Source organism: Gasterosteus aculeatus, chromosome 7 (genome assembly GCF_964276395.1).
Source record: "Gasterosteus aculeatus chromosome 7, fGasAcu3.hap1.1, whole genome shotgun sequence".
NCBI lineage: Eukaryota > Metazoa > Chordata > Actinopteri > Perciformes > Gasterosteidae > Gasterosteus > Gasterosteus aculeatus.
The window spans coordinates 26,539,249-26,683,427 of NC_135694.1; the positions used below are offsets into that span (position 1 = coordinate 26,539,249).

Below are 144,179 nucleotides of genomic sequence, written 5' to 3' on the forward strand. Positions count from 1 at the left end.
CAGTTCATAGACAAAACAATTACGTGTTTTTCTACAAACAAACTCCATCGTCACTGTTCATCATAATGTAGTGTATTTGATTGTGAGTGCGACCACTAAAACCAGCACGAAGCTACACGCGAGACGGCAGCTTCACCGAATGAGTCAACGTGACTCCGCCCTGGACACAACACCTGGATCTGACTGTGAAAATTTCCCCGCAGTGACAAAAAAGGAAGAAAAGGAAACTGCGCCATCTCAGAAAATTATGACTATCTGCATAGTTTTTCCACAAAAAAAGGAACAGTTCCCAAGTGCAGAAAAATTACTGGGAAATGTCTCCTACGCACTTTCTGCATGATGTTTCACTTTGTTCCAAAAGCAGAGGCCCCCCCTGAATACCACAAACATAGGAGCAATAATCACCCTCAGCATCTGATTAGCAGGTACAGATATACATTAAAAATGATCTGATTCATGTCTTTCTACTAGAAAGGAAAACTAATGATTAAATCCCAAACACGTCTGAGCCCAAGCGACGCCACATCATTGAAAAACGCCCAGTTTCACAAATAAAACGTTTATTGAAAAAAACAAAAAAACACATTCACTTTGTATTAAAATAAACCTCTGCATGTTGTTGTGCCGTCCTAGTACCGTCAGCAGAAATGCACTGCTCTGCCTGGAGTTCCCGTCAAACCCATTTTGCAGATTTAAGAATTCATTGCTAAAACAAACACAGTATTGTACGCCCCTGTTTTTGCATTTTGTCTCAAACTGGCCCGCACATGTCCCAAGATTTCCCTCCTGGTTTGAGGGCGACTGCACTTCGGGCTGACTACGTGTCGTAAGAGCAACATCTTGAGGCCATTTTCAGCCGCTGAAATGAACAATCTGTTGTTTCTCCCAATTACAGATGTTGTAGGACTTCAAATGCAACTCTTAGCGATGTAAGTGATGCAGCGAGAACGAGGGCCAGGAGCAGTGGAACGACTCCGTGGCATCAACCGGAGCAAAAGGGAATTATAACATGGCTGCAAGACATGCAGATGCAGGCTTGAACACAAGATAAAGGAGGGAGGAGGGGGGGGGGGTAAATATGGGACTTTCTTCTCTTTTTTTTAACACAAAAAACCCGGAAGCTTCTTACCAGTTCAGTGCTGGATGACTGGAAGTCTGGACTGGAATGGGACCAGCGTCACCAAATCCATATCCGGTGAAAAGGCTGTGAACACTTGTGCTCATCCAGTACGATGACACGACTCGCCCATCCAAAAGATGTTAAATAACCGTTAAAATACCTTTCTTAATCAGTAGTTTCAGTTTTGTTTTGTGCGCTCCAGACTTCTTTTTCATAAATACGGAATAGAATAAACCGCAAAATTCACTTCACCAGTATTTTCAGTACATCATTTCACTCTGTATTTAAATACTCTTACAAAGAAGGCCCGCTGACGGTTACCTAACCTCAATTAAATTACTGTAACAAGATCACAAATTATTTTAAAAACAGGCCAAATCACTGGAACCTTTGTCAGCCATTGTCTCTTGTATTACAAATAATAAAGACATTTGCACTCTCCAAACAGCCTACACAAAGAAATCACAAACTAATTTCATCCTTGAAAATGTTTACAGAGAAACTTTAGCAATCTGTGCTCCCTGCTTCTACTTAATAAGCTAAATGGACAAAGAGAACCCTGATTTGATTACTGGAAAACATGGCAGCTGATGTTTTGGAGAAACGTGGTCTTCCCAGGACCACGGCTGCTTCTGTTAAAGAGTTCAAAGAGTGTTAAAGAATGAACAAAAAACCTTAAAGTCCTGCTGTTAACTGGGTTGGGACTGATATATTCACGTGTCATGGCGAGCGCCGCATTTCCCCAGAGTGTCTTTTTCGCCCCCCCCCCCAAAAACCCGCGCAGACATCGCGACGTAACCGCATCAGGAGCCTCCTTGGGCCGAGTCTCGTCTCACTGAGCGCCCGGTCTCCGCTCCGTCCCGGCCACGTCGTGCACGGAGACGCTGGCCTCCTGTTTCCTCTGCCTCTTGTGCCTCCAGAGCAGGACGGCGAGGACCAAGAACAGCAGGAAGCCCAGGCCTCCCCCGACGAGTCCGGCCTTCAGAGGCAGGCTGCTGTCCGTGGACCGGTACTCCAAACAGGCCCCCTGGCTGCGTCCGGCGTCGTTCACCGACGCCACGCAAACCTCCGCCAGGTCGTCCACGTCGCCCAAACGGCCGCTCCTGCGGTCCTGGGTGAACACCCGCCTCTCTTCGCCCCCTACGCTCACGACATAAGCTGTGACGTACGAGTGAGGCGCACACCACTGGGCAACCACGTCCGAGCCGTTGAAGGACAGTGATTTTAGTTTGGGAGGCTGCGGGACCTCGTTAAATAACGTGGAGCCCGGACACGTGCACCCGGTCGAGGAGGCTAGAAGGGCACAGGAGGTCTGGCTCTCGAGGCAGGTGTTGTAGTCACATCGCTTGGAGGTCTTTCCGTCTGGAGACGCTTTTTTCGTTGGTAAAGGTGTGACGGGCGTGTTGTCAGAGTAATCCTCTGTGCGAAACTCGTAGCTGTCAAAGTCAGACCCACGCGGCGTCTGAGGTCTCACGGGATTCTCCTCTGGAACTCGGGATGTCGCGGGCAGGGGAGAGTAACCTCTGATGAGAACCAGGCTAAGGATCACCAGGGGAAAAGCCAAATCCCTGCTGGCAGCCATTGAACTGTCGGGAGATTATAGAAAAATTCCATCAGTTGGCTGAAAAATGTATTTTTTATTTTTCATAGGAATGAAAAGCATCAGCCCCTTGGGTTTCCTCGGATGAATTGAGCCTGAATGAGTTATTTCTCCGCTGATGCTGTGTCCTTTAGAGATTATATGACTGCAGGGAATGGAACTAATGGCTTAAATGTGGCCTAAGTGTCTTGAAAACATAAACTGTTCTCTCAAAACTGCAGCACTTAGTTTTTACTCTTGAGTAAACAAATGGACCTGTGGAAACGTGGTATTTTGTGTTATGCCTGTCAGTGATTTATGGTCTTGTAAACAAAGAATGCAAAGAATAATCCCCATTTCTCTAGGTACTTCACTTTAATTCAGCATTCCAGGCGGTATTGCTCAACGAGTCCACATGCCTACACACCCAAGATTCAACAAAGCCCTCTCAGTGCGATCTAGTTACAGGAAAGCTGCCTGATTTCCACACTACTACACACAAAGACACACGAAAAATGCTCTATGCTGGGCATGCGTACGGAGATAAGACATGAGCCCCGTGCAACAATCTCCTAATGTAAATCTGTCTTAAACCAAAAGGAAAACCGAGCAGGAGCCACCGTTGAATACTAATTCACTCCCGGCTCTTTGTTTATTTTGACGCAGCCGCGTTGAGAAGGAAAACATCTGAGATATTAAGAGATGAGCTTACCTGTTGTTTGAGAAAGTTGGGTGTTTCTATGGTAAAAGTGAAGAGGCTCCTTCCTCCCGGTCCTTGTTCCACTTGCGGCGTCTCTCGCTCGCTCCACCTTTATATGCTCCCGGTCTCCCCAACAATCACCTCCTCCTTCTGCACCTCCCACTGTCTCCCCCCCCACCCTTACTCCTGACCCTTCTGCTCCCCTCCTCCTTGCTAAATGGTCTGGTACTGTGAATGACTGTATATATATGTGTGTGTGTGTGTGTGTGTCCTGTTAGAGGTATAACGGCAGTCTGCTATTAGTTACATCAGTGCTGCTAATTGTGTGGGGAAAGAATTCCAGTCACATTCCTCGGTGGTGTGCAGGTCTTTCAGAGCGTGTCCCGCTTGTTGATGAGCTCTTGTTGTCCTTTTTAGGGCGGAGTGAAACTGAAAAGGATTGTGAAAAGCTCTTTTCTTCGGAATTCATCATCAGTGACGGACGGCACCATTTCCCATTTCAGCCACGTAACCTCCCACCTAAATATAATGTCATATTAAATATGTGTTCATGGCCAAACCCTGGCAAAAGGGAAAGGACTTAAACTGTTGGGCATCTGTTTGCCCAAAGGCCAGAAATGGAGCTGGCTGGACGTGTGCTTGGAAGGATTTACAATCTGTGAAATTGCCATGCGGGTACTTTTCTTTAAAAAAAAACCCCCACCACAACTGGATTAAAATAGTAGGTGAAATAAGAAGTGGTGGTACCCAACTTGAGATAACGCCGACCTCTGAACAATAAAACTCGACTCAGCGCTTCCAGGAAAGAGATAAACTGAACAACATGTTTTGTTGAGGTGACATTAAAAGTTCATGTGGCAGCTGTGGCCATAAATCCAGCTGCATACTCACATCTGCGCTCTGGATTTGAGCTCATTCTGCAAAAAAAAAAAACAACCCAAAAACCCGAGACCACAGTTGGTTCGCGTTGTCCCGAAGCAGAAGAAATGGCTTCAGTCAGCGGCTGAGGAGCTCATTCAAAGTCTGCTTCACCGAGAACGTCCGTTCACATTTTACTCACTGCAGAATCCTGGTATTCTCAAATACGTCCTTTCTCTCTTTCGTATCATTCTGCTGGAACCTACATGGTGAGCAACAGGGATTAACTATTTTCCCCTCAGATATACGATTTAATCGTGTTAAAATACATCGTTGATGGATATTTTCTTTCCATCTCGCGGGAGCGTTCCTCTGTGGGTGAGAGAATCCAGCGCAACACAGTGTGGGTGTGCAAGCGTGGAGGACGTGTACATATTTACATGCAGGGATGTGGGTTTTCTGTGGGCTGCGGGTCGTGTTTACGTATTACCTCTGACTCTAATTTCCTGTTAATCCATGTTTACGGTGAGGAGAGCTAGTCTTATCCTTGTAAAACATTTCATCCACAACAGGCCCGTGACATGAACCACAACGGAAACTTACTAATGCGTTGACAGCAGCGGGGCTGGTGTGACGGGCAACATGAGTGAGTAGGAAAGCCGAGGTGAAGTCACCCACTACGGCATTTTTCTGTTGTGACTGGAAGTGACACAAACTCGAGCAGATGGTAACTGTTAGACGGTTTGTTACATAATCCCACAATGCACTGCTTCTCTTTGCTTAAGCTGGGTTTCTTTTCTTTTCCATCGGAAACAAGTGTGTGTGGATGCAATTATTTTTATAGATGAATAAAATATGTTTATGTTTTAGTAAGATCTGGAGTCTTCAAAGCCAACATGCAACATGTCTGTTAACCTCCAGCTTGACCTCCGTATCAGTCATATTAAACGAGTCTATAGTGCCTCCTAGAGCCCACGCGTGATAAGAGGCAGACGGCGTCTGTGTCTTTTCAGCTACACAACTGTGTGGGGGAGACAGCAATTAGTTCTCATGATGGATTGTCAATGAGCGGCTCATTTACAAAGCAAAGATAATTTATGATGCTTTTGGCCAGTTTCCCTGTGGGATAAACTCTAATCTGATCCGGCAGTCACCCAGAGGTCAATGATCGCAGGTGCTTTCAATTTTGAACCCCGGATGTATAATTTTAGATCAAAAAGTGCAAAACCTCAAATTTTCTCAGTGATTTTCTGCCATGAGAAGATGATCATATAAATGATATGGATGGCACAAGATAGATTATTATTTTACTGATCTATTCAGACCTATTTTTATTTATAATAATATTTGTTTTTAGGTTTATTGGAAAATAGTTATGAACTTTTATCTCTCTAGGCCGCTGCACAAAAAGTGATTCTCAACTTGTGAGACATGTGAGACAAATTGGAGAGGTTTTAGTTGAGGTTAAAGTTGGGCATTTGGCCCCAGTTATTATAATCATGGTGACTAGCAGTTATTAGATTTCATTTACATGTCACCAATGTTTTAATTCCATGTTTTTTGTTGTTTTGAAAGGCTTCTATAAATGATTCCATCAAAAGAAAACCATGAACCTGGTCCATGCGTACTTGAAGCTCTATGCCCACAGGCTAAGTGTAGCAGCATGATTCATCCACCAGAATGAGACATGAACCGTATTCATGGATGAGGACAGGCTCGTCGAGGCTGAAGGAACGCAGACCACAAATGCTCCTCCCTGTTGTGCAAATTACAACAGTTTCCTGCATCATTTAAAATGAGTAGCCATTTCCAGCATTCATCCGCATGAGCACTTTGATCACAGAACAGCAAAGATAAGATCTAATTTATGGTTACAGGGTGTTCAATGTTTTATTTTTGGTCTTCTTTGGCTGCTATTAGTGATATTGTAAGATTAGTTGCTTGGTCGAAATTCTGTTCATTTTGATAAAATTGTTGACAATAACAATTTTCCGGTGCTTCTCCATGTTATGCGGGTATGCAAGATGAATATGTTGCTAGATTTTTATCATCCATTGTGCATAATCAATAGATTCTGTTTATCCTTCTCATCCCCATGTACCTTTGAAGAAAAGTTATAACAATAAAAATGAAATAAACCCAAATGTTTTTCCTGCTGGAGACTATAATGTTGTTTACACACAAAAGACGTGATTGAAGCACGTCTACAGTGGGAGATCAGACTTAAAAGTGTGAATGTGAATCTTATTATTTATGTGACGGCTTAAAATAAAATAAACCTTTTAATATGCAAGATTGAATTGAAACAGAGATGTCTAGGTATACAACATTGTATTTACAGATAATGTGAAGAAGGCGCTCCAGCATATTTGCAATGCTTTAGAAATTCTAATCACCTCCAGTCAACGCCCGCGGACCATCGACGCGAGGACCTTCTATAGTGACGTCACAGCTGTGCGACAGGCCTCGGCATTCAGCGTTCTGCAGAGTTCTGGACCTAAGCGCGAAATGGGTGAGTCGCAGCTGGGGGCCATGCTATCAAAGTCTTTAAACATTAGTTTACTGACTTGAGAATCGCCGTTAAAGACCACCAGCACGGTTCACCCACAGAACCTCAGTGTTTGCAGAAGTACGTCTTTCAGCGACGCTCGTCGCTAGTTTGAGAGCTAGCGGGTGGGTGTTAGCTAACCGAGTCGGGCCCCAGCAACGAGTCGCGTCCACTGTTGATTTGTTTTTGTCAGTCACGGCCGTTTATTAACAGCGAATGAGGCCGGTGTGATTAGTGTCACCTGACGCGCATCGCTCGAATATTCCCCAGTAATATAATTTCTATTAATTCATGCAGTTTGTTAAAGCATTAAAACCAAGCCAAGCAAGTAAACGATAGCTAACTGAATTAAAGCTAGCTAGCAACCTTAGAATTATGACTTCCAGGCGGACAGGCTATGCTGGTAGCATGGATTCTTCTCCCTCAAATTCTGGAAATCGTAAACAAAGTATAATCAACATTCCCGACAGGACCGGGGTAGAGTCTTGTTATGATCGCAAAGCTGACAAGCCCGGATACGGAGCGTCGCAGGGCGGCGTGACCATAACGTCCCTGAAGTCTCGTCTCGCCCCGACCATTCAAACTGCCATGTCCGCTGCTGTCGATACTCTGCTCGGAGAGGTGGTGCTGGTGCTCAACGAGACTCAGCAGGAGTTGCTGCACAAGGAGCAGGAGAACGAGAGACTTAAAGTGCGCCTGGAAGTGTCAGAGAGGGAGCTGAAGACTTTGCAGGAGTGTCTGTGCAGTGCTCAGAAGCTCATAGACCAGCTGCAGATCTCCTACACCGGCCCCCAGTCCATCGGCCAGTCCGTCTTCGCCCCATCCCTGTCCTCCATCGCTTCGATGACTTCGGAATTGGAGCGGGACCACCAGAGCAGCCGGAACGTGAACGGGGCCGGCGGCGTTGACTTGGGCCTCAGCGGCTCCGTGGACGATTCGCTCCACGGGTTCGAGCCAAGAGATGACTACAAAATGTGCCAGCTTTCGATCCAACCCGACGGCTCTGTGACCAACCACGCTCTGGACTCCTTCGCTTCCAACGCGTCACACATGTGCTCCGATTCCGGCAGGCCAGGTAGATATTCAGACTGTACCGTGTGTGTTGTGCGCAACTGTGACTGTGCGTAATAGCATGTTATATGATCCAATAATGCTCTTTCTACTTGTGTTAAGATGAGAGGGAATCTCGGGCATCTGGGTTTGACATCAAAGAGGAGCAGGGACCCACTTCGGGCTCCGGTCAGCCCAGCAGGAAGGAGCCGGGGCTCCGTAATGACAACAGGGACGGGGACCTCGGCTACGGTCAAGTTGGAGGAGAGGGGGTCTCCCAGCGTTCCTTTACTCACTCTCTTCGTCACCAAAGACCTGCGCGAGAATGCGCCAGTGCCTTGCAGCAGGGAGGACTCGACGGACAGAAACAACTGTCCAGGACTGCCGGGGGCGGCAGAGTGGACAGCGTTTCCCCGGGCAGAGCCGACGACTCTGCGGGACCATCGGCCACTGACACAACGGGCGAGCCCTCGTTGGATCGGCCCCACCACTGCTTGGAGTGTGGAAAGACCTTCCGTCTGATCTCCAGCTTGAAGAAGCACATCCGCATCCACACGGGTGAGAAGCCTTACCCGTGCACAGTCTGCGGCCGGCGCTTCCGCGAGTCCGGCGCGCTTAAAACCCACCTGCGCATCCACACGGGCGAGAAGCCGTACTCTTGCTCCGAGTGCGGGAACCGCTTCCGCCACCTGGACGGTTTGCGCAAACACCGGCGCACGCACACCGGAGAGAAACCCTACGTGTGCGCCATCTGCGGGAAGCGCCTGAGCCGCCTGCAGCACCTCAAACACCACCAGCTCATCCACACGGGAGAGCGGCCGTGCTGCTGCCCGTTCTGCAACCGCAGCTTCAAGGAGCCCGCGGCGCTGCGGAAGCACATCCGCACGCACCGGGAGGAAGGTGGTCACATGGGGATCGCCGTGAGCGAGGACACGGACCCGGATGCCTTGGATGACATCAACAACCTCCACCCGGCAGCGCCGTCCCCTCAGATGAGGTTTGGCGACTGGGGCCCGGAGGAGGATGACAGCTCAGCTGTGGACTGCGTGTAGGACTCGATTCAGGGGAAACTGTTTGCTGGTGTTCTTGCGTTGAGACCTTCACCGGATGAAAACCATGGACTATGGTCATCTCTGTTCCTTAGGGTTAAAGTAAATACCCAATGCCATATGTAACGCCGGCCTTGGGGATTTATTTATATCTGGCATTTACAATGCATTACACACTTGGATGAAAAAAGAGATTTCAAATATTTGCTTCAACAGTATTATTTTCCGACAATCGAAAAGGAGCAGCAGGAGCAGACGGGTTGTTCTTGGCACGGGGGAGTTGCTGGTTTGCTAACTCTCAGCAATCACTCGAGAAATTGCTGAAAGAATTGGAAACGAGCAGTTGCTTCACTTTAAAAATACAAAGTGCCTCGAACAAAACCATCAGCTGAGTCTCTGCTGCTGTTCTAGATGGTTCCCACCTGCATTTTAATCCCAACAAACGTTACATCACAACTCTGATCATAAGTGTTTTATCTATTCTAGTTTCACACTTCGAAGATCGGATTTTCGCTATTGAATTATCTTCGGTTATTATTTACACACCCTGAGCTGCTCAAACAGGCTGTTTTTATTGAAATTGCAATCTGGCTCTTTGCATTTATTAAATTGCAGGAGGTGCATTTTTTTTTTTAAAGGAAAATATTTGCCAAGATACCATTTAACCTTTTAGTATTGTTGTGCTGCAGAGAGGTCCTGCCCTTTCACATCTAGTTTATGATTACGAGTTTGGGTATTTTTTACACTATTTATTTAATACTATGGTCAATGTACAAACTTTCATTAGAGTTAATTGTTTCCTCTACCATTGTATCAGACGGGCCCCCCGCCCCTTGAAGGACCATATATATTCGACAGTGCCAGATAACAACTGGAGTCCTTTTTTAAGGTTAACTTTCCTATTGAACAGAAAATGACCTTTTACTGTAATGCAGTCTTTAAATCCTATTAATCATCCAAGAGCTAAGACGACATCATATCCAGATTTTGATACGTTGCCCTTCCTTCTATTGTAACACCACACCGAAACCACCTGTAAACTTTAAATATACCACGTATCCGTTCTGAAGCCCTGCTCTGCGTCTTCTCTTTTGTAAAGTCTTCATCACTCACAGGATCTCGCTGTCCTCAGACCAGTTGAAATGATCCGCGTTCGCAGTGATCTGTGTATTCATTCATGGGCATCGTCTCATCAACAGTGTAAACTCCTCACTGTTTCTCCAGTCTTGGTTTTCATCCCTCTTTTATGGACCATATCTTAGCATTCCATGGTGGAGCTGCTGCCGTGGGTCTGGAAAGCGTTTCCTTTTTGTCCGGACCTGCGTTGAGGATTAAATGTTGAGCAGCTGCTCTCTAGCGACTGCTAGAGGACAGATTTTGGTGCTCGCATGTGCATTTTCGCTGGCGTCCATTGCCTCCCGGCTGTTTCTGTACATAGGAATGTAGTTTTAGCAATTTTATCCGGATGAATGAGGGTTTAACATTTTGTGGAAAAGTAAATGTGCAACAAAAGAAGAAGTACCGTGCTATGGAAACATCAGTATGCTAACAAGCAATGTAAATTAAATATAAACTCTAATTTCAAATCTTCCTGACTCGACTGATGCATTATGGTTAACATCAGGGCATTAATCCTCTCAGCCTCTTGGGATATTCTGTAGGTCTCTGATGTCGTTTGCCATGTATACTAATGTAAGGATCCTATGTACATACGAGTCATTTAAACCACACCAAAAATGTCAAATTAAACGGCACTAAAAATGTAAAATATCTGTTACTGTATACCCAGAATAAGATTTGCCATGCTAGTCCTGATCCTGTATAAATATATTTATTCTTTTTGGGGATTGCATACAGGGGCCTTTGCATGTAGGTTTAGAACGAAATGGAATTCTTTCTGCAAAAGTCAGTGTTAAAATGTGAAATTAATCCTTTTTTTTTATGCATCTATCTGATTTCAACACATATTCCCCAACATCACATATATTCTGTTACCTGCTGTAAATGTTACTATATTAAAGGGCCTTGTTTAGAATTCTTTATTTTCTCTGGCTGTTTATTTCATTCACGAGAGGTTCCTTTGGTCCATTTGCTCACAGCCAAGGCTACGAATAAATGCTCCTTTCCCCCCCAAATGCCCCCTTCCCACTGTTATTTTGACACATTGTGATCGTTGCGGTGCTACGTGCTGTAATGTTTTTCATGTGTCAGCGCAGCAGCGCCACGCGACCGACTTCGTGATTCAATGAAAAAACAACTTGCTGAAGCGTCCAAATGAGTCACAACAGCTACTTGAATGATGTCAGATGGAGAAAAGGCTCATTTTGAAGTTCTTCTCTCTGCTGTCATTCGCACTGCTGTTGTTTCACAGTTACTAGTTACTCTGGACGGAACTTTTAATGCCCTTTATTCGACACGTGCATCTTTGGTGATACCGTCGCAGTTTTAATCAAGTACAATTTGAACGTGAGAGTTTTGCTCGTAATGGAAATTGTGGCATTGATAGACTGTAATACATCTGTTTATTGCTCTTTGTCATGATTATCTGGTGCATTGAGTGAAAACTGATGGCTTCAGTTTTAAGAAGGGAAGTGATTATCTTGCATCTTATCCTGAGGGGGGGAGGGGGGGGGGTCGATGCCTGAGCGCCAATGTGTTTGCATTGTGTAAGTGTGTGTGTGTTTTTTGGCCGCCGATGATACAGTGATGGCGAGTACCAGAGGAAGAGCGAAATGTGAGAGCGGCCTGTGAGCTCTCTGCAGTCATTTCCTCAGCGACTGAAGGTAAACACTCACTTTGGAGCGGAAGTGACTCAACTCTTTCTCTCTCTTTGTCTCTCTGTCTCTTTCTCACTTTCACAGCGTTCCCATGTGTCCCAGAACACTGGCCGCCCACCAGGATCCCTAAAGCCGAGTGGTTTCATATTTTTAACGGTTCACTGCGGTTGATCGGCATGCTGACTTCTCCCAGACTTCAGGCGCAGGTCAAAACATGACTGGATTGACATGAGGTGTCAAAAAAAAAAATTTCAATTTGATTTCCCCTGAATTGAATTAGGTCTGACTATAAAAGTTAAGTTTTGCACAATTTTCCCTTGTTTTTTTGAACCAAGATTTTACTTTTAAAATTTGTACCACAAGGTTTTGGTATTTAAAAAAAAAAAGAAAGTCTCGTCAGGAAAAACACAGTCTTGGATCTGATTGGATTTGATTTCCCCAGGTTCCGAGTTTGCCATTTGCGATAGATAAACGGATCCATCTCCACATGTTAACACATCTGTGCAGATGTTACATACTTTTTGATTCCTGATTCCTGAAAGGAATAATGAAAAAGCACATGTCCACCTGGTTGCTTCTTTACAGGGGGAGTAAAACTGACCTCAGCGTGACCCCGATGGCTCAGAGCAGAAAGTGTCCACTCGTCTTGGAGACTATTTCTCCAACTTTCAGGACTTCAAATGACACCGATACTGGATGCTGGGTATCAACAACGACGCTGAAGGAAAGGAAAAGGGGAAGATGATGATATAAAAACAGCAATATGATGCAGAAAAAGGTAGTTTGAGTCTCCGAGTGACGCGCACAGCTGTGCAGCTTTGATTTGCAGAGTGGGGGGGGGGAAGAGAGGAGGGGGGAGAGGAGGCCGAGCAATAACCAACAAGGAAACCACTCTCCGCTTCGCTCCTGCGCCGCCCGGCTGGCCCCGGGCCAGCTTTTTTTCTCCGGAGAGGGTTGGTTCTCCTCCTCTCCTCCCTCCTTTCCAGACTCCCGCGCACGCACGCACGCACGCACTCTCGCTCGCGACGCTGCGCGAGCAACAGGCGAGAAGAAGGAAGCGCGACCCCCCCAGACGGAGCGACGGCGAGCTTTCCCCCTTCATTTCTCCCTCTCTCTCTTTCTGGGAAGCAACAAGTCCTTTACCGAAGGATGTTAAACGTGTCGCTTTTCCAGACGGATCACTCGTGTCGGGAAGTAACGCTTCTTTTTCCTTAAGGACAAAACGGGAGGAAGGACGCACTTTATTTCTTTTTTTCCCCCCCTTCTTTTTCTTACTCTGCCGTTTACGAGACGTCAAAAAAACATTTGCTCAGCTTTTACCAAAAAAGAAAACGCGCTTTAAAAATAAATAAAAATAAAAAAAAGCTGGAGCTTTCCTCTGAACCGGCCCCGGGTCCCTGAGGAGGGCAGCGAAGGATGCCACGATGCCCGTTCTGATCTCCCATCTGCTCGTCTTCTGGCTGAGCGTATTCGGGCTGGTGCGGTGCACGGAGCGCGCCCCCGCCGCGCGCGAGCGCTTCAAGGTGGTGATCGCGCCGCTCATCTGCAAGCGCATCTGCCTGAAGGGACGCTGCCGGGATACCTGCGAGCAGGGCAACAACACCACGCTGATCGCGGAGAACGGCCAGGCGGCCGACACGCTCATCGGACAGGGCTTCCGGGTCGGTGAGTGGAACAATGCTGTTTATTTATGAGGGGATATTAGAAGGCCGCCTGACCTGCTGGGTTTATGGTTGGGGGGGGGGGGGGGGACTTTACAAAACGAATCTGTAAATGTCATATTGTTACACTGTAAGATTATCAGTAGAACTCTAGCAGCGTTTGAGGCATCGTGCCCTCAATCGGTCTATTTCACACTAAAAGGGCCAATTACTTTCTCACAGCGAACTCCGTACAAATGCTCAAAGTGGGCCCAGTGTCAAATGGGCCAAATGTTAGTACAAGGCAGTGGTGGAAAAAAAGCATAAAAATCGACCGCTTGATTAAATAAACGTGTCAACTCATGCTCCATTACAGTGAAAAGTCTTGTGATGATTTTCTGACTTCAGTAAATAAATACAGCACTGTTAGACAGGCCGACATCAAAGAATACTCCTAATACAGATGGACCTCTTTCAGTATTTAACTGCTGATAAAGTCGGTGCTGCTTAGAATAACATCTTAATGGTACTTACATCTGTATTTTTATGTTCTTAATGAACTTTTTAATGACCTTACCATAGAGGGTAGTAGGGTAAGTATTATAATCAAATGGAGCACACATACGGAGTCATGAGTCGTCATTGAGTACAGCACACGACACACATAACTAATTCACTCTAATATCCTCTATTCCCTTGAAAAGGTTCCATCTTCTCCCTCCCTCTATTTGACACCAGCTGCTCACATCCACCACGACCTCATGTTGAGATAAGATTAAGAGGAGTATAAACTACAAATAAAGGGCTTATGTGAGCTGGGTTTGCCCCCCGCTGCATCCCTTGGAAAATGTTCCCCTTGTACGCTTTAATTATCGAGGCACGGCTCATTACAGAGCATGTAAATGTCCTCCTAACATCTGTACTCCAGTGTCTGGTTGCCACGAGTGGAGCCTTTCTGCGCTCCATCGGGTCATCTGGGATGGGATGCGGAGCCTCGTAGTCTGCGTCGGTGTCCAGCCCGGAACTGCTTTTCGCGTCCCTCGCTTGGTGTGGAAGTTAAGGTGCTTGATGAGATCCCGACGACGGTTGTTCGGCTCGGTTGTTCGGCTCTGTAGTCAAAAGGAGGAGCGTTAACTTTCTCCGTGACACACCTGTGGTATAGATGGAAAGTCTGATCTCTCTTGTAAAAAGGTTTCAATTATTATTCACTTCAATTTCACCATAAATTGTCTATAGCTGTAACCCAAGACTTAATTGAACTAATTCTAGATAACAGCTGCACCTCAGAGCCTACATGACGTGGTGAAACCGCTTCATCACATCGGCACCGGAACCGCCTTTCTTTTGTTTTTGAACTAAACATAATTATATGAAACAAACTTTATTGTCTTCCAAATTCTAGATATGGCCGGTGTTAGCCACCTGCTTTGGAGGCTCACGCGTGTTTGGCTTTTAAAGGAGAATCTACCATACACAGATGTGCAGGTCAGAGAGGTTGCAGTCGGTCGTACGGATGTGGCCTTTCCAGCTGTTTGCCTCAGAGAGCCCACGCGGAAGTAAGCGGGTTGGATTTAATGGAGGCCAAAGGAATCCTCCTTGTCGTGTCTCGACAACAGTCGGACACTGTTTGCCACCACCACCCACCGCCCTGTGCTCCACCTTGATTTCTTTTGTGGTGCGTCACGTTTTGCAGCCTCTGTGTCAAATATTTCAAGAGAGAGAGAGAGACGTTTTGGATTCCCTGGATACCTGATGATGCTTCTCATTCTGTGTGGATAGTGAGGCTCTGCACCTCCTGGGTTTCACAGGCAAAGTATCCCCAAAAAAGATCTGTGCGTGTTTGTTTGTTTTTTGGTTTATTTTTGCAGCAGCGGATAGCGGCTTCAGCCCGGAGAGGAGACGTGTGTTGTTCAGTGCGAGGGCTGGAATGTGGTGTGGACAAGTGGAAATGTCTCTCTCCCGTGTCAAAACGGCCACTGCTGAAGCAGCAAAAATATATGAAGACTTTTCCTTATCGGAGCTGTTGTGACGTCAGCACCGCGAGGCCCAATCGGAGGAAACTTTCCTAAAAAATGAATCAGTGAGTTGAATTGCAGGAGTACAGTCGGTGTGCTTTTCATAGCCGGTTATGTGATTGTCTGAATCGGGCCGGGATCCGGTGGACAATCAGGCTGTGGTTGAAGGAACGGTTTGGTTTCCGTGAAGATCTGGGATTCGGGCCAATAAATGACCCATTTGTACGGCCATCACATTGAAAGTTTACTAAAGGAGATCGAGTGACCCTGAGCCTTGTGAGGAAGAAACCGGGGCCCATCTGTGTGGAATTACAAACATCTGCTCCAAACACATGCAATTTAAATGTCAACGTTACCGCTTCCAAGGACTTTTTTTCTGATCAGCTGCCCCCCAAAACCCAAAGCATTCTATTCACAGGGATGTGAAACCGTGAGAAGCAGGCGAATCCCACATTGAATGTTTGAAATCGTGAGCCACGAATCTCTACAGATGGTAAATATCTTTCTGCAGGTCGGTCCAGCTCTTTGATCCAGACCAACTCCAGCTCCCCCGTAAGGTTTACCGCTGTGCTTTTGAGTAAAATATTTCCTTAACCTTTGCACTAGTGGCCATGAAACATATTCTACTGACACTCTCTCGCCCCCCTCAGGGTGAATTTTGATAACATTACTGCTGAAAACAACTGCTTCACAGCTGTGGGAGGCAGCCAAGGTGGTGCGTTAAGAGGCCATCAACACGTGCTGTGATCATCTGAATGACTCCAGGCACGTTAGGTACAGTCAGGGATGATCCAGTCTATTTAATATAGTGTACTCTACAGTGTCCCGTCCATTTCCCACATGTTTCTCTCAGATACACAATATTCTACTTATTCACATGAACAAGTCAACACTTAGTCAATGCATTTAATCTACTGCGGCGAAGGTGAAGTAGGCCAGAAATGCTCTGCTCGTACGTTTTTAGGGAATTCACGTTAATGCATCCATATTTCACTCTACACGTCCTAAAACGGATGAAAGCATGGAAAGTTGAAAGCCTCCCAGGCACGTTGGCAGGCAGAGAAAGGTTGGCGGTCACGATCGGCCTCATTCTTGGATTCCTCGTCGCGTCTCCCGTATGGAAGTCGTCTTCAGTCATTGTTATTGTTTGTGTCCGTGGAAAAGAGCGAGTGATGAATAACGAGCGCATCGTCGATCATAAAAACGAATCCCGTCCCTTTTTGGCGTCTCCATGGAGACAACCTATTTATCACAAGCTGTCTTTGCAACTATGTCCATGTGTTCGGATAACAAACTGCCCTCCGGCCCAACTTATCTTTTATTCTCAGCACGTGAAAGCTTTTTGTAGATCGCGAGGAGAGAGGAGCAGTAGAGAAGGTCACAGGGTGCTTTTCTCCCCCCACCTAGGAGACCGTGGAGACCTAGGAGGTGTTATTTTGTATGCATGTGCATCCATCTCACACGTCCCTCTACTTGTGAAAGGAAACAGGTCACAAAAAAACCCCAACCGTATTTGACCACATGCCTCGGTTGTGTGCTTTTAGTCCAAATTTCCCTTTCCCGTTGTTTGCACAGAGGCTTCCCATCCATCTGCCCCACTGACAGCGGCTGTCTGGGGGGACGGGGGAGTCCCGTCTCCCTGCTGCATCTCGGCAGCATCTCCTCTTCCAGACTTCCAGGCTACTTTTCATTCTCTTTTACTTCCTGGAACCGCTCAAAGCGCACGGCCTCCCCAACGCACGGGAAGGGGACTCGCCGTACCCCCCCTCCCCCCGACCCCCAAAATGGGCATCATGAGAAGTGGATACGGCTATTTCCGTATTTCCCACGTGCTTCTTAATTTAGACTGAAGTGACAGTAGTAGCGCTGTGCTTTGTTTGGGTTTTCTCTCGGAGTGGGTCAAAGGTCCATGGGAGCCCGAAAATAAAGACGACTCGGGACAAATACAGAAGGCGCAGGCGATTCTGCTTTCTGCTTATGCTTAGGATGTGAGTTTATTTTACCTTTCAAAGCCCTCTGCTCCTCCCCACTCGCTCCCCTTGCTCTCGTGGCAGACATCCGGAGAAGGCGGTCGGACACGAGCAACCGAAAAAACCTGCAGCGCTCCGTCTTTTTGCCACAGCTTGGACCGAAAGCAGAGGCGAAGCTGGCCACGGGGCTCTCGCGCTCGCCGCCTCTCAAACACAAATATTTGGGTGGGAGGATCGTGCACGTTCATGAGATACGAATGAACGCCGCTTCCTTTTGACTATGCGCCATTAGTGGGGGATATTTGTAAGCTGATCGTTACTTCTTTATAAAGGCGTGTAACATTTATGAATGTCAATTCTGTCACCTCTCTCCCTGTCTATTTATGAATGTTGGGGGATTAACACAAGAGGTTATTTAGGCTCTGCAGTTCTCATTAACCGCTGTTTCCCAAGCGGGACACTATCACTATGCAGACCGACTGTAAATTCTATAAAAAGCTTATGTGAATATGAAAATGTAATATGCTATATTTGTTAGTAGGTCAGAATAGTTTATCCTTCTGGTCATTTTCGTGAGAATAAACCAGTTGCTTTTCACGCGAGAGTCTGCGTGTGAAATCTTAAAAACCTGATTAAAACTGTCTGTAAAAGGCTTAAATCTGCATTCTCACCACAACCCTTATTCAGAGAGAAAATGAACGTGATCTGAGCTGGAGTTTCCTGTGAAATCTGACTCCCGTGTACCATCACCTCCTTAAAAAAAGTAGAAGAAAAAGCCAATTCCGCTGGTTTGGTTGAAAAAAACAAAAGGAGCATCGCAGAAAGTGAACTTCTGAAAACAAAGCGGCAATTGGATGTTTTTGTTTTTTGTATCCTCATAAGGGAACACTGTGCTTATTTGCCCGTGTGTGTGTGTGTGTGTGTGTGTGTGTTTGTGTGTGCCTGAGTGTATTTGGTGCCCAAGAGCAGTGTACCAAACCCAGCTCAAACAAACAGCCTTCTTTGCCATCTTTAACACTCTCCTCCCATTTGCTCAGCGAGGGGGGGGAAACGGAGCGGTTATTTAAAGCCGCCCGGAGGAATGCGAGCGCTGGGGACTTCACCCACATCACGCAGGACCCTGCAGCTGAAGCAATCAGCCAGGGCAAACGGAACAACGCGGCCTCTGCCGGCGCTGCCGCCCACGGGCATTACCTGCCGCGCGCCCCAGTTGCCGAATGCCGGGTGTCCCGCAGGGCAGGCACCTGACATAATCTCCGCAGAGCGCCGTCAGCACTCGTCTGCCCGCCTGCCCCTCCGGCCTCTGGAGCCCAGGCTGCCATTATATGACATCACCCCTATTCATGCCACCAACCCGTCTGACTCTCTGTTTCTCCGTGCACAAACATCTCCGCCGGAGGGGAGAGCGCTGGATTCGTGCCCACCCAAGAGCCACGGAAACAGCGCCGCGTATTTCGTTGACGTGTGAAAGTCACATTGTGCGAGGGCAGACTTTGATTGACATTCTGATAATTGCAGACCTTCTCTCTCTCTCTCTCCCGGATGACGGCTGCTTCCGTTTCCAGAAAAGCCCAAAAAGCCGTAGTTTCAGGCACCCTTTTTTCGGGTGGGGGGGAGTGCAATGGGTCCACACCGGGAAGGGGCGGCTCCATTGTTTGGACGCAGGCCGCTCCGATTTCCTGGCAGTTGTCGCAGGGCAGTGAGCTGTGCAGGCGGGGGGGGGAGGAGGAATGCTTACGCAGGTTTTAAGTTTGTTTCTGAAGGCTGTGATTATGTCATTTACTCCCAACGCCTCAGCTCGGCTGCAGGAGTCTGACCCCCGCCGCTCGTCGCTCCGTCCCGCCCCGTGTGCTATGTGGTCTCCCAGTGCCAGCCGATGGTGGGCGTATTTGGGGATGTGGTTTCCTGCTTTTTTAGTAGGTAGAGGGAAGCACGTCATTTGATGATAGCCGTTTTTTTTTTTTAAACAGTGGCCATCGTGTTTACCCCCTTTTTGTGTTGAGTCACGGCCCTCTCAGATCATTAAAGAGGCCTTTGGGTGGTAGCAATATACTATTTCAAGGACAACTCCTGGAAATGCTTTTGACAATGACATTTCATCAAAAGTGCGTGACGTAAAAGGCTCGCTCATATTGCCGAATCTATTTTTCGTCCACTTCACAGAGCGTTGTCGTCGTTCCCGGCTGTCTTTCCTCTCTTTCTTAACGGTTTCCCTTCAGCAGGTCGTTGTCTGTTTTTCCTCCCTTCTGGTGTTCGGGTGTTGTGGTACATTTGTTGTTTCGGTCCCCGTTGGTCTTTGGTATGCGGCTGTTCGGCTGCTCGTTGTTGCATTTTTCCAGGCTTGAAATTGACAGAGTGGTTGAAGCCTCACTGCTCTCACAGGCCGTGATGTCACACCATAGGAAGCCGCTTCCGGCAAACAATACAAAGAGAAACTTTTCAATGCAAAGTATCAAAAGATGATCCATTTTTGATTATTTCAATTGGTTTTGGAGTATTACACAAAAAAACTGATTTATTTCTGCATTTTACTTTTAGTTTGAACTGCAACATGAGATGTAGTTTGATGTGTTTCGTAGACATTACAGCACTAAGAAAAACTCCAGCTGTGAAAACCGGGCATCAGCGCATTTTGACATAAAAGCCTCTGAATCTAATTTTTGGATCTTCGTGAAAGTGACTCAGAGAGCGTCGGTGTCGGATTCTCGCCGACGGCTATTTTCGTTCCACCAGAATAGGAGCCTGTTCAAAGAAACGGACCGATCAGGCCTCTGGAACATCTGTGAGGGATGATGTCTGCAGTAGCTTTCACTGCAGTGAGCCGGGGAGCTTTGGGGCTGTGGTTTGCGGGGCTGTAATTTGTTGTTTTTGTGCTGGGAGGGTGCGGCTGCGGCTGGAAGGACGCCGTGGAGGGAGGTGGGCTGAAGATGCGTCATCTCCAGACAGACAGAAAGACAGACAGGAGTGAGTGGGTGGGTGGTCACAGGGCACCCAGAGGGCAACCTTTCCTCTCACTCACAAACACAGTACCTACCTGTGCCGTATAATCTCCCTTCTACCAGTTATTACCCGTTATTTGGTTAAAATGATGGTGGTGTCCCGGTCTGTCTTTATATGTCTTCGTGGACATACATGGTGGGATATGGCTTCTTGGTCTACTAGGCTCGCTTACTTAGCGGTTGAGGAATGCATGGTATGTTTTTCTTTAAAGGAAAAGTAGGGTCTAGGAATAGGAATGTTTATCGCTTTCCCAGATATCTGGAACGCAGTAAATGACAAAGATGTCTCCGCTCGGCGATGTCGTGCTGTGAGCAGCTCTGCCTTTCTCCTCACGGAGTGAGTCATGACGCGACGGAGGAGGACCCCTCGCCGGTACGTCGCACGAAACACTCCAACGAGACTCCCCTCTTTCTTCTGTCTTGTTTTTCACTAGAGTTGCGGTTTGAGTGCCGCAAAGGAAAACGATACGCTTCATGAGCGTCCTACAGGCCAACGTTCGATATTTCAATATGTCGGAGAGCCGTAAAGAGCAGAGTCAACATCGAATGTTCTCTCCGCGTATGGTGAAATGCGTTCAATGGCTGTACAGCGTGTCTTCATTTAAATGCTTTATCCTCAGTTATTGGATAACTACTTTGTGCTGATCTAAATTCCATACGAGGTGAGTCATCTTTGAACGGGTTCCTGGACTTCTCCTAACTTCCTACATTTTCTTCGACCAGAGGAAAATAAGGTTCAAGATGGCGTAACTCCCCATTATTCAGCCTGTTCTTGCCTCACAAGCATTCAGAACAAATAAAGCTCATGTGCATTTGATTTTTTTTTCTTTTTTTAATAGCACACCACCTCTTGTCTGAGGAATGTGCTGGAGCCGTGATGACAAAGGCGCGGCTCACAGCGTCTGGGACGCTCAGCTAACCGACGCAGAGAGCCGATGAGCGATTTCTGGATCATAAATCCTGCTAATGAACTTCGAGGCGCCGATTTAAAAGGGAAAGTCCGTTGGAAATTAAAATCCTTACTGTGATCTCAGCTTTCGTAGCGTTGTGCTGTTTTCAGCGTGCAATGTGGTGCAGCCACCCCCCCGAGACCGCAGCCGCTCTCCGGGAGACACGGCTGCCTCTGCTTATTAAGTCCCACGCGCGCAGGCGAGCACGCCCGTTCACGTGTCGGGTCTGCAGGGGACGTTAGCTGTGCATCGCCTCCGTAGCTGGAGTTTAAATGAAGTAAGCAGAGGTGAAGGAGAAGAGCCACCGTGTGTCGTTATACAAACGATACGGTCCTCCTGCAGCGCTGATGACAAACAGACACAAGACAGAATCCAATGATCAGAATGATCAAATCAAATTGTTTTACGTGGAGAACTTTGGTTTGATTGAAAGGCAGGTGATCTTTATTTGCTCTGCTGGTATAACCAGGAGTTTCTTATGACTCAGTTTGAGAAAATATTCAGGTTTTTTTTTCTCCAAATGTACGTTTTTCACACCATCGTGCCCCCTCATATGACCATAGTCAAATTTCACAACTTTTTTGAAAAATATTTTATGAATTCCTTCAAATGTTTGTTTTCGAACACGGAACCTTAGATGTTTTTTGACATGTTTGACACACATTACCCTGTGAGTTCCTGATCCCCGCCTCTGTTTTGCCCCCTTGGCCTTTGATTTTTGGATTTTTGACTCTTAAAGTCTTTTTGTTTTTGAAGTCTGCGTTTGAGTCCTGCCTTCCATTTGGTGGAATCGAACGTGAACCGTCGGCATGAGAGGCCACAGTGCTAACCACTACACCACTATGCTTTTTTATCACCACCGTGCACCCTCATATGACTATAGCAAGAATTTCACGACAATTTGCAACATATTTTGAAGAATTAAGAATTTCTTATGACTCCATTTTTTAAAATATTCAGATCCTAATTTTCAACCCCTGCATCTTTCCCAGTATCCTCTCGTTCTACATCCAGAACTGAGAAGAAACCAGAGCGCTGGAGTTTTTCTGCCATGCCTCAGGCCTTCCAGTTCTCTTCTGCATGTTGCTGCCTGCTCTCAGTCACAGCGGTGTAATGCGTCTATCACATGGTGTCAGGTAGTGGAACGCTGCTTCTGAAGTATCCCATCTTGCTTCAGATTTCAATTGTTGCCACCCTCGTCGGGGTGTTTCATTGAGGTCCCCTTCATTTTTCTGCCAGACTTACACTATGTGAGGATGTCCCCGCTGTGTTGAAAGTGATCTTGTCCCCCCAATTATGCCACAGCCCAGACTCCCTGGCAGTTCACATATAATTACTTCCATGTGTGCACGTTTGGCTCGGCAGCAGAAAGAGGCCTCTCGTCTCATCTAGTCACCTCTCCTCTTTTCTCCTCTCGTCTCCTCGCTTCATGCCCAATCTCGTCTCCTTTCCTCTCGACTCATCTCGTTGTCCATCTTCTTTTTTCCTCCCCTCAGGTCAATAGTTTTCATCCAGTCATTATATGTCATGTGACCAGGTCAGTCTGTGATTCATTATATTGAGGAAAAACAAAAGGAGTAAGCTATACATTCTTTGCTAATTTCACACCTGTTCATAAGATATTTGTGTCTTTAGTTGCTAAATTAAAATGGAAAGGAAAATAATACTTGATTCTTGTCAGAGTAGAGCTTTGGTATTTGTGATGAAACTACTTAGTGGTTATTTGCAGGACTATTTCTTCATGACAACAAGTCTCCTCATGCCTTCCAACTGTTTGATTCGTTATCTACATTGATTTATTATCTAAATTGACGCGGATTAACTGATGACGTGACTTTTGCAGTGGTGCAGCTAAGAATGTACGTTTCAGCTCTCTGTTTCAAAATCAATCTGCAATTTATTGAAGATAAAATGACGGTTTTAAGGTTATAATTCTGGTCTGCTTTGATGTCTTTTGCTTTTTGTAGAAAAATACACTCCTATGTACTTAAACATGCATTCAAAGTCAGGCATTTTTAATAGTGATATTAAGAGTCAGCCCGAGCATGCGTGAGGACTGCTGAGACGACCTGACCTTCCTGACTACACTTTCCCTGCCATTACGTCATCAGTGGTCATAGTAGGACTACTAATAGCATTGCTGAAGCATTCTCTCACATCTCTCTCTGGAGTTATCATTTCCTTGCAGTTTCCCCCACAGTCCTGCTCTTTCTCTCTTTCCTAAGATTGCTCTGAATTTAAAAAACAACTGGACTCAACGAGAACACGAAGGGAGGCCTAATAAAACGGCAATGAACGCTGCACGGGCCGTTAATCTCTCTCCGGCCAGGAGCTTTCCCATAGATTTCAAGAGCTTTCCCATATGTCCGATTGAGGCTGTTGAGCGGATCAATGACTTTACCTGCTTTCCTGCTCAGACGCCCCCGCCGCCGCTGACTGGCTGGAGGGGCCCGTTAGTCCGTTTACAGTGGTGCAGCTCTGGGTGTACATTTCACGTGGCCCCCCGATCACGCCACAAGCTCCTCTGTCCGTCAGCTGCAGTCTATTTGTGTGATTCAGCACTAAATCACCGGCTTCAGTCTGTAACCGGAAGTGAATGCATCCAAAAATGAGCAATCCCAGTCTGATGAGGCTGCTTTTTGGCTCCTTTTTGTTTTATTACTTACGTTGATCCCGTGACTCATCACGGGATGACCTGTCTGGCAATTTAAACTTCCCTTCCCTCCCCCTGTGTGTCCCCCCCCTCCTTGCAGTTGTGTGTCCCCTGACGTGCATGAACGGAGGAGTATGCAGCTCGAGGAAGCACTGCCTGTGCCCGCCGGGCTTCACCGGTCGCCTCTGCCAGTTTCCGCTCCACCAGACGCAGCAAGCTCAGGCGGCGCGAGGCAACAAGCAGCCCGTCTACCCGCTGTCTTTGAAGCCGGAAGGCCAGAAACTCGGGGAGCAGTTGAGCATCGGGCGCACTCAGCTGACGCAAACGCACTCTATTCTCACTCTACCCATGTCTCACTCGTCTGAAGGTATTCGTAACTCCCTACAATGGACGCCAGAACCGTTGCATCCATCCTTCGTTTTTGATTGACGCGGTTAAAAAAAAAAAAGGCATTTGTGATGTTTTTTGTCTCCTCTGATGTTTTTTTTTTCCTCTGCTGTCTATCTTCAGTACAGTTTAACGTACGTGTTCACCACACGCCGGACACCTCTGTAGTCATTCAACCCATGGACCAGTCAGATGTGAAGCCTCCATACAAGATGGGGCCACGCCTGCTACCCTCCAGGCTCAAACCCAAGGGGCGCTGCTTCCAGGAGACCACGCCCAAACAAGCCGTGAGTTTAGACCCTGAAAGCTGCTGCTCCGCCATTTGCACTGATAACGTTTCTCTGGCACCTCTCGCTTCAGTGCAACAGCACGCCGCTTCCCGTTCTGACCAATCAGGAGGATTGCTGCGGCAGTGTGGGGAATTCATGGGGACAAAACAAGTGTTATCAGTGCCCCAAACTACCAAGTGAGTTGAAGCGTGTTTCTCATCTTGCGTCATTTTCGGGCTGCTCTCATTTCCAGCATTGTATGTGCCATCCTCTAGTCGTTTTCTCAATTTTATTCAATCTACATCTTGTGTGTGTCCCAGGGAATAAATGTTTTTTTGAGCCAAAATATCTGAAGCATATCCCTCACTTTTCATGAAATGATGGCCCCGTATAAAAATATACCTCATACCTCTATAAAAAGATGTGTTTGGGTGTTTGTTAGTGGTGAGGTGAGGTAGGCAGTGTGTGTGAACGCCTGAGAAGGAGAAAACGGAGGAAATTACGGGAATTACGCACAGACAGTGAGGCAGAAAAAGAGAATGTGGAAAATCACCCTCTACTTAAGCGTGTTCCTATGGGCCTGCCCAGTGCAGGACTGTCATCACATTGCTGGAGATTGAATTTCAACAAAATCTTGGCTACTGATGTTTTTCCACTCTGCTATTATTCCGTGTCTCAGTTCTGCGTCAGACAATGCTGCCTTTGACAAAACCCGATACGGCGCGTCTGGTTAGTCTGTCGACCGCTGGATCGGTGCCCGGAGTTCTGTCTGCTTTGTTACGTTCAGAACCATTTATAATCTCCTCGTTTTTAAAATGTGTTTTATTTATTTTATTTTTTTATGAAGCGCCAGTTGCTAGTTTTATATACCTCATGAAAGACTTTTCTACTTCATGACAATAAACTGCAACTCATCAAAGACGTCATAAAAAAGTGTCGAAGAAAGGGAAAGAGAGAAGAAATTACAACCTCGGTAAAACTGGGCCCAAATGTTAAATGAGTAGTTGGGAAATGCGCTTCTTCTGGGCGCAGAGTTAGGAGAGAACATTGATACCACATTTCTATGTCAATGCTCTCACCTAACTCTCCAGCAAATGAATGTTATAATGTCAGGGGGGAAACACTGAGCCTCATGGCCAAAAATACCAACTGCCCGTTTAATCGGACTGCGTTTAATGAAGCTCGGTATAATGTAGGAGTTTTTTTTGACTCCTATATATAAATACACACGTTGAAAAAATAACCTTCACCCTTATTTTTAGTACCAGGTAGAGCCAGAACTATTTTTGAAGTGCAGTTACTGGGTCGAGCTTTTACAGTTTCATTTTCGGGTTTGTACAGTATCATCCAGCTGCAGCTGCGACTTCTCATTCCAGAACCACTATTTGATTTAGACTTTTCTCCCCGTTCCCTCTGTGCCTCGCTGTGTCTTCTGCTGCCTCAGATGCGTCGGTCAAGCACACCATCGTGGAAGACTACGGCTCCACCTGTCCACAAGGCTACAAAAGATACAACAGCACTCACTGCCAAGGTACCACAAGCAGAGAGCTCCGTTTGGGAGTTGTTCCATTCCTCTTGTACTTTTTATAGCTACAGTTCCCATGTATCACCTACTGAGCAGATATCATCTTTTACAGTACGATACCTTTTTTTCAATTTTACACGCCATTTCTTTTCGAACCTTAAAGATATCAACGAGTGCTCCATGCAGGGCGTCTGTCAGAACGGCGACTGTCTGAACACTCTGGGCAGCTTCAAATGCTCCTGCAAGGCGGGAATGGTTCTGGAAAGGAACCGGTGTGTCGGTGAGTTACAGGCCTCCGCTGGTTTTCCTCCCTTCTCTTCTTTTGACGAGTAACCGCTCCCCATCACGTTGTTTTTGCATGCTTTTCTTCTTTTGTATGACTCTTTGCAGAGTCTCCGGCTGAGCACGCTCATTGCTTCCTGATGGCGTCTGAGTCCAGGGGCTGCGAGCATGCGCTGCCCAGATACCTCACCCAGGACATGTGCTGCTGCACGGTGGGCAAAGCCTGGGGCCGCAACTGTGAACGATGTCCTCAGGTGGGCACAGGTGAGTGGAGGCAGCGAGGAGCCCTTACAGGCCCAGAGAAGGCCCTCGTTGTTATCAATAGATTAAATATTCTTCAAACTCAGGGTGTTCATGATGTGCGGCATGTTGTCTGTCAGTGCATCTGGATGTAAATAAACAATACGTTTATTTAGTGACTTTCCCCAGATAGATTAACTTATTATACTACTTGTGCTTTCTGTATTTTCACTGAATAACAAACGTCTCTATCACTCAAGATTCAGTTTGTCTACACTGTCATAAATTAGAATAAAACAGTGGAAGTAATTGGGCATCATACATTTTCCTGCCTACCTGGCGTATGATAGATATGGCCAGAGGCGTTATGGTCACTGCGACCCCGTACCTCAAGACATATGCTAATCACAAAAATGTCCCGTGGGACAATATGATGAAGTGAGTGAAAAATGAGACGCTAAAAAAAGTGAAGTAACAATAAAATGGTCTCCTCTCTCCATTCGGTGCTCAGCGGCTTTCAGTAAGATCTGTCCTGCTGGGAAAGGATACTTCCTCCATGAAACAAGAGAGACCCTGGCCTTCCCTCCCATCATCTTTCCCCGCAAGCCTGACGAAGAGGGTGAGTCCTGGAACAGAGTCGCACCACTCAGGAGTTCTTAAATAAGTGTATTTTTTCTACTTGTGCGTTCCCAGTTGTAAAACCTTGCCATCTCTTTTCCTTTCAGACCCAAAGTGGCCAGTAAGAAAACGTTGTTTCTGTTTTTATTGATCAATTAATTACATTTTTTGTAGATGTGAAATCAGATGTGTGAAATCTTTTCCCCCAGGAGAGGCCCCACGCGCCGCCGACTGCCGTGCCACGGCCTCCCACCAGCACCAGCAGTCCTCGTGTGCCAGGTAAACTCAACTCCAACGCCAGGATCCGACTCAGTAACTCTATAACAAGCAACATGTTGAAATAGCAGGAGCGAATGTATTCTCGACGAGAGGGAGGTTTCTGCAGAAACGGCTACTTGTAGAGAAATGTTTCCCGTTTGTGGTGAAGAGCTAAACATCAGGACTAAAGTTCAACATGTCATATTTCCTCAAAACGTTCTGTCCGCTTCATCTCTCTTCTGTTGGATCCACAGTCGTTAAACCCACCCCTCCAACAATCATCAGATTGACCCCAGGCAATGACCCCCTCGAAACACAGACTAAAGTCTTGCGTGAGTTCCTGCAAACCGACTCAAACATCTATTCTTCTTCAACCTTAAAGAGGGTTACTTTTCTTTTATGAGCGGGTTCACGTCTCATGCACCTCAACACCGGAGAACCCAGCTCTCCACATTCCCCAGTAGGAGGAGATATTGTGGTCACTCACAGATGACATGTTGACTTTCTCAATGTAATAACATGTATTTATAACGGCATGTAAAAGTTATTTACATCCTGAGGCAATCCTTGTTGATATGCATTTACATATATAGGTGTGTATATATATATATATATATATATATATATACACACACAGCGTCTAAGATCTTGTCAGATGCATGCTTTTTTAATGTTAAACTGACACTTTTGAACCCTTTGCATGTTGTTTGCATCCAACGGTGAAGCATGAATGTTCACACTGTGTTTCTTGGAAGCAGGCACCGACATAACTACATCTTGTGTGGTGCAATATATCAAAATGACGTCATTATTATTATACAAATGTAAATATTTTCTTAGATTGTGTATTTCGTTACTCTAGCTTTAAAGTCTGCATTACAGCAAGTTATATGATTTTCTGCACATACTAGGCTTTTCAAGCAGTTATATTGTTTGTCCTTTCCCACATTATCATTAGATCCATATTACTAATAATTGTTTAGGAAAAATGTCTTTGTCAATATCCTGTAATACCATCAACAGTGAACAATATCGAGGCTGCTTACATATATGTGACGCTTTTGTTTCCTTCTTGAAGCAAAGGCAGATGAATGCAGGCTGAGCAGGAACATTTGCGGTCACGGAGAGTGTGTGAACAGCCTGAGCGGCTACATCTGTCACTGTCACCCTGGCTACCACCTCAACCCGCAGAGGAACATCTGCGAGGGTAAGAGCGAGCGGTGGAGACACTGGCTCGAGGACGCAACAAGACGTTTCTCCTGAAGCTGCTTATGCACGGGGAATATTCCCCATCGCATACTGAGACCCGGTGCTCATCATACCTTCTGTATCTGTACTGTGGAGGTCAGAGAACAGTTAATTAATCGTTACTTGTGGTTCTGAGGAAATCTTTCAACCTAGGCTTAGAAAATATCAATTGGAAGTAAAACCTGTCACACAAACTGGAGGTGTGGACCTTGAAAGATGTGGACATGTACTCGTCAGGGTGGGGGCTAATGAAATGTGATATTGTGTTGCATCATGGGAAATGTTCTGTCCTGAGCAAGGCCTGTACTACGGACTACGACTTGCTTTGGATTTTATGGAATTGATTGTGAAAAGACACAGATTTTAGTTTAGTTTTTGTTTTTATTAAGTTAAATATGAAAGTAGAAAAAAAGGCCTTAAAAAGACATGCTCAGATATATTTAGCTGAAACGGTGAATTTAGCTTCCTAGACAACTTTTATTGTAATTGTTAAAATAATATCCATGTATCTAAAAATCCCTACAATATTGAGCCAAAGACATAATGAATAATTATTATGGTTCCACCTCAGCAATAGCCATCTCCACACATGTGAAGAACGCCTGGATGGAGTTTTATTCAAAATAATTACAAACCTCCATCTTGAATCAAGAGTGAGCACACTAAATTGAATAAGTAGTAATGTGCTTTTACATTTATGTTGACACTTACGGAAGAGACTATGCTGCTATGACAGCTGGTGCAAAACACGTTCCCTAATCACAGCAGTCTGTGATACTCAACACAGTTTTGATCGCTGTTCTTCTCTCCTGTTCAGATAATAATGAATGTGACTCTGATCCGTGCGGCCACGGCAGAGGCCAGTGCGTCAACATAGAAGGAGGTTACAAATGCATCTGTCGTCCGGGCTATAAACACACTGTGCAGTATGACAGAGTCAAGTGCCTAGGTAAGTGAGGTTAAAAGGATAGCTTGCTACATTGAGATCCTGCACTGGCTGAATTCTTCCTGTTTTTGCAGACGTGGATGAGTGCTCGAAGCCCGATATCTGCGGTGCCGGAGGACAGTGCGTGAACCTGCCTGGCTCTTATAAATGTGAATGTCACAGCGGCTTTAGGAGCAAGTCACACCGTCACCTGGCCTGCGAAGGTACGAAGACAGTGTTTATGGTGACAGAATGGAGACCAGCGCTCACAAAACACTTATTACGTGTGCGTCACTCTGACATCTTTGTGTCTGTGCGCCGAGTCTGTTGGTGACATTGTGTGACTTCTCTTCTTAATTATTCCAGACATAAATGAGTGTTTGAATCCCGAGACGTGTCCCAATGAGCAATGTGAGAACACGCCGGGCTCGTACGAGTGTGTTCCTTGCTTGCCTGGTCACGAGGCCCGCAGCAACACCTGCTACGGTCAGTGAAACCCGGGTGTACTGCAGCGTGTCACTATTTAGACACTGTCCAATGAAGGGTGTTTGTCCCTCCTCCTGCAAAATACTGATCCGTGTGAAAACGGCATCACAGTGACAAATGACCAGTTCCGCCCAGCTGCTGACACCCAAAGAAGCCAAATGAGCTCATTCGTAGGAGGCAGGATGATTCAGTCGGCTTATCAGTGTTGGGCCTGACTTGAGCCAATAGTGTGGTTTATCGGAGGGGAACTTCTTTGAAAACCCTCCGCCTTAAAGTGTGATGTCATGACACAAGGATTACACATCGCATTTTAACAAGTCCACTTAGACCAGTTTCCATTTAGAAACCAGACATAAATAACGAGTATTGCAATGTGGAATATATAATAGTACCACTATCGGCCAAATCATGGAAGATATAATAAATAACTTCAATGTTGTCAAATACTGTATATTAATTCCTTGTTAAACCATTCAGAACATGCCATTAATATGCGGTTCATTTCAGAAAAAGTAAAAAAACATTACTACATTGTATTTTATTGACCTTCTTTTTATGTCTCCAGACATCGATGAATGTCAGAAGCCGGACGTCTGTCCTAACGGGGTCTGTAACAACCTCCCTGGTAGTTACCGCTGCGAGTGCAACGAGGGCTTCCTCCCGTCTTCGGACAGCAAAAGTTGCAGCGGTGAGTAATTCCTGCCCGACCTTTTTTTTACGTGCCAGTGAGCCGTCTGATTCCCGAATGGTGTAATAATACATTGCTAACCACTAAGCTGTGTTTGGCACGCGTTTCCTTCTCCCGCACAGACGTCGACGAGTGTGAGGACGTCAGGCTGTGCGCTTATGGCCACTGCATCAACACAGAAGGCGCCTTCCAGTGCCAGTGCTACCCGGGGTACCAGCGCACGCAGGAAGGCAGCCACTGTGAAGGCACGACTTATCCAACAGACTCCACCGGCAATTCGCAATGTATCACTTGTTTCCCCGATAACGAGTCGCCACTGGACTCTATACTCCGCGTATAGTTTCGCTGAGGACGACCTGTTCCGTTAACCGCACGCTTCGCATTCCAAGAGTGTCGTTTTGTTTCCTTACCTCTAGATATCAACGAGTGCGAGAGGCCCTCCAACTGTCAGAGGGGCCGCTGCATCAACAGCATGGGCTCATACCGCTGTGACTGCCAGACGGGCTACACGCTGGTTGGAGGCAGGAGATGCGTAGGTCAGTCCCTTTAAGTCTTTATGATCAGAGCTTCTGAGAAGAAAACCGACCGCCGTCTGCCATGTTGCTCCCGACTATTAACGGACCTGTATGCAGGAGACGGTCAGCTAATTTGCAGCGTAACTCTTTCAGTTATTCAAAGTATCTTGCTACCCTTATCTGTAACTTATGGACCATCCCCTTTTTGTGTCCCTTAATTCATTAATTAATCAACGTGTTCTGGACACTTTATTTTTTTTTTTAAATGTCTGAAAAAATATACATTAACAAATGGGAAAAAATGGCGCATGATCAAATTGTTTGCCATTCGGATGGAATGTGGGATTTTTCCTTTCAGACATTGACGAATGTGACGCAGACAGAAATCTCTGCCAGCCCTTCGGCTCTTGTAAGAACAGACCGGGCTCGTATGTGTGTTCCTGCAATCACGGTTATGTCCTCTCGGAGGACAAACACAGCTGTGAGGGTAAGCCGGCTCTGATTCCTTCTGCTTTAGTGTATGCCCACATTTATCCCCCGAGCGTAAACCATCATCATTATAACCGACCATTCTGATCACCTGAAAGCAAAAGTTTAAACGAATGAAAACAGTGGTCAGCTCGGCCGGCCCAGTCGAGCTTCAGTCCCGGCACTGGATGCACACCAGTTTCCTGACGTGCACCACGTTCGCTCCTGCAGCAGTTCGAGTGCAGATGGACGAGAAGAAGGAATGCTACATGAACCTGGACGACACCGTGTTCTGCGACAGCGTGCTGGCCTCCAACGTCACCAAGCAGGAGTGCTGCTGCTCCATTGGAGTGGGATGGGGAGATCACTGTGAGATCTATCCCTGTCCTGTCTCCCAGTCAGGTACACTTACATTACAGTGGGCAAAGGTATAGTGATTCATTTGCGTAACCAAGCAACTCTCTGTTATGCTAAACTGTGTTGAGAACTAATCATAGTGGATCTACCAGGCAATAATGATTGTGGTTAGTTTAATGTTGAAAAGTGATTGAGATAATTCTGCATGAATCCGTCTTGTTCTGTATCTGCTGTGCATCTGGCTCTCCATTAAACCCCGCCTGGTTCTCTCCACCCAGCCGAGTTCCACTTCCTGTGTCCAAACGGGCAAGGCCTCTACTATGACGAAGGACTCCTGTACAGCCTGCCAGTCTACCATGGTACCAGGATATTCCTGCATTTACCCGGAAATTCTGTGTTAAAATAAGTATAAACCCCAGAGTTTTATAGTTTTGTACTCGTCCAAATAAGCTGTTGGTCAAAGTTATGTGCGTGAGAAGACTTTTCCTTCCTTGTCTGCAGATATCGACGAGTGTTCTTTGTTTGCTGATGAAATCTGCAAGAAGGGTCGCTGTGAGAACACGCAGCCGGGCTACGAGTGCTACTGCCAGCAGGGCTTCTACTACGACGGCAATCTTTTCGAGTGCATCGGTGAGCTCGTGGAAACACACCGAATGCCCTTGGATCCCGTTTCTAGATGCTTCATAACAAATGCACGTTGCGTGGTGTCCGTCAGATGTGAACGAATGCCACGACGAGTCTCTCTGCGCCAATGGCCGCTGCGTCAACACCGAAGGCTCCTTCTACTGCAACTGTAACCCGCCGTGGACTCCGGACTCCAACAGGAAGAAGTGTGTGATCCCAACAGTAGCAGGTGGGTAAAAAAAAAAGAAAAGAAAAAGTCTACCGATGACCTCGTCAGCGCGTTCCGAAATTCACCTGGTCACTGGAGAATTTAGCTCAGGCTTAGAGCGCAGCTCTCTGTTCCCCAGATGACAATGAATGCGAGGACCCGGCCAACTGTAAGAACGGCCACTGTGTGGACACCCCCGGGTCGTACTACTGCATCTGCTCTCTGCCCTGGACGCTGGCCACCGACCGCAACAGTTGTGTGACTCCCGAGGAGCAGGCCGGTGAGTGCAGACCGTGTGCAAGTGGAGGAGGGTTTGGGGCGGGGCGGGTGGGCCGGGCGGGGACCACCGACATCACAGAGGGACAAACGTGAAGGTTTTTACATGCAGCACAGCAGAGGCAGGGCAACGACGTTAAGAGGCATTGCAGAGCCAGCCTGAGCTGCACCATCCGAACCGCACAAAATGCTTCAAATAACCTCACGGAGGAATTAGGATTGCCACAAACGACCCGTCTCAGCTGGCCGTGCTTATTGTCGCGTTGCCAGTGGTTTTTGATGTCTTCATATGTGCTGAACATTTGTTCCGTTCACACTTGGAATGCGAGATGTGTTTGCATCCTCGCTGTTAGGAGAAACGGGTGGGCTCTGCGCCCCGTTCATGTTTTAAACCGAAGCCTTTTGTCGATGTGGAATTGGCGAAACGCAGTGTTAAGCTCGTTTCGTCGTAAGGAATTACATGCAACATTTGTGGTAAAATGGTAAACCGAAAGCAAAGCGGACATACAGGGTTTGGACACAATAACCGCACCCACTGTGAATTGTTATCCATACTCCATACAATGAATGCACAGCTTGAAATGTTTTTGTTGAGATTGTGTAGTTCCTTTTGATCTTTTGGAAGAAGTAAGAAATGTGCTGTTGACTTCAGAAAGGGAGTATTCATGGCAGGACGATTGTACCTCATTTTCATCATGCAGCACGCGTTTATTTACAGGCTGATAGCTGTCCAACGGGAAGATGTTCATAGTGTAACCAGTGTCTGTGGTGCCCTTTCCAGATGTGAATGAGTGCCAGGACCCCTCGTACTGTAAGAACGGGAGGTGTGAGAACACGCCCGGCTCCTTTCACTGCTTCTGCGACCCTCCCCTCACCTTCAGCGCGGCGCTGAAACAGTGCGTCTATGACGGTGGGTAGAATCCGCATCGGCTCACCTCGGCGGGACTAAACGGGTTTTGGCTTATCTCGTCATCTGCTCTTTGAAATTCCTCCCAACTCGCTTGGTGTTTCCCCTCTTTAACAGCTTCATAGACCGGTTCCCATTCTTTGGAGAGATTCCACTTTTCCGGCCTTCAAACATCTCGAATGTACACATTAATGCACACAATGTCAAAGCATTTTGATGGTTTGTTTATTTAGTTCATATTTTTTTGCATGTCCATTTTCTTCTTGTCTTTGCTGTTATAGATGATAATAATGTTATTCTGCTAGATTCAGCATGGGAAACCGCTCATGTAGTGGAAAAGGGTGTGAGCTCACTATTGATAATTTGACATGTGAAATATGTGATTGACAGTACCAAACGCTTCAACATCACAGATTACAATGATGTAGTCTATGAAAGTGTATTAGCTTTCATGAACGAGGGCCAGATATCAATTTATTCAAGGTTTAGTTAGGCTCGTATTTTCTCTGTTCATAACATAAGATATATGCTGCATAACATCGCTATATGAGAAAGTGGCGAATGTACAACATACAGATACTTGATGTATTACGCAGCAAACTGATTTCTGCACTTTGTCTCATGAATGCGTGGAGAGGCCCTTGACCACCGTGCTGAGCACGTGTAGAGAATACATGTACGTACATTTGGTGCAAATTGCCTATTTTTCAATGAAACGTGTTCAATGCGTTCCCATAATACATGTTTAGAATCATTGAGACAAACATCCATCATGAGAAGATTCTACTGACTTGCACACTTTTTTTCACTTGGAAAACCAAACATTAACCTGAGAGCTCAGAGTGGCTGAATGTGGTTTCCTGTACTTAACCTATTTACCATAACGGGGACCCGAGTACTAGTTTTTATTGTTTAAAATTCTTTTTAAATCCCAGATCGCACTGCAGCCCACAAGGATGTGTGTTTCCTGCGGGTTGACGAGGGCTTGATCTGCAGCGAGCCCCGGAACGGCATGACGGTGACCTACTCGGAGTGCTGCTGTCACTACGGCCGCGGCTGGGGGCCCGAGTGTAACACCTGTCCAGCTAGAAACTCAGGTGAGCAAAACAAAGAGCACGATGGCTTTCACTCCCGACTTCTACTCTCTTCATTTTAAGGTTACATCTTAAAAAAAAAAAATCCATTTCTGTATAAGAAATTGTTCTTGTTGTGTTCAGAGATGTTCAGCCGTCTGTGTCAGATGCATTGGGAGAGCGAGTCGGATGGGGAGCAGGATTTTCTGGCAGCTTTCGCCAACTACAACCCAGGTAAAACCACACCCTTTTCCTTTGTCGTTGAGCAGTCGAATGTCAGACGCACTCACGTATGGCGCCCTCCGCCCCGACCTGTTTGTGTCTACAACAGGTGACAGTTCAGAGGAGGATTCGGATGAGTGCAGCTGTGCAAATGGCCGCTGCGTCCGCTCCTATCTGGGGACCATGTGCGAATGTAATGCAGGCTTCAGGCTGGACCACTCGCGCACCCGCTGCATAGGTTTGCACTCGTTATTGCTACGAGATTATGCACTCTTTTTAACAGCCTTCACCCATTGCTGATGTGTTTCTTTTTTTTTTTGCAGACATTGATGAGTGCACGGAACCAGGAGCTCGTGTCAATCCGTGCAAGAACGCTCGCTGCGTGAACACCTCCGGCTCATACAAGTGCTTCTGCAAACACGGCTTTGTGGCGACGCGCAGGCCGAACACGTGTGTGCGACGCAGAACTCGGTAACCTCCTCGTGTCACTCTGTTTATCACCCTCGACGGTATGCAACACACACACACGCGCACGTGCGCGCAAGCGGCCCGCGTCTGTGTCACCGTGCGCACGTCGGACCGCGTGTAGGCAGTGAACCCAGAAACGATGGCGCCAGGAGCCAAACCTCATCGGTGGCTCGTATTAAATGTACAAAACATCTGCAATGTCCGCTGCGCTTTTATTTCGTTTTTCATTTAAGGAAATAATCAACACAGGCAAGGAATGTTTGTTTGTTTGTTAAACATATTTGTAATTATTGGTTTTTAAACTGTTTTTTGTAAATTGATTTTTTTTCCCTCCTGTTTTGATCTCCTATTTTTCAATTAGAACCTTCCATCGAAAGCAAAGTCTTGTTTCAATACAGTAAATATGTTACTAGTATTTCTTTTGTCTACTTCATGTAAGATGAACCTTCTGTAGGAATGCCATGAGAACTTTTACCCTTTACATTCCCATTTAAGTCCACATTCTTTTGTGCTCAATTCTAAATTGGACTCATCCGATTTTCAAAAAGTCCTGTTGATTTTGTGTCACTGTACAGTTTTTTTCCGATGGATGAACAACTCCTGTAAGAATCTCCCCTGTCCTCCCCCTCTTTATTTGTTGATGTAAAATATGAGAAACCTGAAGTTTTTCTGTAATTTTTGTAATTTGACATGTGCACCTAAGTGACTTTAAGCGGGAAAAAAAAGGTAATGCACTTAGCGAAGAATTTAGTGGGAATATTTCCTAAATGTAGCTTTTTACGGAAAACCACAAACATTCGACACATGTTGTCATGATTGCTGCATCAGAGTAAATTATGAAACCAAAGCCGCTGTTGAGAGGAGAAGAATTTTAATTAAACAAAGGTAAAAAATGTGTTTTTCTTGTGTGTCGAGTTCTTTTTGTGAACACATGAAAATAAAGCACAAAGACACATTTGGAGAAATAGTACATGGAAGTGGTGCGCGGGACTGCTGATGATTGAGCGTTTGCCAAGAAAGCAAATAAACCCAGCACATGTTGGGCTTTTCATGTTCTTCCATCATCTGTATTCTTTCTACTACAGGAGACCTTTTAACAATCCTTAACTGCATTAAGTAGTTGATATCATGCTGTCTTGGTAGGACTTTTGCTTTTCTCCTTCGCCTACATCCTACATGAGTTGGCGTGGTTATGATCCACTGAACAACGAAGGACACTGCGGAAAAATGTCCCACGTGCGCGCCCTCCATCCAAGACGTAATACGAGCCTCCAGACTCAGGAAACGTGTCTGCAGGCGCTTCACACACAACCTGTCACGGCTTCTTTCCTCCTTGAGGCACTACAGAAGAGTGTATCATTAATGCTTTGTTTCCCTCACTGGTCATTTCTATTTCTGTGTAAGTAAATTGTGAAAGAGGCAAAAAAAAAAAGGAATGCTGATTCTGATTCTAATGTAAGAATGTGTGGATGTGTAAATATCTGTTTAGCAACCTAAAAAAAAGAGAGCGGATCTCTCCTGAAACAACAATGGCCAACTTAAATATGACTATATCAGCATATAACGTACTTATTTTTCTTTTTTTATAACGACCAACTATACTACAAACTTTTTTGCTCAATACTCATACTTTGCTCAATATTCTCAAGCAATATGCTCTACCTATTGTATTACCCAGTGCAACATACTGTACGATTATTTTCAACTTGTTCTGACTTTTTCCTTTACTTTGACTTGAGACATATTCGACTTACGAGTTATTCATTTTCAGTTTTTCGACATGTCACCATGTCACTTATTTTTACGCAATATTTGTTTTAACCTTTTACTTGGCTTTTTCAATTCTCTGATAATTTGTATTCTTCACTTCAAAGAATGTTTCTTTTGACAAACTAGTTACTCCAGTAAAACATCTTATTTCATTTATCGCTCTGTGTGGCCCAGACCCAGCATACGTCTCTTCAGAGCCATTCATCACACTTTTAGTGGGATTCATTATTCATTGTTGATTTTACGGAAAGTCTCTCAAATCGGGCTGCGTGTCACTCAGTTAACCACCAGATGGCGCTGTATAATAAAAGGAAACGTGACTGCACGCGGTTTTTGATTCTTTCGTGTACAGTGGGGAGTTTTGCTTAGGAAATATTACCCCATGTGGAATATTTCGACCTTCAAAACGAACCGCTGGAAATGCGTGAATTTTCGAATATATATTTTTGGGAGGCAAAGTTATTCGATTTAGATTACATTTCAATTATTTGCGAACAGTTAACACGTGTGTTGGCATAATAAAAAAAAACTCAACTCAAACTCGCCAATTCGGTTATCAAACTTGAGCAGAAATAGAAAATACCAATCTTCCTAAATGCATTGGTTATGCTTTCACCATGACGGCGCGGGTGCAACCGCTTTACGCGAAGCCTCGAAAGGCAACATTAATTCAGCATCAACACGCCGGTCCCCCATCAAGACAACAGCCCCCTCTAGCGGTGACTCCTGCAGCCGGCACCGAGCATCGCCCCGGGGAGGAGACAGTGTTTTTGGAGGGGGGGCAGGAGGGGGAGGGGGTGTAGAGGGTTTGGGCGGTCTGCTGCTGCTGCTGCTGCTGCTGGGAAAACCTGCCGTCAGACATCCAGTTGGACTCCGGCGGTGCAACGTTGCTTTTTCCCGCAGCATCAGCATCCGCGACACCCGCAGCGCAGCTTCCAGCCTCACCTGCTCCTGCGTGCGCCTCCCCCCGCCTCCGCGACGAGGGACACTCGCTGCCGCAGCACAGAGGGGACGCACGGACGAGGGAGACCAGCTGTAAGTATCTGCCTTTTTTTTTACTGCTTTTTCTGGGGGGGGGGGGTTCATCATATATATATATATTTTTTGTGATCCGGGAAGGGATGAAATGACGATGCTTTTGGAGTTTGTCTTCCACTTTTGATTCATGGGTTAACACGACAGATATATATTTATTTCAAACACAATGAGCTTGCTCCATTTGATTAAACAAAACAATACGAATACTTGTTTGGTTGCACATATTCATGTGTAAGCTATTGTGCACTTTATTCTAATAATTGAACATTCTGTCACACCAGAATATTCTCCGTCAAATAGCTCAAGTCTGCAGGGTTTTCATTGACCTTAAAGGCTCTCCGGTAAAAACCAATCCTTCTCAACGCCTCCTCTATTTAGGAGCAGTCTACGGGGAAATACAGGGGAGACATTTAAGGGCAGTGAAAGATGGTGAAACTGGGGAGTAATCTTCAAGACAAGGGGGGCAAACCTGTGAGCGTGGAGGACGGCTTTCAGAATGTGCCCCTCATCACTCCACTGGACGTCGGCAGCCTCCAGAGCCAAGCACCTGACAAGGTGAGACCCTACACACACACACCCATATTTATATACACACTCATGCTCACACCCCTTTCATTCATTTACAAATGAAGTCATCTCCGCTGTCTCCCAGCTGTGTCCTTTGTTTCGCAGCGAGATTAGCAGATTTGGTGCCAGACACACTGTCGTTTATCATCTTGACATCCAATAGTAACTGCGCCGCGGCTCGTTAATCCAGTTACCATGGAGGCAGCGCGTTATAGAGGGCCTGCCTTGGTGTTTCTGTAAGGCTGTGACGGAGTACTGCGCTGATTGAACAGTACCTTCCACCGAATTAGACCACATAGAAGCTTTAGAATGTCTCACTTGTTCGAGAGTTGGTAAAGATTCCATTTCGGCTGCTGTGTGAATCCACAATTCTACCCTGAGCTCCTGATTCACTACTCGTTGTAGAGCTGCACGACGACATTATTCGTAACATAATCATTATACGAGTTGGTTGACTCACTTGATACGTATCAGAGGGGTCATTGATTTACAACTGAAGCCATTACATTCCCCCCAATGGGGCTTTGGAGTGTTAGGACAATCAATTCAGTTCTAAAAAGGAACTTTATATGTGATACAACCCACATCCAAACCTCTTTGCCACGTTGTATTTACGCTCACCATTAATCTTTGGTTGTACTCTGTTAGCGGTCAGCATTGAGCATGACCTGGTTCGGAAGCATCAAACATTACATTTATCACTGTAAGCCTTTGTGGCGCTGGTTGAATAGAGGCAGGCCGGCTAAGCTAACCAGGTCACATTGCAACAAATGTTTGTTTCTACACAAGAAAAACACAAAAAAACAATCCGCATATTATATTTGAATGGATTCCTGGGGCCTAATACAGCAAACCTAGTGGGCAGATGCCTTTTATTGCAGAGTTACCTGCTGCCTCGCCTTTCAAAGCACTACAATTTATTCATTTTGCTTTAATCTTATCAAGTGTTTTTTTTACCATGGAGAATTCTCGGAAACTCAAAAAAAAAAGAAAAAAGGGACCAGTAAATATTGTCTGCTGCAGATGCAGAACCACAGTGCGGCCTGAATCCCCCCCTCCCCCCCCCGTGTCCGCTGAGGGAGTCTCATCTCAGGCGTTTCACTCTCCTGTTAACTGACTTCTCATTCATCGCACACACACACGGCACATGTGTGTGTGTGTGTGTGTGTGTGTGTGTGTGTGCGCGCCACTCGGGCTATGTGAGCCTTTGTGTGACAAGTCGTTTCTGTCAGTTGGTAACATGACGTTCATAGAGCTGTCAGACATTTTACGCTGATTCAATCGGCCCCACCGGACTTGAGAACATCACGGCGTGCTGCTGTCGTGCTGCTGTCGTCCCGCGACGCACACACACACAACACACACACACACACACATCGCCGTGTCAAGTGTGTTTTACTGATCAAGCAGCACGACGGTGGGGAAAAAGCAGGTTGCAGGTTTTTCCGCTCCTGCGACAACGCCGTCGAGTAATTGTTGTTGACGTATGAAAGGAAAAGAGGTCAGAGAAGGAGGTCCGTTGATCGGTGAATTTTTCCACAGGCCCCGAGGGACACGTGGGGGGGCCCGAAGATTTGGGGGTTCGCTTGTTTGCTGCTGGAAACACTGCGCTGACATCAGAGTTTGCACGCCGCCCACTCGCTAATGGAAAAAAACAGGACTTGTGGATTTAATAAATCACATTGCCAATGCAGATGGGTCCGCTGGTTGTTTTTTTCTTTTTCCGTTGAACTGTGTGGGAGTTTGTCTTCGTGACAACTGATGCATTAAACGCAACAGAGGCCAGAGAACAATTATGGAATCTGTAATTACAGATTAGAGCGTGGGACGTGTCGGTGATGGCTATCACAGCTCGTTTAATGAGAGTTCTGCATTCTGCACGTGTACGATCACACTCTTCTGCGCTTTGACAATACCGTATGTGGCCTGTGCTGCTACAAAGTGTTTATTTTGTCAATTAGGGGATGTGGAAGGGAGTTGTCTACACAGCATCAACATATGTGTGGTGGAAATGGCAAATAATTTGTGGTATGGCCTTAACAATCAAGGGTAGATTGATGCTGACACATTTCACAGTTTTAAAATAGACCAGATGCTCATTAATTGCTGGCGGTCACCCGGTATAATTTCTGAATTTCAATGGCTTCAATTTTCACTGACAATATGATAAGCTATCAGCCCTCATATCGGCCTTGACTATTTGTTGGAAGGGCTCTGATCTGCACATCCAGTGGATAGAGATGAATATCAATTCTGTTTTCACTCTCTACCAACACTTGAGGGATATATACGGCTCTTTAGCTGATAAATATTCACAAACATGTCACCAACTGTGTCTGTCAGCTGCTGAGCAGCTTGTGCACGGTGTCTTCTTGCTTGCTCACAACAACGGCGCACCACATCTCAGCTGTGAATGAGCCCGAAACCTTTCAAAGTTGAGGAGCGCCGGACAAAAACAAAAACAATTCCGCGGTGCGTCGGTCAGATAATTAACCAGGAGCTGAAACCACCATAAAGACCGAGGCAGCTGCAGGTGATAATTGTCTCTGTGTGTTCTTCATTCCGTGTGACCCCCCTTCACGTTGCCTCACAGCTTTTACGCTGTAACACACAGTTTACGGTAATATTGACGGCGGTCTAGTAGGAAGCCATCCCCTTTGTGTGATTTCTATTTCTGAAACTAATCTCTTTAATCTCACTGAATCTAAGGCTGTTTTTCCCGCCCCCGCCCCGACCAGAAAGAGTTCATTGTTAATCAGCTTTTATCAGAGTCTAATCTGTGGCCTGTTTCATTGCCTCTGTCCTTTAAAGCCACGGCAAGATTTATTGGGTCATGTGACCTGTCTGGTTGTCTAGAGCGAGAGTTTGGTATTATAAATACCAAAACGACCCCAGCTGTTTCCACCCTGGTCCTGCCTGATGACAGCGTGACCCCCCACCCCCGACTACAGGGTTACCCACAAAATGTGCAGGGGCACACACGCCGGCCCATAGCAACGCTGCTCTGCCCTGCAGAGGCTGAGGCATTAGAGAGGTATTACATTTGACTCCATCCGGGCGGGGATGCGTCACAGCCACGGCCGGGTCACCAATATCTTGATTGGAATCCTGATTTGAAAAAAAAGAGACAACAAAACGAACAACAACCAGAGCAGGTCAGAGAGACCCTTATGAAATGTCAGTAAATACGCAAGATGACGTCATCAGACTGTGGCAAGCAGAAGTATTAGGAAATAACTTGAAGGACATATTTATTTGATACTTCTGCACCCTGTGGAAAAACATTTTTGGTGACAATTTTAACAGTAGATCATTGTATTTATGTGAAAAATGTTGCTTTTACGGACTAACCCTCCTAATTCTGCAGTAGTTCTCAGTGCTATTTGTCTTTTAGTATATTTCAGCTAATTGTTTTGGTATTAGTGTCACTTTCTGACAGCTGGCAGCTGCTGTAAGCAAAAGAAGCTCAGAGATCTCACTCTGCTAAAGGGAAATTATATGAATATTTGACTCCAAGTAATAAATATTTTGCTCTGCTGGATTTTGTGAATAAAAATAATGCATTAAAAGATGATACGGGGAATGTTGCGTTTACAGCTTGTATGTGCAGAAAGACATTGGAGGTCTATAACTGATCTGAAACAGAGACTCTGTCAGTCATTGCCATTTTAAAAGGTCACGTTCAATAGATACATGTCTGCATAATATATACAGGGCTAATTGGATATCTGTAAATATATTCTCAAAGGAAATGTGCTCGACTTACTTACCCGCCACTAATTAGAAGTCTCTCAGTTTTATTGACATTTTCAAGGTAAGTGAAAAGCCGTCTTCGGCTAACGTGTGAGGCACAAAATTGTAGGATGGACCAAGGTTTACATGACATTTTAGAGAAGAGGGGTAACAAACCGATGCTTGCTTAGGTACTTGTTAACAGTCGCATGGAGGGTTTTGGGGTTGAATAGCTGAAAAACAAAAAGGTTTCAAATCTTGGATTAATGAGGAACAATGGCTTGCAGCTGCATCCCTAAATGATGTAACGGTGCATTATACGTTCTCACTGCATAGTCAATGTCGCCCACCGATTTATGTCCTGCAGTTTGACTACAGTTTAGGTGCTGTTCTCTACATTGGTGGTCCAAGTACAATGAAACAGCGTATCATGGCAATAATTAGTTTAACTTTAAGACTGAGGGAGCATTATTGTAACTTGTAAGCATTTCACCTAATTCATGCAACAGATGTTGTAATTCTTTGGTGGTATAACACACAAGTTTTACCCTTTTCTTCCAGATCACATCAATATATTCTCAGGCGGAATTATGAATAAAAAATGAGCCGCTACCTCAGTGGATTAATAAGTGAGAACGTTGTAATTCATTTATTTTTTAATCACAACTGTTCATCTGGTGTGTTTTTTACCATCAGGCTCTGTTTAACAACTTGTAATCGTTTATGAATGAATAGAACTTGACGTCTGAAATAAAGATACAAAAAAAATAGTTTGCCAAGCACTATTTAAACACGTCTAACCCAGCTAGGTTCCCATCTGCTGCTGTGAGCGCAAACGAGGCAATGTTGATCGATGGCCACGCCGTTAGGTAATGTGAAATGAAGGAGTGAGAGGTACAGGTGGGGGGGGGGGGGGGGGGGGGTAATGAAGCGCTGCAGTGTTTGTACCTGGGGGCCCTGAGCATGTTGTTGTGAAATGAGTCCGAGAAAGAGAAAGTTGTGGCACAATTGCTCCGTAAGTTTCTGCCGTTACTGCACTGAATGCCACAGAGGTCCAGAGGCCCAGGGGGTCTCAATCAAATGCAACGTATTTAGTGCACCTGCTGCGGCCCTCAACTCCTAGATGAGGGCTTTCTTTAGCCGACTGGCGGCTTTGTTATTCAGACGGCGGAGGCAGTTTGTGAGCACAGCGGGTTCTGGCTTTTGTCTCAAAGCGAAGGAGAGCGGTTTAGAAGCTGCGCAAGGACGCCGAGACATTGCTCTCTTCCTCTTCCTCAACCTCTCCTCTTCCTTCTCCCTGGTTTACATTCTCTCCATCTGCCTTCATTGTCTTGTGCGCAATAACATGCAGTGAACGGCCAAAACAGGACGAACACTTTCTCTTTTTAGTAGGTGCAGGGTTTGGGTTAAAGGTGGTAAAAGGTATTCTTCTGTTAACCAAAGTGAACCACAGAAAGAACGATATGATACTAAAGTTTCTAACGATTAACAATTAGGACTTTTACAAGTCATGATGATGTGACGGTTAAACGCATATGTAATGTAATCTTAGACATGATTGACAGGCTGCCCCCTTTGCTCCTGACCGCGAGGATTCACGACTCCTTTGTAAACTCGCGAGAGGACTTCTTCTGTCATTTTGCTGAACTATTACTGTCTTAAAATAAGACACAACACCCGTAATGGGGGTCTAGAGGTTGACACCGTGCACGTGGAATCTTTTCTAAATTGATGGCGATATCCCGTTCACTTACCTCCCACACACCGCACGTGTGAATGTTGAAAATGTCGCCTCAGAGTTTCAGAGGTCCAGCCCGTCTCTCCTCCCCGTGTCCCTCTCATCCCTCTAAACGGGCTTGCTTGAGGCGGAGTTATACTGACATTATTGGGGCAGGGTTGCACTTCCCTGCATGGCTCCTTTTTTTTCCCATCTAGCCGCCAGCGGGGAGCTCAATGTTTCTCACTCTTTGTTTCTGGGCACCGGACTTCATTAACATATCGTAGCGCTTTAACTGATACCCGGAGCGGGTGTTTCCTGTTGGGTTGTTTTTGGCTGTGTTGGGGCCATTGGGTGTATAGTTTATGTTCTGGAGCTGACATTTTGAGTCCATGAAATTACAGCTATAATTTACTACTTTTACATTATTAAAACGATACTACACTTGTTATGTGTTCTTCTGCTATTCTATCCTTACTCCACTGGGCTTTGAGCTGTGCACCGATCTCAGCCAAAATGGAGTCCTCTAACGTTCCCCAGTGTTTATCAAATAAAACCACATCATTTCAACAATTTGAATGAAGAACGCGGTAAGATAGCCGCCGTACAGCTGGGGAGAAGAGGGCCTGTCACTGAGATGGAGGCACAGACCAACCGTTACTGGCTTAGCCTGTTTTTTTTTGCTGCGATCGGCCATCAGCCAGCAGCAGATTGAGCATAGGAACAGCCGTAGGTTCTCTGCTGGTCGGGCTTAGTTGACAGCTTGGCTCTCCTCCTTCTGTCTAATCTACTTTCGTGGGCATTCTGTGGCTGGGTGGGCGGATTTGGGCGGCGGATCGTCCCAAGGTCCGCTCGCCCAAATCCCCACGCTCGCTTCTCCGACGGCGATGACTCCACTCGACGAGCCGTACTCGTGGGCTGAAGGACAAATGCACGGCAATTACCAGCGACCAGAATATACATGGGCCGTGGTCGCCGCTCACATTTGTGCCCACTGCCATCAGACTGCATAACAACAGCGGAAACCAAAGTCTATCATTGTACTGACACCCCCCCTCCCCCCATCCCCCCCCCCCCCCCCCCCACACACACACACACAATAAAAGCAGAATTGTCTACTCTCCCTACTTTCTCCTGCATTGGATTTATTTGGACTTTGCAAATTGCACATAAATATATAAAATGTTGTATTTATCGTCTTAATCTCTCTCTGTACCTCCATTGGGGATCAATAAAACATATTTGCCAGGTTTTCCCCAAATATGAAAACACATATGTACAGCTGTGGCCCTCAGAGTACTCCGCGTATTTAACCTCTTTAACCCTCCTCCAGGTGGTGGTGAAAACCCGCACTGAGTACCAGACAGAGAAGAAGAGGCTGAAGGTTCCTAAGGTGGAGGAGTTCACCATCAGCTTCACTGACGGAGTGTCTGAGAGACTTAAGGTAAGAGGTTTGGTTGGACTCCAAATACTGACATTTCCCAAAATGAACTCTGCGTTACCAGGTTTAGAGAATAGACCTTCAAATAACTCACACAACAAACGGGAGACTTGGTAATGATGTGATCATCTCACCCGGGAAAGACAGCAGCACTCCCACACGAGTGGGATATAATACTTTTACCTCCAGTAGCGGTGCGCTGTTCTTCCTGGCAAAGAGCAGGACAGGTGACTTCAGCGGCGCGTGTGAATCACCGAGCTCGCAGTCCAAACACATCTCTATCACCCAGGCGCTGTCTGTTCTATTCTTCTGTCGTTAGGGGAGACCAAAGAGAATTCACGTTGTCATGGCAGCAAAGAAAACCTCCCTCCATGGCAACCCTGGCTGAGAAGCGAGAGTGTGTTCTAAGTGTAGGTGTGTGTTTGTGCGTGTGCATGTGTAAAAAGTGAGGAGTAACTCTGCTGAAAAGTCCTTCAAAGCGGAAGAGAACAGAATGAGATCTCAGGCACTGTGAAATTTGTCTGGATGAGACGCCGTGTTTACACACACACACACACACACACACACACACACACACACACACACACACACACACACACACACACACACACACACACACACACACACACACACGTACACATAGACACTGCAACACTAAAGCTGTGTCAAGGTTAAGTTCAACACGGCCCCACGCGGGGCTCTTTAGCCCTCTGAAGCGATGCAACAGGCTCTGTGGCGTTGGCACCACTGGAGGACGAGCACGTCAGGAATCCATCCGGTTGGTCCGTGAAGTCCTTCATTCCCTTTTTGACTTTATCCGTCCACACGGGTAAACTTTCCATGACGGCCGTGTCCTATGATACAGATGTGGCAATGCACAACAACGTCTTATCATGGGCCTGTTTATATTATTCTTGAGATATGGCATTAATAATGCATCGTATATGTATCGTGTTACTTTCTCATTGCTGGTCACTCACTGATATGTTGTATTATAATTCTCAGTGGTGTTATACATTACTTACTTTTTATGAAGCAGTATAATTATTACAAAGCATTACAATGTGCTTTAAGTGGCCATTGTTTGCTTTATGTAAAGTGAAAACAAAGAAACACATGCAAGAACATCACACAGAGTTTTGTGTATTTATTTGTACTGATAAGGAATGTAATTGAGTAATGTTTTATGCACAGAATCCCCAGATGAGAGGGTCTGTTTTTGATTAATAAAATAAAACGAATGCTAGCACAGTCGAGGTTTCTACACACTGATTGACATTGTTTCCCACACAAGCCTGTTACGTTCAGAGGTAAAGAAGGGATCTCTAACGACTGATTAATGTCATCATCTCTTGGTGTGTGTTGTCACATTGCAAAATGCTTGTACACCAGCGCACGTGAAACGTCTGCATTTGAAACAAATACAAAAGCGGTGATCACCGCTTGCTGTGAAAGACGGTAATGTTTTCCTATTTTGAAACGGAAGCCCTTGTGGTGTTGTTGTTGTTGTTGTTGTTGTGGTGATGTGGAGACTTGTGGATGTGGAACAATTCAGTACACAGTCTCTATCTCCCTGTTGCCATGCAGCAGTGCTGAGCCTAATTCTCGGAATTGTTGCTTATCGGAGTTCTCCAAAATGATGCAGCAGACTTATCGGTCCTCCCTGGCTCGCCACATTGCATCAGCTTTTGTTAAGTAAAAATGCGTTACAGCCCGTGTGATTTTGTGCGATGTCGGTTAGTTTTTGGGGCGCTCAACTGAACGGCTCGCTTTGCTTGACTGACGGAGCTGATTCTGCAGGCGCACAGAGCACATGTCCACACACACACACACACACACACACACACACACACACACACACACACACACACACACACACACACACACACACACACACACACACACACACACACACACACACACACACACACACACACACACACACACACACACAAAACGAATGCTGTGCAGTGCAAACATTTCTGGGTGAAAAGCTTGCACATCTCTTCTCTCTTCAAAGCTCTGCAGATTGTGTTGATGGATGAAGAGCTCAGAGTGTAAAATGCTCTCTAATCTGCCCTCCCTCACCGCCACTCTGCCTCCTTTCCTCCACATTCGCTCTCCTTCCCTGCTGCTGTTTTCTTACCTCTCCGCGGATATTTTGCTTGCTTCTCTGCGTTTCCCTTTAAAAAAAAATTGATTTTAAATACTTTATTTTTAAACTCAGCAGCTTTTTCAAAACGAAATACACTTCAGCCCTAGCTATTTCCCAAAGATTCTCCCATTTGGACTCTCCCTCCTGCCTCCCACTCTCATTCCGTCCCTCGTCTTCTGCCTTTTAGCCTCCCGCTTCCTCTCCTTCTTTCTTATTACTCCCAGAGGACCGGAGATACAAAGAATTCCCTGTAGGTGTTTTGTTCCATGAACACACCAAGAAGGGCATGTTTTTCCCCCCTTCGTTAATTAAATCATTTGATCTTCTAGTACTGACTTGCCAAATGTAGCATTATATAATGTATTATATGTTAAACTGTGATTTGGTCAATCCATAAAATCCAGATATGATCCTCCCCTGTTCTAAAATGGTTGTTGACTGATTTGCAGCTGCAAACAGGATTTGAAAGACGTAAAAAAACTCAATATTGGCTTGGATCCAAAAAGGAGGATGAAATTGAGGAGAGTGGAAAGGTGCGCCGTTGTGGCATCAGTGATCTTGATTTAAATTCAGCTCATGACCTCTGCTGCAAAATATGTACAGTCACTCTTGTCCATCTTTGCCTCTGTGCTCAACTGCAGAATTTCCGAAACAAAGAAAATGCCACAAAGAGCCTCCTTGAAAGTGAGGACTCGGCGGAGAGGAAAGGATTAGTCTGGTGCAACGATGCAGGCTTTCACAGATGCAGGTGTAGAGGTTGATGAAAGGGAGATTTAATTTGTGTTGCCCTGTGGTTTTCTGGCTCTCTTCCTATCCAGAAAACATGGTGCACTTAGCCAGCTCTTGTCCCACATACGCACTCTTCAATCCCACGTGCCGCACCCACTCCCGGGACTGACACTGCAACACAAACCTCACTACACACACACCCGCACGCACGCACACAAAGACACAATGCCCACATGACGGTGCTGCGACTGCCAAGCCGAAGCCGCGCTGTGCCAGCAGAAGTTAGCAGGCCTGTGCAGGTCGGGACGGGAGAGGCAGCCATCATCCAAAAACAATTATCCCTTTATTAGTTCCACTTTGCCTTCTGATAAAAGCTTTGCTGCAATCTAATTACTGTTGTGATTCAAAACTCTGCGCAATCGCCTTTTCAACGGATGGTTCCTTCTTGTTTTGCATGGACGACTAAAAGAATGCTCATAATAGAGCTTTTTAATAGCCAACGTCGGTTCTCAGTTAAACCCCCACGCTGATGCACACACACACAAACAGCTAAAGTTTGACCTCATGTCGTTCTGCGATCAAGAAAGTCACTAAACCCCTCCTCTTGAGGGGGACATATTCGAATTGACTGCTATGAAATATGTTACTATGACTATTTCATAGCAGTCAATCCCATAGTTTTTGAGACATTTCATGTTTTTTATATTTCTACTTTTATCTCTAAGATGCAAAATACAGACAAAATATACCGTTTTACCACATCTATTATACTGATATGTAATTGTGGACATTTAACACATGCAAAATAACTGAATATTCTTGTCTGCCATTTGGTGCCTCTAACCCCTTTCCTCTTTCCTTTGTAATCGGGTCATAACAAGCCAATTATCAGTGGCAGCACGCTAATGCTAATGCTAACAACTCTGGGAAGCACTTTGCAACATTTCAAACACACAAAGTTCCTGTTATAACCGTGCCAGCTTATATTGGCAGATATTCACGTACATCTTATTGTTCAAAACTGGCTGGTGATAAAATTGCCGTGGTTTGCGCACATCCTCTTGAAAGACACTGACTGGCATTGTTGAGTTATGAATTATTTGCAATGCTCAATTTAGGCCTCATCAGTGGAGAGCAGAAGGGAAGAGGATGCTGTTAAGCAGATTTAAAGGAGGCATCATTGTTATTTCCTGTCCGCCCTTTGACAAGGTATATTTTCAGGTCATGTGACACAGGGGCAAGGAGTGCTTTGGCAATAAAAAGTTGCCCACCCTGACCTAAATACAGAAACCATTAGGAATGTACGGATCGGTCACGTCTGACACATTCCTGATCCGCTTAACAAGGTCAGCGTCTGAATCGCTCCGGAATTTCCAGTCCGGATCAACACATTCTTATTTGAATCCAAACCGGGATCTTCCTCAACCCTAAACAAACCCTAACCAGCATCGACCGGACTCTAAAACAGTCCCGCTGATGCTGTTTTGTTTGTTAATTTTTGGGGACTTGTTGTTTTCTTTATTCACTTCCGTGATGTGTGGGATTGAAATGCAATCTCCTGTTCAGATATGATGCACCTTTGGCAGATGCGACTCAAAAAACGAGCCCCTGCAGCGTAGAGGAGCGCGTTTCATGGCCAGTCAACGTCTGCTCATTCGGCCCCCATTACGAACGGAGACATGAGCCAATGAGAGAGCCGGGCTCTGATGTTTCCATCTCGAAAATGATGAAGCGAAGAAAGAAAGCTCCCGGCCTTTGTGCTCCCTTTTACTCCGTCCTTCACTTTGCTGCTGTTGTTCTGACAAGCTGAGCCATGGGAGCAATTAGGAGGATAACTAGTGTGACCCTTCACTTGGGTTGTGTTGCTTCCTCTTACTTTGACACCTGCCTTTGAGATTAATCCACCATTAATCCATCGTATGTTACTCATGCTGCACTCGCAGTTAATCATCTTTCTATTCAGTTAATTATTGAATATAATTATTAATCAGCTTCCATAGGTTTCATATTTCATTTCACATTACTAAGGCGCATATTCATTTTTATTGAAATGTGTGTTGATTGACAACTTTCAACTGACTGTGAGATGTGTGATATAATATAATATAGGCTGTGCAGGCGGTTTAGAGTGTCGCACATCGACTGTTTTACCCCTCAACAGACAAAGCTTCTCTTCAATGAATCATATCTCTCCTCACAATCTTTCCATGTACTCTGGAGTATAGAAATCTTTATTTCTTATACTTCTTTTCAGAACACAAATCTCTGTTATGATCATGTGGTTCTAAAAAAATTCGAACTGCCACGTTAGATACATGAAAAGTGACAACTGGCACACAGGTCTCTATGTGATGAACATATGCAGGTACACAAAAAACACCCAGGAGACTGAATGCTGGGTGCACATTAGAGTAATGAACCTTGTCTTATGATGTAAACAACGTTTTACAGTGTGTCTTCACCCCGCGAATCAAATCCAGATGTGTCTCCTTACTGATAATATTGTTTTTGTGTCTGCGCTCATGCGTTGAAATTATTGGATGCTTTGGATTTATTCTATTATTGATAGTAATGTCTATTTCCTTAGTGCACATATTTATTGGTCTGAGGGTAATTATTAGATCATATTTTAACGAAAACCGAGCTTTGTCATGTCCCTGAAACGATTCTTTTAACAACTGTAATCCAGAAGGGAACATGTTTCGCTCTAAACATAATTGAGGGTGAAGTTCAGTTAAACGGAAAGACGTTTTATAGGTGACGGTGTTGGTCATTTTAAGGCCTCCTTCTATTTGGCGTCTATATTTAAGAGCACATTTTCCTCTAACCAATATGACGGCTTGCTCAGACAAAACCTTTGAAGCTTTGTCTCCAAGGAGACCTTGCTGTATTGGGATAAATTAGCATAATTAGCGTTTATCTACTGCTGAACATGCCGGGTTTCACTCTGCATGCTGTTGAGCTGTTGCATGTGTGCGTGTGAGAGAAAGACCTTTAATGTAACTGCAAACAGTGGAAAGACTCATACGCAATAACGCTGTCTACATACTGCGCATCTACATCTACATGTTTCTAAAAAAGCATTATTCCTGAGAAAAGGCCTCAAACTAAATATATTCATAATTTGAAGTTGATTATGATCCAATGACTTTCCCATGAAAACTAGGCCAAGCCACCAAACTGAAATTATCTTTTAGTGTGCTGAGTTTAAATCTCTGGTCTTCCAGCAACGCATCAGGGCAGTTGGGTCCTTTGTAATTATGTAAGAAATGTTCAGTCAAATGGACTGATATGGATTAGGTTTGAGATGGATGAATACTTTTAAATAATAAAAACTACAGTAAATAATAAGCTTATAATAATACATTTATTTATATAGCACCTTTAATAAACAGGGTTTACGAAGTGCTTTACAGAAAAAAACGCAGTTATACATAACGCCAATACGAGTAAAACGTTTCAGAACATACAGAAGGCAAAAGAGACCATGCAAAACACTTGAATGCAGTTTGTCGGATGCAGAGCCCTCATTTTACTTAAAGTCTTGAAGTGCAATGAGACAAACTGGTTCGGCTTAATAGGAAAGGTCCCCAACTTGTAATGTGCTTTTATGGAGGAGGCTACAAAGTGTCTTTAAATAATTCCCTTCTGGCTGTGCACAATCAGAGATGATATTTGTTTATACCTGATCGTGTTCATTTAATCTGTATGTATGGAGAGACGTCATAATCCTGCAATTCTGTGATCCAAGACTGGCGTATGCTTGTTCATACTTGCTATGAACAATGCAGCTAGTTAACCTCACCAGAGGCATCATCTGTGATGCCCCGCATCTTGAGGGCCAGACTGCTGCAGCTATCCTCTTCTCACCCCGGGTAGCCGGTCCTCGAGAGCCTCAATCCCTGTTCACGTCTCCTTGACGTCCCTCTTCTCCGTCTCAGATACTCCGTTCTGAGGCAGCTGGCCCCCCCAGAGGCCCCTGAGAGCTGTCTTTGTGCCGCTGACTAATAGGGAGAACTTTGCACCAAGGCGCTTGAGGAGCAAAGACCTCAGCAGTCACCCCTGCAAAAAAAAATCCTGGAAGAAAATCAATACAGCTTGAGAAAGATCTATTTCTCTTGAACTGTGGCAGTAGTATTTTTAGGTGTGTGTATTTGACATTTTCGGTTTTATACTGCTATTTCATTGCATTTCAAAGGGGATATATCATACTTTTTACATCAATAAGTTTATGTAAGAGCCACAGTTACTGTTTTTCCACACGGACTGCAAAAACCCAATTTTAAAAGCATGCTTTATTAGTCTTTCTATACTCCTATTATGCTACTTTTAATCAAAGAAACTGAATAAAAAGTTAAGAAATATCCTCTGGAACCCAAATAATGACTGCTATCTTGACCCAGACTGCTCCGGTTGCCACCTATTAAATGCCCTTATCCACAACCGACTCATTAATATTCCGTGCACCGTGACAGGGCGGCCGGGGGCTCCGTGTTTTGCTCAAGGACACACGGGGATCAAACGCATAGCCTCTCATTTATCGCTTGTAGACTTCCACCACTTTCCCTAACAGGTAGGCAGTTACCCGCTTCCTCAGTACCGTATTACGAAATTGCCTGGGAGAATATTTCATCTGCATTTTTATGCAGCTAGCCGATCCCCGACTTAAACGCTTAATCGTGTGATGGACAGGTGGGGGCTTAGTGTCTCCATTACACTTCAGCGGGCACATTTCCATCTAGCTGGTTGTTCCAGAGGGAATGAATGAAGAGTATTTTGAACTTTTTAAATTCATAGTCAGAACCGTCCTTTTCTGACTTCAGTTAGGATTATGTCTGCAACCGTTATTGGTGCTGTCCGAGGTTCACTCAGCCCTGTTTGTTGTGTCCGAACCAATACAATTTAATCTGTGCCACTGTTGTGTTGCTTTGTCCGTTGTTTTACCAGTGTTGACATTAAGCCACGTGAAAAAAGCCGTCTAGTGGTTCAGGTGTGACGGTGAGAATATCACCGCTTTCCAATTACCTTGGTGAGCACAATGCTTATGTCATAGACTGATGTGCCAAACCTTTAAGGGGCATTTCCCAACATTCGGGTGGACATTCGACTGGCTTCTGCGGCCATCTGACCAGTGACCTTTAAGCGTCTTGTTTTTCAATTTGTCCTTTTTAGAGGATGTTTTCTCTCCGCACCAGCTCCCCCTGTCACCTAGTTCATTAATTTCATTAATCAACAAACTTAGCCTAAAGGCATCCGAGGTTGTTACGGCCAAGATAAAATGTGTTTAATATTAGAACTTTGTCATTTTATATTCTTAGCTCTTTTTCTATGCATGTATCTTGACGTGTCGGCACAAGGCTTCACATATAGAGCAGAAGAAAACGTGCAGGGTATGGAGCTGCCTTTTGTGCCGCTATGAAAGGTGTCAGAGGGGAAGAGGGACGATCAATGAAAAATAGCAGTTTATGCTTCCATCAGCGATGCATCGATTGATGCATCAACCAACGTCCCACTGCGTCTGCTGCCCGCCGTGGCTCTGTCACCTATTCCCACGACGGGGAACGAGCACCTCCACCCGCCCCCTGGATCTCCATCGCTCATTCTGTCCGCCTTACGTTGTCTCTGTCATCTCCATCCTCATTTCTCGCTTTGCATTCTTTGTCACGCTGTTATCCGTTTTCATCAGCGTCATTTCTTCTTCCTCACTTGTGTCCCCCAACACCCAACACCCAACTTCCCGTCCTCTCGCTCAAGCACACACTTACATATTCTGCTGTTTTCCTCGAGCGAATATGAGAAGGTGTCTAGCCCCCCCCTCCCCACCCACCCCATATGGCCTGTCAAGTCCCCAGTAGGGAGAGTGTGGGCGGTGTGTTGCATTCTAACATAGCATGGTGTTAAAAAGAGGAAAGGAATCATATGGTGGAAGGTGGCAAAATTGGGTTTATAAAGAACATCCACGAAGAAAACTGACTTTGACTTTACAATATCTGTACAGATGTTCTACATGTAAAATAGGCGGTGTTGAAATATGTGAGTTAACACAAACAAATGTTTCATTTGGAGTGAGCGATGAGCAGAACAGTCCCGAGATACTAGCAGCTCACTCTGTAACGCAAAAATAAAGGACAGGAAAAATATGAGCTTGATGAATGCAGCATAATAAAGTCAATGGACAGAAAGAATTGTGCGCAACAATTTTGAGAACCACTTAAACGTAAACTTTTAAGATATATTTCTTACATTGTTAGAAATGTCTTTTTCTTTCATATACACGGATTAGGCCTCAAGAGCATTTTTATTTTTTGTGCTATTTTTCGGGGTGACACTTCAGGTTGTTTGTTCTATGAACTGGATGGAAATGGGATATGATTTCTCATGTCATCCATTATGAGGGACATTTTGTCTCTTTGACTCTTACTTTGTCTGTAGCATTATACAGTAATATGATTTTTCTTTATATACACAGGAGGCACGAGTGGAGAAGATAATTTTCTTTCAGTCCTGGGTGAATAATAGTAGCTGATTCACTGAGGACGCGGTCACCTGCAATGCTGTCAATCCAACCTTTTCTGATGGAGCCCATTCTTATTAAGGACAGACAAATTATACTAGCATGCTGTGCTTCTACCTGCAGCCAAGAAAAGCAAACATCCATAAACGCCCCTCTGTTATCTGCGTTTCACAGCAGACAACATGATGGTTGTGTTGGTGGTGATAGAGCACTAATGACACAACAGCTATTTTCTGTTGAATGTTCAACAGAAAATAGGATGCTGATGTGGGTGAGAGAAGCTGCCATAACACGAGATATTGTATACTTGAATTGACTAAAAAACATTATTTGATTCTGTTGGGCTCTACTGAATTGTGTTCTATTATATTGACATGTTTGTATATTTAGTTAGTTCTATTTATAGGCGTGTTGGAACATTATGTCGTCATAGAGGAATATTGCATCGGTACACGCTGGCAAATAAACGTATGGATCTACTTCCTGCACGGAGGGAGTCTTCGTCTGTGAGCTGTGGCGTTTCCCTGACAACCTCCTTAGGTCTACTGCGGGATTCAGCCGTATTATGAATAATGGAGAAAGGTCAGAATATATTTGATTTATACGCCACATGGCAGGGCTTCTGGAGTGATCAGTTCTATCACAAAGGGCGGAGTATGTTACATGTCATTCAGCCGACGCTTTTATCCAAAGCGACTTACATTGTATTCTAACCCATGTTTTTTCTTTTGTTTTAACCCTTAAAGGGGCACAGGGTTACATCCTCTAAATCTAAACCCTGTGCACACTGAGGATGAAAGTAGGAGCTCAATTATGTTACTTACAAGTTGTAGAAACTGCTCATGTATACGTCCTCAGCCAGAAACCCTGTGAATGGGCTCGGGCTCTTATTTACTGGCTTATTTATTCTAGTTTGAGGTTGTTTCACAGCGCTGTGATTATCCCAGAAGTCAGAACCGGTCGTTTTGTTACAAAAAAGACATCTAACTGCTATGACAAAATAGCCAGTATTAACTAACATCATCACTCAGCGGGTCCACAAGCGTCTCAGCTTTCCAGTCACAACAATTTTCTGACAGATCAAATATGTAACGGGACGATTCATTGTCTGAATGACTCAGAAAGGTGAGTTGCACAGACAAATTATTCAAATGTCTGCAGTTGTAATTACCTTCATTTGAATTGTGCAAAAGAGGCAAATCTCTTCAATCAATGGCAACTTAAGTCTTCGTTTAATGTTTCAAAGTGTGAGCAAGTTGGGTCTCCGCATGAATAAATCGCTGATTGCGTGCTGCTTGATATTTGGAGCTTTAGAGTAATCCCTTTCCTTAATGAGCCGTTTCATATGCGTCATCATTTAAAAACGGGGCCAGAGTCTTAATCATTCATTCCAGGTCTGTTTCTGCTCCAAAAGGCGGGTTGCCATCATTTTTCGCGTGTCCTTATAATTCATCACAGCGGTCGATGTGGCACATGCAATATTCAGAGTGTCGGCGGCCACCAAGGCCGAGAGCCGCGTCCCCCAGTTGACACCAAGTAAACAGTCACTTATCTTGCGTGTCCCCGTCCGGCCCCGTAACGCTGATGGAGACTAATGATCACACCCGCGTGTAAATTGCTCGGGCAACTCACTCACTGTGACGGATACAGAGTAGTAAATCGGCTTTAAGCCCAATCCAGGAATGGAAATCGGAACCATTCATCCGTTATGGAAGGTTCTGTGTTTTTTCAACTTGCTCACTGGGATTAAGTCTGACTCTTTATTTTCGGCTCGTGTAGGCAAAAACCGGTAGGTTACATTGGCAACATGCACATACAAGCATGCCGGACACTCTTATTTACACTGGAATTTGTGACTTGGCTGACAGTGGCATTTTTAAACTCGATCCCCTGCATAGTTCTAATGAAATGCTCAGACCCCATCGTGATGTGAAGTCCAAAATAGAAGGAAATAAATCCTTTTATATGTTAATCTGTTCCAACATGACATTGTGTATCCTGCCCGGGAAATTGAGTGAACAAAAATATGTTATTTCATAATGACTGCAACTGTTTCATAGATCCTTGTTGTGAAAAGTGACCAGAACATGTTTGGTTGCGAACTATCGAAAGGCTTGATTTACACACTTGAAACGCTTAAAAAAGCTGCTTGCAATCTTAATAAATAAAATTCATGAAACGTTTTGCCGCATTTCTACTTATAAGAAGGAAAAAAAAAAAGAAAAGGAAAGATGGAGCTTTAGTTTTATTTCTTCTGCGTTTCTCAGAAAACAGCTGGGAGCTGTTGATTGCTCTCGTTGACCTGAGTGCACTGACAATCAACACAACATGAAAAATAACTGAAATCAATCGCATTCACACACTTATAATCATCAACAGCAGCTGGGCTGGGCTCAACATTCCATATTTATATACTGATTTATAATGATATAAATACCATCGTAGAAATTAAATTGCTTGAAATAATATAAATGCAAATAAAATATTGGTACAACATAATTAAGTATTTTAGCAATATTCCCAAATGCTCTAAGCCGTATTAAACTTGTAATGTAACAATACTAAGACCCAGTACGCACAATTTGACCACGGCCCAGTCCTTATTCAGTAGGTCTCCATGGAGACACAGCTTGACATAATAAAGTCCTTTATACAAACCTCACATCACAGGAAAAAACTCTCTCTTTTACTTTTGCAGAACATTGGTAATCTAATGAGGAGGGAAGCTTTTATTCTTCTAATATTTGCTCACAGCTATTGTGCATGCTGGGTCACCGGCTCGCTGTCATGTTTTGCTGGAACACTTGAAAAGAACAGCACCATTGTTAATGTGATTACTGGCATCGCTGCTTTCCCCACCATGATAAATCCGTTGCGCAGAGGTCTTGGTACCATGTCACAGCCTGGGTCATCCATCACGCAGCTCAACTGGAACACCTTGCCTTGAGGAGTTAATCACCTCAGTCAGCAGCATCTGTACCATGTATTATGACTACACGCACACACACACACACACACACACACACACACACACACACACACACACGCACACACACTGACCAGCGTTTGTCCTCTCCCCAGGTGACTATTCTGATCATCCTGGCCCTGGCCTTCCTCGCCTGCATCGTGTTCCTGGTGGTTTATAAAGCCTTCACCTACGACCACGCCTGCCCAGATGGATTCATTTACAAGGTAAGACCCGTAAGTGGCTTTACATTATGGTGGTACGACACACACCTACTCACAGCCCACAGAAAGTGAGGGGGGGGAGGGGGTAACAGCAGCTGGAGAGTTAGCCTACAGCTACGGTTGATGATCATCTGAATTATTTGAAATTTTTATTATTTTTATTTAATAACCCAAAATAGGTAGACATTTTCCAAACAGCCTGATGTTCGTTGGTTGGATCACATGTTTTGTCAAACCGGAAACCAAAAGATGCAGAAACAATTGAAGATAAGAGGGTTCATTAATTAAATAGTTTTTGTCCATTGTCATCAATTTAAGCAAACGTTTGTCATCTTGGGAGACTATTCTTATTTATTTTCTATCTGAGTTTCTATTTGAGAAGACAAATAGTGGTCCAACACTTGTCCATTAAATATGAAGTTACAGGCAGGAACAAGGTTGCTCATCTTGATTTAACACCGACTTTAACAAGGTTAAAGAGTCAAAACCCACCGCTGAACAACTCCAGTGCTTACTAATTATAAACACATTTGACTAAGAGCACTAATGTTGAATAATATTATATAATATAATATTGAGTATCAGGTTTTTCTTTTGACATACAGACTTCTTCTCCATGAATAAATCTATTTTTTTCATTTATTTTAATTGACTGATCCACTACTTCTATACTGTATATCTTGTATAAGTGTCCTTGTGCAAGACACTGAATCATCTCTGCCCTTCCCCATCTCCCTCACTACAGCATGTCCTCTCTATACAAAGAATAGAGGGCACTGCCCAGTCACCTCGAGGAGAAAAATAAACACCTCCTGCCCCACTCTGACACATTTCAGAGGTCATGTTGCAAGCTAACAAGGCTAATAACAGGCAATCAATCATCCATCAGTGATTTAGTTACGTCCAACATAATTAAGTGTAATTTAGGCTTTTCTTCCTTGACACTGAATCCCCCAAAATTGGCTCTATTGAGGCTGCTCTCATCCGCTGTAGGGATGCAAATTAGACTTACTGCCTATTTGACAATAGCTCACTAACACCCAATGATTTGTTAGGAAAAGAAAATGTCTCATACAGCCATTCGTATCTAACAATATGCGCCTCCCCTCCTCTCCTCTCCCTCCCTTCCTCCCCTCTCAAGTTTACTTTGTGAGAGGTCACCCTCAAAGTTTGTGTCTCCGGACAAATCCGGTCTTTAAGGTGGAATAGATGTAGTTGCAGGCCCAAAGCCACTGCAGGGGCTCTGCTCGCTGTCTGCAGAGGTATTATTAATTTACTTTCACAATATGCCACATGCACGACACAACCGCGCAAAGGGTTGTTAATGTGCACGTTAAAGCACATTCAAATGCTCTATGGGCTCAATATTCACAAGCTTATTTAATAAAGCTATTGTGCTTTTAGATTCATGTAGAAAATGATGTAAGCGGCTTTTTATATTTTTTTCCCTTTTCCCTCCAATAACAGGAATGTATAATACACAATATAGGCGCAGATTCTTTATTTTTTTGCCAACATCACCCGGAGTCTTTCTTTCGGTTGTTTTTTGTCATTTGTTTTTACGTCTCTGCTGGCGAACGATGTCTTTTTTCTTCTTCAGCGACTGCTCTATAGGCGACCACGCAGGACATCTTTAAACAATTGGGCAAATATTGTTTCTCTCCCCCCCCAACAGCACAAAAGGTGCATCCCGGCGTCTCTGGAGGCCTACTACGCCGCCCAAGACGCCAACTCGAGGGGCCGCTTCTACACGGTGATCAGCCACTACAGCATGGCCAAGCAGACCACCTCACACTCTGTCTCCCCCTGGCTGCCTGGAGGGGCGGCAGGGCAGCAGCAGCAGCAGCAGCAGCAGCAGCAGCATGACGCTAAACCGCCGGCCGGCGAGGGCCACTGAGTTTTGGCCCAGAGGGCAAAGTGTGTCGCAAACACACGCAGACATGAAGAAAGAACGACAGATGCAGGCAGATAGGGACGCACGCACACGTACATGTAGCTGAACATTTTAGATGTAGATTAAAGCCACGCACAACAGACACAGTGTGACGCCAGTGTAGAGTGAAAACATGCATGCAGACATGATACACACAAGCACACGCTAGGTCCTGGTTTCCCTAGAGTGTCTGTCGGGTTTCTTATTTAGGGGGCATTTCCCATTGAACCTTCGCCGTCTTGGGATTACCTTTGTCTGCTGATACAAACTCCCACATACCAACACAGCCTGCTCTCTCGTTACCATGTCTTTGATCCCTTTTCATTATTATTGATTGTCTTGATATATTTATTTTTTACTGTAATGTATGGATAACTTGTTTGTGATTGTCTTTGTACAAAGGCTTGAGTCAGTGCTGAATTTCACGCTTCCTCTTTGTGAGATTCTTTGAGGTTTTCTTCAAGTGTGTTTCTGTAGTTAACGTTTGTTCATTCAAGGCCGCCTTTCTCGGATCCCTTCATATTCCGACCGCGAAAACGTCTAATATTGCTGTAATGAATTTTTAAACACACCACTCATCCGAGGAAGGTTTGAGGGTCCATGTCCAGTGGAAATCCTTTTTCCATCGTGGCTGTTCGATAGCTCGTATACACACTGACGATTCAATGTTCTGTCTTATACGATTCAAACCCTGATATCTCCCAGTGACCCGCGCTGTACATACAGCTGTGTGATCAGGCTAGTTCTTGTGTTTGTATGCCTTGTGGTAGCTTTTATTAGGAGGTTTTTCATTTCTGATTTTACAGACCTGCAATTCGTTCATGCAAGTTACTTACATATTGCTCCGGTGTCGTAGCTCCCTTAAACGCAACGTTGCAAATGGGAAAGGAATGGCGTATCTTGCCCAAACTGTTGTTCTCCGCTGAGATTTGTAAGGTATCGTTGGGCTTCAATTGCAGTTGAATTCTGCTCCTGTGCAGATTTATTTTCATTTTGTAATGTTCGATCTGTTGTCAAGAGCGCTTTTATGAGGTATTGTGATGTTGTTAGTTACGTAGCGATACGCGGTGTACTTTATCAGTGTGCATCCTTGTCCCTGTTCCCTCTGGTTTGAATTCAAAATAAAAACAAGCTGTGACCTGTACTGTGTGTGCCTATCAATGCCACTTACTGCTGCGTCTCTTTAGCACTCACACAGCGCCTAATGCAGCCCTGAGGCGGCGCACTGAGAGGTTTTCATGTTATTCAGATGATCATACTCCTACTCAGATTCATACCACATTAGATATTTAGTCTGCTGTTTGTGTGCAGGACGTTACAGCGCTGCAGACAGATTCGCCGGCTGCAGTGGTGACTAGCTGTGAACATGTAAGAATACCTACATCTGTAATGGCTGCAGGATACATTATTCATCTACATAGCGCGCGCTGTGAATGGCGGATAAGGCCTGGGGTGTTTTTTTCTCATGAGCAGCACTAACAGTGTCTTCAGTGAGCGCCGAGAATAGCTGGCTTTACTAATTACATGCTTGTGTTCTAATTAATCCGTCTGCTGTCTGTGTTTTTCCCCCTACTGGGGAGCGAAACATTAGAACCTCCAGCTAACGGGAGAAGAAAACACAACAAGAAAGACAAGACAAAACATTTGAACTGTTTCGGAAATTGGCTTTTAATTGCAATCAGTCATTTCGGAATGTCCCATGATTGATGTTGGCACCGTATAAGTGAATCAGAAGAGGGGACGCATGCAAACGCACCATGTTACGCAGAATCAGGCAGATAAGGTAGCGGTAACACTAAAAGGTTCATGGTTTATGTACAGTTATAATTATTATTAATTATGACCTCCGGACAGCATGAGACACGGACAATTTTTAGCTGCGTTAAAAGAACAATCAACACATTCATCAAGACCTCCCCCCTGTTCTATTGTAAATGAGTTAGATGGCCAAGGTGACCTGTTTTATTTCCTCGTCCCGACCTCTGTTTTTCCTCCGTGTTCACTGACTGGGATTACAGCCATGCTTAGAGCATTGCCTTTGACTCTAACTTCAGACCAAACACATGAATTATGTCCAAACCAGATGACAAACGAACCATTTCTTCTATGAAACACATTTAAACACCTTCAGCTTCACAAATAAACTCATCTTATGCACCAACATGGCAGCATGTTTGTCGGACGGTTATTGTTGAAAAGTTGCGCTTCCGTCGTGTGTAAAATATGAGTGAAAACACAAGTTGGCTCAACTTTTGTTGTCTAATAATGTCGTTCAAATTTATTAGGCGTAAAATGAAGTTGTTCTGTTAGAAGCGGTGGCACAAAGAATATCGCCAGGTGTTCATGGTCATCCTCATGGATACACATCAATGAGACAGATGGTTGCAATGCTTACACAATAATCACATATTGTGAATTGAGGGTCCAGGTGAACAGGAGCAGCTGTTGACTTCAGATGGGTAAAAACAATCTTCTGTTTCCTTCCAATGCCAACGAACCTCAGCAACAAAGAGACCGGGGTTTGCCATAATGGCCCAACTAAGAAAATAGTTAGAAGTATATCTTAACATATAGAAGAAAATGACTGCACTTGTAATGCTCATTTAACGTAACATTACAAGACCATAATATGTTTGATTTTTGAATCTCACATATTTTTGCAGAACTGCTTTACATCTTTTTTTCTCACACTGCAGAAGTGTAGAATCCTCAGCAGGCCCATTAGACCATTCATTTGAAGGACCTTATGGCCCTGATTACTTACTACGGACAATTGGCAATCAGATGTGTGATGATCTTTGGCTTAATCCTCTCTCTGGCTCTCTAATTATAACAGCAAATGGCTTCCAGAGGTGTAACTCATGCTAAATTCTTGCCAGTGCGGTATGGTAGACATTTATGCGAGAACGGACTGATTGCTGCAGACAGGTCATCGACGTTTTCTCAATGTATAAAGGGATGTCGGAGGATGTCAGGGAAATGAGGCCTGACGTGGAAACGAGCAGCCGTTAATGTCCAGCTTGTTGTCTCCGACCACAGGAAAAGATCTGGTGTTCATGAAACATCCCTGATGGTTTGGAGGTTCTGTGTTTGTATCCACAACACGATGATAACAGCTGCTACTCTGGTTGGCTCATATTCAGTCTTTCATTTCATGTTCGGAGTCAGGGACCTCCAGAATTTATTCTCCTTGCTCACATTTAATCTCCATCTTCAAACTATTTATCCATCTCTTCCTTCCCTCCACAATATTTTGCCACACACGTCTTCCTGCTGTCTATACCACCAAATATATTGGCTACTGTCATATCTCAATGAACATCTGTTTGTCGATCATTCTTCGACTGGTGTCATGCTCCCTGACAGTTTCCAGCCCAAGTTAGGAAAAAACAAACAAGTGAGCAATCTCAGTAAGAAAGGTACGGTTATTATCACTGCATATAACTAGCTGGCTACAAGGCTACATACATGAAAAACGTGAAAGAAAGTGAGCACAAATGGAAGAGGATGAACACTTTGTTGTTAATTTACAGAATGACAGCTCTTGAAGTTGGGCAATATAACTTTATTACATCCCATAGCTTCTGTGTCAAATTCATTTTCATCGGCTGCAATGAAGCAAGACGTGTTTTTAATTGCTGATGAAAAAACACATAACTCCAGCTATGTATATATATATATCAACATCAATAAAGGAAAAGCAATGTGAGGCTGAATAATTGAAGGTGTCTTGTGGAGTGTGGTTGTATTTTAGGCCTCATTTTATCTCCCACATGGGGTCTGTTCAGTGCAATGGTTTCTATTTTGCAACTATAATCTTTTTAGTAATAAATCCTTGTCTGTTCATCAGTATCTTCCCCATCTATTGATCACTTCTTTTTTAAATCTCTAAAATGTGCTGCATAAGAAATTGTGAGCCGAGTCTGCCGCTCACAGCTAACGCCTATAGTTTAAAATTGCCGCTGTGAGTTCGCCACGCGGTGCGTCTGCAAGACATATGTGACACAACGGCTTGGTTGTGCGCCTCTGAATTTTTAAAAGTTAAAAGTCTGTGAGAAAATGAAGACACTTCTCACTTGATTTATTCCCTGAGTAAACACGGTAAACATGAGTTTATGATCTCAGTCGCTGGTTTCAAGCATATTTTAATGCAGCGTGATGTTCATTCAGTGTGAAATCATGATTTGTTTTAGAGTAAAATAGACCGTAAAGCGGTATTCTTTAGCAGCTTGATTCACAGGTGGTTGCTGCTGCAAGAGCTGTGGCCTCCACGTCGCTCCTCGCCATTCCACATATTGTAACAACTGTTCATTGGTTGCAAACCCCCCCCCCCCACACTTTAATTGGCAAAATGGTCTGAATCTAGGCCTCAGGTGAGCAGTCCACAAACAAATGTTTGATGCCGTTATAACTACGTCCACTTCTTCAATAGACTCCATGATTGCAGAGCACTCAGGAGAGAAGCTTCATTTCCTGCTCAGGGAGATATTCTTACAGAACTCATCTATATCTTCACAAAGCAAATTGTTGTTCGCTGCTGTATTCATGCTCTGAATCCTGTGTAATTCATTTCCAGCAGTAACCGTTTTAGTGGACGTAGTTTATGATAACATTATTGCTGGATATTTTTTATTAGGAAATTATTTTATTTTTATTATTTATGTTTTTGCTCTATGAATATTGTCAAAAATAACCAAATGGAAAATGTAATCAAACATCAAAAGAAATAGGGCAGCCTTTTTCTTTCCTTTGACTCTCTGTCCTCAGTGCTGTCCTTCTTTTTTTTTTGTACACCCACACAAACACTAAAATACACATAGGGGCCATCTGTGTAATTTGGGTTCCACACCTCCATCCCTCCCCTCAGCCATCTCCCCTGCAGTCATAGAAAGGATGCTTAGCAGTTGGTCCTCTGAGGTGTATGAGAGGACAAAAGGGGGAATGGAAGGAGAACAATGATAGTGGAGCAGAGCGGACCCAGAGGGATTTACAAGAGGATGAGAGGAGCCATCAGGAGATCCACTGGCACATGCTGACAGTGGTGCAGTCAGTGCTACAGTTTTGATTTGCCATTCCCATTGGGACTTTTTCCTGTCAATGTACACACATGAGTGAGTAGTTGCACTTTCAGATGTGTTTTAATATAAAAGTAGTGACGTTATAAAGCTGCAAAGACAAATAACAAGAACAAGTAACCACCCACACGTCAGCTGTTCACTGTTGAGTTTATAAAATCATTGTATTCTAGCGACAATACTAAAAATCGGATTTATTATTAATAAATGATCTGAATGGGAGTCAACAGATTTCTCTCGTTGGTGAGCCAACAAACACGGAACATTGTTAAAAACGAACCCAAACAAAAAGGTTCAGTGTCAAGGTCACTCGGTGCAGCCCCCGCTTGCCAGTCGCAGTGAAACTGGGTCACTGGAATGACCCCTGGTCAGATGTCAGTCATATTTAAGAAAGGATGCCAAGGCACCGTGCGCTGCAGACAGCCAACTGTTCCCTGTGAGAGGAGGAATTACTAAACAACGAAGAGACGACGTTAAATACCAGCCTGTGTGTCTATTTGTGGTGTAAATGATCCACTAATGTTTACCACTTTTTTCAACTATCTTGCGATAATAATCAGCTCAGTCATCACACATGTCTCATTACACCTTCATCATCTGCACATGAAACCTGAGAGAGTAGAGAGTAGAAGTGAAACTGACATCTGTGTAATCTCTCTTCCCTACTGATTCGATTGTCAATAACAACCATATGCGTTCAGCAAGTCTCTTCTTACATACACACTGTGCTTTAGAGCCAGGGGGCCACATTTTCCACTTCTCCTTCATCCTGCAGAAAACAGGGATGATATCAACAGGAGAGGAATGCCAGAAGGAATTTGGAAAATAAAACATGCAGAGCAAAAGAGAGCTGGGCGAGTCTTGAAAATAGAAGGAGTAACGCCGGAGGGAGTAAGATAATTACAGAGTGAAATCGCTCCACTCAAAGAAACGAAGGAAGGCGAGGAAATCTCGCCACTTGTTGATGAGAAATGTTCCTCTGCTGCACACTAAGCTAATGTGTTTACAGAAGTCCATAGGTGTGCTAATAATTGTACGTTGTAACCGTATACTTTTGCATTTAATTCCCCACAAATTAATGAAAGACAATAGTGGTTGGAGTTTATTAGATGCCTTTAAGACAAAAATGTTCGGCATTTGTAACCAAGATCAAAACATAAAATATGCCGCATGTATACAATAATAAAAAAATGAATCATAAAATCATTCGGAACAAGGTAAACTAACTGCAACAATACGCTACAGAACACTTTCAAATGGCCGCAGCAAACGGCTGGCGTCCTTAATCCAGAGCCTCTGTAAAACAAACCAAAATTAAATATTTAGAAACACTGTCATTGGTAAAATATTAAAATTACAAAGTTTAAGAAGACAACAAGATGTAAGGGAGGAGAATGTTAATCATGCTAGGCAAATAACACTTACCAACGTTACTTGGAGAGACGAGGCAATGAGAAACTCCTCCGATGTTGAACTGCACAGGTGTTCTGGATGAACTGAGATTACGAGTCTGACGTCACGTTCAGGAGCAGTCGGTCACGATTAACACTCAAATGACTTTTAGGCAATGAACACTTTGAATAATACAAATATTTATAATCTTTACATTCCGGCCACTGAAATGACAGCGAAGGCGGCGCATGCGATAGGGAGGGTGTGCTGTGCAGCACAAGGTTGGCAGTTCGAATCCTGGCTGCTCCCTGTGCCAAGTTGAAGTGTCCCTAAGCAAGACACCAAACCTCCAATTACTCCACATAAAATTGTCAAACCATAGGCGTTTGGATAAAAGTGACAGCTGCATGTATAGTAATGTCCTGTAAGTCAAAGTCATCATCGTATCTCATGAGATACTATCTCATTATGACGACCTACAGGACCTGTTTTTCAGTGGCTGACATGAGCTTCCATACATTAACCTACAAAAGATGTAGATGGATTGTGATTCACTGCACTTGTATGTGTATTTCCACCACTTCATAAAATATATGTAGCATGCAGTTGAATTACGGTTGTCTGCTCATATTGTAAATTCACAGGTTCAACTGTTTATTCATGACATTGGCCGTTAATTTACAAGCAAGGGATGGAAATTTAACTGTATGTTACAGTTATTATGACATACTGTATGATACCGTTAGAAATGCACCGTAAATTTACAGCAATTTGTTACAGTGTACAAGCTGTGATGCAATCAGATGGAGAAGAAGGGTGGAAATCATGATGCAGGTCAAATCTATGGGTAAAAATAAGTAAATCAATTTTAAGGCTGCCTTCAGCTGTTATTTCATTTGTTTTGTGTCATCATTGTATAAGTACTTACAATTTTCTTTCACCATGTGTAAAACCGAGTGTGAAGATCAATCTGTACACCCATTTTTGTTTTTTAATGCTTCATTGTGATGATCAGCTCTTTCTGAATGGCAGACAATAAAGACAGAAATGTGCAAAATGTGCTTCTGGCGTGTAATTAACATATAAATGGTCTTTCATTCACATTCAAGAAAAAACAATTAGGTGATTTAAGTGGTTATTAAAAAGGATGAAGCTTTGTCATTAGTCCAGCAGGCTTTGATGAAATATGAACAAAGCACCCTATCAGTATGTTGACATTTGAAAGAGAGAAATCCTTTGCATTCACCTAACTGTAATATGTATGCAGTAGGTTATTGACACTATCCCTTCCAGCAATATGCATTCCCCCACCTTCCAGGCTCTAAACAAACACTAAAAATGAGCCATTTGGGATACCAGACCATTACAATGCGCTTCACTTTGGGAAAACATTGAATTCACATTTAAGTCCCAGATATAAAAGATACTTTAAGCTTTAGCAGAACCGACATTTTGAATATCGGTGTTGTTTTGTTGCTTTCAAATATAACAATTTGTGTTTGTGGCATTTAATCACAACTGCCTCAAGAAACACTGCACGTTCTTTTATTGTATTTGCTTAATTTGTTGAATAAGCAAACATTTACTCAGCTGAAGGTCTACACGACAAACACACACACACACACGCACACATACAAGGATCAAATAAAATGGTGTAAATTACAATTGATTACTGCAGAAATCATGTAATTGTGTGTCATGTTCCATGTGGTGAAGGTGTATGTGGATTGACAAGCAGTTCAACATTATGTCACATCTTTGAGCATATTGTGTAGCATCTTACGCTGTTTCAAATTGTAATGGTTCAGTAACTACATGGACATCACACGATATGTGGCACATGACATGTACCGTGTAGAACGTCCAGTCTCTCTCTTGATCTACCCACTTAATTTCATACTGCACGCGTGACAGGTCCTCTGCCTCGAATCAGATCTGCACTCCGACAGCCACAGTAACGACGCGCCACACACACACACACACACACACACACACACACACACACACACACACACACACATACACACACACGAAGCAAAGGAACCAATCTGTCTGGCCGGCTGTGTCTCTGCCTCTTGCACGCACAGAAAGACGCACCGATGTGCTGCTGCTGTCTGTCTCACAGTCCCGAGGCTAACGTGACATGCTGGACGTGTGCATCCAAGAGAAAACTTAATCCAATCCTCGGATGAGAAAAAAAAAATCAATGTCAATCCTCTCTTCCTCCTCCAAATAATTATTTTCAAACCATCAAATCAAATGGTTGTATGGAATTGTTTTCCTTTCCATAGATGCACAAACTAAATTGACAAAAGTCCATTGCCCGGGTTTTTCCTCTTTTTTGGAATAAATCAATCACAAAAGCTTTTAAATCTCACAAGCCATGTTTGGTTCTGTTTAAAGCATTTGAAGCCCAAAAACACCTTTGTTTTATTTGGTCACGTAACAACAAACTGTTGATCCATTTTCATTACAAAGGTTTTACTGGCCAAAGTTTGAGGTTATCCGATTCACTCCCAAGGAAGAGTAGGGCGCATGGAAGTAAACCAAATTAAAATGGCCAAATTCCTTTTCGTTTACAAAGGTCATGGAAAAAAAGTCAAATTATATTAGGTCAAAAAATGTCATTGAAAAAAAAAGTATATTAAGTGGAAAAGTGTAATAAAAGTCTGAATATATTAGGTGAAAAAATGTAATGGAAAAAAGTCAAAATATATGTGGTTGAAAAGGGTCATGGGAAAAAAGTCAACATATATTAGGTCAAAAACGTCATTAGAAAAAGTTAAAATATATCCTGTCAAAAAAAGTCATTGAAAAAAAATCAAAATCTATATGATGGAAAAATGTAAAGAAAAAATGGTAATAAAAATATGATAAAGAGTAATATATTGAGTGGTCAAATGTGAAATCAAATTAAAGTGAAAAAATATTTGCTCAAAAAATGTCATGAAAAGAAAAGTACATGCACACACCAGACACACACACCTACACACTCAAACAGAGGACTCCGGTGTCCCCCTGGCATCCTGCAGCTGACAAAGCTGGCACGTTCTGATGGATGCATCTAAGGAGAAACTGTGCAGAGAAATGTCCCCCGCTGACGTGTCCAACGCTGAGGGGGAGATACATTTCTGTCCACTCAAGTATTTGTTCATTGCATTATTTATTCTGTTGATGTTCAACTTTTGAAGTCAATCCAATTATTTCCATTCAAACATGCGTGAATTAGTCTCAGAATCAGCCCTTTATCACTAATTATTAACGTGGCCATCTGTTTGAGATGGAATTAAGCAATAATTAATCGCATCACTGTACAATGCACCAGTCTCTTACTCCTTTTTATTCTGTAATTAAATAGTGCACAACGTACATCTCACACAAATGGCACAATTACTCAATGACAGAATACCTTTGGGCAAGGACCACTTTCAAATGTTAAAAACTAGGAACAGAAATTTGAGACATGAGATGTCATGGAAAAATTAAGCACAGCAGATAAATCATTTCTAAGCAGTAAGAAAAGAAACTTGGGAGGGAAGAGCTGAAGCGATAATTCAACAAGATGTTACTCACTGTGAAAAGCGATCTTGACAGAGTTCTTTCATTGCTTATCAATCTTATACAAACCCCTAATCCCCAACAGTTAGTAAGATATTAACAGATTGGGGGCCCTCTCAGAGGCAAAATAAAAATATGATCAATCCAACTGTGTCTTAGGGGTTGAATTAAAGTGCACCCATTATTACTCTTTTTTAAAAAAATCACACCTAGGTCTGAAGCACATCTTGTTTTTTTATGTGATTTGCACATTCTGTTGTTTTTTGCAACCTCTCATGTGCACTGGAGCGTGCGGATGTTGATGGAAAAGACAACCAACACCACCAACTGTGAGACTGCAAAAAAATGAACTGAATCTGTAAACAAGAAAATGGCTGCGGCGAAGGGGAAGCTGCTGAAAGTACGTAGGGACAAACCTTGATGGTAAAGGCAGCGTTTTGAGTAAAGTTCCCCATTTCCTGACCAATCTTCATTTCATCTCCCAAGACGGTGAAGTGGCTGATATTAGGTTTCTCTGTCAGTGTGATGGAGTGAGGCTCTCTTGGTACCAAGCTTCCACTCCTTCGCTTTGGCTAATATGCTTCAGGATGTAGTTTGAATGGTTCCAGGTCGCAGTCTCTTTGGAGAGGATACACATTCCTCATTTGGCCCACGAGCATCCGAGGACGCCTTGACCGAGCTGCCAAATAGATGCTTCTCTGCTTGTCTTGCTGCCACAGCAACTGCGATGGATGGGCTATTTGGTAACTGCATTAGTCTACCATGTTCTGTGTTAAGTGATGCATTATATATTAATTAAATAGGGAAGATATCCTAATTATTACCAAATTCTTCTCTTTTTTTCATTTGATTCAGACAATTTCTAAAAACAAATGCCATGAAAAATTGTTCTAAAAGTTGCTTTAATACACCTTGTAAAGGCCCTCATATCAACATCCACTGTAGCTGTGTACCCTTACATACAGTTAATCAACACAAAAAAAGAAAGACACATACCGGCGCACATTGAGGCAATACATTAGAGTGTGATTATTATGTCAGTCTGTACAGTATATAGGCTCCGAGGAGCAAAATAGAGTTTTTTTATAATCCCCCTAATCTGTTCACTGATCCGCTTGAATAAATCTCAGACAAGCAAAATAATTCTCTCACACCATCCTTGTGTTCAAAGTTAGAATTGGCAATTGCTGTGCTGATAAACCTAATCTCCATTGAGAGTGAAACTGAATGTGGCTCTGCGGTGGGCAAATCCAAACACAGTGTTAATTCGACTATGAGATATATTCAACGGCATGCAGTATGATGCTTAAAATTAGGTTTTCGGGGTGTAATAGAAAATTCCCCTCGCTCCTCTTGTTCTGGCCATAATTGGATTTGTAAACACACCAGACTTTCATTCAACATCCGTAGCTGTTGTTATAAAATAAAATACCACCACTTAGTCCCGGATGAAGCGGTTTGCACGACGAAGCATATAAAATACCAATTGCAGACGGTGTGGAACTAACTGGTGGCTGTTCAAGACACGCTGTCGTTCTTTAAGATGCAATCAAATGCATCTTAATTTTTTTTCCATCTACATCTGTGTATGTGCCTTTTATTTAGCTTTTGTGTCACTGCTTCTTCTCTTCTTTTCCCGTTTCACTCTCACTCACGCTCATATTTACTCGGGTGGCCTCTTCCCATACATCAAAACCCCTTGAGCAACATACTGAATTATTTGAATTATCATATGAAAGCCAGTTTGGGAGAGATGAGCGGTATTAGACAGAAAGACAGTAAATAGACTGTCGGGAGAAAGAGATGAATGGCAGAAAGTTTCAATTAGTGGAGGTACTACGAGTGCAGGTATGAGAATGAGGGAACAGATGGGACATGAAGATGAATGCATTGTGAAGTGCCATTCAATGACTGCAGTGTCTCTTCTCCAGAAGTGTCGAACTCATCTACAACAGCGCCATAAAACCTCTGGGAGTTGTCCTTATAAACTGTACTATGGGGGAAAATAATTGTGACTCACACACTTCCTGCATAATGAAAGCTGTTCGTTGTAGAATCATGTGTTCAGTTTGTGATTCAACAATTCAGCTTCTGCAATCAAAAGAAGAGACACCAAACGAAAGAAACCTCTGTGAGCAGTAGAAGCAGAGAGTTAACTGTGACATTCCAAGAGCGCACAAAGGTAACTCAGTAGCAATGTTTTCTATCTTATTGAAGAAACATAATCATGGTAATTCAGACTGTGAATGCGTCACGCGCCGGAGAGGCGAAAGCTGAAAGAAACCGCTCGAAGAAATCAAATTCTTTGTGGTTGTGTTTCATCCACAATGTTAGCAATTAACTGAGACAGATATGCTGTCGGGATATTAATTCATTTCTCGAACGAAACCGCCTGGTCTAATCCGTGCCGTGCGAGTCACCCTGTCCCTGCTGCTGGTAATGTGAACTCACTTGTGGTTTTCGACATCTCGCCCTCAGCTCCATGCGAATGTAGCAGTATAGAGGTGTCACCCTTTTGGCAATTAACACCAGGTGGCTGCAATTCGGTGCGTCATTTCCGGGCGACTAGACGCGTGCTGCTCTGTGGCCCCGTGGCGTATTTGCTTGGTCAATGCCAGCGACAGCCAGTGTCCTCTCCCTCCCTCCTCCTGTGTGTGAGCGTGTGTCCTAGAACAGGAGTTGTGTTGATCAGCTGGATGGGGGTCGCTGCTGTTTTGTCTCTAGTGAAGTTTGTGTCTCCGTGCACTTGTCTGAAGCTGAAGCTCCACTTCCAGGGAAGCTTCGAGGTGGTGTCCGACCCCTTTGTTTGCGGTGTCCTGGAAAGCGGGTTCCTCACTACGTCGGGTGGTTCTGAGTTGTTTTGAGTTTGTTTTCTTGATTTGGTGGGTCCCCCCCCACCCCCTCTACACCTGGCGTTGTCCGCCCACCCAGCTCCAGCCCTTGATTTTCTTTTGATTTGAGTTAAACTGCACTGATTTAAAAAGTATTTAAAATAAAGTTGTACTTGTTCTAAAACTAAAAACTGCGTCTCCTGCCTAATAAGAGTGAATTTACCTGTGGGCCTTGTACCGTCCAGATTATTTCTCTGGGTGAAATTCCCCGAGTGGCATTGTTGGTTTTTCTTTATTCAGTTTCATTCCCCTTTTTCACCCTATCCTCTCCACACAAACCTACTCATGCAGCCTTAGTTCACTTTGGCGTGTGCTCGTGCTCGTGCTTCAGCTAGCTTTCGCTTTCCTTGGGTGATTACAGTGAATGAAAGATATTTGCATTGTAGTCCATTATAATCCTCACACCGTGCAGCGCCTCGGACTCGGCTGCCACCGGCTTTCTCGCTCCAACTGCGTCTTTGAACAGAGCGCCTTTAATAACAGCACACTTCGTACAGCGGCATCACCTCTTAACAAGTTGTTCATACAATCAGCTGCCAGTTTATAAGTAGTCCAAGGAAAAAGTACTGGATTATTCATCACGTTTCCAATGATGTGTATAAAAATATACATAGCACACTTATATTAATAATTCACATTTGTGAAAATAAAAATAGATTTTGATTGGAAATCCGTTGTTTGCTTGGTGACAGTCCAGAGTTTGACCCATTGATCCCTCAGAAACTGCTACACGTGTTGCATTTTGAAAGTTGCTTCTTTTCAGCTTATGTTTTCGTGCGTTAAAAAGTGCGGCGTTTCAGATCTGAAAGTGCCCTCATCAGGGACATCCAGTGCTATTCATTTAGTGAAAAGTATGGGTTTGATAATTACAAGCTGTTGAGCGAAGGCTGTTATTGAACTTTGGCATCCTCTTGAAATGTACTGTGACGTTCTTTTTGTTTCATTCTTTAGGCCTCGCAGGATGCCCACCTTCTCTGTTTCAGACCCTGTGCATAGCCGACCGCATCTCCCTCCTCACTCCTTCCAAATCTGTTTCTCTACCTCTCGTGTTCCACTAATGACCGCCCTGTCAGACGTTTTAAAACCTCCGTGCTGAGAAGAACCGGCCTAACAAATGTGTTTTCACTCTGGAAATGTACAAAGGAATGAGACCCTTTTCCTTCCATGGTGCCGGTATGTTTCCTAATCTTGTCCTTCTTGACTTCTTTCCGATGATCTTAGATTAGATAAGTAGATGAAACTTTAATGACTCAGAAGGGAAATGGGGTCTTTGCAGCTGCACAGAACAAATACTGATACAGTGCAAAAAGAGATACATGCAAAGAAACACCAATAAAAAGGTAGGAATATAAGATTTTCACTGACAGATTTAAAAGCTAACATCTTTGGATGTTTGTACTCGGTACTTCATTTGGATTTAGTCGAAGCCACAAGATGAAAGATAGAGATCAAGTTTCTCTGTTTGAATTAATAAAGAGTGTAACTAGGTTACAACAATGCAGTAAATTGTGCTCCATGTGCTCTATTAATATTTAACGGGAAAGTTCACCCCAAATAATACTCATTCTTTCCCTTACCTGTAGTGGTATTAATCAATCTAGATTGTATTTGAGGGAATTGCCAAGTTATGGAGGTATTGCCTCCCAGGAATCATGAACCGCTTAATCAATATAATAAGACCTTTTGATATCAAATTTAGTTAAATTCTCTTTTTGGTTCTTTGAGCAACACAAGTCGACTACCATTAAGTCTCATTCCATAAGAGAGAAGGGAAAACAGTCTATACGGACAATATTTCCAAAAGCATGCAACTCCCAAAACAACAAACAAACAAATTGAAGAAACAGCACTAGGTAAAAGATACGTGACTTCACAAACACGACAAATAGGCTACAAGAATCTACTAACATTACACATCTAATGCCAAATGTTTGCTTGGTGCTACGGTAAGAACACAGAGCGGCTGTGTGAGATTAGAGGTAATGACTGTGGCACAAAGCCTTGTGAAGCCGGATGCAAGTTGGTAGAGACACTTGAAACACCCCCTCGTGAACGTGCTGGAGCTGCATCAGCTCATCGGAGAGAAGGTGGGAGGCTCCATCGTAGATAAATGAATCATCCGCCCTCGTGCCGACGTGCTCCAGGCTTCACACCTGGTACATATTTGGTTGGACTTTGCCAGCCTGCAGGGAACACGGTCGGCGGCCCGAATTCACCGTGGTCTGCACTGTGCGGGGGGGGTTCGGAGTAAATCAAAGCATTCTTGGTTTCAGGTGTGCTGCACAAGGGGATATTACCATATCTGAAGGGGGGTCGGGTGTGTTATTTTCCTCTACATTCTCATCTCCTATGTAATGTATCATCCGTGTAAATATAATGAAGTTTAACTGCACAAAAAATCCTTTTTTACCCGACAGGTAAAAAATGTTTCCAACAAAGAAAATGAACACCAAGGAGACAGTTGTGTCCCCGTTGAATATTAAACACATTACATTTGAGTCATAGTCTGTATTTTGGAGATTCGGGCCAGTTGAATTAAAAGTAATAGCAGCTTTGAAACTGTCTAGCCGCCGTGCGACATCATAGCAAAAGGCATTCACCGAAGATCTCTTACTCATAGGGAGCACAAATAAGCAGACGCTCTTTGTTCCTGACACACTAACCTGCGTTTGTTATATGAAAAAAGTCACTTTCAGGAGTGTTAAAGTTTGAGCATTGAAGGTGAAGGCTTCCATTAAGTGCTTCAGATGAAGACGTGACCTCTATTTCACACGGTTCATCCTCTCTATCATAATCCCTCCTGGCGCACACACTCTTCACTTACAAAAGCACAAATATGTCCACACACAACTTGTTCCTGTCAGACTCCGTCCAACTCAGACACTCCGATATAATGACTCTGCTCCCAGAGTCCTCAACACAAAGAATTCCATAAGTCTCCAATATTTAGTCACAGAGGAGGTAGATGTGGTCGCACTGGGGGAATATAATAATTCAAATCACTTACGGCTGATCCAGATTCTTTTTCATTTGTAAGGTGTGAAATCACCTGTGATGTGTGTAATCTATGATCCTATATTACAGCTCAGCATTTAAGCTCCAGTTAAAACTTTAATATGTTTGTATGTGTCGAGGATTATTGAGCTGCGAATCATCGGTAATGAGAACTGTGAGCGAGTCTACTCCATCCAAGTGCTACTTCATTTGAGACAGTGATTTAAAATTGACATTAAGTGACACAAAGTAAAGGGGCCCAAAATTGAAATCCGGTGCACATTTGCTGTTGAACAAGTGGGAACATTGGGCCCCATTAGAAAGATGCGAGGGTCATCAGAAATGAGGTGTGCTAGTCATGAGGTACATCCCACTGGGAAAGGTTGGTCCCTGGATAACTGCAGTCGGACTGTAGTTGTCGTGGGATGAGCTGATGATTGAGCGGTGTAGGAAAAGGACTGGTCCATGAGCAAAGTGGTTGAGGTAATCACTCAAGGTCACCGCAGTGAAAGCGTCTGTCTTCCCCCCGTTAAGCAGTGTGGGAAAGAGCAGAGAGGAGTTGCAGTCTTCCTGCCTGTCAAACTACCACGTCCCTCACAGTGAAATGATGGGACTTGCAGGAGAAGAGCAGAGTGGCCATGTTTGCAGATGAGGAAGAGGTTGTGGGTGAATGACTTCTCCAGGCAACAATCACCAAAATGATTGCATCAAAATGCTGGCATTAAGGGCCTATAGTTGGACCTTGCAAATGTATTTGTCATTTTATAAATAAGGGTAATGTAAAGTGCGACTTTCATCTTATAGCAGCTTGTATACTGCATAAATGGAATAAAATAACCCCACTGCATTTATATACCTATACAACTTCAACTGTTTAAATGTAAATATATTCATATAAAAAATGTGTGCATGCGAGTTAGAATGTAAAGAAGTAGGTTTGATTGTGCAAAACTCTGTTTTCTTGTTCATTGTATTAGGGCAACATTGTGCAGTTAGACCATTTGTTCAGGCTATAGTGTGGAGATGATAATTATAACCACAGTCAGTGCTTTTTGTTTATTATCTACTTGTAATTACATAAAAGGAGAGAGGAACTCATTGAAAGATTAACGAACATGATCAGGCACTAAGGGTCGTGAGAGATACACTTGGTCTTGTGTCAGTCAGCACAGTATCGTGTCTGCACACACATGCATGTGTGTTTGTATGTGAGTGAAGCTTTGTTTGTTAGCATCCCCGTCAGTGGATGAAGACGGATTAATGACACCTTCAAATTTAGGATATAGGATGATCCTTGTCCATTGAATGAGACTGAGTCCGTTGAAGAAGTGGAAGAAGCGCCAGATGTTCCACGCCTATAACCTGGTGTCATTATCAGGGGCCCTCAAAGTCCCCACAAATGGGGTCAACATTTTTCTAACCCAAAAATACAAATGCATGCCAAAGAGGGTTAAAGCTATTTCCAACCTTTCTTTATAAATGTGGGTAATTAAGGACAATTTCTAATAAATTCACATTCCCCTAACTGTAACTAATATACCAATGAACGAGTCATTGCAACAATGAACTATATTACATATTACCCCATATCGTAATCTGTGAAATGCATTTGTACAACTTGACTTTCAGAATCTTAGGATTCCAGTGCAAGCTAAAACCTCTCAATCCGCCAATAATGAGAAGTCTCTCCACTCTGGGTGTGGACTTGCTGACACAAAGCTTCAGAGTGATACATGGCTTATGAGTGTGTGACTAATAGAAAGAGAGGGATAATCCCTCTCACTGCTTGGGTCTGCAACTGCCTGGATGGAAGCGGGAAGAGGGGCTCATACTCTGCCTTTCATCCCAAAAGAAGGAATGAGTTAAAAAAAAGAAAAAGAAACTTAATCCCAAGCAGCTAGTACATTGTCATCACCATGGTAACGACAAGGATGAAAATTAATCTATAAGTCTGTTATTGTTGTTGATGGTTTCCTGCAGCATATTTTTGGGCTTTCCATTACATTAACTATGTCTGAATGTGGGGAGAGCAGATGCAACGTTTGTGACCTTTGGTTAGCAGCTATTGTATTCACCAGGTATATCGTTTTTATCGTGTGTCTGCAACAAATTGTATGAACCCCAAGCAATTCATCAGTCCTAACTGTAATGGTTAGCTTTCCTGTACAAAGAAAGAAAATGATTATATAATAACCATGAATGAAAATAATATGTTCAAAGAAGCAGCTGTTTGATGATTACATTACAGGTAATTTAGGAGATGCTTTTATCCAAAGCGACTTACATTACACTTTAAAGCCATGGCTTTTTTCACATTTTGCCTGGGGAGCAATTAGGGGTTAGGTGTCTTGCTCAGGGACACTTCAACATGAAACATGGGGCAGCCTGGAATCAGACCACCAACCATGTGCTTCCCAGCACACCTTCTCTAACCCCTGCGCCACAACGACCCCATGATGATGATGATTGTACCTCCCTCACGTGGAGGCCTTCTACCTCTGACGTTATAACGTTTTGTATTTTTTATAATGCCTCGTATGGCACTGCTGCGCTGTTCAAACCAAGCCGGTAAGTAAGTGTCTTCCTCCTGGCTGACGGAGAGCTCAGTACGTCTGGCAGGACTTCTCCAGATCAGCGGCGGTAGGTCTGGAAGGCAGGGATTCAGCATGTGAGTGGAGGCTGGGAACGGAAAGGGATGTACAGATGAATGGATTCAAAGAGCTCTTAGGTGCGTGAAGAGGGGACGTGGGGGAAGCTGCTTTGATCAAAGCTGCTACTAATCCCAAAAACATTTGAGTAATGAAGCTAAACTAAGATGATCTCACTGTAAAGACATTAAAAAGGCTTTGATTATTTTCCTGGTTCCTTGAGGAGTGCACTGTACCTTTAAAGGTGTGTTCAATTACCCGGCTAGGCTAACGTCCAGAAATTAAGCTACGATTTGGTTGAGGGACGAACTGGCCACACTCACGTGGGTTCCCTGAACTAGCACCTCAAGATGTAAGAAGGCAATGGCTTCATGATCTTCATGAAAAATTGAGCATATTTTTGTTATCTTTGCCTCTTCTAATGATATATTTGAATATTTCTGCATACTGGAATCCCTAAATGCAATTGCATAACTTTAGCTGAGACCCTTGTGGATCAACGATTTAACACTTGTCACTATAAGAGCTGAGCTGCGTCAGGTAATGTATGCTGCTTTCGGTACGTACTGTTGACTTTGAGTGTCACATTATGTGAGATGTCTGTGCAGCATTCCAACCGTAACATTTGCGCAGATGCAAAGTGATAGAATAATGAGCATCTTGCATGCTTTTTAGTCTTCATGAACGGTCTAATTAGGCAACAAGACAATCCTCTCATAGACCCGTGTAGACAGAGTGATTGATGGCGGTCATAAAGTTTGTTCGCATTTCCCTTAGGTACTCCAAAGATTGTTCTGTGCGTTGGCAGTGAAGAATGGTAGTGATATGATGCTCATACTGATATTAGCTGTTTTCCTTTCTTTCTACAGACACTGCCTTTTGTTACATATAACGCATTCTCTTTAATCTGTAAATATTTATATGTCAAACGCTAACATCCACAGGAACAGTAACGAGTCTGGCATCATAAATCTCACAGGTCATTCACAGATAATCTGACTTGCCACTTGCCATTCCCCTCAGACAAAGGAAAGAGGTGAATGCAAAAACGCAAGAGAAAATCAAAGAAGGAAAGACGTGTGGAAATTCATTATTCAAAGCATGAAGGGTGTGTTTTCAGAAGTACTGTGAAATCGCCAGGCAGCAGAAAACACTGGAGGGCATCAAATCAAACCTCTGCCATCAAATCCTGATTCTTTAAGTCACAAAACAGCATTCTCTGCTATCAGCTCTGCTTATAATTCAGTTCAACCCGAGTCAAATAAAGCTTCGTCTCAGATCATCTTAACCTCCTACAATGGAAGTTGCAATAACAGTTTAGAAGTTACGAGTACAAACTCATCGGGATGCTGCAATCACTAAAGTAGTTTCTTTCTAAAATAAGCCAAACTAAAGCTTCCCGGGTCCCATTTCAAAGTCTATTCCATCCAGATCTTTCCTTTAGTGTCTCCGGCGGTACTGACACTTGATCAATGAGCAGGAATACGATTGTTGATGTCATCTGTTATATTGGACAGCTTCTTATTGTGTGTGGGTTGGGCCTATTATCTTTTACTATGACAGTGTCACTCAACACATTTATTAATCATTGGTTATATCACAACAGGGTCAGTAATCGGTACCTCTGACCAAATATGGACCATCCAATGAGCACCTTATTTTAACACTGTGTGAAATGTCCGTTCCGCAAACCCTCAAAAATGGAATAACTAATAATTTATGATGCTTTTACAAATGTTTTTTGTAAATGTACATTCTTCATGTGGTATTCTTGACTGCTATTGGTCAGCAAGTAGCGTCTGCATTGTGCTACGGTCTGACCACTGCTGTGCTGCCAGATTTTCCCAGAAATTGGGACACTGGTCCTTGCCGTTGAGTGGAAACGGATATTTCTGAACCAATTTAGCACCGTGCTATCTCATCACAAGACCAGAGTGAGAAACAAATTGTCAGAAGGGAGACAGCAATGTTGGAACATTGGGAATTTGATAAAGAGAAAAGAGCCATCATTCCTCAACTAGGTACTTATCACAGAGTACATTTGGACGTGTCCTAGTATACAGGTGTCCCCAAAATCCCTCTGTTGTTCTTTTTTCACTGGACTTTACACGTGGAACAAACAAAAAGTTCTCAATAGTGAAATAACAACAATAACAAGCCCTCTCAATGGTCATTTTGAAGCGCAGAGCATTGCATTGAGGAATTTGAGGCACTACGGATACATTTACACACTCAGTATTTGGACCCCTAAATAAAATGGAGGACGGTATTATAGTTAGTTATAGCCCTGTCACAGCTTACTAGCACACTAAATAGAACAAAACCATCAAGGGGCTAATGTATAATTGCATTGTGCATTATTAGCGTTATTTTACTATGAAACATATTCAAAATACTATTTAATAGTATTTTTTCTGCAAACAAACAATGAAACATTGAGAAAGCTTTCCTAATGGCATCAAAATGCTGAAAGCTGTCCTAACAGTAAGGTAGAGAAAATATATTATATATAGTGTTTCTGGGTATTTACTAAGCTCCAAATGAGCTGAAAGATAATACAGAAACATCTGATGTGTGCATGATGAAGGAACATCTACAAAGCAGCTGTCTGCTTTGACATGCTCTACTGTGCATTGCAATTTCATTCCTAATAAACAAGCAACCTGCCGCGTCACAATACCTCGACAATCTGTGATGTTGGACATGTACACTTCACGGCACCTTTCAATTTCCTCGTAAGCTGAATTGGTCTATGCAGCTTGTAAAAGACGCGCGTGATGAGACAAACCTTTAGATATATTGCTGCGTCATCAGTAAAATGTACATTGGTGTTATTAAACAGCTGAAGACTTTCATGGTGTTCCAATACTAAGAAATATGCCTTGCAGTTGCATTGATATGAATTTACCAGAACAAAATAGATATTATTGCTCTATTGAAACGCTGTCCTGTACATTTGTATAATCCTGTAGAGGCATATTAAGTACAACATGTAAGTAAGACCACTGCTGAAAATACAATCATTAATGAGTGTTTGATGATGAGGAGATCAATGACAGCCCTGACTAAATACAACAGAACATACATTTCATTGAAAAAAATCTACAAATCATTCGTAGTAATTGTAAACTGTACAAAGTCCGTCAACCTTAACCGTCGAAAACACAGGATTTTAAACTGCACTTTCCAAATAGACTGTAATTAATGTGATGGATCAGTTCTTTGGTGTTTTCCCTGAACTACGCTTAACACAATCACACTTGCACCGGCAATAAGAAAAGCTGTTGAGAGAGTGAAATCAATAATTGCTTTGTTCTGAGGTGTCACTCACAATCAAACTCAAATCCACGGTCTCTTATTTCTCTGTATTCGTCTGTCTTTTTATATTTCTCTCCGTCTTTCTAAATAATTCCTAACGCGAGATGCGTGTCGGTGTGCGTGTGTAATTACTACGGATACCGTTTCAGCAAGGGAGGGTAAACTGTGTTCAGTGATTAATCATCACGCAGCCGTGTTGGTTTGGTCGCACTGTGCATGTGCACACACACACACATGCATTCTGTCAAGCACGCGTGTGTGTGCGCGTGTATGTGTGTGTGTGTCTCATGTATCTGCAGCAATTATAACTGAAAGAACGCTCACTCACTCTCACTCTCACACACACACACACAAAATCCTGCAGCCAAAGGAGAATGAGTAAACTCTGAAGTACGTGGTCAGGGTACGAATAACCACTGGACTGTACGGTCCCTGACTGCGGTGCAGTGGTTGGCAACCTCTGCAACACAGAGGCAGATACGCACCTAATACGCGCAGGAGCTGTAGAAGCAGAAAGAAAAAGTTGTTGATGAAATACCGTTTTGAGTGACACATTTGGAAGGACATTACTTGGCTTTCATCCCTCTTGGGAAATGCCATTGAAGTCTTTCTTCGTTGTGATTTAAATTGTGTCCTATCCAATAGTAAGAAAACCAACAACCCAGAAATGTAATTTATCACGTTAATGTTTGGGGTAATTTGAAACAGACCCTTAAAGAACAATGGGAGAGCAGCGCTTGGAAAAACGTAATATGAGATCAATGATGCACAGTTGTTCATTAGATCTGTTTCCTCTGTCACCGTGAGTGCTGACTATGATGGAATTGTCATTTGTTATCGTCTTCAGAAGAAGCACAGGGACCTCTGCTGGCTGTTTGAGTTCCTTCAGCCAGTCAGCAAAAGGTTTTCAGCAGTCGAGCCTTTATATTTGTATGACCAAGAATGATTACATTACATTACAGGTCATTTAGCTGACACTTTTATCTAAAGCGACTTTAAACCATTGGCTTTTATATTTGGCCCAGGGAGCAAATAGGGGTTAGGTGTCTTGCTCAGGGACACTTTGACTTGAGACATGGGGCAGCCGGGACTCAAACCTCAAACCTCAAACCTCCAACCTTGCGCTTCCCAGCACACCCGCTCTACCCCCTGCGCCACGACAACCCCAGTGAGCTTTTTTCAGCTGTCTTTATAACTCTTAAAGAAGCGCTCAGCTCATCTGGACAGGATCCAGGACCCAGAACAGGATTTTAAAGGAGATTTGATTGACCGCAAAAGTAACAACGCACCGACTGTCATCACTTCTTAATCCAAGTGATTGGGGACATACCGTAGTTGACGATACATATTTTTGCAAATTAAACCAACCCACTTCAAACAAGTGAGAAGAGCGCAGAGGAAGAAATCCCTTCAGTTACACAAACAACATCCCTTTATCTCTGGCAGACAATGTGCTTCACTCGCCTTCATTTCTCTCATCTACCACCACGACTCTGTAGGCACACCCGGCTTCTCCAAGGGTTTCGCAGTCCGAAGCAGTGACAAGAAAATTGTACACTCATCCAGCCAGAATCTTTAACGGGAAACAAGAACATGTTGTTGTGTCAATAAGATGTTGTCACAAGGGGGAGCACTTGCACAAGAGAATTGACTGACTTCACTTTTAATCCATCTATCAAAGGTTTAGTGAATATATATTTCCCCAGACGTAGATGCGATAGATTGTTGTTTTCCAATTCGGAGTACTGGTGTAGATATTATGACTGTGGGTGCATAAATGAAAAATAACAAGTTCATTTTATCATCAAAAAACTCATTTAACTAGTCACCTTGGAATATTTTTATTTTTCTAATTAATTGCATGAAACAAAATCCAGTTTAAAATGTATTTGACATATTTGGAGCATGGCAGTGGTTTGTTGATAAAGTGCACTTGAGCTACGCTAATCTGACAGTGTTGTGACATATTGACAAGAAAATGACCGCACATTGATTTGAGTAATTCTGGAAAATCTCACTTCAAAAGCAGCACGGCTGTTACTGATATTTGACTCGATATGTAAAACGACTATGATCCCGGAGGCTGAGTGAAACCAACCAGCTCCACCAGAAGTCAAAGTCACTGACGCTGAGTCAGTGAACGGCTGTGGAGAGTTCAATACATCGACATCTTTCACCTAAAAATAGGACAGTAAAGTCCTCCTGTAACAGATGCTTGTCTTAACTTTTACTGAATTCCACATCTTTAAATACTAAATACACTTTTTTTATAAACCTACTCCAACAACTGAGTCGATCAGACACTGAAAGATTTGGCAAACTTACAAACGTCACCCAACAACAACGCACTTTTGAATTTGCATAGAGAAGACAACGCCAGAGAAATACAATTAAAAAATGTGGCGCAGTGAGGTTTTCATTCCTGTAACCGCAGCGCACACTACACACACACACACACACACACACTGCCCAGTATATTCTGTGCATTCTGTGTGTTCAGTATATGCTTTACTGGGGATGAGCAGTGAGCAGGTTAAGTGACAAGCTTACAAAATCACAAAACAGGTTCTCCTGTTTGAAATGGAGCCCAGTCGTTTGTGGGAATCCATCATAATGGGGACGTACAGAGTTTCCTTGTTGTGTCAGTGACTCAAAATAAGAATGAGACCAAACCGTCCCGCTGTTGGCAGCAGATGTGAAGAGGAACATAACGACAGCCACCACACCAGCGGCCCGTCTCGGCCTTTCCGATTCACAATCCGTCTCTGTCTCATTTGCCGTGAAGAAATCTGATCTCCCCGTCGGTGCATTTAGACCAGAAAGCTAATGCAAGACGATGACGGATGGACCAAGGTGAAGAGACGTCTCCACGGAGGTTTGTTCATAATGAAAGAGTCCATTGAATGAAACATGACGTGACAAGAGAGCAAAGCTGTGTTATCTGTTTTCTATCTAATTTTACTTCACGTTTTACATCACTTTCATGTTTCATTTTCTCCCTAAAAGGTTAGCCAATAATTACAAAGATGTATGTTTATTTGACGGCAGTCTTTGTAGTCGGATGACTCCCTTACAACAATCTGGTTTCCAATAAAGACGCACGTAAACAGTTTCTGTCGTGGAACTGACTACAACTACTAAAAGTCTTTTTAATCACGGCTGCGGTCTTTTTTTGTAACGGACGTGAAGTCATTAGGGGCCTTTCCCAACTGCGGCGGCTTCACACCACCCTTCAATAGCACTGCATTTCCCCTCGGTGCCTGTTTATGTGGAGATGTATTTACTTGCAGGGGTAATGGGACCCTGATTGGACACTTTGTTCTCTTGGAAAATCTCCATACTATATTCCAGCTTGAAGCTATATTTACAGCTGTGTGAAACCTGTGTAAGTCCTTAAAATAAGCTTTGAGGACAGGGACTGACTGTGTACTGTATGTGTTATCATACATAGTGTAGTCGGTAAATTATTAGTTCTGGATTTGGTAATAAAAAGGCCCGAAGACCCAGTTTCATCAAAATAACCATGACACTGAATTTATTGGCTCTTATTTTTAGGCTTAAGCTTGAGTTAAATTTACCTTTAAGTTTGGAGTTATTAAATTATTTGGCACCCATCAAAATCTCTCACTTTATTCAGTTTACATTTAAAGAAAACTACAAAAAACACAAGGAGAATTGTTGCCTTTTCCTTTCCAATATAAATGTGCTATAAATGTGCTTTGGGGTGAAATGAAGGCATCTAAAGTTTTTCCAGCTTGACTGATTCGAAGATTTCTTTCTTTGTCCATTAAACATATAATTGGCTACTGGAAAAAAACATGCATTCAGAGTGAACATCTAACTTTGACATAGGACCTCTAATGCCCCAACACTCCACTGACATAAAATATTAAGTGTTACAACATAAAACGAGCCCTGCTGCAGGCTTTGAAGAGTAATCCTCGTTTCCCCCAGAGGTTCACAGCGTGAAATAGGATAGGGTTTTTAAGTCCTAATAAGTTCTTAATTTAGTGGAAACACGCACACACACACACACACACACACACACACACACACACACACACACAATTGGTCACAACACACACACACACACAGGCCAATAGCAATTTCACATCATGCATCGTGCATGAGTTATTTCCCCATTAAACTGTTTTGTGTGCATATGTTCTTATTTGCTCTACTTGTTCTGGGGTCCGGTTTCCATATATTTCGAATAAAGGTTATTCATACTTGTAATGGGCATCAAGTTTAGTAACACAAAATTGTAAGTTTTTTTAAAAACAATGTTTTGGTGGCTTAAAAACACCTCAAAATTTTATTTGAACAAAGCAAAACTACTTGAATATGTTTAAGCAACACGGCTACTTGGTTCACACGAGATAAAACGCCGTCTGCGTGTTTTTGGTCCAGTTGGTCTTGCTGACCTCCTCCCCAAACGGACTCTGACTATACGGAAGAACACGGCCTCATTTAGGATCCACAAACAGCTGTTTGCCACACACTCTCCATTTTTCCGTCTTCCTTCTCTTCAATATATTGAGCCCCTGAAGGCGGCCGGACTAAGGACAGACTTTTAGTGTTGTCAATCAAGTTGTCCATTCCACTGGAGACAAAGAAATCAATGCAACAGAGACACAGTGTGACACCTTCCTCCCCGCAGTGTCTTCCATTTGGTCGGGACTAAACCAGCAAATGCAAACAGACGCCAGGGTGCAAATAATCTCAGCCCGTCTTCAAAAACAACCTCTGCCGATAACACCAAAGCACAAAGGGATAATTGCATCCGTCTGTCAAAAACAACAAACGTGAACACGACTTTTTATCAATTTGCAGTCAGAAGAGGTGTTGTTTGTGCAACACTTGTGAGTGGGTGAATGTCTGTTTCCAATTACATACACAACATGTATACATGCCTGCACACTCACGCACACACACACGCACGCACAAACACGCACACATACAAAACGGGACCTTCTGTTCTCCCGAGGCAGACTCCGGCGCTGCTGTCTGGCATTCCTCTCTATAGACAGTTGACAGCTTTAAGCCGACATGAAGTGTGGATTTCACTGCTGCCATGTAATTGACATCCTGTTGCTTGTTAGCCTCTTTTTTCTTTTTGCTGCTGCGTGCTCGATCCGAGTAGCTGTGCCTCATTCTCACACTAACAATACGGGATCACATGATGAGGCCTGGGAAGATTGTTCAGCTGTTTTGTGAATGAAGTTTGTCTTGGTGTATGTTTGTGCGCCTGAAGAGAGAAATTAGATCCATCTCTCGGGTTGACAGCTAATTACCGGGTCTCCATAGTAGTCAACGATTGGTAAGCGGCCTCGACAGCATCTTGGCACTACATGGGACACACGGGCAGCAGAGCTTACATGGATGTTAGCTGCCTTTGATGCACATCGCACATCATAGTGCTGGATGATCGGGGCGATAGCTGTGGTGCTCATAGCAAGCTCCGTTACAATATTGGTGACATGACTGGGATAGAAATAAAAACAGCAAGAGGATTACAGTCAAGCATCATTTGGCCAACTCCTGGACTCCTAAAGCATAAATAACACAACAAAAATGCTGTTTGTATGGTTGTTTTGTCATTTCTTTCTTTGCGCGTTAGTTGTTGAACATCCAAGCGTGAGTTGCGAGTGTTGTATTGTCACTAAAGGACACCTTGGAAACGTGTCACTGAGGACAAAAGACAGGACTTAAAAAGGTAATTATCTGGTATTTGTCAGCCTGGGCAGATGTCAGGCCTGAATAATAAAGGGTGTTACACTGCAGTCTCACCGTGATGGCGGATGTGACAATAGTGTCAATTCTACATATGCAGAGAAATATTAGTATTACTCACGTGATAATTTGTGTGGATATATATATATAGTTGTTTTTTTCCAGTTGTTTTTACACCGTTTAGTATTAAGGGAAGCAGATCTCTCATAAACACACCTGTGCAGGGAACACGTCACCGGTGCAAACGTTGTCATAAAGCATAATAACTATACAGTTTGGAAAAGAGGGTACAAGGGAGGCAGTGAGAAAACGAGCACCACTAACACACGAACCAACCCTTGCTGTGCCTCAGGTATTCATGCACTTCATGACTTCAAATTAAGAGTTAATTATACTCTCTGCTGAGTCATATTGATAAAATGGAGCTGTGCCTACAGCCTTACTGGTAGGGATTACAACTGAAAAGGCATACTTACCTCACCCCATGCTGTCAGTAACAAAATCCTAACAGGGAGAAAGGAAACTTTAATACCTAATTTGCAAACTACACTACGCACAGATATTATGCCCAGTTTGGTGCAGGCACAGAGCTGCAGGGGGACGGGTGGAATTTGCTCACAAGTAGCTGTATATCTCACAGAGAATCCCTGCTGTGCTCTGCTTTCTTTAGCCAAAAAACGCAATGCATCACGTGTACCGTGTGTGTTAAGTGGTTTCAAAGGAGGACCAGGAAAATGGGGGAAACGCTCTAAATTCAACCCAACTTTAAAGATTCCCCAGGGGGAAACTATTAGTCCTCCGCAAACAGACGTCAAAAAGGCCCAATACATCGGTGTCACCACTCGGTCACAACAAGTTGTTAAACTGGAACTGAAGAGAGCTGAGAGCTGAGGAGTACTGGGCCAGAGGAACATCCCCTTTCCATTAACCGGCATTGGCCCCAACCTCGTTCAAAGAGAAACATTCCCTGTTGTCACCACAATGTCTGCAGGGGGCGGAGTCAACCAAACCTAATTACCAGCCCTTTCTCTTGAATTATAGCCTGTCAAGTCCAAGTTCCTTTGAGTAGCACTTGCAAAGAATTGTGATTTTCTTTTTAATATTGTCCACTTAGCAGTAAGGGTTGTACAAATAAAGTTGAATGAATGATCACAAAGCTGTGTTTCTTTGAAGCGAGGCTTCATTAACTTATTCTATTCCAGTATCAGTAGAGAAAAACATTCTAACCTGCATTCCAGACCACTGCAAAGAAGTAACTCTGCCGGGTACGCCGGTTCCTTTCAGTTATGTTGAAACACGCCAAATGATTTGTAGAAATGTCACTCCTGTGTAATTGTCATAAGCGAGGCATGTTCTGACAACGCAGAACACGAGTGTTGGCGTAAATGTGGCCCTCGCGGTAACAAGCATGTTCCCGGGACCTTTAAATCACCTGAGTGGCGGTTGTAATTACGGCTCTCCGGGACGCCACTCAACCCCTTCTAATGCTCAGGGGGCCCGACGGCGGCGCCACTTGTTGCGCAAGCATCCGCGGGGAGGGTGAGCGCTGTGGAGCGGCTGAGGGTGGAGGAGAGCCGGGATGCCCCCTTTGGCAATTTCAAGGTTAATCTTCTCAAACGTCGGCCCGAACAAAGCAGTATGGCAGAGTGAGCGCGTGTGAAAGGCCAGGGGGGGGTTTGGTGGGAAAAGTGAGGGGAGTCTCTCCACTTCAGACCGTTTGCCCAAGAAGTTGTTTTTTATTCAAGCAACACAAGAGATGTTTAAGCCACACGACCAGCCACAGCCCCGTTCGTGACCAGCTGCGACGTACTGCTCTGTGGGCACTGACTCGTTTAATCAGCTCTGCGCTGATTGAGATCTAGTCGCAAACGATGGGATCGGTATGTTCTTGCAGGGCGAATGAGAGGATATATTCAACGCACGTGCACGTGATATTTCCCTGAAGGGAAAAATCCTGCGACAGTTATTTCTTGAGGCATAAAATCGTTGGTTTCCCCTTAATGAATGCGTCACGGTCATGTTTCATGATGATAAAGGGGCAACAATCAATTTGTTGTGGAGTGTGGCTGGACAGTTGAATCTTTGTAGTTGGCAGATTCAGAAATACATTTGATTTGGCAATTTTAATGGAGGAAACACAAGGTTAGGCTGAAGCCCTCCAAACGGAACGTAATTTAATGATGAAGGAGAAGCATTACTTTGTGTTTAACCGATGACTTAAAAACATGTCAAATGACACCCAACATTCTGTAAAAAGTTTATTTTTTTCAGATCTTGTTCCACACCGTGAAGACTCTAAGCATGAAGTCCTGACGCATGAGCCCGCGTGATAGAGGCGGGACTGGGAAATCCCACAATATGTGAAGGATATACAGATGAACCATCCAATTTTAGAAGAAAGTAACATTTTAAACCCCTTCACTTCCTGCTTAAGTCCTTCTCTGTTAAATATTAGGTTGGTTGTCATTTAACCAAATGGATTTGCATGTAATATTTTAATGAAATGAAGCACACATAAACATTAATTAATTCACCACAATCATCATTCAGAGGCAACTCGATAAGCAAACTATTAACGTAGGTAAGGTTTGTCTCAGAAGCCACACTGTAATTATTTTGACACTTTTACGATTGTTCTAAGAGCTCAATTACAGATGTTGAGTAATAAATCACTTTTTTGTTTATTAAAAGTACATCTCTATTTCAGGTAAAAAAAACGGGTTTAATGAATCAGTAACTTAAATGCAGCATTTTGACAAAAGAGTTTAACTGACATTTTGAATTAATTAATATATAAAAAATACTAATTGACTCATTGGTCCGGTTTGAACTGGGAGGATGATCAAGTGGACAATTGTGAGTGCATTGTGCGGAGGCATGCGGCCACTTTTACTGTAATTCTCCACCGCGTCAGGGACGAGGTAGTCGGCTGCGTGTCTGCCTGGCAGACTGGGTCACGCTTTCCACCAGTGTATCGCAAGCAAGTGTGTCTCCGGGTCGGGAGAGAATGTGTGTGTGTGTGTGTGTGTGAGAGTTTGACAGTGACATTGCAGCTGTGAATGTAGAGGTTTAGTGTGTTTACAGTTTATTGCCCAATTCCAATGTCCCCCATAAAGCCTCAAGGACTTGGTGATGTCAGGTTAGTGGATGCAGATACAACAGCTTCAATGAGGGAATGAAATGTTTGATGAATTCTTTTCCTCTGATTACATGTTTCTGAGTAAAAGTAATGTTCCGCGTTGAACGTGTCCGTGCTCTTTTTTGTTACATCTCCGTGCTTCCTCTGATCAAATTGGGTCAAATTGTTTAAAACACAAAACACATCTACTGACATAACATTTGATTTTAAACGTGTATTGTGTAAGATCTGGTGAGGAATGTAGTTTAAAACCTTCAATAAATGTAACTATCATCAACTGCAGTTATAGTTTGTGCTGATATCTACTGTCAGTCCTGGAGTTACAAACACCTTCATCCCAGGCTCACTGAAGGTGGTTCGGCCCAATAGTGTTTACAGCTATTTTTCACTTGTGTTCAGCATTGTCATTTCTTTACCTTTATATGCCCAGCAGAACAACACAGTCAAATTCCTTGTGCATGCAAACTTGTTCAATAAAGCAAGTCCATGCATGACAGCTCACATAAACAAATACACAGATGCACATGGTTGCATCCATTTAATAATTCTCCCACTTAATTCACTTTTTCATCTGCTTCGCCCTTCCCCTGCCTCAGATCTGACAGGGCTCCTCGTCGTTTGTTGAGGTAATTATCTATAGACATGGCACAGAACAAAGCAATCAGGGAGGGTCCCTAAATGCGCCGTCTAGACTTGGTGTCTCGGTCCCTCTCTCTGTGTGCCTCCATGTATTATTTGACCTGTTGTCTGGCCCGATGAGGAGTCGGCCCCTTGGACATAAAAGAGGACGGGCCACACCGATTGTCTTCAGCTCATTGCTCGACAGTTATCCTTTAATTATTTGGATTAAAATGCTCCGTTTCCAGCATTTTTAAACCCACCCGATTTCAGCACCTCTAATGTTGGGAGTGTAACCCATCTGAAGCGTCTCACTACGAGACAACCGACAGGGCAGTAAAGAGACAGTTAGTCTGACCCGCTGTAATGGCCCTGCTTTGAAGTGGTGAAGATAGTGCTTGTAATCAGCTTAATTGATTGTAACAAGGCACCAGCACCAGAGAGCGAGATAGAGACGGAGCGCAGTGGGGTGGTTTTGGAGAATGTTTGGGTGTTTGGGTTAGGGTAGTAATTCTCCATAATGACTGCCATTACTCCAAAGGCAAACAATGTCACTCACTGCTCCAAACTTGGGGTCAGCCTGGCAGATGTAGTCGTTGTACTAGAACACAACCGCAGGGGAAATTACAAGCAAAGTGCTTCTCAAGTAATGTTGAATCATGGGTAGTTGCCATCCAATTAGGTAAGGAATAAACTAAAAAGTGGAGCGCGGACACCTCACTATTAAAGATAAATTAACAACAATTGAAGCTCTTCGTATTTGTTGTTGCCATGAACATCACAGGAGGTGATGTTAGATTGAGTGAGTTATTGTGCCATTTACTGTGCAAGCGGCACAATCTGCGTATTTGTCCCTCAGTATGTCCCCACTGTTCTTTCTCTCCAGTCGTCTGTCTTGCTTCCTTCGTGCTCTTGTCTCGTCTCATCTGGGGTTGATCATTCCATTTCCTGGCAATTTAAAAGGCCTGGAGAGGGGACCCGCATAGGAGCAGAAAGAAAGAGTCACACCATTGTTATTGAACTGTTATCCTAGTGAGGTTGTTACGGTGAAGCTGCGATAAATGAGGTTGGCTGCTGTCAAAAACCTAACATGACCCGTTGAGCAAGTTAGCATAGTTGTTTACCTACAAATCCTCCAGATTACATTTACAGATTATTTGTGTCAGGCTCAACTTTAGTTTAGTTTTTCATCGGTTTAGCGTCTCTCCATCATGCATCTTCATGGTCGCATCGTTGACGGTCCAAACCCCGGCTGCTCCATGTCAAAGTGTCCCTGAGCAACACACCTAACCCCTGATTGCTCCCTGGGCAGAAATGTTACAACCCATAGGATTGGATGAAAGCGGCAGCTAAATGACATGTAATGTATCTTTGGTTTTGGACTTTTTTTTTGGTGCTGAAAACAGTCGCGCCCGGCATCTGGAAACAATGCTGATGAAAGCAGTGACAGCAAACCAAAACAATACATTTGCGGGTCAGACCAAAAAAAAAAAAAGAACTCAAAAGACACTGAAATGCTTCCTGAGAAGAACTGCAGAGTTGGGTGATACTCCTCTGTGGGTTGCCACTACAAGCAAAAAACACAACACAACTTTTTCAACATGTTTTACCAATGAGATAATTATTCACTGCATTAGTTCCATGTAACCTTCAATGCCACCATGGCAATCCTGTAAACCATGAACTGTATGCGGATGATACGATACGTACATCTGAGCATTAAAGAATATCATTCCAGCAGTAAGCATATTCTACGCCGTTAATAAAATTACTTTTCCAAATAGAAAAAAAAGGACAGTACAGCAACAGTGAATATAACCGTGCAAAAAGCAGTTGTACAAAACACCATGATAAAGAAAAGCAGGCAATCTGCCACCACTTTGAAAGCCATTAATGTGTTATATTACCGGCATTGCAACACATTTATGAATGAGCACGCTAAAACATAACCTGATCTTTTCCACTTGCTGTTAAGATTCTTTCTCTGCCTTTTCCTCCTTCTCCGGGCTGCAAGGTGAGGCTGATATATCGGACAAGCCATTTGGTAATTGCCATCCTTCCAATCAGCAGAGCAGCCGGCCCCTGTTGCTCCATTTCAAAGGGCGCATGCGGAGGTTTGTGACCTTTGACCCGGCAGGCGAGTGAGGGGTCAACGCAAGGGACGCCAGGGGCAGTTCTCACTGCACAGGGTCAGAGCAGATCGGCGTGGTCCCTAATATATCTGTCTTTTGTCCCGCTGGGACCGGCGTCTTCTGCTCATTAAGCCGCAGTGAGTCCGAGTCCTGTCTCTGCCACAGCGCGCACAAACACGGGAAAACACGCACGCCCAGTAAGGAAGGATTCCATCGACGAAAAGCGGTGGTGACTTAGTGCCTCAGGATGATTCAGCTAATCAGCAGCGCTCGGGCCACCGACGGACCGTCTTCCGGAGTAAAAACCCGCGAGCCAACCGACCGACGACTCCGTCCGTGAGCCAGCTGCTGACCTTTAAAATGATTGCAACCAGCTTTCATGTTGCCTTTTCCTTGTTTAGGCCTACCGGCTGATTTGTTTGTTCAGTTAAGTGCTTTGGTCTTTATGACTCTATAAAAGAAGCTCTCACCAGACACTGATTTCACCTCAAAAGTAACACAAAACACATACAGACTGAAACTGGGATCTCGGTGAATCTCGACCATCCTCATGTCGCCATATAGTAAAGAGAGGAAAGTAAACAAACGCCTGTGATAGGGTGGAGGCGTCCGTGAGGAGTGAAATATCTATAGTTATGGTAAGTTTTCAGGCTCAAACTGAGCATCTACTGCAAATCTTTCACATTTGGCAGAAAACGACCCCTTCTGTTGGCACGCGGATTGACCGTACTCTGCAACCCAAAGAGTGCGTGTAACGCTCCTATAATAGCTGGGAGACTTGTGGTTTTTTTCTACCATCAAATGTCTTTTGCTGTAATGGGACGAGAAAAAAAAGTGGAGTCTCTTAAACAGATTTGTTTTTGTGGTTTAACTTGTTTGTTGTTTGGATGATGGATTCCCTCCCATCTCTGGAACACTTCCCAGAACACTGTGCATGTTCACACGATCACATACGACACACACACACACACACACACACACACACACACACACACACTCAGATACATTTACACTTGCCCTTCCAGCACCACTTAAAAACAATTATATAATTTCATTGCCCCTCGATAATAACAAGCCTCCTCTTGATTTACTGTGTCAGAGGGAATCGGCGTGGTTGTGGGAATAGCAGTTGGCCCCCGGCTCGTCTCTCGCTCCCTCTGCTGATGCCGAGAATGTGACATGGAATCCCAGGTCCCGAGGCCGGCGATGCACAATGAGTCATAGAAATCTGATGATGCTCTTTTTCACCGATGACAATTGCACTCAATCAATTTCTAAAAGCTTGAATGCAGCATCAGGACCCCGCCCCCCCCCCCCACCAACCCCTCCCCCTCCTGCAAAATGCAGTAGCCTTACTTTCTGAGCCATCGAGGTGATACTCCTGATGTATACTGTACTCGCACTACGCGGTGCTCTACAAGAGTTATACATTCCCCACAAGTTAAGAGATCTTTCTTTTTATTAGAGCTAAGCTGTCTAGGAAAGAATGCATTTTATGGGGCACAAAGAAGGTTCAGACGTCACACGCTTGAATGCGTCCAAAACCCTGTGGGTGTAATAATTCAGTTCTTGAATTGACAGGAAGATCTGATAATGATGGGTTACGGCGAGGTGACACTGTGAACCTACGTTATATTAAAGGTATCGACACAGTGGTGTTGAAAACGTCATCAAAGAGCCGATCCAGCAATGTAATTGCAGTTGGCATTTACTAAAGAGATCGCCACCCTCAGGAAAACCGGTTGTTGCATAACGTGGTACAGAGACACAAGCAGACACTTGGCTTTCGGAAGGCGTGATTCCATTGTGTTCCATCTTGTGTTTGTAAAAAGTTTGCAAAAGTCTTGTGAACATAAATTGCTACAAGAACGGATAACTTATAATGTAGCAACAAAATCTCTCACGACTAAAAAACATCCGTCATCACTGGGCTACATTGCCAAATACTAGCTGCAGACAAACCACGCTTGTTTACGTGAACGTTCCTGTGTCTTTAAGTGCGCTGACGTCCCCCGTTTAACCCCACCTGTGACTCCACCTCCGATGTTGTCCCTCGCCTGCAGGCTCAGTCACCGGCTGACTAACCCGCAACGTCAAGCAACAGAACGCCGACCCCTTCTTGTCATTAGCAAAGTGGGCATCAATCTTTCACGTTACAGGAGACACCATTCTCTGGCTCCTGAATGGATCTGTCTCCAGTGTTAACAGCCAATTGGCCCCGGCGCCATGGTGGCATTCTAGGTAGTCATTTAGGTGCATTACAGGAGGAGCATCTGAGAACTCGGGAGGAGAGGAGCGAGGGTGGGAGGGGTGCAGTTGGCGACAGCGCTAAGATCGATTATATGGTTGTGACAACAATACACGAGGTGTCAGTTAGTTATTCACAACAGGGGCCGCTGGTTTAACGAGTCACTTCGACCGTTAAAGAGAATTGGACTTAATTGAGTGTACATTAGAAGTGTACACTAGAGTACCATGGAACCTTTCATGGTTCCATGGAGGGTTATTTCCCTCTCATCTCTGGCCCTCCGCCCGTCTGGAAAAGAATGTCAAATTTTATCTTATTATGTAAAGGGAAATATCAAAATATACACTGTATATCCAGTGCAAGCTAAAAACATCCAGATAGTATTTATTAGCAATATTAGTTAATTTTAATGTATCAAAATTAAATGAGTTGGCGACATTTCTGTTCTACGTACGCGAAGAAAGTGTAACAGTGTTTTACATTTCAAAACAAGTTTCCTCAACTTTGTATCTAGTAAGTATACCAGTGTGATGGTACCATGCCATGAATAAGAGTTTTAATGTGAATGTAAATAGTGTGTGAGTGCAGCACAGCCCGCTGATTATGCCAACAAAACATTCCACCACTTCAAAGCTTCTGCTGTAATTACAATGCTGTGAGGTGTGGCCGACCCACACAACCAGAGGCTTCCCTGTCACAGACACACACACACGTACGTTATGCACTGACATCCCCCCCCACACACACACACACACACACGCACGCACACACGCACACACACAAACATGCTCAGACAAATTGCTTTAGCTATTATCAGGCTTAAATGATATTATGGAAAAAAGGAAGTGGGATGTGTGGGTAATTTTGCTACACCCAAGAGAGCACCCCTCTCATTTTTAACCACACCTCCTCATTTATTCCTTCCTTCCTTCCTTCCTCCCTTTCTTGTATAATACTGTTTGTACTATACATACTGTCACATAAAGCTGCCTTTGCATTATTTCTATGTCTAGCATATATTTAACGTGCATGAACTCTAAACATAGTGTTTTATTAAGCTCACACTCCCTCATTGAAAGTCAATCTAGGTCAGTATCACCTCAGATTTAATCTCATTCCAGTTTTCATAGATGTGTTGTTGGTACAGACTGTAGCTAAAATGATGAAAGAACTGCTGTCGGATTCTGCGATTATTATCTCCTCCAATTAATAGTTTTCTCATGCGACACGGCTGAGAGATGCAGTTGCAAACAAGCCAAGAACAATATTTGCCATTCCTTCTTTATCGGACCTATCCTCTTTTGTCAACACCTTAAAAAAATTGAATCGTACAGGTGGACCTGTTGCTGGATTTTTAAATAAACTGAAACACAATATGCAAATAAAGAAAGGTAAACATGACAATAACAAAGGGATTTAAGGAAGAAAGGAAAAGAAAACATAAGAGGACAGGAATAGAGAATACATGAGGGAAGAGATATAAAGTAGAAAGGAAAAGTAATTTGTACGTCAAGAAAGAAGGAATTAATGAAATAAAAATGTACAACAAATGAAGATACATTACATACAATTCTTAACACAGCAGGCATAAAAGAGGACAAGAAAGAAGAAGGGAGGGAGGAGAGAAGGAAATATGCCACTCAGCCAAGAACGAGTTCTGTGGAAAATGATTGACAATGTGCCTGGAGGGTGTGCAGGCCAGAGGGGGAGGGGGGGGGGGCTGGATAAAGGTGGGGATCCTGAACAGAGCTGCAAAAAAAAAAAAAGAAAAAAAAATGCAACAGTTTCTCCCCTGAGGAGTCAGTCCTTTCATCTGGCCGCCCACTGGCGCCTTCACAACCCTCTGATTGTCTGTGAAATAACCCCACTTTAATAAGGCAGCGGCAGCAGCCTCCTGGGAACTGAGCTCCGCTCCACAGTAGACGAGCCACTCGGGCCTGCTGGCTACATGTAAAAGCGTTTACTGTATATAAATCGATCACGGGGATGTTGGGAAATGGCTGCAGTGTTGTAAAAAAATGGGTGCTTTGTGAGAACCAGTGAGTTTGAACAGAAACGTATAAAAAGTAACCTGTTCTTGTCAGAGGCTGTAGGCTGTGCAGGAAGTACACACACACACACACACACACACGTTGCTTCTACCACTTAGACACTGCGGATTAGGCCCTTGTGATGTGAAAAAGCTATTAATCATCATTCAGCAGCCGAACGGTTCCAATTTTCAATGGAATGGGTGTTAATGGTCAATTAGGTAACAGATAAGAAAGTACTTAAACAGGCCTGACCATGGGAAAAAAAAGTCCTGAGACAAGTGAAACATCCTTTCAGTATTTTAGCCATCATCAAAGGACTGTTTTCTTCAGATGAACGGCTGGAACTACGGTTAAGTTCTCCATGAGGAATCAGGCACTTTCATCGGACAAACATCACAATGACTTACTTCATGAGGATCACAATGAGCGACTTCATGTCTAATGCGCGTGAGGAGTAGGATTGAATCAAAGGAAAAGGAGATGAATGTATCCAATGCAAAGGGACGTCTCGTTTGGATTAAGTCTAAATTTTGCTCCTCTACGGACTTTAAAAAACGGCATCTGCAATTTAGCAAACTAATTGACTCAGTCATTTGAGCGCGGCACCCTTAGCACACAGCGGCCTTGTGAGTTACAATGGAAAGTCCCAATAAAGAGAAGGGCAAACAGATCAGGGGAGGCGGACGAAAGAAGAAGAGGGATCAGTATTTCATCCCGGGTATAATTCTCCATAATTATCCGCAAGGGGCCCGTGTTTACACATGCACTCTCATGAGGTCCGAGTTAAAGCTTATTCGTTACTGGAGCTTAACTTGTGATAAGGCTGCGGCACAGATATTGTTTTTGGCAGCTAATATCCGGTAATTCACTTATTTACACTAAAATGCCAACATGAGGGACAACTTTGGCCTTAACTTTTCAAAGAATGGTCTCATGTGAAATATTCGCGTGTAAAGACTCCCAGTAGCCATTAAATGTTCCAGGCAAAGCTGGTATTTAACATAGTAAACATTCATATTCTGACTCGCACGAGGGGTGGAGGTGCTGATCTCAAGCACTCCACCCAACCTGCATGTGAAGCGGTTCGAGCACCTATTAATAATACTAATAACAATAATAATTACCCCACACTTAAACTGTCGCACGTTGTTACGCAGAACCAAACAGTGATTCACCCGTTTCCGACGGTCCCTGAATCCACCGCCCGCTCGCTCGTAAACAATTTGCGGCGCGCTGATTGGTCAAAGCCGAGCCCCGTTACGTGGTGACGCGGCGTACATACTCGCCACGCACTGCTTGACAGCTCCATAACAAAGCGCTCCCCGGAGCGCCTCTGACCCGGTCTCGCCTCGGCCGAACCGCTCGGAAGTTTCCGCACCCCGCTGTTTTCGGACAGAGATGGCTTCTCGGGAGACCTCTAACGACGCGGGCTGCAGCTCGTCCGAGGAGGACGGCAACCGCGCGGACTCCACGGAGTGCGCGCCGTCTCCGGCGGCGGCGCGGCGGCACCATCCGTTCAGCGTGGAGGCGCTCATGTCGGGCAGGAAGACGGGCGGGGGAGGAGAGCGCGTCCGCCAAGAGCTGGAGGGAGACCCGGTGGCGGTGTCCCCGAGGGTGCTGAGCTCCCTGTATCTGTATCGGGAGACGTGCAGTCCCCCCGGGGGGAGTCAGAAGAGGTTAGCGGCCGTGCCTTCGTCCCCGGTCAAGTCCGAGGCGTCCGAGCCCGAGGACTGCGCGCCGTGGCTCCACGGCAGCGCGTTCTCCACTCAGCCCCGTAAGTGATTCCCGATTTATTTGAGTTGTATTACATATATTATTAAAAATAATGTCCACCTAGAAAATCAGTGACCTTTGTAGGTTTGCACATTTTGAGGGCAAACTTAATTTTTAATTCTCACGCAGATATTTCAGGGGTTAATGTTTGTAGGAGTAGACTACTTCTGACACGCGTGTCGTCTGGTAACAATAAATCAGGCCTTTCAATTGAGAAAAAATGTGCATCCTGATATCCATCTTTCAACCGTGCTGACTGATCAATAAATAGCCTATTAGTCGACTCAGCACCCAGAGGTAGTAAATGGAATTCTACAAAAGTCAGTTGAATTGGTTTTATTCTAAAAATCAGTTGTTTCCTCCCTCAGTCCGCGTCGGCCCGGGATGCCCGCTGAGGAAACACAAGACCAACAGGAAGCCCCGCACTCCCTTCACCACGTCTCAGCTCCTGGCGCTGGAGCGGAAGTTCCGGCAGAAGCAGTACCTGTCCATCGCCGAGCGGGCCGAGTTCTCCTCGTCCTTGACCCTGACAGAGACTCAAGTGAAGATCTGGTTCCAGAATCGCCGGGCGAAAGCCAAGAGGCTCCAGGAGGCCGAGCTGGAGAAACTCAAGATGGCCGCCGACGCCAAGACGGCGGCTGTGGCGGCCGCCGCGGCTGGAGGTTTACACCCGGGCTTTACGTTACCGCTGTCGCTGGGCCCCATGTCCCTGTACGGACAGTCGTACTCCGCCTACCACCACCACCACCACCACCACCACAGACCCATGCTGCCCATTTCACCTCTGGGACTGTACGCTGCTCCTCTGGGCTACAGCATGTACCACTTGTCATGAATGGAAATCAGAGAAAATGGAAATATCACTGACTGAACCTGGCCTCCGAAGAGTGCGGCTGACATTTGAAAAAAAATCGATGTTTTTAATATACCTTCGGCACAAGGCGTGTTTGAAATCGACTTTACGAGCACTTAAAGTCAAACAGGAAATCTTTTTCTTTTTCTTACAGCAAGCATAGAAGAGAAACCTACTGTAGATCTCCTCGCGCCCCTTCGGACGGCGCGTCTGAGCGAGAAGGGGCGTCACGGTCCAGCTGTTTACGCTCTCCCCTTGTTTACTTTTGCAATAATTGAGCTCGGCGAGGACTTGCACCGGGCGCAATAATACAAAGTACAACTTTTCACTCGAGCCTCTCTCCTCATTCAATGCAGTGCCTTGTGTGTTGGAAAGGCCTTAATATTAAGCCACTTTGTGTGTGTGCGTGTGCGTGTGCGTGTGCGTGTGTGTGTGTGTGTGGAGGATGAGTGCTTCAGCAGATCAGACCAAATAAACTACTTCACTGAAGCGTTCGTATAACTGCTACAGAAGTGTCTGCCTTGGAAATACTGCGCTCCTCTTCAATTCTTAAAGACAGACCAATTCAGGTTGGTGGGCTCTCAAAGACGGGGAGGTTCAACCCTCACATTTTCACATCTTCACATTTTATCTCCAGAAACAATAAATAACAATCTTTTTCAACTATAATTATGCGGCAAATGTATGCCTCATGTTGTCTATTTATGTGAGAATATGGTACAAAAGTTCTGACCAAAAGTGTATTTATATTGGTGTTCCTGAATGTCCCTTTGAAAGGGCCGTACGTTGTTCTATGCAGTTTATATATTATATATTTTCCATTAATGTTTTATCGAAATGAACAAAACAATTAAAGCTTTACAGACTCTTTTCTCTAAAATGAATGACTGTTTTTTATTTATGTGTAATAAAAATAAGGTAGGATATGTGTAAATACGTGCAGTTACATTGAAATGTTTAGGTGTGGTAGGAAACCAGCAGAATCAGCTTATACAACTGTGTGTGTGTGTGTGTGTGCGTGGTTTAATTCCAAATCCGTTTCCCCCCCCAGAAACTCAGCGGTGAGTTCAAGGCCACGTGTGACAAACCATAAATACAACCCACATATCATCCGACTTCTCAGATCTCCTTATTAGTGAACTGTCATTTTCCACACTGGTCAAAGTTCTTTTGGCAGAGGGAAACTTTTGTGAGGAGGTTCTGTTTTTAGACAAATACAGTGTGACGTGTTTCTGGCAATCATTAACCTTCCCTCACCGAGTCCTCGTACCTTCTGTCAATTCCGTCTATTTCTGAATCCCAGATGCAAATCATAGCAACCGTAACTTTTAATTGAACTACAAATAACGCTCCTTTCTTGAGATTTTCTCAAACGTATCCTGTTGGCAGCCATTTATGGATTTGTTGATGTTCTTCCCGTACCTCGTTAAATGGGATGTCCATAACCACAACTGACCGAGCAGGTTGAGTCCAGAGGTGTGTGTGTGTGTGTGTGTGTGTGTGTTTGGTTGCTAAAAGGTGCTTTTTGCTATGTTGCAATTTAGGTTCCAACTTCCTAGCAGGAAATCATTGATGGGCAGCAGCACATTCGTGAGGTTTTCCTTTGATCAGAACACGGCGGCCTAACGGGAATAGTTTACGCGGGCAACAATCAGCCTAATGAAGTGCAGATTGGTCTCCGGGCTCTCTTGTGAAACATCAAGTTGGGGGCCTTCGTTGGAGCGGTGTAGTATTTCGGCGGCGGTGAATCGGGTGAATGATCTGCAGGGAACTGTTTTTGTCATTGCCAATGATTGGGCATGTTTGTGGTTTTCCATGTTACATAAACACAACATGTGACCGGGCCCCCCCCCCCTCTCTTTCTGTGTCATGTCATGCGCTCGTCTCCTACCTCCTCTGCTGGCCGTTTGTGAGACGGCACCACGGGACAAAACTCCTCTCTGTCCACATGTTGTGACGTGAGGTGACGTGAGGGTGAAGTGTGTTTAGTTTCCCGTCTTATAACAGACACTTGGAGACAGACATTGAGGGACAACGTTTCTTTATCCACCAATACTGGCCCTTTGAGGTAAAAACACAAAGGATTTATACTGTTAATAAACCTTTATATATTTCCATCTAGTTCAGCCTGTTTTCACCTGGTTGGTGGTTGCGCTCACGTGTGACGTGTCCACTCCTACTGCCTCGCCAAAGACATGCAATCATTACACTGCATGATTACAATTATTTTTATAGTTCTCGGTATATTTATGCTTAATATGTATATACCCACAATGGATTAGTATTTATTATTTAGTATTACTGCTGACAGCTTACCTGTCATCTCCTTTTTTTCTTATTTATTCAAACACACCACCATAAGCCCAAAGATTATGCCGGAGCAAGTCTGCTTTTTGGCAAAAATTGCAAATATTAAAAATATATTGTTACATGCGCTTGGCTGAACAGTTTGTATTCCACGGTTTCTGTTGATTACTTTTCCTCAACACATGATACCCACAATGATACAGCAGTAATCAATTTAAAGGGTATATTTTTGTGTGTCGCTCTTTCTTTCGTGTCAAATGAACCTACAACATAAAACATTTAGAGAATAATTAAGAGAGACGGAGATGCGACCTAACAATGTTACTCCTTAAACTGTGGACATTGTGGGACCAGAGCTACGGCTTTGGTTCCAGGACTCACTCCACTACGCCACCGTTTGTTGCACTGTGTTTCAATTCAGGTTCTCTACATATGAACACATGAAACCCCTTCACCCTCGTTACAGCTCAGTTACAGACAGAGTTCAGTTCACCAGCAACGGTAAATTTAGAGCAAAATAGAAATCTTTATTTCACAGTATTTTCTCATCCAGCAGTGTTATACAAACACTCTGGGCAACAACTGTTCAGTCTCTGTATATCTTTCTTTATATAATATTATATTGTGTAATCTTGTTTTTTACTTTATTTTTATTACTACTTATTTATAATAATAATCTTTTTTTTTACTATGTCTTCACTGTTTTCACTTCACCCTTTGCTGTTGTCATCCTGGGAATTTCCCCTGTTTCACTGATTTCTCACTAACACAAACGTACACACACCAGCAGAGACACAACAAACACCTCAATAATCATTTTCTCCCTTCGGTTTTCAGTCTTTTGTCACACGTGTAATATTATTTACCCATCTGTCATTTTAGAATCATCCAACTCAATAGCTCGCAGTCTGTGAGAAATAAAGGACTGAAGCACTAGAACAGCAAACACCATGAGTCAAAGACACCTATCCTGACACATGCACCATCCAGACAGTGATTATGGATTCGGTCATGCATGGTGGTGTTCATTTGTTGTGACAATACAGATCTGTCAAACGCGAACAATGTCAATGGGAAAACCCGAAATAAATACATTAAATAGTCATATTCATCACATTCATATTCTTTGTGGCAGACTCTACTGTTTGCTGCAGGACAGAATGCTCTTTGTGGTTCTAAAGCAAATGCTGTTTCATGTATTCATACAGTTCAGTTTGCTTAAGAAATAAAGATTATATTTGGATTTCACTAATATCCTTACATTAAATGAGCAATGCATGAGCTGCTTGTGTCAAAGTCCAAACAACAGCATCATGAGCACCGCTGAGACTAGAGTCATTTTCATTAAGAGCCGATGAAGTGAAGCTACAAACGAAGTTGAGCCGTATCTTTATTCAGCACCTCAAGGACTCGCCACACGTAACTTATCTCTTGTTAGCAGGTTTCCACTGCTATTACTTCATGAACGTCATAACTCATTAACATAGCCGGCCACATTTGGCCATTTTGCACCCGTGTTGCGTGTTTGGTGTGAACACAACATGAGAAAAAAGATAGTTTGATTGGAGCCCAAATATAGATAGAGCACACACAGATGATTTTCTAGTTTTACGATCGGTTAAAGGGCATCTTTTGGTTTGTTTATGAGCTGAAGTGTGAATAAATGACTTAATCAACCGTGTTTACACAGAGGACATTGACAGACACCCTAATGAGGCTTATAAGAAAGAAGGCCCTACACTTTAACAGCGTATTAAATGCTTCTCCGTCACAGTCACGCAGAGATTCATCTCTTAGCTATGGTAAAATCAAACCTCAAAGAAGCTTCTGAAAGTACTTAAATGGCCATTTATATCCCTCACACAGTCGCTTTGACGTCACGAATAAGCCGCTGATGCGAATGTGCTGCTCGCCAATCAGAAAACACTGAGACCCCTCATCCAATCCGTCATGCCCTTGCTGAGGATGCGAAGAAACTGATAGTATATTCTACATTTATTTGCTTTTAAAAGAAAGTTCTTTGAATAAAACGCGTGAGGGGATGTGGAAAAAAGGTTTGGGTTAGTCTACTATTGGACCTGAGGGTCCTGTTGTTGCTGAAACGTGGTTGTGTTGTGTCAAATGTCATCGTGCTTTGACCCTCAGGGCCACCGTACTATTCTGAGAGAGGACACGTGAACACTGCTGTTTGTGGAAACACTAGTGGAGATAAAATGCTCAACTAATCAATGCAGTAAAAGAAATATGACCAAAATGTGTTCCAGCGATGGTTTGATTACATACGTGATGACATTTTGCAGAGATACGGAGATACAATAGGGATGGAGACTCATTTCATTTTAATTAACTTTAATTAATGATCTATGTTTTCGTTTTCTTTTCAGCTTTCAGAGTTTGAAAGCATTTTTTTCCCTTTCAATGAACATTCCGATGCATTTCCATCCTGTGACGGATCAAATAAACACGAAACCCTACATCACTGTTGACCCCTGGCATTTGGGAAATTTTTTTTGACCGTTAAAAATAATAATTGTTTAAAAAAAGAAGGCTGTCCATTCCTATGCCACAGAGCCGTGCAAAAAAGCAATTTCAATGGTGGCTTGCAAATATGTGGATCATCCAATCAATACACAGTATACGTGCACTGTCTCTACTGAATGCAAATGAGAAGAAGATGTGAGCTGGAGAGTTTTTCAACCCTTTCCACCAGAGCTTGTTACAAAAGACGCCACGGTCACACATTCTTGCGGTTGTTTGTTAAATTGAGCTCTCCACATATTTGTTCAAATTCGCCGACCAAGTCAGATGTTTAATATGAAGCGTTTCATCAGCATCATTGACAGTGATTACAGCTCACAATGATTGCATTGTGTCGCACCTCGAATTCTGCGTAGATGGCACACCCACCAAAGTGCACCATATTTATGGAGATGAAACTCCTTTGAAAGACAGAGAGAATGAAGTTCCTCATTTATCCAGTAGGGGTCACCACAGCAACAAAGTTCGGCATTTGTAGCCTCAGCCGGCGTGAATGAAACCTAACCGAGCCACCAGAGACCATCCACAGGCTGCCTACAACTGGCCTGCTCTCCCTAAAATACACCACAAGGACAGTCGATGGAATTTGACTTGTTAATGGTTCCTAAAAATAAAAACATTTCTTTCTTCGTAGCTATTGGAGAGGCTATCTTGAGTTATTTTGGTCAAAAACGAGTTGATATTAAGTGTGTCTTTAAAAATGCAAACCATGCTGGAGAGGGACCAACACAAAGGCATCAACCGTGGAAGAGTTTGAGTAAGTGTATGTCTGTGCATGTGTTTGCCAGAAGGAGTGCGTTTTTGCATTCCCAAGTTTCTTAAAGAGTGTGTGTGTGTGTGTGTGTGTGTGTGTGTGTGTTTGTTATAAAGAGAGAGAGAGAGCAGATGAGTTTGAATGCCTTTTCTTCTGTGACCGAAATCCTCCAGTCATTTAACCTTCACTTCTTTATATGAGAAGACAGGAGAGTTGAGTCGTCACAGATTGAGTTTGCCATATGTGTGACCACAATTGCATAGCACACGCACACGCACGCACACACACACACATACAACAAAATCTCATTGAGTCCTTTTCATACATCACAGAGTAATGTTAAAGATAGAGACTGACATTCCACTGCAAAAAAAGAGCAGTTACCCCTCTCCCTCTCTGAGACGGAAAAGTAGAAATTTCACCTTGAGAAAAACAGCGTGGTAGCTTTCTAGAAGTCAATCACACTCCCATCACATTAGGTCGCTTTTGAACGGGGTTGGAGGCCATGTGATGTGCAGGCTATTGAAGCCATATGATGTATGAGAATAGCTACAGGACATGTGCTATTTATAGATTTTTGCATGTTTTCATGCCATTGCTATCGGGGTTCCTCCCTTTATGTCGCATTATGAAGACCACGTGGGTCTGCAATGGTGTCTGAAGGGATGGGGCTATTAAAGCAGGGGCGCAGGTGACGAGTGTGTGTGTGTGTGTGTGTGTGTGTGTGTGTATCTCACATTGGCGTCCACTTAGCCGTTATGGGAGTCACCCTCATCATACAGATGAGATGAAATAAAAAAATTCTGACTCAGTGTTTCTTGCATATGAGTGTGTGCGAGCGAGCGTCAAAGGAGAAAGCGAATGTGTGTTGTTAACAATAAAATCAATTAATTAAATAATTAACGGTTGCATAAAGGCTTCGCTCATATCTTCGGGACAGCAGTGCAGATGAGAGTTGGCAAATAATGCGCTTTACTATACCCAGGGCGGGGTGGGATAGATGGTATTGATTATAGATGGTATAGGTCGTATAGATTTTTGCACAAATAACAAGCATAAGGATTATTGTTTCTCACTCACTTTCAATGTGAAAATGCTTAACAAGAGTCCGGAGTAAAAAAATTCCCTTGAAAAAAAAGTAAAAGGTCTGAAGCGCCCTGTAAAAACACCACATTTTAATGTAACCAGTCTGTAGTGGATAAAATATTTATCTTGATAGTTGGAAACTTAATCTAGTCCATGGTATACTGGATATAATGCAGTTCTATAGCAGTACGAGTGCTGTATTCTTGATGAGCATCTTCACAATTTCAATGCTACCATTCTGCATGGGCTCCCCGTCCCCCTGTGGCTTGTAAGCACCCGACAGAACACGCTTGTTTATTGTCTAATGTCGCCACAAGTCCAACAGGCTGCAGCTGTGAATCCCAACCTTCTGTCCAGAGTGCCACTAGTGGGCCAATTCCTCACATGGAGCTTCAGTGTGTGTGTGTGTCTGCCAGAGAGAGAGTGAGCGTTTTAATATATGCATGTTCCCGTGTGTAACCGCCTGAATGTATTTGTCTGAGTGAGCCAGTCTGCAAAGCCGTAGGGGATTTTACCACCTCTATCCCGGTAGGGGGAATTATACACCAAAAAAAATAACATATTCATGACTTGGAAACGTGAGAAACTTTTTTTTGGGGCCGTTATATTTTCTGTAAATCACTGTGCCAAATCCGACACACAGAGGGCATTTTAGTGCAATCAGTTACAACGTTTAATCCTTCACGGTAAACTTCTCTGCCCCTGGGTCTTTACTGCCATTGTGAATGTGTCTCAGTGTTAAATGATACCACCAGTAAGAAAAAAAGGATAAAGGAAGAATTGTTGGCACATTACGGAGAGCGATGGACCCCTTTTTTTGTGATAAGAAATAAAATATTGACAGAGGGTGTCAGGTGGTGCAGGGAGGATTAGACCAAGCAATACTAACACAGCCCCCAATTCTCATTAGTCCTGGAGGCGGATTTAATGGATGGCATCTTCTCCAGGGTTATCTTTTGTGTGAATAAATGAGCTCTTTACCTGCGATAAACCAGATTCAATTGTGCAGGGTAAACCACAGTGTACTAATGCTTTTTCAACAACTCATTGAGGAAACAACAAATGAGCCATACAGCCATTTTTGATTCTCTGTATTGCTTGATGGGCCTGTTGTTGATGAAATTAATAAAATCAACTGATTTTGTCTTGAGGCTGAGGAAAAAATGGAGGGCAGAAGGGCAAACGCATGTGCGATTTATAAATGTTCTTTTTTTTTTGCAAAAATTGAGTTTCCAGCAGAGACTGAGGAGAGCTTTCTGCTCCTGCAGGAAACAGGGTTACTGAGAGTAAACTGTATGAAACGAAAACCAAAAGTCGTTAAATCTTAGTGTAACTAAGTGGGGGACCCATATTTGGCGGATATCCTCATCATTATGATTTTTGGAGCTATAAAAGCTTCTCCATATTAAGGCACATCATGGACAAAGACAACATGCATATATTGGAGAAACCAAAATGTACACATCAAACAGAGCCATAACACATACTGCAGGACGCTTCAATAACAACTGCGTGTACAATGACCTGGAGGGTTTCATTAGCCACGTTTCCTCTCACATTTCCTCTCCAGATGTCCTTGCGTGGATGGATGTATATGACTCAGAGGAAGGACGGGAAATGTCCCGCATCAGAGCCTCTGAGTCGCAAATACAGCGGGAGGGTCTGCATGTCAGTCAGCATCCTAAACATCGTGCAGTCAGCAGAACTCTCAACTGCTGTGTCACATTAAAGGCAAGATGACCGGAGGGTGGTGGCTGCTTTGTCAGCCTAGCGAAGCCGGTTTGGCCATTTTCATACCATTGCAAGGGCAATTTCCTGTGGGTGACCTTTCGAGGGGCAATGTAACATGACAAGAGCGGTTAACATCTGAAGAGCACCAAGGGGTTTCTGAAAGATATGGGCCATTCTTACAGTTTTAGAGTTTATCCATTTGTCATCTTTAAAATAGGCTTCCCCCACATATTCTGTGCTGTAATCTTTGCTTTCCATGAGATAATATTCATGTGGGCTCCTCGCCCGCCCATGTGTAATCATCAAATGGGCCTCCAGTGGGATCACCTCTACTGGAAAGGGAGGAGTTGTGACACAAGCGAAGGTTCTCAAAACAAATTTGAAGATGTGATGCAACTATTGCATCGAAAACTTGCAGCTCCACCTTGAAATGCATACTAACCCGGTAACAAATGACACCCAAGCGACACAAACGCACCAGCTTAGAAGACACATTCGCATTTTCGCTGCAGTTGACACCCAGTGGATTCCAACGTCACTTTTGGCAAATCAAATTCATGCAAATGTATTTGCTGCAAACTAATAGCTTGGCTGTGAGTGGGTTTCCCACCAAGCTGCTAAAGTTAAAGTATAATTTTTTGATGTACTAATTAACCAGCAGTAATATTGGAAATATACTGATCAATTGTCAGGTTGATAGATCAGCCTACATCCGATCATTGCAGATCCATTGGTATTTTACAATTGTAAAATTGCCTGCTCAGTGAATAACAGTCAAAAACAAAGTTGTATGTCTGAGTCATTAATTACAGATTCTCTGTGGTTGCACACTTTGTTCTTGGAGGGATAAACTCTAATTTGGATTCAAGCAGAAACTATATATCAGATCAAAAACGCTATTTTTCTTTCACTGAGCTGCGGAACAGTGTCAATGCTGAATTTCATTATCGGTCTGGATCTGCTAACGGTCATAATTCACTTTTTCACAAGCTTTCATGCTCTTAAAAGGAGGACAAAATTAATTTCATATTTGATCATAAAAACAAAAAGAAGTCATAACTTCGTCATTTATCTTATTTTCAAGTTACTTACTGTGATGGGGTCGGAACGCAAAGAGACACATATCTTTATGATACCACAGTAGATACTAATGTTTTACATAAATCAAATGCTTCTGGTCCACTTTGAGGATATTATCATGGGGCTATATCCCTAAAACAAGTTGTAATCTTGTTCTAACAGTGCTGGAATATAACTAACTGCAATTATGTGAGTATTATGTGTAAATGTTGGGTACTTGTACATTACTCAGTCTATTAGTAAAGTATAATAGTATTTCCATTTGATGTAACTTTACACTTCTAGTCCACAACATCCTGAAGGGAAATATTATACATTCAGCATCACTACATTTAATGTATCGTTGAGTAGTCTATAGGCTTATAATTAAATAAGTAAATTATTATTACCAGCTGCAACTTTAATGTAATTAACACAATGCACCAATAACAAACGATATACATTTACCAAGAATATTATTTGAAATGAGCCATTCTGCACGTTACTGTGCTATTTAACAATACAAATAAAATAATGAAACACATTGGTGGTATGAATAGAGTGAGTGACTACAGGCCAGAAAAGGTTAGAAAGCATTTTAAATGAAACGGGTCCGTTTTTCATGACGGGTCTGGTGGGTTCCTGTTATTGTCGCTCTTGAAAGTTCGGGCTCCAGCAGTCCCACTCAGCCGCTAAGTTCTGGTCCATTAATCTGCATATTGGCAGTCAAAAAGGAAAAGGCCTTGAAAACCCAGATGGTCAAATTCCAGGTCCCTACAACAAAGAGTTTCTTTATTCCTCCAAATCCAACCAAATAAAAAAATATAGAAAAAAGTTTGCACACAAACTTCTGCCCTTTTCAGTTCGATGTGGCTGCTATCAAATAATTCATAAGATGATTACGTTTTTCAATATTAAAGAGAACTGAAATAGCATCTGGTTTGATCTGTCGCTCTCTGCGCGTGTGTGACTGTTTATTTTAAGTCAGTGATCGTATGTCCCTCAATTATGGACGTGAGTGTGCACATTTTCCTTCCCTTTTGTTTGGATACCTAATATGTGCGTGTGTGTGTGTGTGTGGCAGCTAGCTTCAGTACCATCGCTCCTTTGAAAACAGGATGTCAGTGAACCGGCTGCCCTCTGGGGTTTACTTTCCCCTCTACACGCTGTGAGCGCTGTTCTATTCTAGGTACTTGCCTAAAAACAGAGAGGAACACAGTCGTGGCACTTTATGACACACTGCCACCTCTGCTGCAGTTTTTGGGCCGGGGGGAGGGCGGGTGTGTGTGTGTCTGTGTGTGTGTGGGGGGGGGACGAGAGAAAGGAAGAGGGACAGAAAGGACAAACGAGTGAGAAACTAAGGGGGAAACTTTGGCCCTGAAGGCAGCTTGCAAGCTGGACGGAGAACTAGCCGGCCAGTCAGTTATCCATCAATCCAAACAAAACAACAGAAAGCCAGCCCGGTAAACACCCATCCAGCCTGCCGGAGCCCAACTGGATCTGAGCTGTTGAGAGGCGACGGGGCCGGGACTGTGGCAGGTGTGTGCCTCAGTTTCATACGGGCCCCTGAACAGGCAATGCTAATGGGAAGTGGCAAGAAAAGGAGGTGTGAAAGAGGACGGTGGAGGAGAACACGCCTCAGCTTTATGAGGCCAATGAAAAACAGAGCCGGGCGGAGGGCATGAAGCATCATGCGAATCACCAAGCAGACGTGCGGCTGTGCCACAATTAGTGTTTATGTGTCTGAGGGTCTATTTGTGTGTGTGTGTGTGTGTGTGTGTGTGTGTGTGAGACACAGGCTGCAGTTCTTGCACTACGCTTCCCACACATCATTTAATTTCATCACTCATCAAACTGTGCTATTGTGTGAAGTGTGTTTCCTGTTTTGGGGGTTTTAGTTTCTCTAGGGGGCGCTAGCTAACTGTTGGCAGGAGTGGGCACAGCGGCCCATGTGAACACCAAGCTTTTGGTCTGTTTATTCCATTTAAGTGGTGCTCAAGCTGCAAGACGGATAAAACAGATCACTCCTTAATCCCAGTCATCGAGTGACTAATATTAGAAAGCTTTCCTGGACTGTTTTGATCCACTGTTGTGTCATTGCTCTTGGCAAGACCGACAGGCAAAGCAGACGTTTATTTGAATAAAAACGATTCAAATGAAAAGGATAATCTCTTGATAAAGTGGCTACTTGAGGCTGGCTCTGAAAGGCGATCAATACTTCTAGACCCCGTGTGGAAATGCCAACTGCACAGCAGACGAATCCCAATACAACGGACCCGTTTTAATGAATATACAAAAGATTAAGTTACGCATAATTAAGGACACGGCCTTTTTAGTGACAGGTGGTTGGCATCTAAGGCATAAATTAACCTTTCACAGTTAGTTTTTTGGTAGAATTTTCCACTATGTTTCTCCAGCTAATTTCCAAAGGCGCCGTTTTTGCTTTGTTTTGCTACGAGCAGGCGGTGTGCTGTGATTCGCCTGCATCTGTCATAAAAAGCAATGCTATAAGAGTAATGAGAGTGAACCAAAACTGGAAAGTTGCAACAACAACTAAAACTCAGTAATAAGTTCCAGCAAAGTGCAGATTCAGCGGATATTTATCCGCGTGCATATCTTTCCCACTGTCCCATTATTAACGAACATCAATTACCGATGACTGTACCATGAGTCATATTCTTTCTGGTTCTACCAGTTGCTATTATTTAATTCAGCCATAAGTGACAGGGAAAATAAAGAACACTGCAAGGCTGCAGAAATATGCCAATCATCTCATTTATGACTGGAGACAGGAAAACACTCACAGTCCAGTAAAAAGACAGACAATCGGCTGCGCACTCGTGAATATCTCACCTATAAAAAAACACTTCAGCAGTCTTCAGCAGTCCCATTTGCATATTACTGCAAACCCAGTCCTGCCTCTGTCCCCTGCATCCCACACGCGTGTGTGCGGACATAACAAAAGTGGCAGACTATGTGACCTCATGTGGAATGCCTCATATGCAAGGAGCACGTGTTACTGAATGTGTGAGCCCCAGCACTGAGACAAACACACACACCTCCAGGTAGATGGCAGTTACATGACAGAAGCTGTCCGATGCAGCGTCCCCGTCTCGGCTGTAGATTATAGATTAGGCCCGAGCTAATGAAGTGGGGATGCTGCGTAGAGAGCAGAAGTTTTTTTTGTCTCGCCTCATTGCAGGTGCAGAGACTTAGGACACCACCGGGGAGGGAGAAATAGTCATTGAACTTTGAGACATGTGGGAAGTATCATTAGGTATTTCGTTGGGGAGCAGCTGACACTTAGACAGGTTACCCTGCGAGAACTCAATTGCATCTATTTCTGTCTCCATAACCAAACCATGAGAACACAATGAGTAATGGCTTCGCAAAAGAGTATCTGCCGGCTGGTATGCAGATTTAGTTGCAGTTGCAGACAGTGTTGTTAATTTTGTGTCCATGGTGCCAGTGTTTTGATTAATTGCAGTATCCGGTCGGAAACAGAAGCAACAAGCTATGATATAGAACCCCTGAGATATTTCTGTAAACGCATCTCCCGGGGGATTTATTTCTTGAGTTATGCCAGACTTCTTTATACAAAGACCTGGCCTAAATATTGTTAGTCATTTATTTTTCAGTGTGCTAGTTAACGCATATTGTCGTGGACGCGGTGTATCACAAATATATGCAGTCATTTATTTAAAACAGTACATGCACACATTATTCATCGAGGGCCTCCACTGCCCCTTAATGATACCGAAATTGAGGAACTGTGTGTCAGCACCTGGGGATGTTTTGCGTCCTCAAACACCTCAAGTACGACGGTGTTTACGGAAGCCCGGCTACACCAGCACATTGCCAACTCGCCGAGAGTGTCTCTCTCTTTAGAGCGGATGGAAACGGGGCGAAACAGAAAGGCGGGAGCGACTGTGGTTCGTGAGCAACTGGTGAAAGAGATGATCTGCTCCCCCCCCCCGATGTAGGAGCTTGAGACGGACATAATCCAGTAAGTAATTCATTATGTTCCCATAAATTCTTCAAATAAACATATTTTATTGTCCTCGTTGACAGCTCGCTCAGATGCCAGTGCACGTTGAAGACTTTTATTCTAGGATACAACAGAGGATGTATTTTTTACATCTAACAGTAAACTCATGATTCATTTATATTTGATACGGCGTACATGTATAAGCTTGCCTATCTCACTCACACAGCCATGAAGATCAAAGGGGGAAAAAGAAGATCACCCTCTTCAGGAAAATCTTTGCTCAGGAAGGCACAGGAAATTCTGAGCGACCCCTAAATAGATTCTGAGCCCGGATTTCCAGCTGTTGCCTCCAGGCCCATGGCTCAGAATACCAATCAATGATACAACCATTAATTTATTCCATCCGCCATCAATGGCAATGACTTGTTTTATTACCAATTTATGCCTCTTTCAACATCACCATCTGTCTTCCACAGGCTATATACCCTCACACGAGCAATTAACTGTAATTACTCCCCCTCTTCAAACCAAATTTCTCAATGCCTGGCGCTTTGATATCCTATTCTGATTACAGAATTCAAGAGTCTTCTTCTAAGCATGTATTTGGGTGATAATAGAAAAATCTGAATCATTCGAAAGGTGGGGAATATTCTGCTCGCTCAAATAATGATATCCCACAACACATTTGTTGAAGAAGAATTTAGGGATAAGACCAAGAACGACAAGCATTTTCTGCTTTCAGTTTCTTAAATGTGATCAAAACAATCATCAGCTGACTAATCAATACTAGAAAAAAAAATCAGTTGTAGCTTGAATATATTGTTGATTACTTTTCCTAGTAGATACACTTCTTTCATTTGGCCATATGATGGTATTGCCTCAAAGAAAGAAAAAAAGAAAATACTGACTCCTCTCAGTTTCCACATCATTTGATAATTGATTGGGTGTAAAATGTTTTCCTGCCTCAAACAGATACTCAGAAAAAAAGAGTTGTTCTTGTTCAAATGGCTTCTCGGCCCCTGTGTGTATCATATCAATCCTTGTCATTCCTCTGCAGGGAGTTAAAGCTGCGCTTTGCTGTATTAAGCAGCAACAGTGAAGGTCAAACGCAATTTGACAGGCGGGAATTGGGCTGAACTCTCAAATTTATTGAGGAAAGACAAACCTCAGGCGCACTGTTCATCAATCATCCCTTCTCCTCTACAAAAAATCAACGACAATTTGAGTGTGTGTGTGTTTTACCATCATGTAATTGCTAACTAAATGTCTCCCGACGCACCAGAGTGACCGTAACATCTGGTAATGATATTGTTTATACACACCTGGATTCATGTGGAGTAAAAGATAGACACTATAAACTGGGTTTCGTAAGATCTGCAGCTTTCAAATTGTATTGCATTGATCCTTTCACACTGCAGTAAATGAAAATGGATCCCATTTTTACGCACCTATCCCGGGCGGAGGCGCAGCGTTGCAGTAACTCAGTGCTGACGACCACTTGACAGGTACAGCGGTCGCTTTACGTTCCCGAGGCTGTTGTCAGCTGACAGCGCTGATCAGTACAGTCACACCACCCGCTCGTCGTCTTAGCCGTTGATAATAACCATTTGTTTTTCTTTACTGACAGCACATCAGCATTCAGGCGGATCACCTCTCTGTTGTGTGAGTTTTGGCTCACTTAGCATTTCATGAATATTCCGTTAAGGCTCACATCTGTCTTTTGTCCAGCGCGGCTGATAATGATTGTTCCCGTCATAACAGGAAGACAAAAGCACAATGAAGGTCCCTGATGATCCAGTCCTCCTCTCAGGATAACAAGGGCTCTATTTTCTGAACACACAGGTGCGTACGTGATGATAATTCATTACAGGTGCGTGCACACCATTTTAAATGGAGATTCAACCGTTTTCTATCTCACACCATTGTTTCCCCTGGAATGCGAGTATGATTGTTCTGCCTCTGGCTGCAGAAGACCGCCGGAAAAAATCATTCGAACCCTGTTTTTCCCTCCTCCTTTTCCACAATAGTTCTACACTTTTTTTGTGGGTTATGGAAATTAGGAGGTATATGCACACACAGTGCACCTTGATACTTTCCAGAATGAGGCCATCCAAGGGCTCTCCCACATAGCACACATGAGTCCATAAGGCCAAGGGCATTAGATTACTGGTTGGAGAGAGTGAGATTTTACAGAGGTGATATGGTATTTTCCTAAAAGTGAATTAAATTGTATGCATAGCATTTTATTTTGTGATTGGGAGTTTTAGGTATAGAACGCAGAGGCTGCTCGTTAAAAAACCATCTGACGACCCGCATCCAATAAGTGAAGCCCATGAGGGTTTAAAGGATCCACGGTACACAATGATGAATGCATGGAAGATCTTGGTTGCGTGCACATGAGCTCAAATCAAATGATATCCACAAGTCGTTGAACGCCATGAGACCCTCGTCATTACACATATCGAAAAAGAATATGAATAATTCCATTGCTCCTCTGGGGGGAGATGAAAAAGTGACTCATTCAGTTAGGAAAATTATGGAAAATGTGGCTGTGGGTGTGCCACTATAAATGGTAATGAGCGGATTAAAAGGACATACACTATGTGGCCTATTTCTAATTTTAAACAGTATAGGAATCGCCCCTTAAAGTTAATGTGGAGACTAGATGAGACCACGGATCTAATCCAACCCTTGGGGGGTGAAATGGTTAACATATTGAAATCACAGTTGACCCACGCTAATACATGTATTGTTATAAATGAAATAGGTACATGTTGAGGAAGCGGCGAGAAGGGACAGTTTTCATGTTAGCTGTCACCCTAAGGGCCGGTGGGTACCATTGCGGCGGAACTGCTAGCAGATATGGAATACAATGTCCATGAATACTGTTTTTGTACTGAAAATAAAAAGATTTTGTGCTCATACAACCCGACTTCACGCCCCGCTTTCAAAATAGAAAATGTGTATTATTTACACCTGGGCTCCCACGTGAATTTCTTCTGTCTCGCATCAAACAGCCACTGGCAGAAACGCCATCAGTATGTGTGCGCACCCGTCCACATGTGCGACAGTCTCTGCTGAAGACTTTTACAATCTATGTATCCAATCTGTTACTAACTCTATTCGGCTCTCTTGAGATCAGCTCTATTAGCACATACCGGTTTTTATCCCGTTTCCTCCCTTGTACCACAGGTGTGGTTTTTCCACAATCCCCAGACAGAACTAAAAGATTTTCCTAAATGCCAAAACCTTTTTCTCTGGGTCTTTTACATCCAGATCGATATTGCCGTCTAGCAGCGCTTGATGAAAAAGCAATAGCATGAGTGTGGCACTCTATGGGGGAATATATCCATACATTCTCACTCTGTCCCACTAAATTGACATACATTTATTCCATGACGACTGTTATCGTTGGAGAAGCAGGCTTGTGCTGGCAAAATCTGAGCTGACAAAAAGAGTATGAGCATGAATAAAATGAATAAATGATTTTACAGGAAAACCGATTCATCAAAACCATTCACTTGCTCAAGCATGCTCAATCCATCTACATCCCAAACGGTAACAGCCGGAGTGGAAAAATATGCCTTTTGTAAAGCGCAAAGAAAGCGGCTAAATTACAGAAAGAAATATATATATTTTACTCTGACGGTATTAACTTAGACATGCAGGCGAACAAAAGAAAATAATTTGTATTGCAGCTCATTTTGTGCCTTATCATGAAATGGCAGAAGAGGGTAACAGATTCAACGGGGTGGTAAATATGATAAGACAGTTCGAAACGAATGCACTCGTAGGCCCTTGATACCGTAACGTGTCCTTTTCACTTTAAAGAAAAGGATGGTGAAATATTCTTGCTTGTGAATGCAATACTGTTTCTACTTAGTATGTAATTGTAAAGGGTTGCCACTTGATGCTTTCTCTGGTACTACTAGCGTAACATTTTAAAAGCCGACGTTTGTCTTTTTAAAGCCATGAAGCAACAATTTGTTACCAGCAACTCTGCCCGAAAGGGAGCAGATGCAAAGCTGAAAGAAACAGGCGGCCAGTCAGACGGGGGACAACGATAACGAAGCAGTGATGAAATGGGAATGATTCATTTTGAGATAATAAAATGGCTTTTTGCAAAGCAAACTGCAGAATTTACACCACGATGGGCGTTTGGTTGGTTTCATGAACTGGGATTTGTGGAGCTCGTCACCTTGTCGAAACCTGAAAGACCGTTGATGGAGAGTCCACTCGCTTCCACTGTGACCGCTGCTGTGTCTTCAAACGATTACTCATGAAGGTCAGTATCTGTCCTTTTATTATGCAAGTAACATACACTCTTGGGTCAAATCTTGAACTTTAACCCTTACAGACAAGCAGTTTGTATGCAAATCACATTTCCTTGCCTTTCAAATTGGAGCTCCTTGTCATATTTTGGAATGATAGTAATTTGCGGTTGCAGTTGTGTAGGGAAATATAAAAAAAAGTTGTATTGTAATATTGTAGTCTGAGAGTTTCAACCTTTTGTTTGTCTTTTTCCTAATGATTTCCTGAGAGAAAAACATTCAGGAAATCCTTCCAATTGATACCAACAACAAAAACGGATCATCACCGCATTTATTCTCTGCGTTTATCAGGGAATGGCTCCGTGTTAAGAAACAAAGAATAAGACCTCAAAGAGGCAGCAGATTCAGTGGAGTGGTAAATATGATAGGACAGAGGGAAATGAGGACATTTGCAGGCCACGCTGTGTGTAGTTCTGAGGTTTTTTGATGCACAATTGAAGTCTGTGAGCAAAACAGAAGATGAAATATTAGACTTTGTATTCAGGTGAAAACAGCCCTTTCCGAGGCATTTAATCCATCACTACAGTGAAGAATTAATAAATAATAAAGTCTTAATGGCAATTAGCAGGCATATTGAAGTATTATTAGCTCTTTCAAAAAATGTATATCAGCTCGTCGGCATCCTCTCTTCTTTGTGTCTGTACCCAACTCTTATTTTTCACCGGATTATATTTCAAATGGAGAAACCACAGGTTGACAGAATAAAAGCATTTGCTTCCTCCGCGCTGTGGTAACGTCTGCACCCAGCAGCAACCGAGCAAACATTAGCGATGCAGCAGTGTATTTATGTGTCAGAGCTGAAGGCCTTAGTGCTGTGTTTCCATGCCCAGAAGAGAAGCTTACTCCCTATCCCTTGTTTTGGCTGGCAGATGTCTCCTCACCCATGGGAGCTTTCGGTTCACATTCTCCCTGTTCTGCCTTGAAGAGAAGAGCTCCTGTTTCTACATTTAGTCACAGTCCATCACAGTAATTGACTCTATTTCTGATCTCCAAATACCGCTGTTTTCAAACAAGTAAGTGCTTTAAAATCCTTATTTGTTTTTATTATTAAGTGCATTACACAGTAGTATCAGTTTAACAGAGGCAGGAGTGAAAAGAAAAAAATAAATAAATATATAAAAAAAATATATATATATGTATATATCTAACAGACTAAATTAGTATGTGTTTTTCTCACAATGCAGCATTTAAGAGACATAATTGATATAAAAAAAAATAAGAACATAAGAGAAATCAAAGCCACATATAAATAAGGCAAAAAAGAATACTGTATAAAGCCAGCAGGAGGAAAACCTCGGGGAAAGCTGTGGGGCACATTGCCTGTTGGACTCTGGAGGCCACAGAAAGCTGGAGGCCACAGATAGATCATCTCCAACCTGTTTGGATCTCAGTGACCTGAACAGAAATGAACCCTGCAGACTGTACAGGATGGTGGGCGGGATGGAGAAGCAAAAGAGAGAGAGAGATGGAGAGAAAGACAGATAGTGAGTAAAAACAGAAGGCAATGTCCGAGGTGACAGATTGGCCCGGGCTCCGAGGCCGTACACACGGCTTCCCCCCCGTGGCCGCAGGCCTCTTCAGATGGCCATCTTTTTCAGCTGAACCCTTTTCCGCTGTTACTTCTGCTGTAATATTACAGTCGCCTGTCATTGTTTATGATAGAAGTGGTAGAGGGTGAAGCCGGATAGCTGACTCAACGCTCCAAGTACACGATGAAGTCCTCTGGGAACTCTGTCAAAGAATTTATGATCTATTCCAGTTTTTAGACAATCAATCGGTTATGTCCTTAATATACAGCAGGTTTAGAGAAACACAAGTCTGAAATGAATCAATGTAATTGGAAAAAAAAACCTTAATGCAGATGAATGATGGGATGCAAAAAAAACAAAACGAGGAAAGGATTAATCGTAATTTAATTATTTTGTAGCAATTTGGTCGCGTTGAACAGCGTGTGATGAAATATTTGCATGCACATTCCACTACTGTATCACACTGTATTGTGCAATGTCAGAGCAGTTTAGAGGGGGGGAACTTTGTATATACTCAAATAAATCTAAGGTAATACATCCTGTGAATATTAACAAAAACTGTTCCAGTATGAATACTCCAATCCAATTACGAGAACCCCGGTGAAGATTTCTCTGTATCTGACTAATTAAAAGATTGTTTTAATGTATTTAATGTATGTATATCTACTTTGTATTGGTGGATCAACAAATACTTGGGCTGATGATAAGTCTGACCCCCGGATAAGGGGCCCGATCCCTTAGACCAGCATGAAGAGGTGCCATTATGTTGTGATGATGCAGTGAGATGGTGATACAGGCAGAGTAGCAAAAAGGGAAGAACACAATGTTACGCCATGTCATCAGAAAACTGAGCTTTTGTTTAATACATAATACACAGGACGGCTATCAAATGACGGATCTGCATTTGTGTAGAAGAAATCGGATACACTCGCCATAGCGCATCAACTCATAAAATAAACACAACCAGTTATGCATAATCTCCCGCTAACCTCAATAATTGTTTTTTTAAGGTGGCAAAAAAGGTGAATGGCACAAATAGTTGAATGCATTTAGTGGCTAATATTGTGCAGCATCCAAGGAGCAACATCCAGCATGATAAACAATGGAACAAAATATGTGATGCACACTGAGACACTAATGCTAGTGCACAAATACGCCAGCATGTCATAACAATCAAGTTCAGTCACAATGACTGTGTCACCTTGACAAATACACAAAACGTTAATACATTCCAATAATTTTGCTGATGTTGGGCTAAAGATTAAGGAGGATTGAGAAAAAGTACACCCCTATACCACGTTCAACATATTCAGGAGATTTTCTTTGAGACTGGCGCATTCATCCCAGTTAACACAGGATTATGTGTCACCTGCATGTAACCTTGATTATGTATCATCTGTTTTTGTTGACCCAAGATTATGTATAAACCGAGCACTGTTAACGCAATAATATGTTATACACAATTAACACAAGGCTTTTTTTTAATCACTGCTCTGTAAAACCATGAATATGCACCACCTGATTTTGTAACACAGAATTATAAATCACCTGCCTCTGTTGATCCAGATGATGTATCACCTGGCTCTATTAGTCAGATTATGTTGTACCTGGACTTGTTGATTGAGGATTATTTGCACCTGCAGCCTTTAAAGCCTGATTATGTGATCACGTTTAACCTGGTTCAAACATGGAACAAACATGTGCACAGTGGTACACAATTATGCAAAAGAAGTAGGTCTTCCTCCTACATGCAGCCTATGAATAGAACAGAGACAGCACCTTCCCTCAGGTGTATTGTGAACATAGGCGTTGTTTTTTTCTAATGAAACAAAGAAAACAGCAGTGCCTCTCTCCTTGGAACTCCAATAACTGTTTTCTTATGAAAATAAATAGCTATTTACATATCCCGTGTGGAGAAGATATTTCTATACTTTAAATCCTATTAATCTAAATTTGAAAATGTATAAAAGACATTCTTCTCTGCTCTGCATTCAGTCATTGGAGCAGCGATCAATCATAACTACGGCAACCAGGTTTATAGTCACGGCCACTCGAAAGCAACTCGGGTGGGCTGAAAGGTCAAAATCCCCACATTAGAAGATTGCCTACGCTCGTCCCTCGCCGTGTGAGAGGGACGCCGTTTCAATTGATGTTTGTCCAACTAGGTTGATGAATGGACGTCTGACGAAGCGGACTCCCGACTAATCCCCATTACACTCTCTCCCTGGGACGACATTGTCTCCAACGATTTCCTTTTTGTAATCTGGTTTACAATTGTCAGTGAAAATCACTGCCTTTACATCGCTGCGTTGCAGCACTTTTGCTTTGTGAATGAGACTTTTGGTTGCGTGCATGACGTGATCCTCTCGTTCAGATCCAGATTGTTACACATAAAGAAATGTTTTCTTTTTTTTTCTCTCTTTTCCCATGGAACATGTTGCTCATCTCAGAGCATCCTACACCATGCAGAATTGAGTCTCTCTGCTCCCCAGAGGGTCTTTCATAATGTACAGATTACTTTGAGGTCGCTAGGTTGCTGGGTTGAAGCTGATGCTAAGTGACTGTGTTATTTTCAAAGTCAACGCCATTTTTTTTTAGCTTGTGACGCACTTGACCAAAAGAAAAAAAGCTGCATGTTAACATGAGACCATCCGAGCGGCCGAAGCTTTTGGTTTTAAAAATAGATTTGTAGCATTCCCTTTTGGGATGGCCAAGGAGTTCAAATATTCAATTCAATGATTCTTTATCTACTACAATTGTTTCGAGGAGGACAACCGGAAAGCCTCAGGTGCCTCGAACGCAGCGTGTGCGACCTTCACTCGGGTTTTGCCGCCTTTAATGCCGTGGGTGCAGGAGGTAACTGACATTTCCCTGTGTAGCTTTTCTTCTAGTGTCTCAGGAGTTAATTGCACCAGTAAATTAATTGTGGAAGAGACACCGTGCGTGGAAGCAAAAATAGACGTGTGAAGTAAACAATTTCTGCAAACCATCTCCTGTTTAGGCACGGGCCAACGAGCATATGTCCGCATGTATGCGCGTGTCAGTGAGCTGAGCTCATGGATGCTCCTCAGTTGGAGTCACTTTGATCGACGGACTCGAACAACAGGTCACATTTCCCTTCAGTCAGCCTGCTGTATCTAATCTGCCGTCAGTCGGTTGGGGTCATGACCCCATGTAAGGAGAAAATTATTAATGGCCACCATGAAAATATTGAAGGGAAATTGAACTCCGGATAGGTTTTCATAAAAGTGTTTTTTCCATGAAATAATAATGATGCAGAGATGAATCAGGTCATCTTTCAAAAATTGATAACGGTCAAAAAGTTCAAGTTTTTATTACTTTGACTATGTACCTGCAACATACCCGTTTTTTTTTTTTTGGATTGGAAGGGTCTTAAACAGCTTTTATACATATTTACTTTGCCTCCTGTAGTCACTTGTACAAACTAGCAGTAACTAGCAGATTTTCATTTCTTTGCCTTTTCTTTCATGTCGTATCGTATGTTGCACAGATTTTGTTGTCTTGTGGACTTCATAGAATTGCAGTTTGCAAGGTACAAACAAAGAATCCATGTACATTTTCGCTATGGTTCAAGTTGTAGTTTCAAAATAAGGCAAGGCAAGGCAATTTTATTTGTATAGCACTTTTCATACACAAGGCAGACTCAAAGTGCTTCACATTATAACATTTCATACAATAAAATGAAATAAAATGCAGGAATTAAAAGACAATTAAAAACAGCAAATAAAATTATAAATTAAAATCTTATTGTCACAAGCAGACGTTCCCCGTCTCCGGAATACTAAAGTCCGAAGCTCGGGATCTCAGTCACCCCTTTGTGGCACGTGACAATGGTTTGTGCCACTCAGGATCAGCCCACTGAGCGGGCACGGCCACGCCCACCAACGCACCTGTGGCTCGTCTCTCATCAGGAGAGGTTGGGCATTTAAGCTGCCGAAGCCTCAGAAGCCGGTGCGAAGTCTTGTGCATGTTGCCATCACATTCTGCGCGTTCTCTTGATATCCTGTTTCTGCCTACCTGTTATTGACCTGTCCTTTGTCCCAGACCTCGTTCACGCCTGCCTGACCCTCGACGGTACCTCTGGCTACCTCCGCGCTCCTGGCTTTCGACCCCTGCCTGTTCACCGGACCCTACCACGCCTGATCCTTGTCTGTACCCCGCTAATAAAACTGCGCTCTGCGCTTGAGTTCACTCTGGTCTCTTGTGGTGCGTTACACTTATTTAAATTGTTTAGTTAAAGGCAGAGGTTAAAAGTGCAATGTAGGTAAAATTTAGCAGAAGGCGAAGCTGAACATAAGTTTTCAGTCTTGTTTTAAACGTGGTCAGAGTTGGGGCAAGTCTTAAATCTTCAGGAAGTTTATTCCAGCTGTTTGTTGCGTAGTAACTAAATGATGCTTTCCCGTGATTTGTATTTACTCTGGGAATCACTAACAGATTGGTGTCAGAAGATCTTAGTGATCTTAAAGGCTTATGTAGTGGAAGCATATCAGTGATATACTTGATAAAATAATACTAATAATGTCTTTGAGCTAACTTACCTCGTAGAAATACAAATAACAAGCGCTTTCCTCCAATATTCCCCCTTAATCAATGAATCAAATGAGTGATGGGACGCTGAAGTGGATACAAATGTTTAGTGGTGGAGAGATGGAAAGGGACAAAGTTTGCTTGTCGGGAGACATATGTCCCGCCTTCCTCTTGCTAGCTCAGCGTGCATGGCCACACAGCAGACGGGCCTGTGCATGCTGGCCTGCAGGAGGCACAGAAGGTCAATTCATTATGGAAGAGTGGAATACGGCAAACGGGACAGACTGCAGTGGGTCGAGATGTGAGAGGGACAAATGAGTCAAGTCAAGAGAGGCAGAGCAGAGACTCAAGTGTAAAATGACAGCGGAGACCAGGTCTTGGGAGCAGGCAAGTACTTCTTAAACGAACGGCAGGATGTCTTGTGATCAGTCAGGGCAGGAAAACAGGTCCCTCAGGCAGTAGGCAATAATCACAAACCCAGGAAGAAGAATGATTAATCAGGAGTAAACCGCAAATGAGGCTAACGAGGCGTCACATCATCAAGTTTAGTGGTTTGAGGTCAGAATGACCTCCAATTGGAGCAACTGGAGCTTTGCCATTTCATTAAGAACAATGAAACTCTCCCCTATTTTATCAGGTACAAACACTGAGCAACTGCACTAGTTCTTGGATGGCCCAAAAACTATTTACAAGTAGGTGCTGAATGCAAACTGCAAGCTATTATCCAACTAAACCGAGCTGGTCTGTTTAGACCATTTAGGTCTAAACATTTGTCCTCCCAAACTATCCGGCTATAAAAAGGGTCTCTTATACACATCTGATTGCCCAACTTTACGTGAAATGTTCCCCGTTATTTACTTTATAATTATTTTGTTGAATTATTTTAAGTGCAAAGGGAAAATGTTCACTGACCACAAGGACTGCCGTCAACTTGCAGTACCACAACCGAGGCAGTTTACAACGGCATGATGAATACAAAAGAAACCAAATGCAGCAAAGGGGAATATAGGACCAGTAAATACAAGAGCTGGAACAATACATAGAACACAGACTCGGAGAGAGGGAGGTGGCACAGAACAGAAGCAAAGCAGAGTAATGGGATTCCCGCTGCTGCACAGATCAATTTCCCACCACCGCCCGATAAGTCACGGCAATTATGCACATCACCACGAGAGATTGACTGTTAAGCAGAAATTAAAACACCCCACCCGAGTCACCTTAATTGCACATCGGCTTCTTTCTTCTCCACAGGTATGCCGCCGCCCCGCTGTTACATCTGCGTTCTTCATCCCACGCAGGGAGAGTGATGTGTCTGGCTCCACCAGGAGGGATATGTGTTGAGAAGGCCACAGTGAAATAAGTGTGTATCGACTCGAGTATTGTTCTCCAACAAAGTGCTGTGTGATATTTGCGAGGGGAAACTAATCCTGGACTCCAAGGCTATGAATGTTTCATCTCGCCACTGTTCTTTTCCAATATTGGAGATGTGGGGAAGTGGTCATGGATCCTTGTTGTCCGGTCCATGATCTCTTGGGTACAAACAACAACACATTGTTCTAGAAGGGAGTGGCTGTGCATCAGTCTGCTGGTTTTGATTTTTTTTCCTGCCCTAGTGGCCACTATTCAACAACGGCAGTTCTAAATGATACGTTTTGTACATGAGTTACATCTTAACAATGGTAGGTCAAAAAAAAATCATAGAAATGCAAGTAAAAACGTGCATTTGCTCTGCATGCCTTCTAAAAACTGCATATTACCACATTTAAAAAGTAATTATTGTTATTTTAAGATTAATGTTATCTTAATCTGTTATCTTTATTTGTCCAAATGTGTTTAGCACCCTGACATCAATAATGTTTAAACCATATTTTGTTTTCTAAAATGGTTTTACTGATGAATGTTATGGACCCATTAGCATTTATGCCACATACCATGGAGTTGAATACAAACACTACTAAAACTTATATATATGTCACAAAAGTGGGAGCTGCAGCTTAGAAGTGGAATAAAAAACTTGCATCACTTTCATTGTTATGGGAAAACTAGTCTTTTGGGAGAGAGCAGGTTGTTTTAGCTTGTGGGGAAGTGCTGCAGTTTTGAAAATCTTTATCACCTCTATTATAAAGTAGGATTGGCCAATAAATTCCAATTTTCCAAAAGGCAACCTACCCAGCAACAAGCGACTGACCATCTCTGTACTGGTGTGCCAACGTCCAGCCTGTATCGGACCGCCCTGCTGGCTATCTGGCTTGTTAGTACAACAGGTTCTCTGGTCTTCTTGAACGGATAATTAATTGCAAAACGTGCGGGGCGCCGGGGTGGGAGGGGGTGGCGTGGATGTAGAGACGGGGAAAGATCAACAACGGGTAAGAAAACGTGGCTTTCAGTGGAAGAGGCTGCCGAGGTGCAGAGCAATAACAGCGAGCGTGAAGGTGAGCTGGATAGAAAGGGGGGGGGGGGGATTAATGATGTTGTGGAAAGCTACCGCGAGCACTTTATCACACATGCAGCTCTAACTGGCAGCGTGAGGAGACTGAAAAGAAATAAAAACCTGGTTAGTGGCATAATGCCAGTGAGCAGGACATTCAGTTTTACCAATAAAGCCCATATTCTGTACTCGCCACGAGGGACAGTTAACCCGAACGCCAAAAGAAGGTTCACAAATTCTGTCATACTATTAGGGTTTTCTCTTCATGAGCCTCATTGGGTCCAATTACAGAAATCCGATATAGGCTACTGGATATCAGGAGGATAAAGACATAATAAGGAGGAAAAGAGACAGTACAAGGACAGACCTTTACCCTGTTGATGAATCGAGATGTCCCAATCCTCTAATTGAACGGCTCCATCGAGCCACAGGCAGCTGTGGAGACGCTGCTGCTGTGGAGGGATTATTACTATTCCGCCACGGTCATGTCATGGCCACGTAATGAGGAAGCCTATTACAACAATCCAGTGGGGTGGTGATGCTGCCCCAATTTGTACATATTTTCCCAATTTTCCATTTTCGTTTCGAACAGCCGACTCACGGAAATTAAAGTGAGGTCAGCTTTTTTTTCTGTTTGCAACACAGAGGCTGTGTTTGTGTGCACCGTGCCGATTACGCAATGTGTTACTGACACAAGTACTTCAACAGCAACAACCATATTGCATAATCGATGGTGTATGCTGGTTTTGGCTTCAGTCCGCCAAAACCGTGACAAGGAAAAGCGGTCGGATGGATGATGTTTGTGTGTATGCAAGAACATTTTTATTGAATATCCCGGCCCATTTTGGAAGGGAATGGGATTACTGAGTTTCCACTAAGAGGAGGCGTGAGCTGAAAACCTTTATTCCCAATATAGCATTGATCTATTTACTTTTTTTGAGAGCTTAAAAAAACCCTGAAATATCGTGTAACATTTGATAATTTTGTGTCTCTAAATATATCCGGAGGATGTCCACAAAGAGTTAAAGCTTGTCCAAAGCGGCTTTGAGAAAACAAAACGAGAAGGAGCTAATGATCCAAGGACTGATCTAAAGACTTGCAAGCGGAACAGTTGATTTATTGAGGGCCTTTTAATCTATTCCATTCATGTTTCTATTCCACTGCTTACTTTTTCTGTTTCATGTTTTGACTTAAGCTTTAGCAGAAACAACCAGCACACATGCATTTACGCATTTCAGTTACGCTCCCCTACGTCCAAAGGATTTCATGCCTGAGAGAGTAGATAGGGCGTTGTGGGCTTAAGATAAAGCTTTCATCTACTGGTTATACTACTATATCCTGCCAAGTCTATTTAATGCATCTTCCGTCAGGAACAGTAGACGTTACAGGGAGCTGTGGTGAGGAGCGGCTCATGAGTTCCTGGATAAAGGAGAAACTGTTCCCAAATTGGGTCAGAAACTGTCTGCATTTAGTCATTTAAACTGGAATAATCACAAACATTTGACATACAGTGGATTATTATTGTAGTAAGTTTGTGCACAAGTTAATAATGGACTTGAGATAAAGCAACAATGGAACTCGTACTGCTGAATTCAGCATCACTGCCTGTCATGCATTGTCATACAGGGAGATATTATGCACTGATGCATGCTTACACACAGCACTGGACTGATGTGGCCAGCTGCTGTAAAATGTGTTGGTCGAACAAATGAAATAGGTTACGTTTTGACTGAATCTATTACTATAGAGTGATGTTATTGGGACCTATTTAGGCTAAAATTACAGACGTTGTGCTTCCAAATGGACGGTGACAAAGACATTTTCCACACATGTCGACTGTCATGTGTAGGACAAATCTTTCCGTTTCGGTGCTTTGGTTCCCATGACCTCTTTAATATGCACAAGCCTGCTGAGGAAATCGAACCTCACTTTTCATCCCGTCCAGCACCACTCAATGTCACTGGTCGACCAGACCATTGAGAGATGACAACGTTTGTTTCAGTATCAAAGCTCCTCGGTTAAATGTCCTGTGATCTAACATTGTGACACGGAATCATGCATCGTGGGCGGCAGCTTCTGGTGAAACTGGGTTGTCCGATGATGATGGATGTTGATATGAAGGTTTGTAATCATCCATCTTTGAAGACACGACTCTATTTCCCTCTGGAGAATGCTGAAGTATAGTCTCGTTTTGATTGGATCTATCTCAGCCAATGCCACTCCAGTAAGTTATGAGCAGTCGGGTCCAACAGCAGACCTTAAAACAAGACCAGAGCATCTCTAATGATAATTGGAAAATCTTGTTTATACGTTTTGTCAGACCACGTTAGATGAAACATTAATGCCCCATTTGTCAATAGATTTGTTTGGTTGATTTTTGCTTATTTGTTTTCCAGGAAATACATTTGAACCACTCTGCTGGATTTCAACCGTGATATTACTCTATAGACTGAGTGTAATCCTCAAAATCTTCCATTAAAATCATGCTTGTCTATAAACCATGTGCACTTTTCATAAGCCTCTTTTCATTCTCATGTTCTTCTCGTCTGCCAGTGGATGCTCTGATAACTTGTCGACACTCACTCCATGTGCCACTGGGGAGTTGATGCTATGAATCAGTGAGTTTGAGATTATGGAGAATTGCCTCTTAATTATGTTATTATCGCCTGCCCATCCAGATTAGAGAATAACCGTTTCAATAAAAACGCCCTGGAGTACTTGTGTGTGTATGTGTGTGTGTGTGTGTGTGTGTGTGTGTGTGTGTGTGCGCGTGTTGTTTCTGTGTGTGTGACTTGCACTCGTGTTACTTCTTCATGCTTTTAATATTGCTATCTAGGAATTCAAGCATGTCCTTTATAAAGCTGTGTTCGCGTGGAAACATTTCTGGGAAGTGTGAAATGAATAAATAGCAGATTCCCCGTGTCTCTAGCCACCGGGTTTTAATCTCCTGCACTCTGCCAGACAGACGACACCAGAGGGTCCATCCTGTGGTCCAACCTATGTTACGCAGCCAAATGTTCAGACCTGCAGTGGAAAACTTGAAATTCTGGTTTAGACCCCAAACTTTGCTCGGCCATTTTAAATAGATGTCACATGAAATGATGCAGAGACACCTAGAATGTTCTAACTTGTAATGGCATTGCATATAATTCAGATGGAAACAAGCAGATGGAGGATGTTGTATTGGTGCATACTATGGAACACGTTTGTTCCTTATTTAAAGAGACCAAGGGAGGAAATGTTTAAAATGTTAAATGTCAGCTTAAAAAAGTAAACTTAAAATACCAAACTGAACCTAAATCTGAATTGTTCAATATGATCCAATCAAAAGCCCAAATCCTTACTCTCGCTCTCAAAAAAATGAATAAGCGTATTACATTGAAAACACCCTCGGCTTTGTGTATGCTTGGATAGCAACAATACCCTTACAGCTCCTTGAAAATGGGAAGGAAGGGTGTTCATGCATGTGTTCAAAGACAACAGGATGATTCTACTTATAAAACCACTGGGTCACAACATGCATCAGCTGAATTGGTATCCTATCAAAAAGCTTCATTAGATCCCTCATTAAATTAGTGTGTCTTTGACCAACAGTGCACCGGTACTACGTGACATTTAGCACTGCAACACTGACCAGATTACTCTGTTCTTACCTGTTTCTGCCCTGTTGCGTTCAACCAATGAATTTAGGTCATTTCCCTGCCACTGTCCATGAAAGACATCCACAATGTCTTCTGAATGCCCCCGGGGACAGATCATACAAATCCTACAATCACGTTTTTCTGCGCTAATTAAACAAGTCACTAGAATTTGTTTGTCTCAGTTGACGGATGCAGATGTTCTGATGCAATTTCCTTGACAAAACCTGAACCTTTTTATTTACTGCTTCTTCAGCTCTATTTTGATCCTGAGCCATTTCAACATTTCATGCAGGGCCTATGGATCCCATGTAATTGAAAATGGATTGAGTCCAGACCGGTCACTTTGTAAATTGTTTGTCCAGGAAATGGGAAAAAAAAAGCTGCAAGCAACTAATCCAAGTAATGTAACGCTGATGGCTAACGTACAAAAGGAAGCATAAATATGCATTGCATGTTAAAGCAAAGCGGTTACAAACACCAAAGGTAAATTATTTACAGTATAGAACCTGAAATGCAGTAAAATTCCCAGATGTTAACTACAACATTGGAATTCCCCCTTAAACAGCATTACTGCATTTGCAGACAACTGTGACCACTGGAACAGAAATGTGTCACACTGCCCTTGCTGCTGCTGATCACATCTGACATTTTCTTCCATGTTACATGTTGATTGCAGATCTGCACAGACAGCAAACACGGGCACATGGATTGTCAGCGAGCTCATGGCTTGACGCGCCTGTGGAACGATGTCCCTGGATCTTATTGCCTGTGACAGCCAACGAATGTAATTGTGAGAAAAGGTGTGCGAGCGTACAGTGCTCACACGACCCCGAGCGCCGCTCATACACAAGTACACACGTGCACATACGGATGTCTCCAGTTGTTTTGTCAGGGTTCTTCATGTATATTTTATTTTATTTATATGTTTTTTTCACCAATAAGAAGGTTAGCTACGGATTGGTACATAAATGACACATATATATATATATATATATATATATATATACATATATATATATATATATATATATATATATATATATATTTATATATATATATGGCGTTGTTTCATTTATTTTGTCCAACCCACATCTATATTAATGAAGGTAGGCTGTACAGAAACACCTCTTAGTAAAGTGCAATCCAGTTCAACATCTCCACAAACTACAGCCTCCCAAATAACAAATTTGTCTTTATATTTGTAGTCTCATATCAAGAAGATCCTGCGGAACAGCTTTGCTTCTTTATATGGGTTTATATGGGCACTTTATATGGGATGATTAATTTTGCTTTGTAAGTTGGAAAATCCTTTCACCTTAAAGTCTATACAGGGTGATTGTTTGCATAAAACCACACTAATGGACTTTTTTTCCCCATTTTTAATTGCATAAAGTTAATGTTTTCTATATGACTTACAGATACGAGATAATCAAACGTAGTGCAGCTCCCCCAAAATGATTATGCTAATTATGCTCAGATATCTACTTGTGTGCTAGGACACAGTCAGTCATGGACTGCTTAGGCATTGATATTTATCAAAATAAAATTGCCTTCATGACTTCACCAAAAGCAAAGTTACTTATGAACCACGCAGAGATTAGAACTTAATAATAATAAATAAAATACCTGAAACTAAATAATGTATGCAAATTGGAAAGCAGCTGCAGAGTTGACATGCATCAGACATGGCAGCTGAGCATAGATTGAATTACCATGTGAAGAATGAGACAGCAACTCCACACATTAATTGGTCCCTTAACATTTTAACATTTTCCTCCTTTTAACAACTAAACAACAACAATCTTTTGGGAAATGTAAAAATTAATAATGATAATCATACATTAATATTCATATTTTATCACAAAGATGACAAACCAAAATAAACACTACAAGAAGTACCCAATATTGCCAAAACAACACATGGCCTACTGCAAGCAAATCAGCTGCACAGAAGCAGAAACATGCAGCCATCCAGCAGACATCATACAGATGTTTGCTAAAAACAAACAACGTGTTCAAACCACCGAATGCAGAGCCCAAACCATAACGCGTAAGCACCAGCAGCGTGTACTTACAGTGGCTTGGTGAAATGAGGAAGTTTTCTCTCGGGTCTCAGTGCACACCGGGCTAATTCTTTTGGGAATTATTATGCAGACAATCCTCTTCAGGGCTTAATGTGGCATTTGAGGCCAACGGCTGATTTGCGTAGGTATGCAAACACAATGATCCCCCCCAACAAACCCGTCCTGCAGCTACATGATCAGACTCCTGTCACAACAGATTACTTCCGAGATGATACTTGAGCGAGAGGGCCACGTTCTTCCAATGTGGCGCAACAATTCCAAAGGAGAGCGGGCCTTCTAATGAAAGAGACTGAGTGACAGCCCAGCCGAAAGAACTCAACATTTCTTTAGCAAACGTAAATTTACCACAGAACTTTGAACTTGATTGCATCATTACTTTATTTGACATGTATGTTTACAACCAAAAATGAGGTGAAGCACAGACGGACATCACGTCTTCGCAGAAGCTGGTGGTTCCGTTGACTTTGCGGGTTCCCAGTTTCCCAGTTCACAGAGGATTCGGCAACAAAAGTTCCCGTCCCCGAGGATGTGGCTTGCCCTTCACGTATCTGCCTTATCGGGCTGCGTGTCCCTCAGAAGGACACCATTGTCTCATCTATAGTTCTGCTCCTCTGGGGTGAGGTCCAGGTATTGATTGTGAATCATATCAAGCCGTGGACGGATTCTCCAACACGGTTACCATCGACTTGCTTTCAGGACGAATCAGTGTTGTCAGTGAAATGTAGAGACGCCAAATAAAAAGTTGCGTGATAAGTTGTGAGCCACCGTGGCCGACCTTGTGTCATTTCGCCGAGTAAGCCCAATATGCCGGAAGTTGGTAAAGACCGATGTGGAGGTAGAATCCTTACTTTTTTGAGTTGTGTACACCATTTAAGAATCTTGATGTAATGAAAGGTTATCAAAGCATTAGAATCGTTAAATGTATTCAAAGTCACCAATAGGAAAAAAAACAAGCATTTGGAAATTAGCTACTTATGTCAAAAATAATTGTATATGAAACTTGTCATTTAAACAACTGGTCAACAGTGTGTATAAAAAAGAGGAGTACTTTCTTGCCAGATGACCTAACCCTAACCCCTAACCCTTCACCCACACAGCTTTGGGATCTGTATCTTCACAAACTTTCGTTTGCCTGAATTTTTTTTGCATCATGCTGCCAAGTTAAAGCTGTATATAAAGTCATTTTAGGAAATCAGAGAACAGATGGCTCATGAAAAATATACGGCAACTGTAAGGGAGTCGTGTGCAGCAGATTTTGGCACAAGTCACATGTCACAAGGAATATTACCACTCGTTGACACTTTTTTTTTTTAAGAAACTGTTTCTATGAAAAGACTAAGTTGAAGTAAATGATTGGAATTTCTTTAAGAAAAGTGTCTCAGTAATACCAACATTTAGTTTATATAAGAGATCATTTTTGCGCTAAATGTCTGCATGCGAACACGCTAAGCTTGAATGGTGAACATGGTGAACATTATACCTGCTAATCAGCTAGAGTTAGCATTTAGCTAACATCTGCTCTGCATCTGTTCTCCAACAGTATATGGCTCATATCTTGTGTATCTGATCATAATATAAATCTGGTAGATAAGTGATGCTGTGGATTAATCAAACATCTCCTTTACGGCAAGTTCTTTCTTTGCTATCAAGTATTCACATAACAAAGCAGAGGACTCCAAAATTTACAGGTAAAACAACACAACACGACTCAGGATTTGGGGGAATTGACCACGTGCACGAAGCAGCTCAACAGGAATAAAGCAGAAGACAACACAGAGACGGGAAAACCGCGTTTGAATACACCGGGGAGGCGTCTGTAATTAGTAACAGGTAGATTAAATCAGGGGGAGGAGAGAGAACTACAATGCAATTAAGAGGCTGCAAACTTCACAATAAAACAGGAAATAAAGACCCAGAGCGGAGATTGTAACATGGCTGAGATATTTTTTCACTCCGGTGAGGCTATCAGCCAACTCATGTGCTTGTATTTGCCCTCTACCTGTGTTACCTATAGATTTTAATCCTAATTTAAACTTTTTTGAACATGCTTATATTAATTCCTGTCATCCGTCCTGCTGGGTCAATGTGTCATCTTTAAATTTAATTTAGCTCTATCCAAATAGAGAGTGCTTCCTGCGAGGGGTGGGGGGGCGACGGTGGATGGCGGGGGTCCGAACCATCCGTGAAGAAAGAGTCTGTTCCGACATCCGAGGGTTTCTCACCATGTCCATTTCTCACAGGGGAATTTATACAGATCACGCACCACACCCTCCGTAGATGACGCCTCCAGCACGAACCTGCTCGCTGACTCAACTTTTCCCTAATGTGACAAATACCAACCAGCTGGTGTCCCCAAAAGTCAAGTGGAGAAAAAAAAAAAAAACATGAATATATTTCCGAAGAACGTTCGCCCCAGGCGTGATTTGAAACGCCTGTGAGTGTGTTGACCTTCATCTTACAATACAAGTGTGTGGTTTGCTTCTGATTCTCCCAACAGACCTCTCTGCACCCACCCAGCGTTTGAGCCACCTGTGTCCCGTGCAAACCTCCGTGGTGAGAGGGGCACCAGATGGTCTGGAAGAGATGTTTAAAAAGAACACAAAATCCAGACACTTCTTCACTGCACTGAACTTTAATACAGAGAAAATATTTGTTTATCACTGTAATAATGGACATGCTCTTGTTTTTTAATCAATAAGCACAAAGTCACATAAACCTTTTTTTGGAAAATGGGACTTTTTGTTATCTGTGTATAACAAAACGTAATCCATTGTGCATATGCTGCGTGATGTTTTGATCTGTTTTGATCTTACCTTAACAACAATCTTGTTTGTTTGATGGCGACATTTAACGCGGTCAATATTAGATTTTGGTATTGATTCTAGGATGTACTAGGTCAAACCTTAGAAAAGCAATGTAGTAGAAAATAATAATTTAAGGCAAGTGGTATATTTTAAACCGGGCAAAGAGTTACGTCTTATCTTAGATGACATCTCTCCTTTGCATATAATATCACGCGATATCTCTATTCAGCGTATGAACACAACATTTGAACAGACAAAGAGGCTTACAGTATGTGTTTACTGGTTTAGCAGTAAGCAATGTGAACCTTACCAGATTAATACTATTGGCTGGATATGGAAACAAAATCCTACAACAAACCTTGGGTTTGGAGTTGAGGAAAAATTGGGGTTGTGGTTGTTTAAGTCAGAGGATTCGTATGCACAATCCCCAGAATCAACCTGCTACCTGCAGAATGGCCACAAAAGGTCCTTGTCAGGAAAAACAAATGCTGTCGATGAGGTATTCTTATATTCTATACTTTTCCTTGCACCATTAGATCCAAAAAAATCATTCCACCAATTCAGCAATGCCACCTAACACTATTACAGTGAGCGACACTCTGCTCCAATACCACACTTTCATACACACACACACACACACACACACACACACACACACACACACACACACACACACCTTGAAGCTGTCCAGAACCATCACTATCATGTACCTGCACTGTGCAGATCCACAGGCACATTTGGTAGATGCAGGCTGAACATTTGTGAGCAGTTTTCTGGTTCCAGTTGTGACGATGTGCTTTACATCTCAAAGTGCCTGCAAAGGCCATTAAAACTAGAAAACATCCTTAACTCCTTAACCAGAAATGGTTAAAGCTTCATTTCAGGAAACTGACATTAAATGTCTAAAATGATCATAAAACAGAAGTTAGGTTTGCCCAGTAAAAAACACAGACAAGGTTTTCGTGCTCTGCAAATTCACAAATAAAGAGAAAATGCAAGATGACAGACTTTTGTGCCGATGCCATCAACAGATGTTGGTGAAGGAGTTTGGAAGTCGGTGGTGCCATGTTTTTGAATCACAATGCCAAAGGCTCGCTGCAGCTTCAATAAACCAAGGATTTGCATTAAGAGTGGAAGTGCAAACCACATGAATCATTCACATCAGAGGAAGCAGAGCAAATGTCGAGTTGCTACAGTCTTGAGCGCACCACATGTGCACTACGCAAGTGTGCGTGTGTGTGTGTGTATGTGTTTGTGTGTGGGAGAGAGTTTGTCTGGGATTTCCCTCTGAATGTGTTCATGTATTTATGCATCTGCATGGCGTAAGTGTGCACACATTTACTGCTCTCTGTGTGGGCCCGTGCACATCAACACGTGTGTGGCAGAGCAGCAGACGAAACAGAGCAAGATAGAGGTTGTGACTTACTCTCTCTCTCTCTCTCTCTTTTTCCCTCCGTGTGTGTGTGGCTCAGCCGAGCAGGGCGGACCGCGTGAGCAGCGACAGCGAGCTTTAACATGTGCTGACAGCTAATCAATAGCAGATAGTGTTTTTAAGCTTTTAGGGAGAACTATTTATAACAGACTGCACCATCACTCTCAAAACCGATTCAGATATTTCCATGGGACGGAGCAAGTGCTGCACAATCATGCTTCACAGCGGGTCTGTGTTATGCAGACTACATGTAGACTACAAGTGTGTGTGTGTGTGTGTGTGTGTGTGTGTGTGTGTGTGTGTGTGTGTGTGTGTGTGTTTTGTGTGTCTGATGCTGATCACAGCACAAACCAGAAGTATTAAAGGTGACAAATAGCAGAACATGCATTTGGCTATTTTCTCATGACCTTTTATATAAATGTGTTTTCCCCCGTTTGCAAACTAGATCAGATGACAAAACCGTGATGAATGACCATTTAGTGACACTAAAGTGGCACTAAATAGTGATTCCTGCCACCGTCCCGATGCAAACATTACAAAAGTAGGACACCAATTTGGTGTGACACTCTACCCATAACATTGTGGAATGAAATATGGTCTTAAAAAACAGGACCAGTTGAATATGGACTTTTTGACTCAGGCAAATTCATACTTTCTTACTTACTCAAAACACTTTTTTTCCCACGATGCAATTAAACCACCAACAGTTCATTCTGAGAAATGCGTGTGTTACGCAGGGGCTGAGAAAAAATGAGAGGAGGGCTGCACAGATATCTGCACGTTAGAGGTCAGTTTGCACAGGTAAAAGGCTTTCAAGCCCACCACCGTTAAAGGTGTAGAATATATCATTTAAATACATCAAAATCACATAATTCAGGTCTGAAAGTGCAAAGGATCTTATAGTTTGTGTGGAACATATGAAACATTTAAGAGTTTTGGCGTTGTGGAAATGCTGAATTGCTACAATTCCTATGTGTACGCTTGTGATTGTCTGTGTGTGTGTTTCTCCGTACATGCCAAAAAGGCAGCTATGTCAGGAGCAGTGTAAGGACAATATTTTGATGCAGTAAGACAATCAGATGAAGAGAAAGCGAGAAGGAGAACTCAGTGCCTCATCATCAACGTCTCTTATTCTTCCTTTCCCTCTTCGTCTCCCTCACACAGACACACACACACTTATTTCTTGACTCCATCTCGCTCTCCCACTCTCCTCCCCTCCTCGCTGCTCCAGTCTTTCCCTCATCTCTTCTTCTCACCCATGCTTTAACTCCCTTTAAGTCCTTTCCACTCTGTTAATTTCCCCCCCGCGGCCCTTTCCCCACTTCCACCTCGTCTCAACAAGTGTTGTGGCAGCTGTCGTGTCACCTCCTTTCACTAAACGAGTGACTCTTCATAATTACCAGGTGGACTCATAAAGCTTAAATGTCCTGACGCCGCTGCTGATGCGGAGGGACGTATGTTTGTGCAGCGGCCGGCATGTCAGTCCGCCAGCCAGCCAGCATGCCTTCCAAAGAGGCAATGGAGTTGTCAATCAATAAGCTTCAAATACAAACAATAGGAAATTGTGTTTTATCGTTTATTAGCTTAGCCCAGCTTAGCCCATTCACAAGTAACACGGGGCAGAGATATCAATAAGACGAGTAGCCAGACATTGAGTCCAGAAGTGGCAATATTTTAAATGCTTTTTTTTGTGCAGCAAAAAATTAACAAAAATTCACAGTGAAATGATTCATATTTTTTTCCTCAAGGCTGCTAATTAATCCTGCGGGTGCACATAATTAAAATTATAGATTTTAAATTATAAAATAAAGGACCATTATTGTGTTTCCATGTTTTTGAACCTGAACAATTTCCATGAAAATGAAAATATCCTACAACCTCATAATAAAAAGGGGTGTTAAACAATGTTTTATTTAGCCTGTCTGTCACAATAAAGGATTATACATTAAGAATTCATAAATGTCTCTGCTCACGATCCTACTGATATCCTGTTTCCAAAGACCTTCGGCTGTATAGCCGGTTAGCCAACAGGCCCAGACAACATTGTCCCGCAATCCAGTTATAATCCCTGTTGCCTACCGATTAAATTGGGTCAGCACTAACAAGAACCATGTTGCCGCTGTGGGAGCCTCAACCAAAAGCTGACTCCCTGTGACAAGACCTACATTACATAAGGAAGAGGAGGGGACGGTGTAGCCATCGAGGCATCTCTGATGGATTTATTTGTATTTTGGATCGTCCACCAGCATGAGGAGAGCACATGTAGGGAAAACTTGCATGGAGACGAGTAGTTCTAAACTAAACTCTCAGTTTTGCTTTTGGTAAGTGCTAAAAGTGAGCTAAACACACATGCATTATTTAAGGAAAAACATTGAAACTAAAGGTACTATTAAAACATGGTTTGCACTCAAAATAACTGCAGTTGTCTTTTTCGTTTACACTGGAGTAGCTGAGAATTGTCTCTAAATAAATACTGTTACCCAGCATGAACCAAATGAGTGAGGATGTCTTTACCACCAAAACAGTGATTGTCACATGTAAAATTCATGGCAGACTGACACAAAGTGGGAGGTTTCTTGTCTCTTGAGTGTATGATACTCAACTCCCATGTTAAAAATTGATGCCTATAGGAAATCCTTCAGAGAATATCTCTATATATATACAGGAAATCATCAATGATGCATGGTCAGAGTCTCATTTTTTATATATATTTTGTGGTGAGTATTGTCAGTCTTTCCAAATAGAAAGTTTCTAAAGAAAGAAAACTGGATTTAAAATCTTGATTAAGTCTGAGCACATCTTTCCAACTTTTGTGTCGTCAGATATTTGAACCCCACTCTAAAAATATGTATCTTTTATTTCAACCATTGTACCTGATTTTGGGAGTTCATCTAAAAATGTGTTGTACCGTAACAGGGTTCTGAACTTGCTGTCTGAAAAATATCGCTATTAACATTACCTGCAGGCGGCACCTGTAATAACTCTGTCAAGCATGAAAGCACAGAGTGAAAGGAAGACCATCTAAGACCAGCCATTATAGCTGGAAAATGTTCTCTATTCTTGTGTTCTTCAATACTGCACAGAATTTATGATGTGAATCCATCCGTCTTGTTGATGCCGCTGTTGTTTGGACCACACGGAGAGATAGTTGTGAAAATAAGGTTTGACAGTTTGGATTGAGACGGCGTAAAGCAGAAATAAACATGGGGAGACGGAACATCAATGCCAAGGAAGAGATGCATTCAATCTGTGAGAAAGTTCTGTTTTTCTTGGGTCGGGATTTTAAAACGGCCGAGACCTGTGAGGGAAAATCAAACTCATCCTAAATATAGCTTCTGTGATCCGTGATGATGGCGCCTCTGAGGTCAGAGCCCCCCCCCGGCCTCTCCGCCTCCATGAACTCACCGGTCCTGAGAACTCTTCCCACCTGCTCCATGAATGGCCCTCACACACATCCAGACGTTTACACATATCGGATTCACAGTGAATTTCTCGAAAAATGAATATAATCAAGCACTTGCAAACACAGCCGTACATTTGCAGTTTCCTCGTGAACCTTTTTGTGGGGACAGGCAGGTTAGAAATGGAGGATAAGAGCAGCAGGAAGGAGGACCATCAGTCCTTTAGTTTAATCAATAACGTGTATCAAGGGAAATCACTCCGACAGACGACATATATTCACAGTACGGAGCGGGGATATAAATAAAAGGACACCTTACCGGATACATTCCCGTGCTCAGGATAAAGTGTAAATTGATGCATGCAGGACATTTTTTGTGAGAACGAAAAACTCTCAAACCCCTCGCGGTGTAGCAAGGGCCATATGTGCATTCTGCATCAGCACAAATTATATTGGAAAACTTGATCTTTATGAGCAGTTGTGTCTCTTTTTTTCGTTTTCTGGTATCTATAAATAATTGCATGTTTGCCCTTTCAATCTACAGTTTTTTTTCTCATATTGACTGTGGCATCCTCAATGCGCGAAATTAGCCCTATTACACGTGCAAATGGTTTTTCTATTATTAATCCAATTTTCTTGTGAACAACCTGCAACCAAAGTCGTCCCAAGAGGGCTTTCAGGGCTTATAATCCTGTTCTATTTTTGCTGATCTGCCAAAGAGGAGGACTCCTCTACTACGGCACAATCCTGTTGTAATCTTTTGGTACTTGTACATAGAATATCTTATCAAATAATGTCATCTTTCAAAACATGAAAATGTTGTTCTTGAAACCAGAGATCATTAGACACACTAAGCACTGTACTGTAAAAATCAAATAATACCAATAATACCAATGCCATACACGCATACAAACATTTGCAAAAGATAAAGAGGGCATTTGCATAGAAGCATATTTCAGCTCGTCGGGAAAATCTCTCAGTTGTTTTGAGCCCTGTGGGCTGCTTCCCTTGAATGGTTCTGATGTTTTTCTGTGGATGACTGCCGGGGCAAAAGGTAACTGCTGTCGAACCAAACAAGCTCCTGCTCATGTGTGACAGGGGAGGCCGAGTGGAAAAAAACAACGCATTAAGTGCAAACCTCTGATTTAAAAATAACTCGCTTGGATGTGTTCATTGTGTTTATTCCACTGGATTTAAAAGGCAAATTCAGACATTTAATAGGAATGTAAATCCAAATTGACTTAAAATGGTCACCACTCGTTCACATGAAACAAACACAGAAATTGTAAAAATGGTCCAGAAATCCTATTCCAGAAATACCATAAAATAGTTTTCAACCCCAGCGGGGCTGCATAGCAGGTAGATTTCTCATCAGCTGCTGTATTTTCCTCAACCACAGTTTCCCTGGCCTCATGTGTCTGCAGTGTGTTCTCCACGTCGCCCTCCCTTTCACCAAATACACGTCAACACACATATTTGTCAGCAAGAGGAAGATGCCGCGCATCTCTGCTGCGTGCTGTTATGCTGTTATGGATAGTGGAGACTCCATGACGGCCCATCACTCCGGGTGGGGGGCAATCAGCCAATCAGATTACAACCTGAGTGATCCTGTTATGTTGTGTGCATCTGCTTGTGTGCACGAGCAGCTGCGGTGTAACCCTGTGTGCACTGCGCGGTGACCTTGGAGTCTCCCTATGCCAGCACTCAGGATGTGACTCCACAAACAACTAGAGCCAAACATTGATTACCTCTAGCACACAACGCAACAAAGCAGAATAGAAAAGGACAGGGACAGAGATATTGGCTGCACAGTTAACAGTTTTTTTTTCTCCCCCCCCCCTCCCGTTTCTCTCTGACTGTCTTTCGCTCTCTGGCCATGCGCATTGTTGCACTTTCCATTACTCGCAGGCATGGCAAATACGATATCGGTTGGTCAGTCAGTCGTACACTTTCAGGCTGTTGCAAAAGCTCTGTCATAAGGTATTTAAAAGCACGCTTGAATTTGTGAATTTGAACAAAAAAAGTCACACGGCCAGTGACGTGTAGTGAGCTGTTTTCTCTTCTCTTCATTTAGCTGCCCTTCAGTAAAGAAGGGAGGGTAACAGCATGAAGCTGATGCAGATACAGGCATGAACCCTTTGTGGCTCATCTAATGTCATTAGTGTCAGGGATCTGAACTTAACAGCGCTGTGGTCGTGTTTTGGTCGGACAGATAAGTAGTTAGCAATCAGCCACAACGTTTATCGGTGCCTCCTAACTTAATTTATCATTTCCTCTTCCAACTACCACCCTGCGATCCTTACATACATATACAAGCTCCTGCTGGCAGTCATTCCAAGGTCCCCTACGATGTTTACAGAGGCGTCCTCTCTAATTTTAGGAAGGCAGGCACGGCGGTAATGGAAAGTGACACTATCTAGCCAGCACTCTTTTTTGCCTGGAGGGCATTTCAAAGCCGTAGCCGCCCAGATGAAAAATCCTGCAACCAAAAAGTCTGATCATTTCCACATGTGCACAAGAAGCAGCATGATCACCACTCGAGTCTTCCTTTTTTTGTGTATTTATTGGGCAGTAGGACTAACAAACCGAGGAGGATATGGTTGCTGTAGGCACTGTTTGCACTCAAGGGAGGAAGCTCGCTGCCATGTTAGCACCGCTAGCTCTGGTCACCGGGGTCTGAGGGGGTTTCCACACGTCGATCAACAAGTGGGAAGACAGAGTAATGAGTAATCTGCGGACATGTTTATCAACCTAAATCTAAAATGTGAATAGGTTTACATTCTGTCAGACATGAGAGAGACATAGTTGCCTCTTTCCAGTGCCCGCAAAACGTCACCAAAACATAGTGAGACAGACTTGAAATTGGTGGCAAATACAACGTGTTGGATTTCTGGATCTGCACAATGCTCATACACTTTATATAAATGTCAGGAGATTTAAAATCTGCAACTATCTTTCTGTGTAGTAAGTAATTACTGGTCCACTTTACCACGCTGTTTTCATCCAGTGTGTCCCATATTCATCTTTTCTTTGTTTACAATAAGGAGAAAGGGATTTGTCGGCACAGGTTCAATAGACCCAACTAACTTATTCAGTTGATTAAACACATATTTGCTCAAGAGCTGTATTCTCAGCCGGAAGCAGATCACCCCACAAGCCAACAGACAAAAAATGTCATCGATTTTTCGACAGAAAATGTAATGGTGAGGATGTGGTGATGGAAAAAAGTTCCCGACAACTATGAAACGGATACCATTTTCAGGGTAAGGAGCTTTTTTACATAATGCTATCAGGATGTGGTTCTCAGCAGACGCAGAACGGAGAGACAGATTGTTTGACTGACTCTGCATGCTGGAAGGCACTTGAAAAAGAGCAGA

The 144,179-nt window shown here is 43.3% G+C and overlaps 5 protein-coding genes and 1 long non-coding RNA gene across 7 annotated transcripts; 4 read left to right on the top strand and 2 right to left on the bottom strand.

The window, feature by feature from the left end:
* Positions 1-543: 543 nt before the first annotated feature.
* LOC120822961 (LRRN4 C-terminal-like protein) lies at positions 544-3,809 on the bottom strand. The gene is made up of 2 exons (XM_040182962.2): positions 3,412-3,809; positions 544-2,706 (listed from the first exon to the last, which is right to left on the bottom strand). Exon 2 carries the CDS (start codon positions 2,700-2,702, stop codon positions 1,953-1,955), a length of 750 nt encoding a protein of 249 aa, XP_040038896.2. The 5' UTR covers positions 2,703-2,706; positions 3,412-3,809; the 3' UTR covers positions 544-1,952.
* A 2,825-nt stretch (positions 3,810-6,634) lies between these two features.
* Positions 6,635-10,939, top strand: LOC120822568 (uncharacterized). 2 transcript variants are annotated; one of them, XM_040182344.2, is made up of 3 exons: positions 6,635-6,769; positions 7,276-7,880; positions 7,979-10,939. In XM_040182344.2, exons 2-3 carry the CDS (start codon positions 7,394-7,396, stop codon positions 8,905-8,907), a joined length of 1,416 nt encoding a protein of 471 aa, XP_040038278.2. In that variant the 5' UTR covers positions 6,635-6,769; positions 7,276-7,393; the 3' UTR covers positions 8,908-10,939. The 2 variants fall into 2 exon arrangements, with proteins under 2 accessions (XP_040038278.2, XP_040038277.2); XM_040182343.2 differs by having other exon boundaries at positions 6,641-7,880.
* Positions 10,940-12,514: 1,575 nt separating this feature from the next.
* On the top strand, positions 12,515-36,854 carry ltbp3 (latent transforming growth factor beta binding protein 3). The gene is made up of 29 exons (XM_040182281.2): positions 12,515-13,346; positions 24,009-24,275; positions 24,419-24,582; positions 24,656-24,761; positions 26,009-26,095; positions 26,253-26,369; positions 26,480-26,635; positions 27,123-27,230; positions 27,337-27,350; positions 27,439-27,508; positions 27,742-27,819; positions 28,566-28,694; positions 29,553-29,684; positions 29,756-29,884; positions 30,027-30,146; positions 30,712-30,834; positions 30,957-31,079; positions 31,251-31,370; positions 31,708-31,836; positions 32,049-32,219; positions 32,453-32,533; positions 32,676-32,804; positions 32,890-33,027; positions 33,146-33,286; positions 34,064-34,192; positions 35,125-35,286; positions 35,407-35,496; positions 35,594-35,722; positions 35,808-36,854. The coding sequence occupies exons 1-29, from the start codon at positions 13,106-13,108 to the stop codon at positions 35,957-35,959; spliced, it is 3,735 nt and encodes a 1,244-aa protein (XP_040038215.2). The 5' UTR covers positions 12,515-13,105; the 3' UTR covers positions 35,960-36,854.
* LOC144410363 (uncharacterized) lies at positions 13,344-17,515 on the bottom strand. The gene is made up of 2 exons (XR_013468387.1): positions 17,340-17,515; positions 13,344-14,430 (listed from the first exon to the last, which is right to left on the bottom strand). It is a non-coding gene; the product is annotated as an uncharacterized LOC144410363 (long non-coding RNA).
* Positions 36,855-38,465: 1,611 nt separating the features above from the next.
* On the top strand, positions 38,466-61,881 carry nsg2 (neuronal vesicle trafficking associated 2). Its single transcript, XM_040182071.2, has 5 exons — positions 38,466-38,757; positions 39,139-39,315; positions 46,110-46,220; positions 58,697-58,807; positions 60,480-61,881. The coding sequence occupies exons 2-5, from the start codon at positions 39,187-39,189 to the stop codon at positions 60,699-60,701; spliced, it is 573 nt and encodes a 190-aa protein (XP_040038005.2). The 5' UTR covers positions 38,466-38,757; positions 39,139-39,186; the 3' UTR covers positions 60,702-61,881.
* Positions 61,882-99,782: 37,901 nt separating this feature from the next.
* On the top strand, positions 99,783-102,022 carry msx2b (muscle segment homeobox 2b). The gene is made up of 2 exons (XM_040183062.2): positions 99,783-100,290; positions 100,658-102,022. Exons 1-2 carry the CDS (start codon positions 99,915-99,917, stop codon positions 101,122-101,124), a joined length of 843 nt encoding a protein of 280 aa, XP_040038996.2. The 5' UTR covers positions 99,783-99,914; the 3' UTR covers positions 101,125-102,022.
* The last annotated feature ends 42,157 nt before the right edge of the window (positions 102,023-144,179 follow it).

What these genes read in the sequence shown, in the direction of transcription:
- nsg2 (XM_040182071.2), top strand. Translation starts at nt 39,187, where the DNA reads ATGGTGAAACTGGGGAGTAATCTTCAAGACAAGGGGGGCAAACCTGTG. An exon ending in GAGTGTCTGAGAGACTTAAG is followed by an intron (nt 46,221 to 58,696) that starts GTAAGAGGTTTG and finishes TCCTCTCCCCAG; the next exon opens with GTGACTATTCTGATCATCCT. An exon ending in CAGATGGATTCATTTACAAG is followed by an intron (nt 58,808 to 60,479) that starts GTAAGACCCGTA and finishes CCCCCCCAACAG; the next exon opens with CACAAAAGGTGCATCCCGGC.
- LOC120822568 (XM_040182343.2), top strand. Translation starts at nt 7,181, where the DNA reads ATGACTTCCAGGCGGACAGGCTATGCTGGTAGCATGGATTCTTCTCCC. An exon ending in CTCCGATTCCGGCAGGCCAG is followed by an intron (nt 7,881 to 7,978) that starts GTAGATATTCAG and finishes ACTTGTGTTAAG; the next exon opens with ATGAGAGGGAATCTCGGGCA.
- LOC120822961 (XM_040182962.2), bottom strand. Translation starts at nt 2,702, where the DNA reads ATGGCTGCCAGCAGGGATTTGGCTTTTCCCCTGGTGATCCTTAGCCTG.
- ltbp3 (XM_040182281.2), top strand. Translation starts at nt 13,106, where the DNA reads ATGCCCGTTCTGATCTCCCATCTGCTCGTCTTCTGGCTGAGCGTATTC. An exon ending in CCGTCACCTGGCCTGCGAAG is followed by an intron (nt 29,885 to 30,026) that starts GTACGAAGACAG and finishes TAATTATTCCAG; the next exon opens with ACATAAATGAGTGTTTGAAT. An exon ending in CAGCCTGCCAGTCTACCATG is followed by an intron (nt 32,534 to 32,675) that starts GTACCAGGATAT and finishes CCTTGTCTGCAG; the next exon opens with ATATCGACGAGTGTTCTTTG.
- msx2b (XM_040183062.2), top strand. Translation starts at nt 99,915, where the DNA reads ATGGCTTCTCGGGAGACCTCTAACGACGCGGGCTGCAGCTCGTCCGAG. An exon ending in CGCGTTCTCCACTCAGCCCC is followed by an intron (nt 100,291 to 100,657) that starts GTAAGTGATTCC and finishes TTCCTCCCTCAG; the next exon opens with TCCGCGTCGGCCCGGGATGC.